Raw genomic sequence first — 144,179 nt, forward strand, 5'->3', positions numbered from 1 at the left:
AAAATAACACTAGATGCAGCAAAGTAAGGCTTCATGCACATTGTATTCTATTGAAGTTTTTTTCTCCTACAGGAGTTTAAAAGAAGCAAAAGCTTGGTAAAAAAAAAACAAAAAAAAAACATCTTTTCTCTTACGTCCTCCGACAGTCGCCGCCTCTTCATATTCGTCACAATGGGGTATTAGACTTTGCTCCGAAGGAGTAGCTAGGCAACAGAATATGTTAACATTAAAGCTTTTAACATATCCCACCCTCAAGGGGTGGTCCCCTCAGTCAATACCCTCCTACTTCCTGCAACCATATCCCAGTTTCAATGTCTAGCTTGTCAGGACGCACTCTACTAGATCTCTGAGTACGTCTTGGGCCTGTCGTCATGGGGCTTCTGTAGCCCAGGTGTGTAAGGCGGCGACCTGGTCGACCGTGCACACTTTCACAAAATTCTACAAGGTAGATGTTCAGGCATCGGCGGATGCTTCCTATGTTGGGATAGGTTTTTATCCCCTGGTTCTTTGTTTTTTCCTGGGTTGTTGCTCCTGTTGAGCAATTTTTTTCCTGTTGCCCAGCTGGTTTCCTTCCTTTGGTAAGGTTCCTTTCTTTGATGCGGAGACTGCGTTGCCTTACGGCGCGGATGCGTTTCCCACCCCTCATGTTTGCACTGCTTTGGGACGTCCCCATTGTGACGAATATGAAGAGGCGGCGACTGTCGGAGGACGTAAGAGAAAACTGAATTTTTGTAAAATCTTACCTGTAAAATTCCTTTCTCTGAGTCCTCCGACAGTCGCCGCCCCCGCCCCTCTTTTGGGGTTTGGTTGTATACTCTACTGCTATTCCACTGAAACTGAGATATGGTTGCAGGAAGTAGGAGGGTATTGACTGAGGGGACCACCCCTTAAGGGTGGGATATGTTAAAAGCTTTAATGTTAACATATTCTGTTGCCTAGCTACTCCTTCGGAGCAAAGTCTAATACCCCATTGTGACGAATATGAACAGGCGGCGACTGTCGGAGGACTCAGAGAAAGGAATTTTACAGGTAAGATTTTACAAAAATTCAGTTTTTCGCATGTACATTCCCACGTCTGGTGTTAATACATCCTATTGGCCAGAATTCTGGCCATTAGACTGCATTACTCGCGGGCAAAGCCTTGTGCACACTGGACGTTTTTACAGCTGCTGTTTTTGGCATCAGATGTTTTTTTCTGCAGCCAGTAAACTCCCCAGCATGTTATTCTATGTGTCAATGCAACCAATGGGTTTTTAGAGGAGTTTTTCAGTTGTAAAAATGCTCTAACGCTCTAAAAACACTTAAAAAAAAATTGCTATTCTGCGTTTATGCATTTTGGAGCCATAAGCTTTTGTGGGAGTTTAGTTCTGCTAAAAAAAGACTAAAAACTGTACAGCTGAAAAACGCTACTGCAAAATGCTAAAAAATGTCCTTTTTTACAGCAGCATTCTACAACTAAAGCTACCGGTGTTTTTATAACGTCCAGTGTACATGAGGAACACACAATTGATGTTTTTCTTTCCTGCCTTTAAACTCCTATGTGTACATGGACACATAGGCTAACATGGAGGAGCATTTAGAGGCAGAAAAACAAACCTCAAAAACGTGTAAAGCAGCGTTTTTGAGCTCAAGTGTGCGTGAGGCCTTAAATGAATAAAAATGATGTAACCCCATCATTTTGAGCCAAACAAAGCCAACAGACCCACATAATTGATGTTTCTGGGCAGGACTGAATACTAACTAGGATGTATTCCGTCCCTCCCACCATCAGAGCTATGAAGGAAGTTACATCGGCCTTTCTCAACCAGTGTGCCGCGGCACACCAGTGTGCCTTTTGGACATCCCAGCCTAAATGATTAAAAAAAACAGCCTAGGTCCTGTACTGTACAACTAGGAAAACGTAATTTTTGATTTATTAGTAAAATCCATTTTCTTTTACTGAGATTTCATGAAAGTGTTGCAATATAACAAGAGAAATAAGGTGGTACAGAAACAAAGTGTACACATAAAATATCAGTACACTTTGTACAAGTATTGCTCCCCAAATACAAAATGAGAGCAGCAACTATCTAATACTGTAATAGGACATGGGTAAGACAGGACATACGGAACATCAATTTGTGAGGATAAGTTGAGCATCTAAGACATAATGGTCTTTGGTTCTTGTAAAATGGTAAAAGAACAATATCCAGGCAATGTCATGCAGTCTGAACCAGTGATGTCCTCACGATTCTGTGGCACAAATGGAAGATAAGAGTAGAAGGCCTGGCCCAAAAAAAAAAAAAAAGGGGGGGGGGGGGAATAATATAGACGGCCATGGCCTATACTCGTCATCCAGAGCCTAACAGTGAGGGAGGAGAGCTTGAAAGGGTAGTCAGCAGGAAAAAAAGAGCGAAGAGAGAGAAAGCGAAAGGGGAATAGGGAAGGGAGAAGGACAGGTACCCCAGGGGTCTTTAAGCTGTACCACATGGAACTTTTACAGTTTTAAAAATCAGGAGGTAATTTGAGAAGGCGGTAAATAGTCTATCCAGGCCTACCAAGTCAGTTGGAATTAGTCATACTTGTCCTCAAGGATCGCTGTCAATCTTTCATTAACCACTTCTGGACCAGAAGGATTTGCCCCCTTAATGACCAGGCCATTTTTTGCGATTGGGCATTGCGTTACTTTAACGGAAAATTGCGCGGTCGTGCGACACTGTACTTAAAGCGGAGTTCCGGGCACAAAATCAATATTTTTTTTTTGTGTGCCCCTCCGCTAGTTAGACATCACCTGAAAAGGAATTGGATAGTTAGGTTTTTTTTTTTTTGTTTACTCACCTTGTAAATGAAGATCGTAAATACTCACCTCAGAGTACTTCCTCCCTCAGCGCCGCGGCTCCGCTGTCACTTCCTGTCTCGCGATGATTCCTGGGAGCTGAACGTCATAGCTCCCAGGAATCAATGCGACGGCACCGGCCCCGCTCGTCACTTCCGGGCGACGCCGCATTCCCCTGCTAAACAGCTTCTGGGCATGCCCAGAAGCTGTGGAGGAATGCGGCGCCGCACCGGAAGTGCGCATTCTGGGACAAGAAGACGCGGAAGAAGACACAGAAGAGGACCGCGCCGGCTTCAGCTGCCCACAAGAGAGATGGAAACCCTGTGGAAGAAATTTTATAAGTAAGTATTTCTTCTAAAAGGTAAGTGCGAACCGGGACAGATCAGAGGCTAGCCATTGTGGAATGTGCTAGCCCTGACTGTCCCGGGGGTATGTTCAGTGAAAAATGACTTCTGTGCCCGGAACTCCGCTTTAAATTAGATTGATGTCCTTTTTTTTCCTCATAAATAGAGCTTTCTTTTGGTGGTATTTGATCACCTGTGTGATTTATTATTTTTTGTGCTATTCACAAAAAAAAAAAGCAACAATTCTTAAAAAAAAAAAAAATTTCACATTCTGCTATATAACATTCCCCACCCCCAAAAAAAAAATTAAAAATCAAAACTTTTCATCCTTAGGCCAATTTGTATTCTACTACATGTTTTTGGTAAAAAAAGAATAAAAAAAAAAAAAAACACATTAAGCGTATTTTGATTGGTTTGCACAAAAGTTTTTGTGTCTACAAACTAGGGGAAATATTTGTCATTTTTATTTGTTTTTTTTTACTAGTTGTGGCAGCAATCTGCGGTTTTTAGCGGGACTGCGACATTGCGGCGGACAGATCGGACCCCTAATTGACATTTTTGACACTTTTGGGGGGACCAGTGACATTACTACAGTAATCAGTACTAAAAATATGCACGGTTACTGTTATAATGACATTGGCAGGGAAGGGGCTAACATAGTGGGTGATCAAAGGGTTAAAGCCTAGGGGAGTGTTTACTAACTGGGGGGAGGGGCTTGTGTAATGACCATAGAGACCTAAGATCCTAGATAGAAGGATCACAGGCGCTCTGTGATCATTTCTGAGAGAAGAATGGTCGGCTGTGTTTACAACCATCCTTCTCAGCGGGGAGCTATCGCCGTCATCCCCGCTGCCTAGTGCAGGCGGGAGCGCGCCGGCACCAAGTGTGCAACCGACGTAGGGCTACGTCAGTTCGCACAGGAGGGCCAGCCTGCCGCAGTAAATGTGCGGCGGGCGGTCTGGAAGCTGTTAATCTAGAAAAGGCAGAAGTTGGGACTTTAAATGGAGCACCAAAAATAGTGCCCCCATCCCTGGTTACATGAATAAAGGAAAGGTTTGGGACTTTGAGTGAGGTGGAGACCAGAACGCTGGGAGACATGGGTAATAAAAACATTTTATTACTGTACACCATCAATAGACAAAGTACAACATGTAAAATAGCAATTCATGTATAAACAGCATATTACAAACATATCGGTCAGTCTGATGCATTTGCAGGTACACAAAATATGCATAAAGAGTATAGGGACTATGGCACTTCGTATTGGCCACACAGTCCAAAGTTGCTACATTATTGTCATACTGTAGGCGGTCTGCAGGGTGCACCATGGTAATAAATGTTGAATCAAAAACTTGCTGCAGCAGTCATGGACCTAATATATATCATGTGTTGAATTACACAGAATTGCAATAAACGTTCAATAGGTAAGTAACCGTTTAAATTGATTGAGTAGCGATTAATTCCTGTATAATAGAAAAATTGATGACATCCTTGTAGCTCTACCTGTTTCATGGCTAAATACCACTCTTCAGGAGCGGATGCCAAAAACTCTGTAAAAAAGTATAAATGTAAAAAAGTATAAATGTAACTGTTGATCGACTAAAATCGCATACATGAGAATGAGGAGGGAGGAAAGGGTTATCCAATCCTATGGTTACTTACAAGATGGCTACAAGATGGAAGCTGTTAATGAGCGTACCGTGAACCCAGTTCTTAACCTCTTCAAAGCTAAGAAGTGGTGTCTTCCATGAGCGTGCTATAGCTTGCTTCATTGCCATAAAAATATTAGTGATTAGGGTGCATTCCTGATGGGTAACGTCTGCAGTAGGTTTATGTAAAAGTGCCTCCCATGAGTCTCTCTATAAATTCACATGAAGAACCGTATCAACCAAAGTATATAACCTAATCCATAACCTCCGGACTTTAGGACAGGTCCACCATATATGTTTCATGTCACCCAAATATGGGCAACTACGGAAGCAGTTGGAGGGGTACGCTGGTAGACATTTCGCAATCCTAGTTGGGGTAAGATAATATCAAGACATAACTTCATAGGAATTTTCAAGAGCCAGGTTATTTAGAGAAGATTTAAACAGGGCCTCCCACATTTTACACTAGTCGATTGGCTGTGGGTCAGAACCAAAGTATTTTATCCATTTGTCACAGTACATAGGGATTTGTGGTCCAGTATTGTTCAGTATGGAGGAATATAATAATGAAATCAGACCCTGAGTAGTAGGGTTGTTTCGACCTTTGGTTTCAAAAGCAGTGGACAATAATGGGTGTTCATAATGCTTCGTAAGAGACTCCATGAAGTAACGAATTTGTAGATATCGAAAACGTCCTGATTCGGGGGATCTCATGAGAGTCCCGTAAGTGTTAATTTGAACAGACTCCTCTGGCTGTGAGCAGAGAGCGAACCGTGGTAAGACCCCTTTGCTTCCACCATTAAAAACTTTGGGGGGGGAGTCTCCAACCCAGGTGGGAACAAAGGACAGTTAAACAGGGGTAAGAGAGGAGTAAAATCCATGTTCTATGGTATAATACATGACAGATGACCCTCCCCTCTAATTTTTCTATTGCTTGCTACAAAATTGTGGCTATCTGTGAGTAGAAAGGGTTATATCCATCTCTGCAGCCTTCTTTTTTTTTTTTGCCAGTGTCCAGTCACCTGACCTGAAGATAGCTGCAATAACCCGGTCATAATTATTAATGAGCCTCTGTCCTGTACTGAACTCCAGGAAATTAATTTTATCAAAATCTGATTATACTAGATAGGCCATTAGGATAGTGAGTAATGCTCTTACAGCCGCACCTCAAATAAAGTGGCCCACAGACATAGGATAACATTCAACCTGTCTTGATAATTTTTTGTTGGCTCAGGTGACAATTTTGTGTCTGTGGCTACAGCAGCTCAAAGAGGCAATATCATGTGAACAACCTAGAGAACCAGTCTTGATCCCTATTGTTGCCCGCAGGATAAGTGCCATATGCAGCTTCTGCCCATGGTACTCCCCTTCTTTCCTGCTTCTATCCATTGATGTGACCACTTTTTGTGACTATGGTAGCTCTGTGCATGGGCATCTTATGGTGCCCATACACTAGATGAAAAATTGTACGAAAATCTGTCATTTGGACAGTTCATTCGTTTTCCGTCCAGTTAATGGGCACAAATTGATAATCAGTTGTGACATGTCCCTATTTCTTTGCAGAAACTCTTTTGCTTGTTGGAATTGGGGGCCTAGACAGGGTAGCAGCAACCTGCACAAGGTCAATCCCTGCAGGGTCCCCTGGCTGGACACCTACCACCTCGGATACCTGTTCTCTGTCGCTGCAGGGTTTTAACAAATTTACTTGATAGACCTGGTATGGCTTTCTTTTCCCGTGCTGGTGTACCTTGTAGTTCACCTCATCCACCTTTTCTTCTACCTCATATGGACCCTGCCACTTGACCAAGAACTTGCTCTCCACCATGGGTATTAGAACAGCCACCTGGTCCTCTATTTGAAACTGTCTGACTTTAGCCGACCGGTTGTACATTCCTGCAGATGCTCCCTCACTAATGGCATCACCTTAGCCACCCTCTCCAGCATTTGGGAGATATGCTCTACTGTGGTTATGTGCGGTGAAGACTCACTTTCCCATGTCCCCTTTACCAGATCGAGCAACCCCCTGGGGCCTTCGCCCATACTCTAGCTCAAACGGTGAGAAGCCCGTGGACGCTTGTGGAACCTCCTGGATGGCCAACAGGGCAATGAGGAATATATCCCAATCCCTCCCGTCTTTCTGGACCACTCTTTTTAACATGGACTTCAGAGTTTTATTAAACCTCTCAACTAGGCCATCGGTCTGCGGGTGATAGATGGACGTCTGCATTTGCTTAATCTGAAATAGTTTGTACAAGTCCGCCATCACCTTTGACATGAAAGGGGTGCCCTGGTCCATCAGTATCTCTTTAGGGAACCCAGTTTATGAAAACATCTGAAACAATTCCCGGGAAATTACCTTGGAGGAAGTTTTCCTTAAAGGGACTGCTTCTGGATACCTAGTTGCGTAATCTAGGATGACTAATATATATTGGTGCCCCCTTGATGACTTCACCAGGGGTCCAACGAGATCCATAGCAATCCGCTCAAATGGCACCTCAATGATTGGTAAGGGTACCAGGGGATTTCTGTAGTGTGACACTGGGGCAGTTAACTGGCAATTTGGGACATGTTGCACAATACCTTTTAACCTCAGCCTTCAGGCAGGGCTCCACTGGAAGGGCTTCTCTCCTAGGTGCTGTGGCTGGCTTGTTTGCCCTTGGTGTGGGTTCCCGACACTTAGCAGACCCAAGCAGGTCGTCCACCACTGAGTACCTTTGGACCAACTCTACTAGCTGGTCAGCGGTTGCAGGGTCTCCATGGCTTACACAGCACTGTAGGTCATCTGGCTGGGACCGCAGATACCAGTCCATCACCACCAATTCTACCATTTGTGGGCCTGTCAACTTTTCTGGTTGTAGCCATTTTTTGACCAGCTGTACCAGTTGCTGGTCACTGGTGAGGAAAGGGGAGATGATGCCAGCCCATTGGTCACGGGGCCACCCCTCTCTCTCCGCTATTCTCTCAAAGGTGGTGAGAAAAGCCTCTACATCATCGCTGGGTTTCAGTTTTTGCAAAAAATGGCTGGCTCTCACAGATATCTGGTTGCCAGCGGCGACGACCGATTGCTCTCATTCCCGAGCCAGATGCTGTACTGCCTCCAGCAAGGCAGCCACTTGTGCTTGAGTGAACTCCTGCTGGACAGTAAACTGGGCAGCTAGCAACCGTGTGCTTTCCTGTTGTGCAGCTACATCCTATGCCAGGGCCTGCTGAGCCATCGCTTCCTCATGGCGACAGTTTGCCTCTGCTGAGGCTTGCTGCTGGGTCACGGTGGCTTGCGCCAATGCTTTGATGACTTCCTCCATGCCTTTTCCTGCTGTTTGCAGTGTCTGAACTGATTTCACCCAAGACATGCCATAGGTACACTGTCTCTTTAAATGTCAATTTTTAATTTTAAACAGCTTTTGCGGCTGCAAATGCACTCTCTGCCCGCATCCAAAACACCAGTTGTAATGTTTGGGGGATTGTGGCTCCACAGGACCGAGTGCAGAAACCATTTACAGTTTAAATAAAAAAATGGAAAATTCCTATCAGATACTTACCGTAATTTTCCTTTCCTGATGGTCTCCATGGCAGTCTACGTGTGGGTTAACCCCGCCTCCTCTCCAATGGTATAGGACCCCCCTCTATAAAGACCAGAGGGTGGGAACTCCGGCTGCCATGGAGACCATCAGGAAAGGAAAATTACGGTAAGTATCTGATAGGAATTTTCCGCTTTCCTGACAGTCTCCATGGCAGCCTACGTGTGGGAAATAACTAGCCCAAGCCACACGGGTGGGAATGCTTTAACAAAGAAAATTTTTCTTCAAATTATTAGCAGACAAAACAGTCAAGCCAAAATTAACTGAAGATAAGGAGGCTGGCTCCAAACAATAATGTGTCATAAACGTATTAACAGAAGACCAGGAAGCCGCTCTGCAGACTACTTCTGGCGCAACATAATGTGAAGCCGCCCAGGACGTTGAGATGCCTCTTGTTGAGTGGGCTGTCACCGCCTCTGGAGGAGCCAAACCCTCTACACTGTAAGCCTGTTGAATAGCAGACACAATCCAGGCTACGATAGACCTTGACGAGCCCCGCTTTCCTCTGTTCCTGCCTGAAAAGAGGACGAAGAGGTTATTCGATTGCCTGAAGGGAGCTGTTGACTGAAGGTAGTCCCTTAGAGTTTTCCCTACATCCAAGGGATGAGGTTCAGTATCCTCAGAGGACCGAAAGGTAGGAAGAACAATCTCCTGGTTCTCATGAAAAACTGATGTCACTTTTGGATTGGAATTGAGCATCTGAATGAGGACCACCCGATCCGGAAAGAACGTATGGAATGGTTCTTTATGACTGATCTGAGAGACCCTCTTGGCTGAAGTGATTGCCACCAAAAATGCTGCCTTAATAGTAAGTTCTCTGATAGAGATGGAATCTGTTGGACTAGTTCTTGAGAAGACGTTGAGAACAAGAGGAAGGTCCCATTTCAGAAATCTTGGTTTCCTCTGAGGTCTGAGTCTGACCGCACCTTTGAAAAATTGTTGGACAAGTGCATGTTTGGCCCAGGGGAACCCTGAAAATACAGACAAGGCTGATATTTGAACCCTGAGAGTGCCAACTGAGAGAGACTTATCCAGTCCTGCTTGGAGGAACTTCAGAACTTCTTGTACTCCAAACTCCGAGGATGAATTTCCCTCCGGATACGTGAATTCTAAGAATCTAGCCCAGACTCTGCAGTAAACTTTGTTCGTGTTTGGTCTTCTAGAATTCATTAAGGTAGGGATTGCCCCAGGAGGGCACCCGAGGGATACCAACCTCTCCCTCTCAAGAACCAGACCGTCACCCGGAGCAGAGCAGGGCAGGGGTGTAATGTCGTTCCCTGCGAGAGGAGGTCTGGTCTGAGAGGAAGGGGAATCGGGCTCCGATAACTGAGCTGCAGGAGAAGTGGGAACCAGGGCCTGCTCGGCCAATGTGGGGCCACCATGACGATCTCCACATCTTCTGCTTGGAGTCTTTGTAGAAATCTGAGAATAATGGGAATCGGGGAAAGGCATTTGCCCTGCTGAATTCCCATCTGTCGGTCAGAGCATCTGTTCCGCAGGATTGGTGACACCTGCTGCGTGTGAAGTACCGGTCCAATTTGTGGTTGCAGGGAGATGCAAACAGGTCTACTTCGGCTGAGACCCCTAGTGACAGAATCCACTTGAATGAGTCGATGTGGAGAGACCACTCGTTGTGATTCAACTGGACTCTAGAGAGAAAATCTGCCTGGACATTCTGTGGCCCTGCAATGTAGACCGCCGAGATGTTGGACAGATGAGCCTGAGCCCATGTCATGATTGGGTCTACTTCTTGAAGAAGGGAGAGACTTCTGGTTCCTCCCTGTCTCTTCACGTATGTCACTGCTGTGGTGTTGTCCATTCACGGATTTGCCTTCTATCAGGTAGCGGAAAGCTCGAAGAGCTAGAAAGGCCGCACGGAGCTCCAGGATATTGGAGACCAGGGAGTGGGTTTGTGGAGGCCACTTCCCTTGAGCCACCTCTGCCATGCAATGGGCTCCCCAACCAGAGTTGCTGGCGTCTGTTGTAATAATAACCCAGGAGATGGGAACTAAGGAATGACAATTGAGCAAGTTCTTGCGTTGGAGCCACCATAACAGGCTGTTTCTCATATTGTGGGAAATAAAGATACGCTGCTCGTGTTCTTCCGGATTCCACTGAAGAAGGAAGCCTCTTTGAAAAGGCCGTGTCCGCCATAGTGCCCACTTAACCATCGTGCCAATGATTTTGAAACACTGGGATGCCGTCAGAAAGGAGGAGGAGAGGGCTGGAAGGATCCTCTCTCGTACCACTGGGATTTTCTCTGGAGGTAGAGAAATTGTACCTTGAACGGTGTTGAATTGAGCCCCTAGATAGACCAGACGTTGAGTAGGTTCTAGATGGCTCTTTTGTAGGTTCAACAACCAGCCGAACTCCATGAGAGTCGCAGTGACCTGATCCCTGTGGGACAGAAGTTGATCCCCGTCTCAGGACAACAGGAGGAGGTAGTCTAGGTAGTGATGTAGACGTACATCTTTTGTCCTGATTAGAGCTACCACAGCCAGAAGGACCTTGGAAAACACCCTTGGGGATGTGGACAGTCCGAAAGGGAGGCAGGTGAATTGGAAGTGCCGATGCTCTATCGCGAAGCGGAGGTACTTGTGGAAGTTCACTGCTACAGGCACGTGGAAATATGCGCCTTTGAGATCTATTGACGCTAACCAATCTCCTGGAAGCACTGCTTTTTGGATGGTAGATAAGGTCTCCATCTTGAACTTTTCGTTCTTTATAAATTTGTTGAGATAGGTGAGGTCTATCACGGGTCTCCATGATCCATTCTTTTTTTGTACTAGAAAGAGGGGCGAATACACGCCCTGGAACCTCTCTTGCACGGGCACCGGAACTATTGCGCCCTGAGCCACCAAAGTGCTTACATAGTCGAGCAAAACACTTATTTTCTCGTCCTGATAAGGCAAGCGGGTGGGAATGAACCTGGGAACGGGATCTGTCAAGAAAGTCCATGTGTGTCCTGTGGACACTGTCTTGATGGTCCACAAGTCTGAGATTGAGGCCGCCCAGACACGCTGAAAGTGGAGCAGGCGAGCCCCCACCTGGCATGTCTGAACGGCCCAATCTCAAAAAGACTTTAAAGTTTCTTGCCCAGAAGGCGCTGAGCTTCTGACCATTCTACGAGAAGATGCTTGACCTCCTTTCCAGTTTCTTCTGTAGTCTCGCTCATGTCTGTATGAGCGGGCATCTCTTGAACGCTCTGCAAACTGTTTTCTTGGTTGTGGTTTCTTAGGACCAAAGAGGCGTCTATCCTGAGGGAGAAAGCCTGATTTTCCACCCGTAGCTCTAGTAATGGCGCTATCCAATTTGTTCCCAAACAGGGAAGAGCCTTCAAAGGGAATATTGCACCATGCCTGCTTGGAGGCTGGGTCTGCCAGCCAGGGGCGCAACCACAGGGCCCGTTTGGCTGTGACAGAGGACAGCATTGTCCTGGATAGGAGACGTAGAACATCGATAGATGCTTCTCCAAGAAAGACTGAAGCTAGCTTGAGCTCTTGAATGGGAGAGTTTTCCACTGCATCTTCAGAAAGACTTCCCAGCTTCAGCTCCACGTCAGAAACCCAGGTTTCCATGGCCTTAGACATAGCTGCCAACACTAGCGCAGGTTTACAGGCCACACCGGGCATGATATAAATTCTTTTCAAATCTAGATCTATCTTCCTATCTAGAGGATCTTTAAAAGAAACTGCATCATCCAGCCGTAGGGTAACATGCTTCGCCAGTCTGGTGACTGCGGCATCAACCAGGGGAGCCGACTCCAGATGACTGACATCCTCTGATTTAAAGGGATATAGTTTTGCTAATTTAGAGGATAAGGAGGCCTGGCCATCCCCTCTGCTCCATTCTTCAAAAATAACATCCTTTAACTCTGAAATGAGTGGGAAGTTTAGCCGCTCTTTCCCCAAGTGTTTGAAGAACTTCCGTTGTTTCGTCTGCGGGGTGATGGGATCTTCCCATTTCAGAGCTTCATTGACTGCTCTGATAAGAGGTGGAACAAGAGCAAAATCAAAGCCCCCAACTGCACCTTCTTCTTCTTCCGAGTCACTCTCTGAAGATTTTCCGGAAGTGAAGCTCGGTTGAGAGGGGCCTTGGTCTTCAAGGGCCTCAGCAGGAGAGCTGGAAGTAGCAGGACCAGGTGCGGGACTAGTACCCCACTCTTTCAGGGATTGTTGAACAACCCGCTTCACCAGGGATTCCAACCTCTGGTCTTCAGACTCCCTCTCACCGGATGCACAAGCAAAACAGGGCTCGCAAAGGGACTTGTCCTCCGGGACATGTGCCCCACAACCCCAACAGGCTCTCTGGGCCGTATGGCTACTGTGGCGGTGTGTGCGGTGTCTAGAGGAGGAATTTCAGCGTCTCCTCTGAAGCCTGCTCCCTGATGGAGACTCATGGCGTCTGGACCTTGAAGAAGATTCTCTTCGTGGCCTGACAGGGTCTCTTTCTTGACCAGACCTGGAGGAGCTGGGAGAAAGAGAAATCCAGGGAGACACAGGATTTAGCCATGAATCATGAGCCAGCACCCCCCCTTCACGCCCCCCCCTAAATGTACCAGCACTCACCTGTTGTGAGAGGGCTGACCACATGAGGACGGTGACGCAGGATCCATGTTTCAGGCAAAACCACAACTTACAAGGGAAAAATACAATGGATCATAATAAAGCACAGAGAGCTATAAGGTGTCTTCCCCCTCATCCATCCATCCCCCCCCCCTTTCTCCACACCACCAGTACATACAGCATCCGGCCCCCAGTCCCCACATACCTTGATCACACAAGGTAGAGGCACAGGGAAGTTGTCGCTATGCCCACAGTACTTCCCAATAGTACTGGGGCTGACAGCTGTTTAAATTTCGCGCCAGGATGACGTCAGCGGTGACCTGCCCGCAATCGCGAATGCGCATGCGCGAACCAGGCCTCGCTTTCGATCGCGGCAAACTGCGCATGCACGAGCCAGGAACGGAGCTCCGATCCCCTACTGCGCAGGTGCCTGCCGGAAGGGGGAGCAGGAAGGAGATGGCTGGAACGCAGAGAGCATTCCAGCAGCCATTGGGCCACCAGGGATTCAAAGAAAAGAAAGTTTGGACAAATACAAATACAACAAACATATTGCCATGGAGGAGGTGAGTATCTTCAGACCCTGTCAGGATATCCGCCGGCCATATGAAGCACCACACAGTTGAATAGCCAAAGGGGATTTAAGTGTCACTCCCCCGTCCGTGGCTGGGCCCTGGACACAGACACCGCATTGAATTCTGAGGTAAGCCGACCAAAATTACACAGGAATAATTTAAATAGGGTCCTTGGAGGAGGACAAAAAAGGAACACTGGCTGTACCAGCAAGTTGAAATTTATAGAGGGGGGTCCTATACCATTGGAGAGGAGGCGGGGTTAACCCACACGTAGGCTGCCATGGAGACTGTCAGGAAAGGCCTTTTTTCAGCAGGCAAAACAAAATACGGCTTCCAGCAGCACACAAGCACAAAAATACAAAATAATGTCCGCTTGTCTTCAGCACAAAGTAAAAGCAAAAACACATACAGTTTGTAGATGGATCTTCACCCCCAAGGTTTAACAGTTCTTGTTAAATCCTGTTTAACAGGACTCACAGCTCTCCAATTCACCAACTTCTCCTCACCACCACACCTATCACTACTTCCTGTCTTTTAAGAGCTGCTTCCTGGAGGTTCTTAATCCTGTGTGAGCTGGAACCCCTGTATTCAGAGGTGGAGACCCTTTCCCAACCAAATATCACTTCAGGGTCTCCGAAAATTCCGGATCCAAAATATCTCTCTATTAACACAGAGAGAACTGTGAGTCAGTCCTCTCCTGATTCAGGCTATTCCTGGGAATTCCTCACCCCTCCTGGGTGACACCCTGAGTACTACCATACTTCCCTTAAAGGGACCATAGCCCAAATATTAGTGCTATATAGCACCCATCCAGGACCCAACCTTGGCGCCTTGTAGAGTACACATAGCCTACTTTGACCGCGGCCAACGGAAAACACAAAATACGGCAAAATTGCGCTGCAATTTTACAGCGATTTTGCCATGTTTTGCGGCTGGCGGTCAAAATGTTCCTATCCTGAGTGCGATTCTTAGACAGGGCGCGATTCTTCAGGAGAGAGGGGTTAAACCTCCTTTAAGGGCACCAGCTCCTAAATAATGCTAAAAGCCTATGTGTACATTTATTTATAGGTTTTTATGGAGTTGAATTTAGGAGCTTTGGAAAAAAAAAAAAACACGCCAAAAGCTCCTAAATTCAAGTTTAGGAGCCTTAGTCTTATGTCACAGACGCTCAACAACGAGGCTATGTTTTTTGAGACTTCTGGTGTCATCTGTTTGCCAAGGTTGTAGGGGTTATGACCTAATTCTGTGTGTAGTGAGGGGGGCGAGCCTGTCCAGGGCAGAGGACAGGGATCTATTGTACACACAAATTGGCTAGGTTGGAGCAGGACAGGGGTGACATTTTGTTATAGATGTGGTCAGTAGCAGAATAGAGAGGAGAAAAGTTAAAGAGTGCCTAGGTAGGAAAATATAAGGTCAAGGGTCTTGCCATCAGAGTGAGTAGAAGTATGTATCTATTGCTTCAGGTCAAAAGAGATGTTCAGACTGAGAAGTTTAGAAGTAGCAGGAGTGTTAGGTCTCTTTCACACATGCCGACCGTTCATTTCATCAGTTCAATCACATTTTTTTCAAAGAAAAAATGGGTGAAGTTTACATCAGTTATTCATCAGTTTGCATCAGTTTCTCATCAGTACTTCATCAGTTTTTACATCAGTTTTTTTACATCCACTACCAATGCAAACATTTGTCCATTTACATCTGTTTTTTGTCTGTTCCGTTTTTTTAATGGAACAAAAAATGGCTTTGATCTAATCTGGGGCTTTGATCTTTCTTTAAATCTTAGAGAAATTGAAGAAAATAGATGTATTCAGTGAGCTTCAAATGATGAGAGGGACAGAGAGTTAGGAGATTGAAGAACCTGAAAGGTGCTCTGTGGGGATAGGAGGATACCCATTCCACCTTGTTTCCATCCACTGGGTCTGGGGAAGTGAGTCCAGAGAAGGCCACCATGAGACATGGAAGATGGAAGCAGGAGAAGCTGTATCGGATTCATGAAGCCAGGTTTCATTAGGAGCAAGAAGATTAAAGGTGTTAGTGGTAAAGAGGTCATAGACAGAGGTGAGTGTTTTTCAGAAAGAGCAGACAATTCCAAGGGTGCAGGAGAAGGGGAGGCTAGTTTTGCGATAGAGAGGAATGGAAACTAAATTGTGTTGATTGCTGCTGTTGCCAGAGGTCATGGGATAATGGGTAATGAGATTACAGTTGCAGTTAAATGACGGAAACCCAGTGTTTAGAGATATATCTCCAGGAGTTAGGAGAAGCAGAAGGGTGAGGGAGGTGATATGGGGTGCAATTTATATGAAGGGACATGCCTCAATGTCTTGAAGGTTTTATTAGCATGTGGGATGAGAATAAGGGGGATGTGATGAGTGCAGTAATAAGGGGAGGACAGAAATGAGGGTGATATATACAGCAGTGGCGGCCGGTGTGTTGGGGGTGCAGGGGCCCCGCCCCCCCATCCATGCGTCCGGCCCCCTAATCTGCATGCGGGGCGCCGGACGCATGGAGTTCAATGGGATTTTTTTTTTGTCACCTGATTAGAGCCAGAGGCTCTAATAGGCTTCAGAAGAGGGTGGACCTGGGGCGCAGAGCAGTGTGCCCAGAGCCCGCCCATTGTGTGACAATAGCGAATGAAAATTCGCTATTGTCACACGGATCCTCCTCCTGGCCAATCAGGAAGCCGGTCCGAGACCCGCTCCTGATTGGCTGAAAGGCGAACGCATGCCATTGGCTGAGGAGGAGGCGGGAGGACTCGAGGAGATGCCCGGGGACAGGAGAATCCGCGGCTGCAGGTAAGTCTCTCTGCATTGATGGGGGCACGGCACGCTGGTCACTGCATTGATGGGGGTACGCACGCTGGTCTCTGCATTGAAGGGGGCATGTACGCTGGTCACTGCATTGAAGGGGGCAAGTACGCTGGTCACTGCATTTAAGGGGGTACGCACGCTGGTCTCTGCATTGAAGGGGGCATGTACGCTGGTCACTGCATTGAAGGGGGCATGTACGCTGGTCTCTGCATTGAAGGGGGCACGTACGCTGGTCTCTGCATTGAAGGGGGCACGTACGCCGGTCACTGTATTGAAGGGGGCACGTACGCCGGTCACTGTATTGAAGGGGGCACGTACGCTGGTCACTGCATTGAAGGGGGCACGTACGCTGGTCACTGCATTGATGGGGGCATGTACGCTGGTCACTGAATTGAAGGGGGCATGTATGCTGGTCACTGCATTGAAGGGGGCATGTACACTGGTCTCTGCATTGAAGGGGGCATGTATGCTGTTCATTGCATGAAGGGGGCATGTATGCTGGTCACTGCATGAAGGGGGCATGTACGCTGGTCACTGCATTAAAGGGGGCATGTACGCTGGTAACTGCATTGAAGTGGGCATGTACGCTGGTCACTGCATTGAAGGGGGCATGTACGCTGGTCACTGCATTGAAGGGGGCATGTACGCTGGTCTCTGCATTGAAGGGGTCATGTACGCTGGTCACTGCATTGAAGGGGGCATGTACGCTGGTCTCTGCATTGAAGGGGCATGTACGCTGGTCACTGCATTGAAGGGGGCACGCTGGTCGCTGTTTTGAAGGGGGCACACTGGTCACTGTGCATTGAAAGGGGGCACTCTGGTCACTGTGCATTGAAAGGGGGCACGTGGGTCACTGTGCATTGAAAGGGGGCACGCTGGTCACTGTGCATTGAAAGGGGGCACGCTGGTCTCTCTGCATTGAAAGGGGGCACGCTGGTCACTCTGCATTGAAAGGGGGCACGCTGGTCTCTCTGCATTGAAAGGGGGCACGCTGGTCTCTATACCTTAATTACTGAAGGCCCCTTTCACACTTTTGCGACCTCAAAGTCACACAATTCTTTACAGCGTTTTTTGCTGCAAAGCAATGCCTATTACATTTTTCGCCCCCCAAAAAATTTTGAGCACCAGCCGCCACTGATATACAGGCTGTGGGGTGGTTAAGAGGGGGTGAAAGAAACAGATTTTAGGAACAGAGGACACAACTGTGAGAAGGAGAGGTAGAGAGCATGTTACCGAAAGGAAGGAGAGCTGAAAGGGGAAATGAGATAATCTGCAATCTCTCTGGTGTTTTTCAAAGTAGTTTGCTGTAGATTTTCACTTTGTGCAATCACTGAAGTGCAAAGTGGAAGTTCCACTTAATTAAAGAAGCTACTTTAGTAAAAAGAACCCTAAAATATGCCACTCAGCCATGTGTTTCCCCCCTAAAGGTGGTCTAGCTTTATACTGAGGTGGAGTTTGACAATTAACCAATTGAACCAGAAGATTTACCCCTCCTTCATGACCAAGCCATTTTTTGCAATACGGCACTGCATTACTTTAACTGACGAATTGCGCGGTAATGCGACACTGTACCCAAATAAAATCTATGTAATTTTTTTACCCACAAATAGAGCTTTCTTTTGGTGGTATTTAACCACTTGCTACCCGCCCACCGTCAAATGACAGTGGAGTGGTGCAGCTATTGTTCTAGGATGCCATCATATGACACCGCACCAGAACAGCCTCGCTCTAGGATACGGCGCGACCCTGATCTCGGTAAAGAGTCGATGACATGACTTTTTATCCATGTGATCGGCTGTGTCCAATTACAGCCGGTCACATTATTCGGCTCTCCTTGCCTCACACTGTCAGAGTGTGTGGTGAGGAGAGACGATCAGCGGCTCCTCCTCATAGGGGAGACAAGTACAAGTAATCAGGACACTGATTCTGTGTGTTCTGATTACACAAAATGTAAATAAATTACTGCCTACCATCAGTGCCAGCTATCAGTGCCCATAGTGCTGCCAGTCAGTGCCTGCTCATCTAGGCACTGACTGGCAGCACTATGGGCACTGATTGTGGGCACTGATGGTGCTGCCCATCAGTGCCACCCGTCAGTGTCCATCAGTGCCGCCTATCAGTGCTCATCAGTGCCACCTATCAGTGCCACATATTAGTACCTCCTCATCAGTGCCCATAAGTGCCACCTTATCAGGGCAGCCTATTAGTGCCCATCAGTGCTGCCTCATCAGCGCACATCAGTGAAGGAGAAAAATTATTTTTTACCCAGCTGGTTCTATAAATAGGTTGAACCTGCTTGTTCTAAAAATAGATTGCACCCATCTAGTTCTAAAAAAAGATTGCACCTGCTTGTTCTATAGATTGTACGCAGCTGGTTCTATAAATAGATTGCACCTGCTTGTTCTAAAAATAGATTGTACCCTGCTGGTTCAATAAATACATTGCACTTGCTTGTGCTATAAATAGATTTTACCCTGTTGGTTCTATAAATAGATTGCACTTGGTTGTACTAGATACTTGGTTCTACTTAATAGATTTTGCCCAACTTGTTTTAAAATAGGCTTTATATTCCTACTAAAGCTTGGAAGTTGAAATGGCTTTAAGACATTAACCCTGGTGTGTACTGTAAACTCTGAAAGAATGTAGGAAACATGTTTTTCCGAAATAAAACGTCACCCCCCCACTTTAGACACACTACATTCCCACAGTCATCATGGCCGAAACACGCCGCTGGTTCCACCCCTCATGTGACTCGCCGTGCGGTGTACGCGCTGACGTCACGAAGGGCCGTGCCCTGCGCTTGGTAGCAGCTGAGGACAGGATGGCGGTGCGGTGTGTACCGTGGTTGTTGCTGTTAAGCGGGTTACTGGCGATTGTACTGAGCGGGGCCTCGGCGGACGGGAACGGCTTGTCGAGCAAGAAGCTGAGGATGCAATACACGGTCGGTCCGCTCCTCAAGTTCCAGATATGGTGAGTGCTGGACGCCAGGCCTTCTTCTCCGCCATTATTACTGGGGCCGGGGGAGGGGGCAGCATGGTGCTGAGTAATGACGGCGGCCGGGTGCTTCCTCTTTCTATATGTAGTGTAATAGTAATGGGGCTGTGTGTCCATCCCTCTACCTCAGGGATGAGGGTGATGGTAGGTAGAGAGGAACTTCCCCCTTTTTACGTCCACCTTGGTGTTGTCCTAGAAAAAAAAGCGTATTGGCCGCCCAGGGAATCCAGCCTTGTCTAGGGTCGTCCCCCGCCGTCTTCTCATCTGATCTCACCAAGAGACCCCCCCCCCCCCCAATAATGCTGCATGTGGAGGTCTACTACTGTGTGCACATTGCACAGGAGATTGTCCAGAAGGCTTCTGGGATGTGTGATCTCAGTATGGGTGCTCATTCTCCCCTAGGGAAGAAAACTGAAAATGTTTATACAGCTATGAAAGGAGGCGATAGTCTCAAGCGGGATCTCGATTCCCTCATCTGTGTGTGCAGGTTATCGAAAGCTGGTAGATGTGAGGTTGTCATCATGTAGTCTGTAGACAGATTTAAATTACAACTACACTTGGGAAAAAAAAATCCTTACCTCCCATTGTAGGTACAAACCTCTCCACCATGGCAGAGGCCTCTTCCTGTCTTTATATCTTACATCCTAAAATCTCTGACATTGCCTGCCCTGGACCTCCCTATAGAGGTGTATAGATCTGTACTCCCAGCATCCCTGCTCTAGAAATATGGTCAGTTCAAGTCTATGGGGCGTTACTGAAGTGAAGAAGATATTGACACAGGGGGCCACCACCTCCAGAGTAAGTAAGCACCTTGGGGGGGGATAGGGTTAAATTATTTTAGGTGGGTCGGGTTGGTGGTCATTTTGAGAAAGTGTAGTTGCCCTTGAGGTGAATGTTTTATCTGTTCTTAAAGCATCTATGCTCACATAAAACGGAACTTTACCCAAAAGGGGAAGTTGTGCTCTTCCTCCTCTCCCCCCCCCCCCCCCCTCAGCCACATACATTTGGAGATATATATTTTTTATTTTGGGTGGGGGGGATGCCTAGTTTAGACCGGCACCAGTTCCCACTTCTGCTCCGATCACCAAGGTCCTAGGCGATTCCTGCTGAACTGGCTACATTTTGACTCGCCTATGGCCAGCTTAAGTTATGTTAAAGTTAAGTCTTCTTGAAATTCTTACCGCATGTGCTCATTGATGTACGTATTAGCATTACAAAATCATGTTGCTTTGAATAATATTGCTATAAAATCAGCTGACCACGCAGCTTAAATTACACGGCTCAAACTTTGGCTGTTTTGCATTTACCGGTTTGACAGTAATTGATTTCTGAGGACGCCAAGAGGAAAATTGTTGGTTAAACAATGACTGCAGCCAATCAGATTCAGTCATTGTTCAAATATTTGACAGGTGCTAGTTGTCAGAATACAATAGCCTGCCATAGACAGATTGAAAGTGGCCAGTTCAGTAGAAACCTGTCGAATTTTGGTCCATGTATGGGTAGGCTAGCTGTACTGAAGTCTATCCATCAGAGCTGCATGATTAATCAGTAAATATTGCGATATCGATTCAACCCCCCTCACGATCTTAAGGCAAAGTTTATCACAACATTGCTAAGCGCTCAGAGATAAGGAGAAACATTGTATCATTTCATACTTTTAGATCAAATGGATGAACTTCGGTCTGTAAATTAAGTCAGTTTAACCACTTAAAGACTAGGGCTGCACGATATTGGAAAAAAGTACATTGCGATATTTTTTTCCCAACGATATATTCTGCGATATTGAGAGAGCCATCAATCCAGGCTAAAGTCAACAATTACCTTGGGAAGTAGTGCAGCAGCCTTCTGATTGTACTACAGGGCCAGCCAGGGTTAATGTTACTGTAGTAGGATTTGGGAAGTAGTGCAGCAGCAGCCTTCTTCTGATTGTCATTGCAGTTGCATCATACTGGGCAAGCCAGGGTTAATGGTAATGTAGGGAACTGGGTGGACAGGGAACTGCAGGTTTATAAGACACTGACAGTGCTGTGGAAGGCAGAGCCTCATAGGACCCCTTTGCCCATCGCAGTTGTCTCAGCCAGCTGAATGGTAGGAAGGTGGAGGAGAGGCAGGAACGTCCATTTCCAAAGTCACTACTGTGCCAGTAGTGATTTCTTGCATATGATTCGTTATACTGTGATTCACCCAGGTTAATCGTGACTATTAGGGACTCACAGTGGTGGTAGAAGAATACAGCCCGACATCCGTCCCACATGTTAAGTCTGCCCTGCAGCTCTCCTGACCGAGCGGTGAGCGCGGCACATCGAACCAATCATGCCGTGAGTAGCAGCACAACAAACCAATCAGGTGTGCAGGCTTGCGTGACTGGTTCCCTGTGTCGCTGCTCACGGCGTGCTGCTCGCCGCTCAGTCAGGAGAGCTGCAGGACAGACTTAACATGTGGGACAAATGTGGGGCTGTGTTTTTCTACCTTCACTGTGAGTCCCCAATATCGCATGATCTGGCGATGTGACCATCGCCCACGCCCGCAGCACAATATTCGATGTTACATCGAATATCGTTCAGCCCTATTACAGACTGTCTTTTTCTGACACTTGTCGCTTATAAGTTAAAAAGTACTGTTTTTTTTTTTTTGCTAGAAAATTACTCAGAACCCCCAAACTCTAATGGGCCATACACACTATAAGATTTTCTGAAGACTTTTTTTCCTTTGATTTACCAAAACCATATAATATGAGGTCAAACCTAAACACTTTCAATTTGTATACAATCTGGCAGGCCCTTGCACTACATAGAAAAGGTAAATCTGAAGGAAAAAGTCTTCAGAAAATCTTAGTGTGTATGGCCCTTAAGTTAAAAAATGATTCAACAGGCTAGTACATTTTGCTGAAATTTCATTACAGCAACTCAAAATGGTACTCAGTAGTTTGTATTGCCCACATGTGCTTGTATGCATGCCTGACAATGTTGGGGCATTCTCTTAATGAGACAACGAATTGTGTCCTGGGGTATTTTCTCCCAGATCTGGACCAGGGTATTACTGCGCTTCTGAACAGACTGAGGTGCAACCTGGCAAGGTCGAATAGACCGAAACAATGTCCCAGAAGTGTTCTATTGGATTTCGGTCAGGTGAGCGTTGGTGCCATTCAGTGGTATAAATTCCTTCATCATCCAAGAACTGGCTGCATACTCTTGCCAGGAGGCGAGGCATTGTCGTGCACCAGGAGGAACCCAGGACCCACTGCACCAGAGTAGAATCTGACTATGGGTCCAAAGATGTTATCCTGATTACTAATGGCAGTCAGAGTGCCATTGTCTAGCCTGTAGAAGTTTGTGCATCCCTCCATGGATCTTTCTCCACAGACCATCACTGACTCAGTAGCGCTGAACGATTTTACAGGCAGCAAAACTTTCTTCTCCAGACCCTTTCACGTCTGTCATGTGCTCAGGGTGAACCTGCTCTCATCTGTGAAAGTCACGGGGTGCCAGTGGTAGACCTGCCAATTCTGGTGTTCAATGGCAAATGTCTTATCAAGCTCCAAGGTGCCTGGCAGTGAGCAACAGGGCCCACTGGAGGACATCGGGCCTTCAGGCCACCCTCATGAAATCTGTTTGTGATTGTTTGTTCAGAGACATTCACACCAGTGGTCTGAAGGAGGTCATTTTGTAGGGCTCTGGCAGTGATCATTCTGTTCCTCCTTACACGAAGGAGCAAATACCAGTCCTGCTGATGGGTTAAGGACCTTCTATGGCCCTGTCCAGCTGTCCTAGGAATCTCCTCCATGCTCTTGAGACTATGTTGTAAAACACAGCAAACCTGGCAATGGCACATATTAATGTGCCATCCTGGAGGAGTTGGACTGCCTGTGCAACCTCTATAGGGTCCAAGTATCTCCTCATGCTACCAGTAGTGACACTGACTGTGGCCAAACTAGTGACAAAAGATTAGTAGAGGAAAAAAATGTCAGTGGCCTTCAACTGTAGGGCTGCAACTAACGATTATTTTAATAATCGATTAGTTGCCGATTATTTTTTCGATTAATCGGATAAAATAAAAAAAAAACTCAATATGCCTTTTTTTTTTTTTTTTCATTTATTTAAAATAATAATGAGCAAACAGAGTGTAAGTGCCGGTTCACACTTGTGCGATGCTGGAAGGCTGCGTATTCGCAGCCTGTTCCTGCATCGCATCTGCACAAGAGGCAGTTCACACTGCCATATGCGATATGCAGGGGTGTCAATTAAATGTTAACGACACCCCCAGTTTGATCGCATATCGCAGTACGATCTGACAGTTCACACAGAATCGGATCGCACAAGTGTGAACCACTGTGCGATCCGATCCTGATGCGGCTGAAAAAAGGGTCATGTGCGGGTGCAGTGCGAATCAGCGCACCCGCAGTAGTGTGAACCAGCACGTAGTGCCGGTTCACACTTGTGCGGTTTGCGAGATCGCATGTAATTCGGAGCGCACTGCTCCTAAATTACATGCGATCTCATGTGCGGATGCGAGTTCAGCCATACACTTTGTATGGCTGAATTTGCAGCGCATCTGCAGCAAACTCGCACATGAGGCATTTTTTGAGCCGCATCAGGATCGGATCGCACAGTCGTTCACAGTTGTGTGATCCGATTCTGTGCAAACTGTCAGATCGCACTGCGATATGCAATCCAACTGGGGGTGTCGTTAACATTTAATTGACACCCCCTGCGTATCGCATATGGCAGTGTGAACTGCCTCTTGTGCGGATGCGATGCGGGAACACGCTGCATATTCGCAGCCTTCCCGCATCGCACAAATGTGAACCGAGCCTTATACCAAAACTTTTTTTTTTTTTTTTTTCTTAAGCTCCTATATACTGTAAATAATATAATAAATGCTTATCTAGATAAGAGTTAATATTCCTTATAAGGTGCAATATTATGATAGAAAAATAAGTGAATAAAAACATCCCTGTCAGCCATAGATATGAAATAGGGAGCCTAGAAAGACCCCCTTTATGTGCTATATGGACGTTTTTAATCACTTATTTTTCTATTAGAATATTGCACTTTATAAGGAATATTAACTTTTATCTGGAGAAGCTTTTATTATATTTTTTGCATTGCATGGACAGTCACAGGACACTGTAGCTCTAATCTCGGCACTCACATTCTGCTGCTTCTGTCCTCTTTTCTGCCTCACCTCGATATGACTTACTGACTCCTTCACTGACATCAGCAAGAGGGCAGAGAGGAAAGGAGGAGGGAGGAGGGGGGAAGTCACGGAAGTGCAGAGCTGTGAGAGAGACAGTGAATGCAGCCGTCGGCTTCACACAGAGCAGACAGCCGGGGAAAGTTCACAATGCAGCACAACTAATCGACGGAGCAACTATTCGATAATGACAATCGTTGACAACGATTGTCATTATCGATTATTATCGATTTAGTCGATTGGTTGTTTCAGCCCTATTCAACTGTAATTTCCGCAGCTGTCTTTCAGATGCAATTTTTTTTTTAGAAAAAAAATACACTTCATTTAGGGCTGCACGATATTGGGGAAAAAAGTACATTGCGATATTTGGTTTTCAACAATATATATCGCAATATTTCTTTGGGTGGAATGCAGAAGACACTGACAGTGTGGATTAGGCAGAGTCGGGACTCACAGTGGTGATAGGAAGTAGAAGAAGTTAGAACACAGCCCGACATGAGTGGAGCAGCCACAGCTGTTGTCCTGTCTGGAGCTCAGGATCAGATGGTGACCCGTCAGGCACAGGGTCCCGCCCACTGGCGGGTGGAAGGGTCGGTACAGGACCACCTTTTTACCATAGAGGACAGCGGGGATCTAGGGCTGAAACAACTAATCGATTATGAAAATAGTTGTCAACTATTTTCGTAATCGATTAATCGGTCAGCCGATTAGTTGTCCTGCATACAGAATGCATTATTTGTTTACATATCAAAAAATACAGCGCAACGCACATACAGCTCAGTACACTGTCCGTACATGTCAGTAGATGACAGAGAACTTGTGAATGTGTGAGGAGCGATGCCTCATGGGAAATGTAGTCCTGGGCAAGAGAAGGAACCAAGTGATTCTAAAGGCAGTTTTTTTTTTTTTTTTACCTTGCTATATACCTTGTTTACATTCACTTTAATGCCCCATACACACGTGCAGATTATCTGCAGACTTTTGTCTGCAGACTTACCTTTTCTATGTAGTGCAAGGGCCTGCCGGATTGCATACAAATTGAAAGTGTTTAGGGTTTGACCTCATATTATATGGTTTTGGTAAGTCTGCAGACAAAAGTCTGCAGATAATCTGCACGTGTGTATGGGGCATAAGGGCTCTGTGCAGGGAAGATGAGCATCTGAACCCAGAGAAGGTGGAGGCCGATAGACTATAGAGGTGATATAAGGCATTACAATTACATTTAGAGTAAAAGTTTACTAGTATTGTGCATTATATTTAAAATTATTATATCCATGGAAATAAAAGTCTTAGCTTTTAGTACTACTTTAATATAAAAATTTTATTTCACCCTTCATATAGCTTCATGTTTGACTCCCAGTTAAAATATCCTGCATATCCGACTTCTGGGCATATTTTTTTATATACATACACATGATAACAAGATATAATATTTTCACTGTTTCACAGTAGAAATTATAATTATATTACAGTAGCGATTATCTGCGTGTTTTTTTTTTTTTTTTTTTATACTATAAAGGGCCATTTTTTTTTTTTTAAACCCCGTCATGACAGGTGATAAAAAAAAAAGGCATGCTGCTACTAAATGTCTTCTGCTGCCCATACATGTATTGGATTTTTGGACAAAAATATTTGCATCTATATTTGTACAAAAATGATTTGTATATTTGTTGAATGGACAAGTGTTTGAAAATTCCACTTGTATTTAACATTAAATTTTAAAATGAATATAACTTCTGAGCATAAATCACATACACTATTTGAAGATTCGTTTGATCGAGAAGTTTTCCATTCTGCTCCTTCAAATTTTCCTGTCACTGTGGTTGACAACGAACACCATATGGACCCCAATAATGGTTAGAAAATCAGAAGAATGTTTTTAAAAATTTTCAAAAAGAATTTGTTTGTGTATGGCCAGCACAAGTGACAGCAGGCGCAGGGAACTTGTATCAAGCTACCTACCTATTAATAAGGGAGTGCGTCATGAATATTCTATACCAATCTGGTCTGAAAATTTGCAAAAAAAAGTGTTTTAGGTCTTCTCAAATTTTAAAATTTTTGGTCTGGGAGTCTATGTACCACATTTAAACCTTTAATAACACGTATATCTGACACAGCGTGGATTAAATATCCAACTATATAGCTGGATATTTTTATTTACCACTGCATATAGATATTCAAGAAAATTAACTAAATTATACACCAACCTTTTTTTGTTAAGTTTTTTTTTTTAACCGATTAGTCGATTAATCGAAACAATTATCGGCCAACTAATCGATTATGAAAATAATCGTTAGTTGCAGCCCTACGGGGATCTGACACCTCCGTCTCTGCACGCGGAGACGGAGCTGTCATCCGCCTGCTCAGCGGGGATCGATCCCCGCTGAGAAAAAAACGGAGTCTGTCGGCGGAACGGACATGTGTGAAAGGGGCCTTAATTGGATCTTACACAAGATTTTAACTTGATTTTGGCTGGTGAGACTGGATTCAGGAACAGAATGTGTAGCTGTGGGGGTCTTTTTGGATTCTATTACTTTACCCTGAAAGTGCAAAATACAGGTTCACTTTATAAATGCCTGTATTTGTATAGCCACCTTTTATTTTAAATTCCATATGTATTTTCAAATTTCATGCATTCTATTTATGGATCTCGATTGCAAAATAGAGATTGATGCAATCACTGGTGCTGTTTTGTAAACTGGTCTCCAATATGGTTGCTAAGCTTCTGTTACAGAAACAAAAATATTTCTCAGGAAGAATCCACAAGAGAACAAATAGGAGCAATATGAATATGCAACACTGCTAAAGCACTCCTTCATTGCCAACAAAGCCAACATTTATAACGAGTTGAAATGTGTTTTTCTTTTTTTAAGTATGCATGTGGTTTATGGAAAAAGTGTCATTTATATTTTAACCGAAGGGTTGTTTTTATTTCTTTATTTTTTTCTATACTGCTTTTTAAAGATTCACTTGGAATATTTTTTAAGCTGTTTTCTTTTACAATTTACTTAGGCTCCTTTCACACGGCCGCTCCGTGTGAAAGGTCCGCTGCGAGACTTTTTTTTTTTTTTTTCCACGGAGCGGATGACATTTCTGTCATCCGCTCCGTGTGCCCGCATATCATCCCATCCGTTTGCGTATGATATGCGGACATAATGTAAGTATATGGCACTGCGGATGTCAGCGGATGACACCGCTGACATCCGATTTTCCTTCCTTTCCGTTTTTTACACGGAAGGAAAAATGGGGTTCTGTTCCATTCGTAAAAACGGAACAGAACTGACAGGAGGAAAATCGGGTGTCAGCGGATGGTATTCCGCTGACACCCGCAGTGCCATTCACTTACATTATGTCCGCAAATCATCCCCAAACGGATTGGATGATTTGCGGACACACGGAGCGGCCGTGTGAAAGGACCCTTATGCTTTATTTTTTTGGTGGGGGGTAAATGGGTCTTCCCTTGTAGTATATGGACACACAAAATCATGCTTGTTGTCACTAGCAATAGTGAATTTATAGGTGTGTATGTGTATCAGGTTTTTATTTTGATTGCTTCTGTCCAGGGACAAATCTAGAATTGAGAAGAAATGTCACATGATTTTTTTTAAATGAATGCTAAACATTCAAAATAGAGCCTTATTGTCTTCTTTATTAGACACGGTGATTAACAGAGGCACATATTGGGGGGGGGATCTGCTTCCTGACTAACAAATATACAGTGGGGAAAATAATTATTTGATGCCCTGCAGAATTTGTAAGTTTGCCCACTTACAAAGCAATGAAGGGTCTATATTTCATTATATGTGTATTTTAAATGTGACAGAATATCAACCAAAAAACACATAAAACAAATGTTATAAATTGAGTTGCAGTTCAGTGAGTAAAAAAGATATTTGATCCCGAAGCAAAACATGACTAAAGCAGGCCATAGACGATTCGAATTTCGTACGATTTATCGTTCGATAAACGAAAGCGGCACTCGTGCACATCATCGAGTGTACCATCAATGTGAGCCGAAAATCGTACGAAAAAACACTATTTTCTCTTACGTCCTCCGACAGTCGCCGCCTCTTCATATTCGTCACATATAGGGTATTAGATTTTGCTCCGAAGGAGTAGCTAGGCAACAGAATATGTTAACAATAAAGCTTTTAACATATCCCACCCTCAAGGGGTGGTCCCCTCAGTCAATACCCTCCTACTTCCTGCAACCATATCTCAGTTTTAATGTCTAGCTTGTCAGGAGTGGCTGGCTCTCTCTGTGCTGGGACTTTCTGTCCCAGACTCTTTCTTCTTTTTAAAATTTTGTTTGAGTTTTCTCTCTACCTTTACTTAGCTGTTATTTTGTCAGCGTTAGTTAGTTCTTCTGATGAAGAGGATCATGCGGACTGGGTCTCGGGCTGATCCCCCTGGTCGCAGGTCGTGGGTCAGTGGCTTCCCAGTCTGCCATCGAGCGTTCAGCCAGGTAACGCTCCTGGCACAGTGAACGACCCATCCCTGTTCGGTGCAGGGATGATTGGTGAGGTGGCTACCTCACTGGACGCTGTGCGGTTTCTTAACCCCCATTGTGTGCGTCTTGAATGCGACTCTCCCTGCCTCATGTGCAGCGGCTTGTTCGCCTGTGCGGGTCCCCCACGCCATGTGAGGTAAGTGTATTTATGTGGGGACCTGTCTGTCTGGGGGGTGTCAGTCTGGGACTGTGTAACCTGCCTCTATTCACACTGCTTGTCTCCCTATCTCTCGGCTGCATGCTGTGGGCTGCAAGGAGGGGGGGGAGCTGTATGACACTGTGTGTGTCAGACTGGTCAGTGTGAGAAACTGTGTGCTGTGGGGCATGTTTTTTTGGCATGTTTGGGCATATACAGCGATCGCTGCGGCGATCTGACATGTATTCTGATTTTGGAATGTAAGGTGTGTTTTAATGCACTGTGGAGCGGCGGTTTCGGCGCCAAACGACGCCATTTTGCCTACACTCGCTCCGGCCGCATGTTTTACATGCATGGCGGCCATTTTCTTGTAGCCTCCATAGGCTTACATAGAGCGCCCTGGCAGCATCACTTCCTCTTTCCAGGAACACCGATCGAGGCAGCAGCAGCGGCAAGGGTCTCCTCAGGTTTTATCCTTCTGTTCTTGCTATCCATTGCCTGTGTTCATTTTGCATATTCCCTGTGGGGGTCTTATTGTGCTTGAGTGTGGTGCGGTGGGCTGCGCTTGCTTAAAAGGGGCAGTTAACCCTTTGTTGTCTGGCATTACAGGGGCAATGGATTCTCAGGAGGGCAAATTTCCTACAGCATTGGTGGAAAGCCAGGGGACCGCTGTTTCCCCCCCAGGGGGGGATTTAGCCACTATTGTGGCTGGCCTTGCTGCTCAGGTGCAGATGCTGGTGGCTGCTCAATCTACTAAAAGGCCCAGAGTTGCTCTTTCCTCTGATTCTGAGGGTGAAGGTGATGGGGCTGTTATGGCGGGGGCCTCCTTATCGGGGTCCTGCTCCTCTCTTGATCTAGTGGGGTCTGAGGTGGAGGCTGAAGTTGAGGGGGTTGATAATTCTCCCCCTGGCTCGCCTGAAGAGCTTGCAATCATGGATGAGTTGATTGCTTCCATAAAGCAAACGCTGCGTTTGCAGGACCAAGTGTGTCCCCCCCGCTGCCTTGGCGGCTTATGGGACGCAGAGAAAACGCAGGACGCCGCAGGTTTTTCCCTGCAATGATGATTTTCAGCGCGCTGTTAAGGAGCAATGGCGCAATCTGCGCAAACCTTTTGCGGTACCAAGTAGATTCAAGCTGCGTTATCCTTTTTCGCCTTCCACTGATGAAAGGTGGTGTGTGCCTCCCCCAGTGGATCACGCAATTGCGGTTTTGAACAAAGCCACTGCGATTCCTGCAGAGGATTCCCCTGTGTTCCGTGATGCCACGGATAGGAGACTGGAGTCTCTTGCCCGTCATACTTATTCTGTTACGGGTTCTATGCTTAAGGCTCTGTTTGCTTCTCTCATGGCGGCCCAGGCGATCGCAAGTTGGACGCAGATGCTTAGGCGCGTCCTAGTGGCCGACTCGGCCTCGCCGGCGACCCTGGATATGGTGGATCAAATCCACAAGGGTGTCATGTATCTGTGTGATGCGGACCTGGACCTGGTTCCGTTGGCTGCACGTGTGCACAGCGTGGCGGTGTTGTCTCGCCGCCTGGTTTGGTTAAAATGTTGGTCGGTGGACCAATCTTCACGTAAGACCTTAGCCAATCTACCTTATGATGGGTCTCGCCTTTTTGGGGAGTCCCTGGATGTGTTGATTAAGGGGATCACCGGGGGTAAGAGCACTCTCTTGCCCCATTTCCCCAAGGCTAAGGGGGCTTCTGGGAAGAAGCATGCTAATTTTCGGCCCCCTCAGGGGTCCTTTCGTGCCTTTCGGCCGCACTACAAGGGCAAACCGTTCAAAGGTCAAGGCTCTCAGAAGAAGCCCTGGTCTGGTAAACAGAAGTCCGGCCAATCCGGATCTGCAGCCCATAACAGTTCGGCCTGAAGGGGCGCCCTCACCCAGTTTTGGGGTGGGGGGACGCTTGCTCGGTTTTCTTCAGCCCTGGTTGGCCCGTGTGCGGGACAGATGGGTTCAGGAAATCGTTCGATCTGGTTACAAGATCGAGTTTCTCTCTCGGCCGGAGAGCAGATTTTTTCCCTCAAATCTTCAACTGTCTCCAGAGCGCTTGCGGGACCTGCACCTGGCGGTGCGGGACCTGAGGGCTCAGGGAGTGGTGGTTCCGGTGCCTCATCGGGACAGGTTTCGGGGGTTTTATTCCAATCTGTTCACCGTGCCCAGAAAGGAGGGCAAGGTTCGTCCAATTCTGGACTTGAAGGCTCTGAACCGCTCTGTGCGGGTTCGCAAGTTCCGCATGGAATCCCTGCGGTCGGTGGTGGCTGCCCTGGTTCCGGGGGAATTCATGGCCTCCATCGATTTGAAGGATGCGTATCTTCACATCCCCATTTTCGAGGGTCACCAGAGATACCTTCGATTTGCCATTGCGGAGGATCACTACCAGTTCGTGGCGTTGCCCTTTGGTCTCGCCTCGGCTCCGCGGGTCTTCACCAAGGTGCTTGCACCGGTTCTGGCATTGAGGGCCCAGGGCGTTTCTGTCCTGGGGTATCTGGACGACATTCTGGTTCGGTCTGCGACCAGCCAGGGTCTGGAGAAGGACCTGTCTGTCACGATGCAAACTCTGCAGGAGTTTGGTTGGACGATAAATTTTCCAAAGTCGACACTGAGTCCGTCGGTTCGTCTTCCCTATCTGGGAATGATTCTGGACTCGGTGCAGGCGAAGGTCTTCCTGCCGGAAGACAAACTCAGGACTCTCCAGGAGGAAGTCAGGTCCCTCAGGGACGTTCCGCACTCGTCTCTGCGGACGTGTATGAGATGTCTGGGATTGATGGTCTCGGCCTTCGAGGCGATTCCATTCGCCCAGTTTCACACGCGGGGTCTCCAAGCGGAGATCCTGTCCATGTGGGACGGGCGACCTCAATCTCTGGATCTTCAAATCTCGTTGAGTCATCGCACCAGAGGAAACCTTCTGTGGTGGCTCCAGTCCCCGTTGGTGTCCGGGGGCAAGTCGTTTCGTCCGATCTCGTGGACGGTAATCACCACGGATGCCAGCCTGTCGGGCTGGGGTGGAGTTCTGGGCGTTCTGTCCGCCCAGGGGACTTGGTCGGAGGGGGAGTCTTCCCTTCCGATCAACATTCTGGAATTGCGTGCGATAAGTCTGTCTTCATCGCTGGACGGACCGGCTGCAGGGCTGCCCGGTTCGGGTGCAGACGGACAATGCCACGGCGGTGGCCTACATCAACCACCAAGGGGGCACCAGGAGTGCCCGAGCGGCTCGAGAAGTGGCCGACATTCTGTCTTGGGCCGAGACTCATGTCCCGGCGATAACGGCGGTTCACATTCCGGGGGTGGAGAACTGGCAGGCGGACTATCTGAGTCGCCAGACCCTGGATCAGGGGGAATGGTCTCTCCACCCGGCTGTCTTCCAGATGTTGTGCGCGAAGTGGGGTCTTCCAGATGTGGACCTGTTCGCGTCTCGTCTCAACAACAAGGTGAAGAGGTTCGTGGCAAGGACGCGCGACCCTCGGGCAGACGCGTCGGACGCGTTAGTGGCCCCGTGGCATCAGTACAGGCTGATGTACGCGTTTCCACCGATTCAGTTGCTGTCCAGGTTCCTTCGCAGGTTACACTCGGAACGCAGCACAGTGATTCTTGTGGCACCGGACTGGCCTCGCCGGTCCTGGTACGCAGACCTTGTGAATCTGGCGGTCGACGCCCCGTGGCGTCTGCCTCTTCGAGACGATCTACTGTCTCAAGGACCGATATACCATCCTGCTTTACAGTCGCTGGCTTTGACGGCCTGGCTGTTGAGACCGAGGTCCTGAAGGAGAGGGGTCTCTCTCCAGAGGTCGTTCATACTTTAATCAACGCGAGGAAGTCTTCCTCAGGGAAGGTTTATTACCGTACTTGGAAGGCCTATTTTGCCTGGTGTGAGTCCAGGGGGTTTTCACCCCGCACGTACTCGGTTTCCCGAGTGCTGTCTTTCCTTCAAACGGGTGTTGATCAGCGTTTGGCGCTGGCTACGATAAAGGGTCAGGTGTCTGCACTGGCCGTTCTGTTTCAACGTCCCGTGGCTTCCAACTCCTTGGTTGGCACCTTTGTTCAGGGTGTGCGGCATCTGGTCCCCCCTAGGCGGGATCCTCTGCCCCCTTGGGACTTGAATCTCGTTCTATCTGTGTTACAACGTGCTCCTTTTGAACAGATCAGGGAGATCTCGTTGTCTATGTTGTCCAAAAAGGTCGCTTTTTTGGTGGCGATCACTTCGGCTCGCAGAGTGTCGGAGCTGGCGGCTTTGTCCTGCAAGTCTCCGTACCTGGTTATTCATTTGGATAAGGTGGTCTTGCGACCTAATCCTTCGTTTCTTCCGAAACGAGTTTCGGAATTCCATCTTAATGAGGATATTGTCTTGCCTTCGTTGTGCGCGAAGCCTAAACATCCGAAGGAGGTGAGATTGCATTCTCTGGATGTTGTTCGGGCGATCAGGGTTTACCTTAAATCGACTGAGTCTTTTCGAAAGACGGACTCCTTGTTTGTTCTTCCAGAGGGTCCTCGGGAAGGGCATGGCGGCTTCGGCCTCTACCATCGCCAAATGGATCAGGCAGACCATTGAACAGGCCTATGCTTTGCAGGGGAAGGTTCCCCCTGTGCCTGTGAAGGCGCACTCTACTAGATCTCTGAGTACGTCTTGGGCCTGTCGTCATGGGGCTTCTGTAGCCCAGGTGTGTAAGGCGGCGACTTGGTCGACCGTGCACACTTTCACAAAATTCTACAAAGTAGATGTTCAGGCATCGGCGGATGCTTCCTTTGGCCGCAAGGTTCTTAGTGCGGCTGTTCCCTAGGGTCCCTTGTTGGGGACTCCTGGCTGTTGGGATAAGTTTTGTATCCCCTGGTTTTTTGTCTTTTCCTGGGTTGTTGCTCCTGTTGAGCACTTGTTTTTTGCTGTTGCCCAGCTGGTTTCCTTCCTTTGGTAAGGTTCCTTTCTTTGATGCGGAGACTGCGTTGCCTTTCGGCGCGGATGCGTTTCCCACCCCTCATGTTTGCACTGCTTTGGGACGTCCCCATATGTGACGAATATGAAGAGGCGGCGACTGTCGGAGGACGTAAGAGAAAACGGAATTTTTGTAAAATCTTACCTGTAAAATTCCTTTCTGAGTCCTCCGACAGTCGCCGCCCCCGCCCCTCTTTTGGGGTTTGGTTGTATACTCTACTGCTATTCCACTAAAACTGAGATATGGTTGCAGGAAGTAGGAGGGTATTGACTGAGGGGACCACCCCTTGAGGGTGGGATATGTTAAAAGCTTTATTGTTAACATATTCTGTTGCCTAGCTACTCCTTCGGAGCAAAGTCTAATACCCTATATGTGACGAATATGAAGAGGCGGCGACTGTCGGAGGACTCAGAGAAACGGAATTTTTGTAAAATCTTACCTGTAAAATTCCTTTTTTGTGCCTTTTAACCACCTCTCTACCGGACACACTCCCTACTGTTCTGTGTTTTTTGTTAGGCGAAATCATACAACTCCCCCACTAATGATACGAAATTCGGCCGATTTTCGCAAAAAAACCCAACATGTTGGATATGTGAATTTTTGCTGTCGTACGAAAATCGAACGTTTTACATACCACACTAACGATACGAAAATCATTCGATAACACTGCCATTTACGATTTTCGAACGAAATTCGAATAGTCTATGGCCTGCTTTAGTACTTGGTGGAGAAACCCTTGTTGGCAAGCACAGAGGTAAGACGGTTCTTGTAGTTGGTTACCAGGTTTGCACACATCTCAGGAGGGATTTTGGTCCACTCTTCTTTACAGATCTTCTTTAAATCGTTAAGGTTTCTCAGCTGTTGCTTGGCAGCTTGAACTTTTAGCTCCCTCCCATTCATTTTTTTTTTTTATAGGATTAAGGTCTGGAGACTGGATAGGCTACTCCATGACCTTAATGTGCTTCCTCTTGATACACTACTTTTGTGCCTTGGTGGTTATGTTTTGGGTCATTGTATTGCTGAAAGAACCATCCATGACCCATCTTCATTGTTCTGGCTGAGGGAAGAAGGTCCTCATCCAAGATTTACAGTACATGGACCCGTCCACCTTTAGCAGAGAAACAGCCCAAAAGCATAATGTTTGTACCTCCATGCATGACTGTAGGGATGGTGTTCTTTGGGTCATAGTCAGCATTTTTCTTCCTCCAAACACGGCGAGTCGAGTTAATGCCAAAGAGCTCAATTTTGGGCTTACCTGACCACAGCACTTTTCTCCCAATCCTTCCTATATAGAAGGATCACAGGCGCTATGTGATCATTTCAGAGAGCACAATGGTCAGCTGTGTTTACAACAGCTGACCGTTCTTCTCTCTCAGTGGGGAACGATCGCGGGTGTCAGGCGGCAATCCGAGCCACCTTCCCCGTGCATCCTAGTCCCCGCTGCCGAGTGGGGGCGGAAGCGCGCTGGAGGTGCGCGCTCGCCACCTACCTGCATGCGCGCAACCGAGGTAGACCTACTTTGTTTCGCGCAGGAGGGCCGCCCTGCCGCAGTAAATCGGCAGCGGGCGGTCCAGAAGCGGTTAAAGGAACACTCCAACCACCATGACCACTTCAGTGATTTGAAGTGGTCATGGTGGAAGGAGTCAGAAACACTGCACATGCTGCGACATTTACAATTCTGTGCTGGGGGCTAGTTTCACCCCTAGCACATGTGACGTACTGTTGGTGGGTACTGCTTGCTGGTACTCCTTGCGGGTGCTGCTGGCGGAGATCACGGTGCGACGCTAGAGGAAGCATGCAGAGCCGATGCTTTCTGTATCTCTCCTGTCACAGGCAGAGTGCAATTGATATCACTCTGCCTGTCACATGACAGAGCCAGAACTATACAGGCAGCGGCTGCGTTCTGTTACAGCTGACTCTCACCGTTCTTTCGACAGACATCCCAAGTCTCCTGTGAGGTGCGGGAGTCTCCCGCAGGCAAGCGTTGCACTTGCGGGTGTCGGGGAGCTGCAGCCCACATGTGGGAGACTCCCGCACCTTGTGGGAGACTCCCGCACCTTGCGGGAGTCTTGTGATGTCTGGCGACAAGACACCTGCCGCAGTGTAACACAGGCGGCCGGCCACTAATTCTAGTCGCCAATGCGACCTGGCGCCTGGGGTTTTTTCGAGCCCTGAATACACATATGATAAAAATGATAAACCCTTCATTTCTTTGTAAGTGGACAAAATCTGCGGGGGATAAAATAATTTCCCCCACTGTATTAGCAGGAACCAGGCAGGAACAGATTTTTTTCTTTTTTTTGAAGGCGAGGAAGTCTTCTTAATGCAATCTGATTTCAATGATCGAGATTACCGGACGAGAATCAAATTTTAATTGGCACTCCTGCTTTATACAAGACCAAATCCATCATGGAGTTCTATTACACAGATCTTCAATCCACAAGCAACATAATAATCCACAGCTCCTGTGTTAAGAATGCTGGTTTCTTTAAGATCCAGTAAGAGACCATGGGTAGCTGGAATGAAGATTTTCATGGACGATTACACCCAAAACAATCTGTTTTTGCATTCAACAGTAATGTAGACATTTCTTGTGAGCTTCAAAAGCAAGATGTTAAAATGTTACTCCCAAGGTTACTGTTTAGAAGCCTGAGAATTGACTGTGTATAAAACTGTTTTATGAGATGTTTCTTGCCAGAATTGATCTTTAGAGGATCATTTGAAAGGTAAGGAATGAGGCACCATAAAATCAATTGCTAATGAAATCTATTTGGTTCTTTGCAGCATCTCCTGAGGTTATCGGCGGGTGTTTGAAGAGTACATGCGGGTTATAAGCCAGCGGTACCCAGACATCCGCATTGAAGGAGAAAATTATCTTCCTCACCCACTTTATAGGTGAGTTTACGAGCACAGTCATGCATTTACTGCACAGTTCTGTTTGTTAAATGTACTTAACTGCAATGGACTGCATTTTCTATGATTACCATAGAGGAGAGTATTCCTTTCAATAGTGTTTCTTGTGACAAAATTAAACCGCTTTTGGACTGTTAAGGTTTTATCCCCTTAATGACCAGGCCGTTTTTTTGCAATACGGCACTACGTTATTTAAACTGACAATTGCGCAGTTGTGCGACGCTATACCCAAATAAAATTGAGTTCCATTTTTTCCCCCCTCAAGTAGAGCTTTCTTTTGGTGGTATTTTATCACCTCCTGCAGTTTTTATTTTTTGCGCTATAAACAAAAAATAGTGACAATTCTGGAAAAAAAATAGATTTTACTTTTCTGCTATAAAACACAGCCATTAAAAAAGAAAAAAAATGTTTTCATTATTTTAGACCAATATGTATTCTGCCACATGTTTTTGGTAAAAAAAAAAAATCCCAATAAGTGTATATTGGTTTACACAAAAGTTATCACGTCTACAAACTAGAGGATAGATTCATGGCATTTTGGTTTAATTTTTTTACTAGTAATGGCAGCGATCAACAATTTACAGTAATCAGTGCTAAAAATATGCACTGTTACTGGTAGGGAAGGGGTTAACACCAGGGGTGATCAAAGGGTTAAGTGTGTCCCTAGGGGGTGATAACTGTGTGGGGGATGGACTCACTAGATGAACACAGAATTCCGTGTTCCTAAATAGCAGGAACACAAGATCCCTGTGTTCATCCGTGACAGACCGCCGTTCTGTCTCTGGGGAGCGATCGCGGTTGGACATTGCAGGCACGCCCCCTTTCGCTATTGCACGAAACGATGTAGAGGTACATCGTTTCGCGCAATAGAGCCAACCTGCCGGAGTATATATGCAGCAGCCGGTCTGCAAGTGGTTAAAGTGGAAGTAAACCCTCCTATCATTTTCAGCCAAGGAAGCTGCCATCTTGGCCTCTGTTTGATCTACAACTGCCATAATGCTGCACATGTGATCAGTTATGACACCAGTCATTGGATGGTTTGACAGTTTGGTTGAGTGCACAACCAATGGGAGTGTTACATTCCTGGCACGTGCCAAAAATGGGTTTACTTCTGCTTTAAAGTGGAATTTTAGTCAGAAAATGTAATCTTGCTAGATCACTTTTAGGCTAGCCAGTTTATATATACAGATCGATATATAAAAGTGTGTGTGTGTGTGTGTGTGTGTGTGTGTGTGTGTGTGTATATACACATACACACTATCTCACAAAAATGAGTACACCCCTCACATTTTTTTAAATATTTTATTCTATCTTTTCATGTGACAACACTGAAGAAATGTCACTTTGCTACAATGTAAAGTAGTGAGTGTACAGCTTGTATAACAGTGTAAATTTGCTGTCCCCTAAAAATAACTCAACATATAGCCATTATTGTCTAAGCTGCTGGCAACAAAAGTGAGTACATCCTGAGTGACAATGTCCAAATTGGGCCCAATTAGCCATTTTCCCCCCTCAGTGTCATGTGACTTGTTAGTGTTACAAGGTCTCAAGTGTGAATGGGGAGCAGGTGTGTTAGATTTGGTGTTATCGCTCTCATTCTCTCATACTGGTCACTGAAAGTTCAACATGGCAGCTGCAGAGGTTGAAGGGGTGGGGGGGGGGGGGTCAGTTTTTCAGTGCTCAGACCATACGCTGCACACTGCATCAAATTGGACTGCATGCTGTTGCCCCGGAAGGAAGCCTCTTCTAAAGATGATGCACAAGAAAGCCCGCAAACAGTTTGCTGAAGACAAGCAGACTAAGGACATGGATTACTGGAGCCATGTCCTGTGGTCTGATGAGACCAAGATAAACGTATTTGGTTCAGATGGTGTCAAGTGTGTGTGGCAGCAACCAGGTGAGGAGTACAAAGACAAGTGTGTCTTGCCTACAGTCAAGCAGGGAGGTGGGAGTGTCATGGTCTGGGGCTGCATGAGTGCTGCCAGCACTGGGGAGCTACAGGTCGTTGAGGGAACCATGAATGCCAACATGTACTGTGACATACTGAAGCAGCAGAGCATGATCCCCCCCCTCCCTTCTGAGACTGGGCCACAGGGCAGTATTTTAATACAACGACCCCAAACACACCTCCAGGACGACCACTGCCTTGCTAATGAAGCTGAGGGTAAAGGTGATGGACTGGCCAAGCATGTCTCCAGACCTAAACCCTATTGAGCATCTGTGGGGCATTCTCAAATGGAAGGTGGAGGAGCGCAAGGTCTCTAACATCCACCAGCTCCATGATGTCGTCATGGAGGAGTGGAAGAGGATTCCGGTGGCAACCTGTGAAGCTCTGGTGAACTCCATGCCCAAGAGGGTTAAGGCAGTGCTGGAAAATAATGGTGGCCACACAAAATATTGACACTTTGGACCCCATTTGGACATTGTCACTTAGGGGTGTACTCACTTTTGTTGCCAGCGGTTTAGACAATAATGGCTGTGTTGAGTTAGTTTGAGGGGACAGCAAATTTACACTGTTATAGAAGCTGTACACTCACTACTTTACATTGTAGCGAAGTGTCATTTCTTAAGGCCCCGTTCACACTGGGGTGATCCGACTTGCCGGGGCGACCTCATAGGTCGCGGTGCGAGCCGGCACGGACTTCATAACATTGAAGTCTATGCAGGTCGCTCCGGGTCGCCCCAAAGAAGCTCCGGACCCTTTTTCTAAGTCGGAGCGACTTGTGTCGCTCCTATTAGAACGGGTCCGCAGCTTCCCTATGGCAGGCGACCTGTGAGGCGACCAGGTCGCCTCACAGGTCGCCCCAGTGTGAACGGGGACTTAGTGTTGTCACATGAAGATATATAATAGTTACAAAAATGTGAGCAGTGTACTCACTTTTGTGAGATACTGTGTGTAATATATATATGTGTAAAACGTTAAAATAAGTACCTCTACTGTTTAAAATCCAGTAATACATTATCTCCCCTTGCTCAGGTGCTCTCTATTTAATTGGCATAGTGCCAAAAATATGTAGGGGCCGATCTGCTGGCAGCATAAAGGTTACTGCTGTTTAGGGGCTCTGGGCTTCAACAAAATGGCAGGCTCCAGCAAGCAGAAAAAGGAACAATTCTGGAGCAAATTACAGCACACCCCTATTTTTGGTAGCATAATTAATTCCTGTATGTTTCTCGCTAATGCATTTTATATTTTATCAAGTTGTTATGGGTAGAGTTCCACTTTATACAGGCTCCTATATGACAGTCGAAACAAGCCTCAAATCCAGGTACTATGTAATGCACAAGCCTCATTACGCAAACTAAAAGCTTCTATTTGTGTCACATATGCTTCTACTCCCAGACACTGCAACTCACAGTGGGAGGAGTTAGCGGCAGAGGGAGTGTGATCAATTCAGAAAGCAGTGGGAAAACTATGGCCAGGATCTGATTAACAAGCTATAGCCATACCCCCTGCAAGATCCCCCCCCACAAACCATTTTCCAGGACAGCTCATAATCTATAGGTACCTCCAACAGAAAACTTATTTAAAAAGGAAGTCCTTCTGCTCGACTGGTCAGTTTGTGGGTGTTCCAGCCGGGGAAGATGCATGATCTGAAACCTGAGTGAGGGGAGGCCTCTTTCTCTTCTTCCCACACTTTTTTACTTGCCTCGCTCCACTGAGAGCAGCTGGTAGGATTCTATACTCGATTGCCCTCCAGGACCCCACATCTGTATGGGAAGAAGGTGGCTTGGTTATCCAGGTACTATGTAATGCACAAGCCTCATTAAGCAAACTAAAAGCTTCTATTTGTGTCACATATGCTTCTACTCCCAGACACTCCCTCTGTGCCCAGTGAAGGCTATGTCTGGAGATGGCACACCTCCTTGACAGGAACTAGTACAGGCAATGTACATTTCTAGTCCAGGTGTCAGGATGCATGCACTGTAGGGCACTTTTGGCGGGGGTTCACTCAGTAGTTATGTTTGGTTATGCCCCATACACACCTGCAGATTATCTGCAGACTTTTGTCTGCAGACTTACCTTTTCTATGTAGTGCAAGGGCCTGCCGGATTGCATACAAATTGAAAGTGTTTAGGTTTGACCTCATATGGTTTTGGTAAGTCTGCAGACAATCTGCACGTGTGTATGGGGCATTAGTGTCCTGACTGTGTTCCTGTTTGCCCAGATGATGTATGGGTGTTAATCCTAGTAGGGGGTGAAGTAATTTTCCAGGCTCTGGAGACTCTGGTTCCAAGCCTTATTTCTCTTACGTCCTCCGACAGTCGCCGCCTCTTCATATTCGTCACAATGGGGTTATGACCTTTGCTCCGTAGGAGTAACTAGGCAACAGAATATGTCAATATTAAGGCTTTTAACATATCCCACCCCCAGGGGGTGGTCCCCTCAGTCAATAACCTCCTACTTCCTGTATCCATACCTCAGTTTCAATGTCTAGCTTGTCAGGAGTAGCTGGATGTCTCTATGCTGGGGCATTTTGTCTCAGCCTTTCTCTTCTTTTTTTGATTTTATTTGAGTTTTTTTTCTCTCTTTACTTAGCTGTTTCTTTTGTCAGCATTAGCTCTTCTGATGAAGAGGATCGTGTGGGCTGGGTCTCGGGCTGATCCCCCTGGTCGCAGGTTGTGGGTCAGTGGCTTCCCAGCCTGCCTTCGAGCGTTCAGTCAGGTATTTTTCCTGGCACATTGAACGACCCATCCCTGTTCGCTGCAGGGATGCTATGGTGAGGTGGCTACCTCACTGGACGCTGTGCGGTTTCTCAACCCCAGTTCTTCTGCGTCCTGGATGCGACTCTCCCTGTCTCATGTGCATTGGCTTGTTCGCTTGTGCGGGTTCCCCACGCCATTTAGGAGGTAAGTGTATCTGTGTGGGGACCTGTCTGTTTGGGGGGTGTCAGTCTGGAACTGTGTAACCCTGCCTCTGTTCACACTATTGAGCTCCCTATCTGTCTGGCTGCATTCTGTGGGCTGCAAGAAGGGGGGCTGTGCTGGACTGTTCTGTGACTGTGTGACAGGCTGTGTGCTGTGGGGCATGATTGAATCGTGTTGGGCACATTTGCGGCGGCCGCTGCGGCGGTCCGCCATGATTTTACTTTACTGTATGTGTTTTTTGGCGGTTTTCACTGTGTGTGGAGGAGCGGCGTTTCGGCGCCAAACGCCGCCATTTTGGCGGCGCTCGCTCCAGCCACATGTTAACACTGCAGGTGGCCATTTTCTTGTAGCCTTCCATAGGCTTTGATAGAGCACCCTGAGTTACATCACTTCCTTTTCCCTGGGCGCACCGATCGAGGCAGCAGCAGCAGTGGTCTCTCCAGGTTTTTATCCTCTCTATCCCTGTATCATTGCCTGAGTTGTACTTTTCCCTGTGGGGGTCTGCTTGTGCTAGTGTGTGTGTGCGGTGGGCTGCGCTCGCCGCGCTTTTTAAAGGGGCAGTTATCCCTTTATTCTTCCACATATTTTTTGGGGGCAATGGATTCTCAGGAAAGCAAATTTCCTCCCACCTTGGGGGGGTGGCCAAGGGACTGCTGTTTCCCCCCCCGGGGGGGGGGGGGGAATTTGGCTACTGTTGTGGCTAACCTTGCTGCTCAGGTGCAAATGCTTGTGGCTGCTCAATCCACAAAACGGCCCAGAGTTTTCCATTTCCTCTGATTCAGAGGGTGATGGTGATGGGGCTGCTATGGCTGGGGTCTCCCTATCGGGGTCCTGTTCCTCCCTGGATCTTGTGGGATCTGAGGTGGAGGCTGAGGTTGAAGGGGTTGATGATTCTCCCCCTGGCTCGTCTAAAGAGCTTGCACTCATGGATAACTTGGTTGCTTTTATCAAACAAACACTGCTTTTGCAGGATGGACCATGTCCTCCTGCTGTCCTGGCCTCTTATGGGCCGCAGCGAAGTCGCAAGACATCGCAGGTTTTTTCCTTGCACTGAAGATTTTCAGCGCGCTATTTGTGAACAATGGCGCAATATACGCAAGCCTTTTGCTGTACCAAGTAGGTTCAAGCTACGTTATCCTTTCACGCCCGCTACTGATGACCGTTGGTGTGTGCCGCCTCCGGTGGATCACGCGGTGGCGGTTTTGAATAAGTCCACTGCGATTCCTGCTGAGGATACCCCGGTGTTTCCGGGATGCCACGGACAGGAGGCTGGAGTCTCTTGCCCGTCATTCTTATTCAGTTGCCGGTTTTATGCTGAAAGCTATTTTTTGCTTCACTTATGGCAGCTCAGACTGTCGCGAATTGGACGCAGGTGCTTAGGCACGTCCTGGTGGCTGACTCTGCCCCACCGGCGATGTTGGATACGGTGGATCAAATCCATCAGGGTGTTGTGTATTTGTGTGATGCGGACTTGGATATAGTACCGTTGGCTGCACGTGTACACAGTGTGGCGGTGTTGTCACGCCGCCTGATTTGGCTGAAGTGTTGGTCTGTGGACCAATCTTCGCGCAAAACCTTAGCTAATTTACCCTATAATGGATCTTGCCTTTTTTTGGCGAATCCTTGGATACACTGATAAAGGGGATCATGGGTGGTAAGAGCACGCTCTTGCCCCAATCCCACAAGGCTATGGCTGCTACTGGTAAGAAGCAGGCTTCCTTTCGGCCCTATCAGGGGTCCTTTCGTGCCTTTCGGTCACACTATGAGGGCAAGCCCTTCAAAGGTCAAGGCTCCCAAAAGAAGCCGTGGACGGTTAAGCAGAAGTCCGGCCAGTCCGGATCCGCTGCCCATAACATTGCGGCCTGAAGGGGCGCCCTCACCCAGCTCTGGGGTGGGGGGACGCTTGCTCGTTTTTTTTCTTCAACCCTGGCTGGCCCGTGTTCGGGATAGGTGGGTTCAGGTAATCGTTCGGTCTGGCTACAAGATCGAGTTTCTCTCTCGGCCGGGTAGCAGATTTTTTCCCTCAAATCTTCAACGGTCTCCGGAGCGTTTGCGGGATCTGCACCTGGCGGTGCGGGACCTGCGGGCTCAGGGAGTGGTGGTTCCGGTGCTTCATCGGGACAGATTTCGGGGGTTCTATTCCAATCTGTTCGCCGTGCCCAGGCAGGAGGGCAAGGTACGTCCAATTCTGGACTTAAAGGCTCTGAACCGCTTTGTGCGGGTTCGCATGTTCCGCATGGAATCCCTGCGGTCGGTGGTGGCTGCCCTATTTCCGGGGGAATTCATGGCCTCCATCGACTTGAAGGATGCGTACCTTCATATCCAGATTTTCGAGGGTCGCCAGAGGTACCTTCGATTCGCCATTGCGGAGGATCCTGACCAATTCGTGGCGCTACCTTTTGGTCTCGCTTCGGCTCCACGGGTGTTCAACAAGGTGCTTGCACCGGTTCTGGCTTTGTTGAGAGCCCAGGGCATCTCTGTCCTGGGGTATCTGGACGATATCCTACTTCGGTCTGCGACCAGCCAGGGTCTGGTGAAGGACCTGTCCGTCACGATGCAGACTCTGCAGGAGTTTGGTTGGGCGATCAATTCTCCAAAATCGACGCTGTGTCCGTCGGTTCGTCTTCCCTACCTTGGAATGATTCTGGACTCGGTCCAGGCGAAGGTCTTCCTACCGGACGACAACCTCAGGACTCTTCAAGAAGGAGTCAGGTCCCTCAGGGACGTTCTGTGCTCGTCCCTCCGGATGTGTATGCGATGTCTGGGATTGTTGGTCTCAGTTTTCGAGACGAATCCCTTCGCCCAGTTTCACACGCGGGGTCTCCAAGCGGAGATCCTGTCCAGGTGGGACGGGCGACCGCAATATCTGGACCCCCAGATTTCGTTGGGCCATCATATCAGAAGGAATCTTCTGTGGTGGCTCCGGTCCCCGGCGGTGTCGGGGCAAGTCTTCTCGTCCTCTTTCATGGACGGTGATCACCGCGGATGCCAGCCTGTCAGGCTGGGGTGGTGGTCTGGGCGTTCTGTCCGCCCAGGGAACTTGGTCGGAGGAGGAATCCTCCCTTCCGATCAATATTCTGGAATTGCGAGCGATAAATCTCTGCCTTCGACGTTGGACGGACAGGCTGCAGGGCCGTCCGGTTTGGGTGCAGACGGACAATGCCACGGCGGTGGCCTGCGTCATCCGCCGGGGGGCACCAGGAATGCCTGAGCGGCTCGAATGGTCCCTCCACCCGGATGTCTTCCAGATGTGCGCGAAGTGGGGGTCTTCCGGAGGTTGACCTGTTCGCGTCTCGTCTGAACAAGGTGAAAAGGTTCGTGGCAAGGACGCGCGATCCTCGGGCAGACGCGTTGGTAGCTCCGTGGCATCAGTACCGACTTTCCACCGATTCAGCTGCTGTCCAGTTTCCTTCGCAGGTTGACCTCGGAACCGCACACGGTGATTCTTGTGGCACCGGACTGGCCTCGCCGGTCCTGGTACACAGACCTCATGAATCTGGCGGTCGACGCCCCGGGGTGTCTGTCTCTTCGGGAAGATCTTCTGTTCTCAAGGATATTCCATCCTGCTTTACAGTCGCTGGCTTTGACGGCCTGGCTGTTGAATCCGAGGTCCTGAAGGATAGGGGTCTCTCCCCTGAGGTCATTCACACCTTGATCGACGCGAGGAAGTCTTCCTCGGGGTAAATCTATTGCCGTACGTGGCAGGCCTATTTTGCCTGGTGTGAGTCCAAGGGGTATTCCCCTTGCACATACTCGGTGTCTAGGGTCCTTCCTTCAAACGGGTGTTGACCAGCGTTTGGCGCTGGCTACGATCAAGGGTCAGGTTTCTGCTCTGGCCGTTCTTTTTCAACGTCCTGTGGCATCTAACCCCTTGGTTGGCACGTTTGGTCAAGGGGTGCGACACTTAGTCCCTCCTTGGAGGGAACCTCTGTCTCCTTGGGACTTGAATCTTGTTCTGTCCGTGTTACAACGTGCTCCTTTTGAACAGATCAGGAAGATCTCGTTGTCTATGTTGTCCATAAAGGTCGCCTTTTTGGTGGCGAGCACTTCGGCTCGCAGGGTGTCGGAGCTGGCAGCACTGTCCTGCAGGTCTCCGTATTTGGTCATTCACTTGGATAAGGTGGTCTTGCGACCTAACCCTTCTTTTCTTCCGAAGGGGATTTCGGAATTTCACCTCAATGAGGACATTGTCTTGCCTTCGCTCTGCGCGAAGCCAAAACATCCGAAGGAAGTGGATCTGCATTCCTTGGATGTTGTTCGGGCGCTTAGGGTTTACCTATAAGCGACTGAATCTTTTCGCAAGACGAATTCTTTGTTTGTCCTTCCTGAGGGTCCTCGGAAGGGCATGGCGGCGTCGGTTTCTGCCATCGCCAAATGGATCAGAACAGGCCTTTGAACAGGCCTATGCTTTGAAGGGGAATGTTCCCCCCCCCCCCCCCCCCCATGCCTGTGAAGGCGCACTCTGCCGGATCTCTGAGTACGTCTTGGGCCTGTCATCATCGGGCTTCTGTGGCCCAGGTGTGTAGGGCGGCGACTTGGTCGACCGTTCCCACCTTCACGATATTCTACAAGGAGGATGTTCAGGCATCGGCAGATGCTTCCTTTTGGCCGCAAGGTTCTTAGTGCGGCGGTTCCTTGGGGTCCCTTGTTTTGGACCCTTGGCTGTTTGGGATTTATTTTTATCCCTAGGTTATTGTTTTTTCCTGGGTTGTTGCTCCTGTTGAGCAAGTTTTTTCATGTTACCCAGCTGGTTTCCTTCCTTTGGTAAGGTTCTTTTCTCTGATGTGGAGACTGCGTTGCCTTAGGCGCGGCTGCGTTTCCCACCCCTCATGTTTGCACTGCTTTGGGACGTCCCCATTGTGACGAATATGAAGAGGCGGCGACTGTCGGAGGACGTAAGAGAAAACGGAATTTTTGTAAAATCTTACCTGTAAAATTCCTTTCTCTGAGTCCTCCGACAGTCGCCGCCCCCGCCCATCTTTTGGGGTTTGGTTGTATACTCTACTGCTATTCCACTGAAACTGAGGTATGGATACAGGAAGTAGGAGGTTATTGACTGAGGGGACCACCCCCTGGGGGTGGGATATGTTAAAAGCCTTAATATTGACATATTCTGTTGCCTAGCTACTCCTACGGAGCAAAGGTCATAACCCCATTGTGATGAATATGAAGAGGCGGCGACTGTCGGAGGACTCAGAGAAAGGAATTTTACAGGTAAGATTTTAAGCAATGGCTGTCAGGATGCTACGGGTGGAGCAGCTAATACTACATGTTGGATTCCCCAATGCAGACTGCAGCTTAGGCAGATACAGGCACCCTTGGCATTAGCAGGACACAAGTAAAAGCAAGTAGGTACAGCAACCTCCAGATTACCTGTTTGTTCCTAGGTTTTCACCTGGGACCCCTTGGTGTTGGGCTTAATGTGGCAGGGCACTGTTGGGCTTTTTCTATTTAGGACGACTTGGAGGGAGTTCGGGGGTCCTGCTGAATTCCTCTCTTGGCTGGTTAATTCTAGATAGTAGCTCTTAGGAGAGGAAGAATCTCAGTGCTTGTAGTAAGCTCCTCTTCTGTGAAAGAGGAGTTATCCTCCACCTTCTATTCCTTTTTTAGTTTTTTTTTTGGCAGATATGCAACCCCTGACCCGTGCCAAGATCCTCTACTGTGCTGTCAGCTGTAGGGATTCTTTAGAAGGTTTGATCTGGTGGGGATTTTACTGGCCCTATTACTCCTTCCCAGTTGGATTAATCCTTTAGGTCCAGCATAAAGCAAATTCCTCTACTTGAAGGGAAGAGGATGTTAATTTTTTTTTTTTTCTCTTACGTCCTCCGACAGTCGCCGCCTCTTCATATTCGTCACTAATGGGGTTATTGACCTTTTCTCCGTAGGAGTAGCTAGGCAACAGAATATATCAATATCAAAGCTTTTAGCATATCCCACCCCCAGGGGGTGGTCCCCTCAGTCAATACCTCCCTGCTTCCTGCATACCAACTCAGTTTCATATACCTAGCTCAGGAGTACGCAGGCTGTTCCTGTGCTGGGGCTCTTAGTCTCAGCCACTTTTCTCTTTTTTGATTTTATTTGAAGTTTTTTCTCTTTCTTTTACTTAGCTGTTTATTTCCAGCGTTAGTTAGTTCTTCTGATGAAGATGATCGTGCGGAGCTGGGTCTCGGTCTGGCCACCCTGGATCCCAGGGCTCAGGGCCAGGGGCTCCCCAGCCTGCCATCGAGCGTTCAGCTTAGGTTTTGCCCTGGCACATTGAACGACCCATCCCTGTTCGCTGCAGGGATGCTATCGGTGAGGTGGCTACCTCACTGGACGCCATTGCGGTTTCGCACCGCAACTCCACTGCGTCATGCTTGCGACACTCCCTGTCCTCAGTACTGCAGTTTGGTCGCTGGAGCAGGCTCCCCACGCCATCCGGACTGGTAAGTGTATCTCTATGTGGGGACCTGTCTTTTTTGGGTGTCAGTCTGGGACTGTGTGACCCTGCATGTCTGTGTGGCTGCTGTGCTCCCTGTCAGCTCCTGTGTGCACTTGCTGCCTGTGTGTGGGCTGTGGGGGGGGGGGGGGGGGGCTCTCCCGCTCTGCTGGGTGTCATATGTAGCAGTAAGATTTTAGACATGCTGTGCGACGATCGCTGCGGCGATCCGCCATTTTTCTGGGGCAAAAATTATGGTGGCAGGTCCTGTGAGGTACTGCACAACGTTTTTGGCGCCAAACGCCGCCATTTTGAGCGGCGATCGATCCCACATGTCAGCGCCATGTTCTATTTGCCCAGGGTTTTGTCCTCAGCCGAGCGGCCATGTTTGTGTAGCCTTGCAGAGGCTTCATAGGGGCGGTCAGTCTTGCATCACTTCCTTTTCCTCTGGGACAGCGATCGGTGCAGCAGCCTGTGTGAGCTCTCCAGGTTTTATATCTCCTTTTTTTCTGTATTCCTTGCCCAGTTTCTTATCCCTGTGGGGGTCAGTGTGTTCAGTGGGTGCGGTGGGCAGCGCTCGCCACGATCTTAAAGGGGCAGTACCCTTTATAAATTATTTTGCTGGGGCATGGATTCTCAGGATTGCAAGTTTCCTCCCACCCTGGTGGGGGGCCAAGGGGCTGCTGCTTCCCCCGAGGGGGCTGATCTGGCCACTATTGTGGCTAACTTAGCTGCTCAGGTGCAGATGCTGGTGGCTGATCGATCCACAAAACGGCCCAGGGTGTCTATTTCCTCTGATTCAGAGGGCGATGGGGCTGCTATGGCTGGAGTGCCCTTCTCAGGGTCTCACTCATCCCTGGACCTTGTGGGGTCTGACGGGGAGGCTGAGGTGGAAGGGGTTGATAATTCTCCCCCTGGCTCGTCTGAAGAGCTTGCACTCATGGATGAGTTGGTTGCTTCTATCAAGCAAACGCTGCATTTGCAGGATGAACCATGTCCTCCTGCTTTGATGTCCTCTTATGGGACGCAGAGGAAACGCAAAACATTGCAGGTTTTTCCTTGCTCTACGGAATTTCAGCGCGCGGTTGATGAGCAATGGCGCAATTTAAAAAAGCCTTTTGCTGTGCCGAGTAGGTTCAAGCTGCGTTATCCCTTTACACCGGCTACTGATGAGCGTTGGTGTGTACCGCCTCAGGTGGATCACGCGGTGGCGATTTTGAATAAATCAACTGCGATCCCTGCTGAGGATACCCCGGTGTTCCGGGACCCGACGGACAGGAGATTGGAATCTCTGGCCCGTCATGCCTATACGGTTGCTGGCTCTATGCTGAAGCCTATTTTTGCTTCCATTTTGGCGGCCCAGGCTATTGCGGATTGGACGCAGGTGCTCAAGCGCACTCTGGTGGCTGACTCTGCCCCGCCGACGACTTTGGCTATGGTGGATCAGATTCATCAGGGTGTCATGTATTTGTGTGATGCGGACTTGGATTTAGTCCCTTTGGCGGCGCGCCTTTCTAGTGTGGCGGTCTTGAACCGTCGCCTGATATGGTTGAAATGTTGGTCGGTTGACCAATCTTCTCGCAAGACTCTGGCAAATTTGCCCTACGCGGGATCTCGCCTTTTTGGCGATTCTTTGGATACTCTGATAAAGGGTATTTCTGGGGGTAAGAGCACTCTCTTGCCCCAATCTCACAAGAATAAGTTTGTTCGCGGTAAGAAGAATGCTTCGTTTAGGCCCTCTCAGGGGTCCTTTCGTGCCTTTCGGTCGCACTAGAAGGGCAAGCCCCTCAAAGGCCAAGGCTCCCAGAAGAAGCCTTGGGCGGGTAAGCAGAAGTCCGGCCAGTGCGGATCCGCTGCCCATAACAATGCGGCCTGAAGGGGCGCCCTCACCCGTTTCTGGGGTGGGGGGACGTTTGCTCGGTTTTCAACCCTGGCTGGACCACATTCGGGACAGGTGGGTTCAGGAAATCGTTTCTCGGCCGGCGGGCAGATTTTTCCCCTCAAACCTTCAGCTGACTCCGGAGCGCTTGCAGGATCTGCACCTGGCGGTGCGGGACCTGCGGGCCCAGGGAGTGGTGGTTCCGGTGCCTCATCGGGACAGATTTCGGGGGTTCTATTCCAATCTGTTCACTGTGCCCAGAAAGGAGGGCAAAGTACGTCCGATTCTGGACTTATAAGCTCTGAACCGCTTTGTGCGGGTTCGCAAGTTTCGCATGGAATCCCTGCGCTCGGTGGTGGCTGCCATGGTTCTGGGGGAATTCATGGCCTCCATCGACTTGAAGGATGCGTACCTACACATCCCCATTTTCGAGGGTCACCAGAGGTACCTTCGATTTGCCATTGCGGAGGATCATTATCAATTCGTGGCGTTACCCTTCGGTCTCGATTCAGCTCCGTGGGTTTTCACCAAGGTACTTGCGCCGGTTCTGGCTTCACTGAGGGCCCAGGGCATTTCTGTCCTGGGGTATCTGGACGATATCCTGATTCGGTCCGCGACCAGTCAGGGTCTGGTGAACGACCTGTCCATCACGATGCAGACTCTGCAGGAATTCGGCTGGACGATAAATTTTCCAAAATCGACGACGTGTCCGTCGGTTCGTCTTCCCTACCTGGGGATGATTCTGGACTCTGTTCAGGCGAAGGTCTTCCTGCCGGAAGACAAGCTTCGGCCACTTCAGTGCGAAGTCAGGTCCCTCAGGGTCCCTCAGGGACAATCAGTGCTCGTCCCTCCGGACGTGTATGAGGTGTCTGGGATTGATGGTTTCGGCCTTCGAGGCGATTCCCTTCGCCCAGTTTCACACACGGGAGCTTCAGGCGGAGGTCCTGGCCAAGTGGGACGGGCGTCCGCTATCTCTGGATCTGCGGCTGTCGTTAAGCCATCTCACCCGAAGGGGTCTTTTGTGGTGGCTCCAGTCCCCGGCGGTGTCGGGGGGGCAAGTCCTTTCGTCCTTTGTCGTGGACGGTGATCACCACGGATGCCAGCCTGTCGGGCTGGGGTGGTGTTCTGGGCGTTTTGGCCGCCCAGGGAACTTGGTCGGAGGAGGAATCCTCCCTTCCGATCAACATTCTGGAATTGCGAGCGATAAATCTGTCTTCTGCGTTGGACGGACAGGCTTCAGGGCCGTCCGGTTCGGGTGCAGACGGACAATGCCACAGCGGTGGCCTACATCAACCACCAAGGGGGCACCAAGGAGTGCCCGGGCGGCTCGGGAAGTAGCCGACATTCTGTCTTGGGCCGAGACGCACGTCCCGGCGATCTCTGCAGTTCACATTCCGGGGGTGGAGAACTGGCAGGCGGATTATTTGAGCCGCCAGACCCTGGACCAGGGGGAATGGTCCCTTCACCCGGATGTCTTCCAGATATTGTGCGCGAAGTGGGGGTCCCCAGATGTGGACCTGTTCGCGTCTCGTCTAAATCACAAGGTGGAAAGGTTCGTGGCAAGGACGCGCGATCCTCGGGCAGTCGCCTCGGACGCGTTGGTGACGCCCTGGCATCAGCATCGCCTGATGTATGCCTTTCCACCGATTCAGCTGCTGTCCAGGTTCCTTCGCAGGTTGGCCTCGGAACCGAAAACTGTGATTCTGGTGGCACCGGACTGGCCTCGCCGGTCTTGGTACGCAGACCTCGTGAATCTGGCGGTCGACGCTCCGTGGCGTCTGCCTCTTCGAGAAGACCTTCTGTCTCAAGGACCGATATTCCATCCTGCTTTACAGTCGCTGGCTTTAACGGCCTGGCTGTTGAAAGCCAGGTCCTGAAGGATAGGGGTCTCTCCCCTGAGGTCGTTCCCACTTTGATCAAGGCCAGGAAGGCCTCTTCAGAGAAGATTTACTACCGTACTTGGAAGGCGTATTTTGCCTGGTGTGAGTCCAGGGGGTATTCCCCTCGCTCATACTCGGTATCGAGAGTGTTGGCCTTCCTTCAAACGGGCGTGGACCAGCGTTTAGCGTTGGCCACGATTAAGGGTCAGATTTCTGCGCTGGCCGTTCTCTTTCAACGTCCTGTGGCGTCTAACTCTTTGGTTAGCACCTTTGTTCAAGGGGTGCGACATTTGGTCCCTCCTAGGAGGGAGCCTTTGCCTCCATGGGATTTGAACCTTGTTCTGTCCGTGTTGCAACATGCTCCTTTTGAAAATATCAGGGAGATCTCGTTGTCTTTGTTGTCCAAGAAGGTTGCCTTCTTGGTGGCGATCACTTCGGCTCGCAGGGTGTCGGAGCTGGCGGCCTTGTCCTGCAAGTCTCCGTATTTGGTGATTCAGTTGGATAAGGTGGTCTTGCGACCTAACCCGTCTTTTCTTCCGAAGAGGATCTCGGAATTTCACCTCAATGAGGACATTGTCTTGCCTTCGCTTTGCGCGAAGCCTAAGCATCCGAAGGAGGTGGCTTTGCATTCCTTGGATGTTGTTAGGGCGATCAGGGTTTACCTGTCATCGACTAAATCCTTTCGCAAGTCGGATTCTCTTTGTCCTTCCTGAAGGACCTCGGAAGGGCATGGCGGCGTCGGCTTCTACCATCGCCAAATTGAGCAGGCCTATGCTTTGAGGGGGAAGGTTCCTCCCGTGCCTGTGAAGGCGCACTCTACCAGATCTTTGAGTATGTCTTGGGCCTGTCTTCATCGGGCTTCTGTGGCCCAGGTGTGTAAGGCGGCGACTTGGTCGTCCGTTCACACCTTCTCTAAATTTTACAAAGTGGATGTTCAGGCATCGGCAGATGCTTCTTTTGGCCGTAAAGTTCTTAGTGCGGCGGTGCCTTAGGGTCCCTTGTTTGGGCCCTTGGCTGTTGGGGTGTTTTTACCCCTGGGTTACTTGTTTTTTTCCTGGGTTGTTGCTCCTGTTGAGCACGTTTTCCTGTTGCCCAGTTGGTTCTCTTACTTTGGTAAGGTTCCTTTCTCTGATGTGGGTACTGCGTTGCTTTAGGCGCGGCTGCTTTTTTTTTCCCACCCCTCATGTCTACACTGCTTTGGGACGTCCCCATTAGTGACGAATATGAAGAGGCGGCGACTGTCGGAGGACGTAAGAGAAAACGGAATTTTTGTAAAATCTTACCTTTAAAATTCCTTTCTCTGAGTCCTCCGACAGTCGCCGCCCCCGCCCCTCTTTTGGGGTTTGTTTATGTACTCTACTGCTATTCTACTGAAACTGAGTTGGTATGCAGGAAGCAGGGAGGTATTGACTGAGGGGACCACCCCCTGGGGGTGGGATATGCTAAAAGCTTTGATATTGATATATTCTGTTGCCTAGCTACTCCTACGGAGCAAAGGTCAATAACCCCATTAGTGACGAATATGAAGAGGCGGCGACTGTCGGAGGACTCGGAGAAAGGAATTTTACAGGTAAGATTTTACAAAAATTCCATTTTTTCTTTGCTTAAACTGCTGAAGGATATAGATACTCTAGAGAGAGTTCAGAGAAGAGCTACTAAACTAGTACATGGATTGCAGGAAAAGACTTACCAGGAAAGGTTAAAGGACCTTAACATGTATAGCTTGGAAGAAAGAAGAGACAGAGGGGATATGATTAGAGGTGCACCGAAATTTTGGCCGAAAATGTGAGTATCCAATTTCGGCCGATAGGGGGTTAAGGATGCCGAAAATGTATGCTGATATCAGTTAAAAGTGAGTCCTTCACTTCCTAGTCATTTGCGGGTATGTGTGCTGCTGACTGCTGCGATCCTATGCTGGTTACACTGGGGCTTCATTGTGAGCTACAGTGGTCGCTAGACGGCTCGGGGGAGAGGGACTTAGAATGCAAAGGATCTTATCCTCCTCCGCGCCTAATGCTGAATCGTTGCACCCACCTCCTCCCTTCCATGTGCTGTTCGCTGTAGAAGAAGGTAATGTGGATGTCTGCTGCTGTAGCGTCTAGTTAGAACGGATTATAAATCACAGCCTAGAGTCAGTCTCTCTCTCTCTCTCTCTGAAATGGAATGTTACAAAGTGTTTCTGCAGTCAAAACGTAACATTCTCTCTCTCTCAGAAACACTTTGTAACAGTCTCTCTCTCTTGTTAAGATTTGACTGCAGATACACATTGTATACACTTTGTAACATACATCAAATCTGTGAAAAAGGCACTGTATGTTAAAGCCTTACTCCAACAAAACCTTATTACTTGTACAAAAAGGAGTAAGTAATTAAAAAACTGCCCACTCACCCAGCGCTAGCTTAAAGCTGACAAATAAGATAGCAGCTGCTATAAATAGAATAAATTTAAAACAAGGTGTGAATATAGCTCTGAGGGGCATCCTAATCACACTAGCAGCGCTCCAATGAATTCTTAAGGAGAATCGTATACGACCACTACAATACATATATAAAATACTGAATGTATTTTATATATGTATTGTAGTGGTCGTATACGATTCTCCTTAAGAATTCATTGGAGCGCTGCTAGTGTGATTAGGATGCCCCTCAGAGCTATATTCACACCTTGTTTTAAAACCTTATTACTGTTGGGGAAATTTCCCTGACTTTCTGTCCTGGTGACATACACAGAGCCGTAGTAGTGACATCACCAGGAGGCGGCATTTTTGAAAGGAAGGGGACGGGAGGAGCAGAGAGGTGCTGACAAGTAAGGACATTGCATCATTGAGGTGGGGGGGCTGAGGTGAGGTTACCAATGGTATTTGTATTATGCAGCATGAGGGGGTTAATGCATTGTCACTGCTGGTCACTGATGCATTAGTGACCGACCAGTGGCACTTAATTAACCCCTTTGTGCTGCATTAGTGCAACCAGTATCAGTGCAACAAGTGTTAATTAACACTGATACTGGTTGTACTAATGCAGCACAAAGGGGTTAATTAACTGCCACTGGTCGGTCACTAATGAATCAGTGACCAGCAGTGGCAATACATTAACCCCCTCATGCTGCATAATACAAATATCATTGGTAATTAAATTAACCACTTGCCAACCCGTCACAGTACATATACTGCATACTAGCTACAGGTGTACATCGCTGCCTGTTTCTGTCGTATGCCCCTGTTCTATCTATTTTATAATAATTTGGGGGGAAAAAGTCGGTTTCGGTTTTCGGCCAAGGGCTTCCTGCATTTTCGGTTTCGGTCCAGAATTTTCATTTCGGTGCATCCCTAGATATGATAGAAACTTTTAAATACATAAAGGGAATCAACTCGGTAAAGGAGGAGAGCATATTTAAAAGAAGAAAAACTACCACAAGAGGACACCGTTTTAAACTAGAGGGGCAAAGGTTTAAAAGTAATATGAGGAAGTATTACTTTACTGAGAGAGTAGTGGATGCATGGAATAACCTTCCTGCAGAAGTGGTAGCTGCAAATACTGTGAAGGAGTTTAAGCATGCATGGGATAGGCATAAGGCTATCCTTCATATAAGATAGGGCCAGGGACTATTCATAGGATTCAGATATATTGGGCAGACTAGATGGGCCAAATGGTTCTTATCTGCCGACACATTCTATGTTTCTATGATTCTGTAGCTTTAGGGTAATGTAGTAGACTGAATTTAGGGGTTAAATGTAAAAAATGTAAATGTTAAAAACAGATAGTAATGCATTCCTTTGGGCAAACGGATGTAAATGACCGTCATCTATTTACATCAGTTTTTCATCTGCTTCCGTTCAGGTCCGTTTTTTTTAAATGGAACAAAGCTTACTATGGGGCATCCGTTGCTGTCCCTCTACACTAAAGCTGGCGATGAGAGCCAATCATGTCCTCAAATAGGTGAATATAGACATTCCTTTACAGGGTAGTTTGAATTGGCTTAGAATGGGGGTGGGGGCATGTTTAGGATGTGATTGAAATGCTACTTTACGTGCTACAGCACATATTTATCTTAACTGTACAGTACGGTACCTGGGGTTTTAGGCCTTCCAGTGATTGGACACTGGCAAAGCTTTTAAGGACACGGCCAATAGACATCCTTTTAATACTAATTTTCACTCTGTTAGTCCTCACTGACTTCTAATATAACCATAGAAGCAATGCATCTGGATTACTACAACCTTGGGAACCATACCTGGACCCCATACCATGGATAAGGCCTGTAATTTTTGCTTTGAGCAATAGGTACTACATGCAGGGGGCTACACAGGTTTAGGGCCATGGTCCCATCCCTATAGAACCCCGAGGTAGGCCCATTGTGATGGGTGAAGCCTGGACCCTATAAAGGGAGCAGCAACATAGACAAGGTAAGACAGCTATATATATATATATATATATATATATATATATATATATATATATATATATATATATATATAATATGTGTTTTCACAATAAGGGTAGCGGTAAGGAAGTGTTCACGATTATTATACTGATTAATAAGAGTACTCAGAAATGGAAATAAATATGATTTTACATTTTGACCATAGATGCACTTTAAGCTTACTTCTTTACATCATTTTCAGAAAGGGGAGTTTTACTTTATTATTCATCCCACTGATATTTGCTATTTCTTTCTTTCAGACACATCGCATCGTTCCTGTCTATCTTCAAGCTAGTATTAATAGGATTCATAATTGTTGGAAAAGACCCATTTGCTTTTTTTGGCATGCCAGCTCCAAGTCTTTGGCAATGGGGACAAGAAAATAAGGTAACTGCCGCAGTATTTTAAATGCCAGTGTGGGACTCTTAAACTTTTAGAATGAAGGTGAACTGCAGACAACCGAATGCAATTAGCTTCTGCCTTGACAATGCTACCTGACTTCCCAGTGCATCACATTCATGTGAAAAAGTATAGGCTTTGCTGCTTTTCATGTTTGAAATAACTAGGATGATGATTCCTTTCTTACAGTTGCCAAGTTTTAAAACAAAAAGATAAGTTGGGGGTAAAACAATAGTCTGCTGGCATATATACATTGATGGTAATCGGCCCACTTTATATGCTTTAGGGATTTTGTTGCTGTAGTGAGTGGCATTTGGGACCTTTGCTTTTGACAGTGGTGGTGTTCTCCGCTTCAGACATCGCTCCATAATTTTGAATTAAGGGTTTAGCTATGTGTCAGAAGTAATCAAAATCTTACCATAGGAATAGATAATTCCCATTACTTGCTGTTACATCATCTTGCTTTGTGCATTCAGGCAACAGAAATTGGCTCTGAGAACACTATGTTGCTAATACAAAGCCTACGTATACATCCAGTTTCCTTTATAATACTGTATTCTAAAAAATAAAACCTTCATGCTTTTCTTGTTTCATGGGAACTGCTGGCGTTGTCTGTGTTTTCAAACTTGTCAGTTGGACTGCTTTTGCATACCCCAGGGTTAATGAATGCAGTGTTGTCTTGTCCTGTACAATTAATTCATTAGGTTTTTGACTTGAGGTCCCTCCCCTCTTGTTTTTTGATTTTCCTATGGCTTGCTGCAAAACTGAGGCTAGCTGGGAATGGGAGGGTTTATATGGGTATGTCCCTGCAGTTTCTCTTTTGTGTCCAATCTGTACTTTTAAGATACAGATTTTACTGATAAATCAGGAATCCAGAATTTATTTATTTTTTTTATTACCCCTATTTTTCGGCCAGTTTCCACCCTAGTTCCTATCACCTGTTTGCTTTAAGCACTTGCCTGACCGCAATACGTGTGGTATGTATGTATGTGTGTATGTGTATATATATATATATATATATATATATATATATATATATATATATATATATATATATATATATATATATATATAATATATATATATAGTACAGACCAAAAGTTTGGACACACCTCATTCAAAGTTTTCTTTATTTTCATGACTATGAAAATTGTAGAGCCACACTTCAAGAGGTAGTCACCTGAAATGGTCTTCCAACAGTCTTGAAGGAGTTCCCAGAGATGCTTAGCACTTGTTGGCCCTTTTGCCTTCACTTTGCGGTCCAGCTCACCCCAAACTATCTCGATTGGTTTCAGGTCTGGTGACTGTGGAGGCCAGGTCATCTGGCGCAGCACCCCATCACTCCTTCTTGGTCAAATAGCCCTTACACAGCCTGGAGGTGTGTTTGGGGTCCATGTCCTGTTGAAAAATGATGGTCCAACTAAACGCAAACCGGATGGAATAGCATACCGCTGCAAGATGCTGTGGTAGCCATGCTGGTTCAGTATGCCTTCAATTTTGAATAAATCCCCCACAGTGTCACCAGCAAAGCACCCCCACACCTCCTCCTCCATGCTTCACGGTTGAAACCAGGCATATAGAGTCCATCCGTTCACCTTTTCTGCGTCGCACAAAGACACGGTGGTTGGAACCAAAGATCTCAAATTTGGACTCATCAGACCAAAGCACAGATTTCCACTGGTCTAATGTCCATTCCTTGTGTTCTTTAGCCCAAACAAGTCTCTTCTGCTTGTTGCCTTTCTTTAGCAGTGGTTTCCTAGCAGATATTCTACCATGAAGGCCTGATTCACACAGTCTCCTCTTAACAGTTGTTCTAGAGATGTGTCTGCTGCTAAAACTCCGTGTGCCATTGACCTGGTCTCTAATCTGAGCTGCTGTTAACCTGCGAGTTCTGAGGCTGGTGACTTGGATGAACTTCTCCGCAGCAGCGGTGACTCTTGGTCTTCCTTTCCTGGGGCGGTCCACATGTGAGCCAGTTTCTTTGTAGCGCTTGATAGTTTTTGTGACTGCACTTGGGGACACTTTCAAAGTTTTCCCAATTTTTCGGACTGACTGACCTTCATTTCTTAAAGTAATGATGGCCACTCGTTTTCCTGTACTTAGAATTTGTATTATGGCAAGAAAAAAGCAGCTAACAGTCTATTCAGTAGGACTATCAGCTGTGTATCCACCTGACTTCTGCCCAACCCCATTTATAAGGCAAGAAATCACACTTATTAAACCTGACAGGGCACACCTGTGAAGTGAAAACCATTTCAGGTCACTACCTCTTGAAGTGTGACTCTACAATTTTCATAGTCATGAAAATAAAGAAAACTCTTTGAATGAGAAGGTGTGTCCAAACTTTTGGTCTGTACTGTATATATGTGTATATATAATGTTATGTTTTGCAAGTGGTTTACTAGGATTATGGTTGACGCTATCTGTCATAACCCTGTTTTTTTTTTTTTCTTCAGCTAATGGCTGGCTTTCTCATGAAAGTGGTCCGAGTGGCTCATAAGCCACTGAATCACTTTCAGAAGCAGCGAGAAGGGACGGCCCACACCCAGGGAAAGGAGAGATTTGGGGTCTGTTTGACCTTTTGTATCTCTCCATAAAGAGGAACTGTCATTCTTATTTCTATTGCAAGGGGATGTTTCCATTCCTTGCAATAGGAATAAAAGTGAGCAAAAAAAAAAAATCAAGGGACAGCGTAACGTAAAAAAAGTTGAAGTACCCCATCCCTCCATTCTTGCCCGCAGAAACAAATGCATAAGTTAGTCGCTCATACATGTAAACTGTGTTCGCACCACATATTTGAGATATCACCGTAAACGTTGGGAGTGAGAGGGATAATTCTATGCCCCTCTGTAAATCTAATCAGGTAACCTGTAAAAATGTTTAAAGCATTGCCTGTGGAGATTAAGTATTGTAGTTTGTCGCTATTCCACGAGCCTGCACAATTTTGAAGTGTGACATGTTGGGTATCTATTTCGCCTTTCATATTTTACAAAAAAATTGAAAAAAAAAAAAAAATTTACCCCAAAGTGTTTGAAAGACTGCTACACACACAAAAAAATTGCAAATATTGCCATTTTATTCCTTAGCGTCTCTGCTAAAAAAGGTTTGGGGGTTATAAGTAACTTTTTATTGCAAAAAAAAAAAAAACGATTTAAACTTAACAGTCCCAGAAAAGGCCTGGCCTTCAAGTGGTTAACTAGGAAATGTTTGTAGTTGAAAGCTGACAGAATTGCGTGGTCAGCATAGACAAACTCAGGTTGATGTGATTTCTCCCTGTCTGTGTTCATTGGTAAGAGGTTTACTTGTCTATGACTTGACTTTCTCCCAGGTAAGGGGTATACTTAAAGATCATCTAAAGCCAAAACTTTTCGTTTTTTTTTTAGAGTAGGCAAAAGTTAATGCCGCTGGCGGTATTTTTTTTTGCCTCTTCGGTCTCATTGGGAGATTTCCCTTCACTTCCTGTCCTGTAGACCAACAGGAAGTAAGAGAATGTCTTTCCAATGTGAGGAAAATCCCCTTATAGTGTCACAGGAGCCAGTGTCACTATTGGAAGTTTTCCCCCTCTATTCATTTACTGGGGGCAACTTATATATATTTTTTTTTTATTTACCCTCAATTTTATTCCTGATGATATGGATAATCAAGACAATTAAAGAGTAAATCTCCCTAACTGACACACAGCAGTAATAAAAACCTGATAGTACTAATTCCTTCACCATTCGAACCAAAACCGATTTACCTTTAGATATATTTTCAGAATAGCTGTTAATACTCACTTTGGATTGTTTTCTTGTCAGGTCTATGCCTGCATGATGGTTTTCTTCCTGAGCAACATGATTGAGAACCAATGCATGTCCACTGGAGCCTTTGAGATCACTTTGAATGGTAAATTTTCCAGATTCTTTTTTTTCAGTTGTGGTATTAAGTTTGAAGATTTGCATCCGGACAATTTTCATAATATGCCATGTAGTACAGACAGTATGTCAACATTAGAAGAATTAATTTAATGCGGTGTGAACTGTACTCTACACTTTATTCTGTTAAGTGAAGAATGTAGTGCAAAGGTAGATTCAAGCCAAAAACTTCCAGTTTTCACTTTTGCCCTACAATCAGTGTAGCTGGTGACACAAATGATTAACTTTTTTTTCTAGTGTTAATGCTTGTAACATATTAAAATATTTGGGCTCTCCGTGTAAGTTTGCAGGAGTTTGTAGGCTTTTTGTTCTGACACACACATTTAGCCTTTTTGTTCTGACACACACATTTTACAGGCAAGCCTCAGTGCAGCTTTTGGGAAGTTTTAACAACGCGATAATACCATCATTGTGTTTTTTTTTTTTTTTTCCACAGATGTTCCTGTGTGGTCTAAGTTAGAATCTGGACATATTCCATCAGTGCAGCAACTTGTCCAAATAATTGACAATGAAATGAAGCTAAATGTTCACATGGATGCGATTCCTCATCATCACCACTCCTAGCCACATTTTTCAGTACCAGATTTATTTTGTAAGTATTACCCCTTTTTTGTGGTGTGGGGTTTTTTTTTTTTCTCCTTCAATTCTACCGAAATGTTACAATGTACATTTTTAACCTAGAACCCTTAGGGCCAGCTCACGCTGCCCTCAGAGTGGTTTTGTTTGCAGGCATCTGTCTGTTTTGGGCTGCAGTAACGTGTTGTGTGTTTTACTGCATCACAGAGTTTTTCTTTTTTTTTTTTTTTTTTTTTTTAGCTTTATTTGAAATGCACAAAATGACACTTCATGTCAAGGCACAGCAGAGTGGTGTATTGCGCTGCTCTGCAGCCATGCCATCCAGTGTACTGCATTTAAAATGCAGCATGTCTGCATTTTATCGTAGTTCTCCGCACTTTTGTCCTTTGTTGCAGTGAAAACAGGGCACTTGGAAAACAACTCTTCTATGTGCGCTAGCGGTGACCGGCTTTCTTTCCAGTGAGGAAAAAATGCCAGTCATCACAGTAGTGTGAACGAGCCCTGAAACTGTTTTCTAAAAAAAAAAAAAAAAAAAAAAAAATTTAAAAGACCCTGTATAATAAAAACCGTGGCAGCTGCTTTTATTGATTTTTTTTGGCTCACACAATATTTGCACGATTTTTTATCAAATGTAGATTTTTAGTGAGAAATACTTATTTTGTTTGAATGCACCAAAAACAAAAATCAATTTTTGGGTAGATGAGGCTCTACGTAGATACAAGATGTTGAGCCCCAAAATTGGGAGCCCACACAAAGCAATAAAACCTGCAAAACTATAAGTTTACATTTAATCTTGAATTATGGGCATAGAACCATTGGTCTGTGCTGCGATAACCAAGGTGTGGCACAATCCACTTTAAGGTTCAAATCACATATAAGGCTTTTCAGCAATAAAGTCACTTCAGCACCTGTTTCCCCAGGCCATAGTGGCTGGGGTTTGACAACTGTGCAGAGCACTTCCTGGTTCATACAAACAGAGGAGGTCAGCAATTGTATGCCAACTGATCTCCTGCCACTCTGCTGTAGCAGTCAGGTGTTGTTTGCATTCATTAATTGTAATAAGTGTTTACTGAACCCTTGATGAATGAATAAAAGGGTTAATGCATTTTCAGTGTGCATAGATTTTAAAGTTGTTGCAATGTTTAGCTAACAGCAATGCTTGATAGGACTTTGTGTTTTCCTGCTGTGTTGTGACACAGAACCAGTGCTGAGATAAAGCAGTACCAGAAGTCACTGGGGAATTGTACTTTGTTCAAAAGCATCAATATTGATTTGAACTGAGATAAAAGGAAAAATAAAGCTCAGTCTTTGAACAGCATGCATATGTAACAAGTAATTAAGAAGCACCATTGTACCTAGGATGTCAAACCACAGAGGGAAAATAAACTTTCAATACATTTGCATTAATCTTATTACATTTATAAAAAAAAACTAAAATAAAATCTCCATATAAAAACTGTGAATATGTATTTCTGATTAGCAACATGGACATTTTTATATTTGACTTCTACTAGGAATCTTCTCTGTCTGAAGATCTAAAATGATGACCATTTATTAAACATCTTTTGAAATGTGTTCTAGGCATGACGTGGACTTTTAACAAGGTGTCAGCGGGGCTGTTGTTTATGAAGGCCTGCTCTGAAGACAGTTCCTGTTAGTGCAAGCTGGATGTCCCTCTGCCGTCTCGTTGTGCCTTTTGAAGTTCTAAATGCAAGATTTTCTGTGTGCTGCCCTCTTGTGGAATTTTACAGACAGTGCAATGATATACTGTGTAGTCTCATCCCAGATTTTATTTCCAAGCCATTCTTCCACTGTTCCGCACTTCACATAATGCTGGCATTAAAAGGTTTCTTTTTTTTTTTTTTTTTTTTTTACATAATTTACAGTGTTTAGAATTTATGTAATTTATGTTTCCACCTGAGACATTTTTGTCTTTGATATCTAATTTTTATAAGAATCTGTTCTTTTTATAGTTTAAAGTAATGCTCTGACTAAATGACTCAAATGTCCCACAGCCGTTAGCCCTAAATGTGTAGTTCTTTAAATGTTCTACTGATAATAAAAAATTATATTGCAGATCACTAAGTTATTCTAAATTATAAGCAAAAATAGCAATGTAATTGCAGGTATATTGGTGGTTACGCATACTGAACCTCCAGCTGTTTGATGTACTCAACTTAAGAGTTTTTAAACTGAGCCTTTATACCGGTCCTCTTTAAAGAAGATGCAAATTAAGTTAAATAAATCTATCATTACAGTAATACATGTAATGTCTTTATTTTTGTTGAATCATGTCATTCCTGTTGCAGGTGAGAGCCACTAAAGTCCTCTCAAAGAGGATCCCTATATATTTTGACCTTTAATTTTGCTAAGCAAAACAGTGGTAATAGAGGCAAATATTAAAGCAAACACCAGGCAAACTGCTAAATATACAGTTGAAGTATGTTTTCTGTTTTACTTGTCAAAGGATTAGTAATTGTTGTCATAGCCAGTCTTGTGATCTATCGACTTCTTGCACACTAGACAGGTTACACGCTTATTTTTTGGGTCCAACATTATGTTTTCTAAGATTGGCCAATATATTAACTTCCTCACCTCTGTCCAGTGAACAAAGAATTGTACAGTTTGGCCAAAGGTTTTGAGATTCACACAAATATTTTTCACAAAGTTTGCTTCCTCAGTTTTTATGATGGCAATTTGCATATACTCCAGAATGTTATGACGAGTGATCAGATGTATTGCAATTAATTGCAAAGTCCCTCTTTGTCATGAAAACCTAATCTCATAAAAACATTTTCACTGCATTTGTGAAGAAGGCTTTAGGGTGCCCAAGAAAGTCCAGCAAGCGCCAAGACTTTCTTGGGCACACCCAAGTCTCCTACAGTTGATTCAGCTGCGGGATTGGGGCACAACCAATGCAGAGTTTGCTCAGGAATGGCAGCAGGCAGGTGTGAGTGCATCTGCATGCACAGTGAGGCGAAGACTTTGAGGATGGCAGCAAAGAAGCCGCTTCTCTCAAGGAAAAACATCAGGGACAGATATTCTGAAAAAGGTACAGGGATTGGACTGCTGAGGACTTTCTGATTGCTTGGGGCATCTGAAGAAGAAGAGAAGAGCGTTGCCATCAGTCCTGTCATGCCAACAGTAAAGCATCCTGAGACCATTCATGTGTAGGGTTGCTTCTCAGCCAAGGGACTGGGCTCACTCATTTTGCCTAAGAACACAGCCATGAATAAAGAATGGTACAAAAACATCCTCAGAGTATCTTCTCCCAATCATCCAAGAACAGTTTGATGATGAACAATGCCTTTTCCAGCATGATGGAACACCTTGCCGTAAGTCAAAAGTGATAAAAAAGGCTTGGGGAACAAAATATTGCAATTTTGCATCCATGGTCAGGAAACTCCTCAGACCTTAATCCTATTGAGAACTTGTAGTCAATCCTAAAGAGGGGGTTGAACAAAAACCCCACAAATTCTGACAAACTCCAAGCATTGATTATGCAAGAATGGGCTGCCATCAGTCAGGATGTGGCCCAGCAGTTGATTAACAGCATGCCAGGGGAATTGCAGAGGTCTTGAAAAAGAAGAATCAACACCACAAATATTGCCTCTTTGCATAAACTTATGTAGCACCCTTGTCTAAATGCAAGGTTGCTGTCAGCAGCACACACCCTCCCCCAAGGGGGTCCGGGCGGGAAGAGACCGATTATTGGACCTGAGAAAATTGTAAAAAAGGTTGAAACCGGCGCTACCTTCAAAGTGCTAATATGCCAAATAAATAAATAAATAGTGTATAAGTAAAAGTGCTGAAGTGTATTATTTATTTAAAGTGCTCATATTCTGAGTGATAACGGGTTAGATATTGCAACATTTATCAATCATAAGTGCTAGTGCCAGAAAAAAACTTGAAAAAGAAACCAAACCCGGTGCTTTTATTCAAATTAATGTGTATTACAGTGATAAACCGTGGAAGTTTACATAAATAACATATACACAAATGGTGCTTATTTTATTGGAAGAATGACTGTAAAATAATAACCTGTTATTATTACGTGCTGTGATCATAAAGTGATGTGAAACTTTACATATATATGCGAGTAAATGAAATAAGTAAATTAAATAAAATGGAGAGTCCTCTCTAGTAGAGAGATGAAAAAAACAGGTGTTGAACAAAAGAAAAAGGAGAGCACGGATTGCAAACACCACTATAGCCACTAGGTGTCGCACCCGGCCAATATACCACCTGTATATCAAATAGGGACCAATATGGAATCCTGGGGTTCCCTCACCACGGTCTCTCCTCGTCCAGAGTACCTCAGGATATAAAAAGAGAGAGAGAGGGGGACCCCTTGGTGCGATGTATGGTGCCAATCTTTTAAAAGGCGAGGTAGTAACTCACGGTTAGGCTGTCCTCGATCAGTAAAGAGAAGCCGGGAAGCTTCCTCGTTCCACGGCCCAAGCTCCAAATACCGGAAGTGACGTAAGACTCCACCCTACGCGTTTCGTAATACAACGTCTACTGGAGCGGCCACTCCAGTAGACGTTGTATTACGAAACGCGTAGGGTGGAGTCTTACGTCACTACGTCACTTCCGGTATTTGGAGCTTGGGCCGTGGAACGCGGAAGCTTCCCGGCTTCTCTTTACTGATCGAGGACAGCCTAACCGTGAGTTACTACCTCGCCTTTTAAAAGATTGGCACCATACATCGCACCAAGGGGTCCCCCTCTCTCTCTCTTTTTATATCCTGAGGTACTCTGGACGAGGAGAGACCGTGGTGAGGGAACCCCAGGATTCCATATTGGTCCCTATTTGATATACAGGTGGTATATTGGCCGGGTGCGACACCTAGTGGCTATAGTGGTGTTTGCAATCCGTGCTCTCCCTTTTCTTTTGTTCAACACCTGTTTTTTTCATCTCTCTACTAGAGAGGACTCACCATTTTATTTAATTTACTTATTTCATTTACTCGCATATATATGTAAAGTTTCACATCACTTTATGATCACAGCACGTAATAATAACAGGTTATTATTTTACAGTCATTCTTCCAATAAAATAAGCACCATTTGTGTATATGTTATTTATGTAAACTTCCACGGTTTATCACTGTAATACACATTATTAATTTGAATAAAAGCACCGGGTTTGGTTTCTTTTTCAAGTTTTTTTCTGGCACTAGCACTTATGATTGATAAATGTTGCAATATCTAACCCGTTATCACTCAGAATATGAGCACTTTAAATAAATAATACACTTCAGCACTTTTACTTATACACTATTTATTTATTTATTTGGCATATTAGCACTTTGAAGGTAGCGCCGGTTTCAACCTTTTTTACAATTTTCTCACTTTTTAACCCTTTCAGGGTTGGTTGTTGGCAGCTTACACCTTAGGTCTTTTTTTGTATTTATTATAAACTCCATAGCGCTGGTCACCTCCTGCATAAAACATTTCTTGCGAAGATTATTGGACCTCCCCCTCTTAAATAAGATCTCCCACAATGCCGTAGTGACACTGTAATTGGCTGAGAGACATGGACATTAACAGTTTGTTTAACTGTAATTCTCACTCTAGTGTCAGAGGCTACAGTGCCACCTGCTGATGGAAGGGAGAAACGCAGTCAAACCAGATTAGGAAGGGAAGTCCAATTAACCACAGAATAATTACAGCCAAGCTAGTTAAGGCTCAGCAAACTAAATTTCTCTATCGCTCATTGACAGATGTAGTCCTCGGTGATACAGCACCTTCGGGTTATGTTGCCTCCACAGGAGCAGGACTAGACAGGAAATAAAAATGCTCTGGCCACACCCCAGGGGCAGTCCCCGAGGGTATATCCTCTCTCTCTCTGCCACAGCAAATCAGTTTTTTTTCTGTCTAGTCAGGAGTAAGGACCTAGATACCTTGCTGGGATCTTCGGTCCTGGCAAGATTTTTTTTTTCTTAAGATTTTTTAGACAGCTTTTTTCTCCAGTGTTCCTGTGAGATCTTCATGCAAGAAGGCTGAACTGGGCGACAGGCTGGATGTTGAGATCCGGTGGTCACCCCAGTTCAGCCTACGAGCGCGTGCAGGCCATAGCTCCGCGCTGGGTCGGCCGCGACATAGTCCCACTGGGGGACTGACCCCGCGAGTTAAACGTCTCGCTGAAACGCCAAGGACCATGAGTCACGGCGTCCGTATTGGTCGACAGCCCTCCCGCCCCGGTGGAGAGGGGTACTGTCAGGAGTTGGTGCCCGCCTGGTTCCGGTATGGTGAGTAGTGTGTTCCCCCTTTTTCCCCTGACGGGTCTTGTGGTGAACGCGGGCCCCTCTCTGTATGGTAAGATAGAGTCCCCCTCTATCCTATAACATGGCACAGATCCCCCTACTTTGAGTGTGATTTTTTGTGCAAAAAGCCAGGAGGCTTGGTTTGGGAGCTAACAATCTAATTGTATACATGTTAAAAAGATTGTAATCAGTGGCAGTCTGGGAATCTTACTATGATAATAATAAAGTACCTACCAGTCAGAAGCCACGGACATGTAGACTGCTTTTCTAGTCAAATCTCCAGCTATAGCAGGCCTTCCGAACGGCCATGCGGGCCGCCAGGGCCGGTACCGCCAACCACGCCAAATCCCCATGCAGAGAAGGTGTTGTGTGCTCTGCAGCACACCGCTATTTGGTACAGGCCGCCGCCATTTTTTTTTTGCTGGATCGCACGAGCCGCCATTTTGGCGTAGCCTCGTGTCTCCAGCATGGGGGCGGCCATGTTTGAGGTGATCCAAACACCTCGTGGAGCTAGGGGAGGCGCCGGAAGGCGTGCAGAGGGGCGGAGCCGCCTCCTTTCTTCCTGGGCAGCCAGCCAAAAGACTTCCTGTTTGTGAAGACAGCGCTGTAACCTGTTGCAGTTAAACTCTGAGCATCAAGTGGTGAGCCTGGGGGTCTATATCTCTCTCTCTCTCGATCGATAGGGATCCCTAGCAGGTAACACTAAGGGGCTTTTGTGGCGCTGGGGGTCTGAAAAAAAAAAAAAAAGTTTTTTATTTAATTGAATTGTATTATCCGGGAAGTTACTGGAATAATCATGGACCCTGCCACACAAATTCCCCCACCTGTTTCCCTCGAGGGGGCCACGGGACCCGCCGGTGCACAGAGTATGGATGCATTTACAGCAGTTTTGGAGTCTTTGGTGGCTCGGGTGGAGGCAGCCTGTCAGGGACGGGGGTCAAGGAAGCGACCCCCGCCTACCCCTATATTATCTGACACCTCTGACTCAGATTCAGAGATGGTCACTGCAGCTGCAGGTCCCTCTGCAAGGGCTGTTACCTCAGGTAAAGCTCCCTCAGACAGTGAGGAGGACGTTCCTTCTCCCGCTATAATTCAGGAAGAAGCATTGGTGGACGCACTAGTTGTGGCAGTGCGGGAAACCTTAAGACTTGAGGTTTTACCGGCAGAGGCAACTGAAACAGATTCCCTTTGGTACTAACAAGCCCATCAAAACGGTGAAGGTTTTTCCTGTACCCAAGTGTTTTGGTAATAAAATTAAAGGAGAATGGGAGCATTCTAAGCGTACCTTTACGATTTCCAAGCGTATTGCTAGACGCTATCCATTTGAGGAATCCTTCATTAAGAAATGGACGGTACCACCAGTAGTGGATCCACCTATTTCCAGGCTGAATAAAGCCACGGTTATCCCAGTGGAGGACACTTCGTCCTTTAAGGATCCGGTGGATCGGAAGATGGAAGCACTATCTTCTCTCTGATAGGGTCAGCATTTAGACCAGTAATTGTTATTGGTCTAGTTTCCCAGACACTTACGGAATGGGCGAGATTGGTACGCCAAGACCTTAGGGGAAAAGATATTCCCCAGGAAACATCTGATTTGATGGAACAGATTATACAAGGGCTACAGTTTATCTGTGACGCAGCCTTGGACACTACTCCCCTATTAGGGCATGCATCTATGTCAGCGGTAATCCTCAGACGTGTGCTGTGGTTAAAATACTGGTCAGCTGACCTAGGTTCCAAATAGACCTTGACGAATCTCCCCTTTCAGGGGAATCGTCTATTTGGGGCCACCCTAGATGAAATTATTAAGGATGCCACTGGGGGCAAGAGCACTTTTTTGCCACAGGCTGCTAAAGCTAAGGGACCTCGCAACAAGCGAGGACCTTTCTTTACCGCCCATAAAGGGTACGTACGCCCGGCTGGAACAAGCGGGAAAGGCAAGACTCCTCCAGGAGGGTTCAAGAAAGGCTGGTCGGACAAACAGAGGACCGACTCAGCCAAACCCGAAGCAAAGGATTACACAGCCTGAAGGTGCGCCCCCACCCGGGTTGAGGGTGGGGGGACGTTTTCACCGGTATTCAGGATATTAGATCGAGCATCGACTACCACTACCGGTGCGATTCTTCCCTTCCAACATTTAAGTACTACAGGGAGCGGTAGTCACCGTTCCCTGAATAGATCTTTTCCTTTACCTTTTCCTAAGATCAGTCTCTATTCTCCACAGGAATCGGATCTGGTTGACCAGACAGACCAAGAAGCCTCTAGCCGGGTGACTTCGGTCCCTGAGGTTCAACCAGAAAAGATCTCCCTTCCTGATAGGAATCAGGTATCTGATAAATGTGTGGGAACAGAAAACTTTCTCGGATGGTCGGGGCCAGATAGCTCTAGGGACGCCTGGTTCAGATCCAGTCAGCGCCAGTGGTCCTAGAAATTCTAGGCTGGCCGACTTGGACATGCTAGTCGCAGACGTTCTGTGGGAACTTCGTCTCAGGGAATGTCTGTGGTCTCAAGGACCAATTTACCATTGTGCTTTACAGTCGCTGGTTTTAATGGCCTGGCCATTGAGACCCAAGTACTGAAGGACAGAGGGTTGTCGGCTTCAGTCATTCCTACCCTTATTAAAGCAAGGAAAGCGACTTCCAGCAAGGTCTACTATCACACATGGAAGACTTATATTGCGTGGTGCGAATCTTTAGGATTTCCTCCACGTACCTATTCGGTGACTCGAATATTGGCTTTTTTGCAAAAAGGGGTTGAGCAGAAACTAGCCTTGAGCACCATCAAGGGTCAAGTTTCAGCATTAGCAATCTTCTTTCAGAAACCTTTAGCTACCAAGTCCTTGGTGCGGAATTTCATCCAGGGGGTGCGGCACCTGGCTCCACCAGTCCGCGCGCCCTTACCGCCCTGGGATCTTAATTTAGTTTTGTCGGTTCTACAGAAACCTCCCTTTGAAAACATCAGGGAGATTCCCTTGCTTACTTTATCCCAGAAGGTGGCCTTCTTGGTGGCTATCACTTCTGCTCGCAGGGTGTCCGAACTGGCTGCATTATCATGCCAGTCCCCATACCTAGTGATTCATAGGGATAAGGTAGTACTTCATCCTAAGCCATCCTTTCTTCCTAAGGTGGTTTCAGATTTTCATCTGAATGAAGATATTGTACTACCTTCCTTGTGTCCTCAGCCCAATCATCATCGGGAACATGCGTTGCATTCCTTGGATGTGGTTCGGGCAATCAGGGTATACCTGAAAGCTACGGAATCATTCCGTAAGACGGATTCACTTTTTGTGATCACGGATGGACCCAGAAAGGGGTTGTCTGCATCTGCCGCGACCATTGCCAAATGGATTAGACAGACGGTGGTACAGGCTTATTCTATTAAGGGTCAGAGTCCTCCGTTCCCTGTTAGGGCGCACTCCACTCGAGCGCTCAGTACTTCCTGGGCCTTTCGCCATCAGGCGTCAGTGGTCCAGGTATGTAAGGCGGCCACCTGGTCGTCGGTGCATACCTTTACAAAATTCTATAAAATTGATGTGATGGCATCGGCGGATGCCTCATTTGGCCGCAAGGTTTTGCAGGCCGCAATTTGAGGAGACCGGTGGTCTACCTCGAGCGTTTTTTTCTGTTTGAAAAATTTATTTTTGTTGTCTCATTAAGGATGAGCATTGTAAACTTCTAGTTGGCACCGGTTGGGCCTTCTAGATTGGGATTTGATTTCCATTTTCCCACCCCTCATTTGTGATACTGCTCTGGGACGTCCCGAAGGTGCTGTATCACCGAGGACTACGTCTGTCAATGAGCGATAGAGAAAAATGGATTTTTGTAAAATCTTACCGTAAAATCCTTTTCTCTTAGCTCATTGACAGACGTAGTCCCCGCCCCTCTGTTTTTGAGTTGGGTTGGGTTAAATTCTCTAAGCACTGCTTTTGTGACATAACTGATTTGCTGTGGCAGAGAGAGAGAGGATATACCCTCGGGGACTGCCCCTGGGGTGTGGCCAGAGCATTTTTATTTCCTGTCTAGTCCTGCTCCTGTGGAGGCAACATAACCCGAAGGTGCTGTATCACCGAGGACTACGTCTGTCAATGAGCTAAGAGAAAAGGATTTTACGGTAAGATTTTACAAAAATCCATTTTTAACAGCAACCTTGCATTTAGACAAGGGTGCTACACACTCCCCCTGCCAAGGAGACTACGTCCTCGGAGTCTGCGGAGACAGAGACTCTCAAGCCTGAGAGTGGATGTCCTGGCAAAAATGGATGGGTAGGGGTGAAAAAGGAAAAGGATAAACTTTGGTGTACAAATACGTGTGGCATTCCACACGAAACAAAAATAGGAAACAATATGTACATTACAATACTTCCTAACTGACTGACTGTCAGTACATCCTACAGTGTTATAAGGCAAAAACCATACTCACCAAAGGCACTGTCTCACCTCAGCCGAGAGAGAACGCTGTGGGTATGAATAATTAGCAACATACTTATAATATCAATTACTATATTATAGACATATATACATCTAAAATGTTGTTTAACCTCAGCCGAGGGAAACAAGATTTTAATAAGCAAACACATATTATCACATCCTAATACTCTACTCAATTTACCATGAATATATACAAAATATTGCATGTCCGAGAGAAGGTGCCTATCTCCAGGGGTAGAAGAAGAGCTAAGACCCCCTAGATAAGGGCACATCCCCTGAAACATGCCAACACATCAGAGAAAATAATCCACTTTAAACTATTTTAATAATAGTATAGAATTTTACTGCTCACTAGGATAGACACTCTCACGCCATCTAGTGGAGAAAAACAGAAAACACTTTGCATCAAAAAAACTTTTCAGTCCATGAGTTCCAAAATTGCAGGTGAAAGACTTGCCGGTTTCCTATAGCACAGCCTACCTGACTAACTAACTTATATTAGAAGGTCTCTGTGACCCCAGAGTCCCAATAGTCTTAGTGTGGAGCACAAATAGATCCGTGCACCAACATTGCTATCGAAGATCATTACTTGCTGGCTCTGTTAACACCAAAGTCCAGCAGGCACTTTAACTTATTGCATAGGTTTCAAAAATAGCAAAACACACTCCTTTCTAGGAAAGTTCGAGTTCAGTAGTTTGTACCAAAACTGTCTTACGTAGTAAATTAAGCCTTAAATCAACGCTTAGTTCCAAAAACTGAACTGTAGTGTTGCAAACATCAGGCAACACAAATAACTGAAAGATAGCATCAGCCATTTTCTCCAGGAGGCTGAGGCTAGTTTTCTTCACACCTGGATGGGAAGCATGCTGACCATTCAAAAGCATAAGCCAGCAGGTATTTAACTTGAGCTTGTTTGCATGGCTACTTCCAGGAGCAACACAGCCACACAAAAATTGCAGAGGACTATTATCATCATGAACTTTGCTGATTCACTTCCATAGCAACAAAGTCCCACTGCATATGTAATTACATCTCACCTTTTCCATAAGCAAGACACGCTGACAATGAAAAGAGACCGGTCAGCATGTCACTTTTCAGGGCACCTCCTGTAGCTGCTGGCAATTCAGAGCACAGCCCAGCAGTAGCATAGCACAGACAGGAGTGTCCCCAAAGCAACTTTTAAAAGAACAGCTTCTGGTGAGACAGATACAGCGTCAAACTTGACATCACATAGCTGTACTCCATAGGATTTTGACACAGAAACTCAGACTTTATACATCACCAGTAGTATCGTGGATCAGGCAGTTGAATAGGCTTCCCAGAAGATCCAATAGTGGTGATGTAATGCCTTGCATCAGCTTGATTGGGCCACCTTATAATGACACAATCCGGGTATATATGACGACCATAGTCCCAAGTTTTCAGAACTTTAGTGTACTGTTCTGCTTGTCTGGGTGACAACTCGGAGATTTTTCGGTATACAGGAATTCTCAGGTAATCTCTGATGGCACCATCAATCCATTGAGCCCGCTTGTCCTGAATTTCAGCTACAAGAGACTCTGGCACATAAGGATACAAATAGCCATATTCCTCAGCTATTTTCTTCATCACAATTTGCTGAAACTTAGACAATTTTGACAAGATTCTAGGGTCTCCATAGCCAAGCAACACATGCGTATCTGGAGCACACTTGACAGGATACCCTGCAACTGTATCTGGTCTTGGAGGGACACTTTCAGGACCAGATTCATTACTTGCAGGCAAAGGCAAGGTAGGCCTAATACTGGAGGTAATATTGGGGGAATGGACATCCTCCTTTGTAGGCTCAACTTGCGGTTCAGTCTCACTATCAGACCAATTTTCACATAATGACACAGTGTCAGAGAACAGTTCTGAGATTCGGTCAGACATTATATCAGAGTCTGACTCTGCGGAGAACTCTTCAGCTGGGAGCAGGTTAGGCCGGGAAATTCTCCTGACTCTGCTCCCAAGGAAGACACTGGCCTCACAGTCCCAACAGGTACGCCACCCTCACCCACATCAGGCTTACCAGGTTCAGGCGATTTCTTTTCCGGTGGTCCCATCATTAAAGCAAGTAGGCGACCGCGACCACGGCGGGAGGTCACTGGGATGTCCGGCATTGCAGCGGTCACTGTAGCTGAAGAAGTAGAAGGAACAGGAGCTTCAGCAGGTAGAGCAACAGTAGGAGTGACCACTGGAGCCGGTCCGGAATCAGCAGTTGCAACACATTTGAGCCAGTCCACTTGCAGCACACGGGGTGATAAGGCCGGTGAGACTTCCTCCAACAGCGATTCCCCGCAACTTCCGCAGGTGATCCAGGGCCGAATACTAGTAACCAGTCCAGAACACTTCACACATGTCAGCCCGATCGCTTCGTAGCCTCCAGCCGTGTACAGCACCAGGTTCCCTTTAGGTGTGTACCGCACCCCGGTGTCAGTGATGACTTCCTTCAGCCCAGCGGGGCTAGAACCGATGCCTGGCACAAACACTCTCAGGTCAGAAGAAGGAATTCCAAAGTGCGCCATCTTCACACTCTTCCAACACGTGCAGCCAGGTAACTGCGCACACAAGCGCGGTTTAATTTCCTCCGCGTGGGAACAGCGACCCCTCCCCCTGCCAAGGGATTGGTCCAGCCGTTCAGCAAAATCTTCAGCGCCCGCCTCTTTTCCTTTGCGGCGCCAAAAATCTTCTGGAGTCTGCCTTAACCCATTCAGCCCTGGCGTAAAGTGACAAAAGACCAGGCTGACACTCTCCCCAGAGCAAAGAGACAGTTAGGTTCTTCCCACGTTGTTAAAAGGGCAAAACACAGTCTTTGAGGTATAAAAGATGTTACTTGCCACTCTCCCACGGAGCCAAACGGTGATTCCTGCGCAGTTGCTATGGGCGACCACCACAAAAATACTGCCGGCCCCACGTTGGGCGCCAGATGTAGCGGACCCCCAGAACCCCCTAGGGCCTAGTGATGACCTTCAGAGGCAGAGAGGGGCTACATACCTCCTGTGGGTGTGGATTGTCAGCCATGGTGGGTAGTGATGCAGGTAAAATAAATGCTGGGCGCCAGTCACTTTTATGCTGAAGTAAAAGAATAGTTTATTTCTTCTCAACAGGACAAGAATAAACCGGGGGAGAGAGGGGTAGGGTCCAGGACACCCTTTAAGAACAGTCTATTAGGCAGACTCCCATTGCAAAAGACAGGTATTCAGATAGCAGTACAGGATAGCAGACCTTGAGAATCATTAGGTATCCATGAGCTTCAGATTGATCTGGGAGACATCTTCTCTCCACTAGACACAATCCCTTTCTGTGGTCTGTACTGTCTGGACAGCTGTCCTCCATAAGAAACAAGCAGGTTACTCACACAGGTTACTGGATGTCTGTGGATGATCTTTCCCATGTGGGTCGCTGGCTCTCCTCAGCAGAATCCCAGGTATCTGACCAGGCCTCAGGCTTCAGGCCTAGTCTGCAGCAAACAGCAGCACACACCCTCCCCCAAGGGGGTCCGGGCGGGAAGAGACCGATTATTGGACCTCCCCCCTCTTAAATAAGATCTCCCACAATGCCGTAGTGACACTGTAATTGGCTGAGAGAGACATGGACATTAACAGTTTGTTTGACACTAGAGTGAGAATTAGTTAGAGGCTACAGTGCCACCTGCTGACGGAAGGGAGAAACGCAGTCAAACCAGATTAAGAAGGGAAGTCCAATTAACCACAGAATAATTACAGCCAAGCTAGTTAAGGCTCAGCAAACTAAATTTAACAGCAACCTTGCATTTAGACAAGGGTGCTACACTTAATTGTCAATAAAAGTCTTTGACCCTTATGAGATGCTTGTAATTTTACTTCAGTATACCATAGTAACATCTGATAAAAAGATCTAAAAACACTTAAGCAGCAGACTTTGTAAAAATTAATATTTCATTCTCAACATTTTGCCACGGCTGTACAGTAAAGTAGGGAGTAGCAGATCATCCTAACAAGCAGAGGATTTTTATCTGTAACGACAACTTCTTTGGATGGTGAAACCTGCATATTTGAACTGTGTTTAGCTGTTTTTCTGGAGTTTCATTTTTTTTAAGGTAAAAAAGGGAAGTAAAAAAATAAGCATATTAACTAAGTGTAGTTTTTAGTGTCATGATGGAAGCATGTAGAGTGAATTATTCCACTACTCAAGAAGGGTTGCACTCTACATAGTTAAAAGAGAGAAAAAAAACCTGGTAAGCCTTCAATGAAGCTCTTTAGGCATTCCTGTTGTGTCACAACACTCTTGTCTCCCAATTGCTCTCCTTAGCTGTCACACTTCCAGTGGAGACTATAAATATTGCTAATTGCACTGGCATGATTTGTTACCATCAGGAAACCCACCCTGTGAAATGCTGTGCAGCTTGTGTTGGTGCGCATGTACAGGTGCATCTCATAAAATTCGAATATCATCAAAAATTGGAACGGTACAGAGTGATGGGATTTTTAATATGCCAAATGAGAACATAAAATAAGTATATATATATATATACATTTTATTGTTCTACAAATAGATGTATAAAAACATTCCACAAGGTAATGTTTAAAACACTTTAGTCCAAAAGAGCCTTCCGGCCTCTTCAGAGCTGCCTCAATATAGTGTATATGTGTACTTGTAATAAGTGGTCTATGCGTTTGGAGGAATCCCCCCCCCCCCCGCTTCTTCAGGACCATACATGTATTGTAGAAATATATATATATTGCATCAGGCTCTTACTATGGGTGAAAAGAATACAGAAATATAAATCACTTCATATAAACAATAGTATATATTACATATTCTAAATTACGTTTGATTAGAACGGGGGGGGGGGGGGGATAACAAAAGGGAGCAAATATAATGATGTGTGTGTGTGTATATATATATATATATATATATATATATCAAAGTATGCAATATGTGACAAAATGGTACTCCATTACCTAAAATCCAAAACAATTGAATATTTGTCAATACTACAGAGGAGAGGAATAAAGGGACTGTCTTATTATTTTTGCCTTCTGACCTATGGGAGGAAATCCAGACCTGAAAGCCCATTTAAATGTATTAAAGATAAATGTATATAATACTTACATGCACACCCCTCAAAAATAATAGTAAGGGGGGGTTGGTACATGTTCAATAAATAAATCGGATGTTTCCTTCTTACCTAATTAGGTTAGAGGTGGATGTTATATCAGATGTAATATACTCAAGGGGGTGCAAGTCACCTCACATTTTTTGGAGAGAGATACACCTGATGTAGTGATGGAATCTGGCACCTCAATGAAAATAGTCTTTAAAAAATGCAATAGAATTTAGTAAAATACTAAAGAAGAAAGTCCAAGAGACGTACATTAAGTCACAAATGACTATTAAACTAAAAAGAAGGTATAGAAATATAATGTAGGTGAACTTGCATGTACTGGTGTTAAACTGCATCCATTTAAACCTCTCCTCTGGCAAACTTTACAGTAACAGTTTTTCCTTATGGATATTTATATGGTCATCCAAGGGCCATCTCTAAACTCAGGAGTGCCCCTATGTGTGGGGCTGGCCTTTCTCACTGTCTTGGCTGCCGCGAGGTTTGGAAAATGGCGCCGGATGCCAGTGTGTCTGCGCTTAGAAACCACGCCACACCAGAAGTGACTGTTTCAGGTTCCGTGTAATTCACGGAAGTGACGGGTCATGATGTTGGGCAGAAATGAGCGTCAAGTGCAATGAACAGAAGAGGTACAAAAGGGCAGAGCCCAACCGAATGCAAAACCAACCCATCCAATCAAAAAACCTAAACATAAGCAAATGCACAGCAAAATCAACAAACACCCGAAAACCGTTCATAAATGTGTGTAAAAAGAACAGGGAGGACTTGGGATGGAGGCAAATATTTCAAAAGACAGAAGAAGAAAGAAGAAAAAAAAAACATGCACATGAGCCGAGGGCTGTTATCAAAGCAACCTGGGCTTCCATAACACCTCAGCAGTGCCACTGGCTGATCGCCTCCATGCCATGCTGCACTGATGCAGTAATTCATGCAAAAGGAGCCCCAACCAAGTATTGAGTGCATACTATACCGAACATGGACATACTTTTCAGTAAGACATTTCTGTATTAAAAATCCTTTTTTTTTTTTTTTTTTTTTTTTTTTTATAAATATCTTATGCAATCTAATGTTTTGAGAAACAAAATTTTGGGTTTTCAGTAGCTGTAAGCCATAATAATCAAAATTAAAGAAAAAAATAAATACTTGAATTATATCACTTTGTGTAGAATGCTTCTATATAAAATGATTTTGCCTTTTTGAATTAAATTACTGAAATAAATAAATTTCTCTTTCGTCCACCGACGGACGTAGCTGCTGCTTTAAATCATAGATGGATGGGTAATAAGCCCCTCCCACTGAGTGACCAGGTACAGCCGAAGGCTTTGACACGCCCAGGGGGGCGGGGTTCCTGAGTTATTACCCCTGGCCTCGCCGTTGCATCTTCAGTTTTAGCTGTCTGGTCTTAGGAGTGGCCAAACCGCTCCCTGCTGGGACCTTTGTCCTAGCTCTGTTTTAAATGTCTTAAAGCAAACTTTTTTTATATTTTATTTTTTGTTGCTGCTGACTCAAGTTCCTGTGGAATGGCGGCTGGGTTTCGGACTGGCTATATGAGAGCCTTACGGTCTCCCAGTTTGTGGCAGCGAGCGCTTGCAGACTAGTCGCTATGGAGACCCAGCGCAGAGCTACATAGTCCCACGGACGGGGACTGGCCTACGGGTGAAACACCCCGCCGGGGACGCACACATCTGACATGCCAGTGTTGCAGCATGCCCCTTGGCCAACAGTGCCCTCCATGCGGTGAAGAGGCAGTCTGTCAGGATGGACGCCAACCCTCAGCAGCGTGGTCCGGTAAGTACAGTCCCCCGTCTGGTTAGCGGGCCTAGGGTGGACGTGGGCTCCTCCATAGGTTAGTAGGACCCTCGGCTACCCATACCTCCAACCACCCTCCTCCACTATGAGGGGTCACCTGGGAGATTCCCCTCCTACCCTGACCTCTCCCTACCCTGGGCTCCGGACCCCTGGGACAATTTTAGTGGGGGGTGCCCTATGTAAGTCGCCTCAGGTGCTATACCGGGTAGTGGACAGTGGGGGGGGGGGGCATCGGAGGGGGGTACATGGTTGTCCCTCATATCGCTACCTTGGGGGAGGGGGGTTTCATCCGCCGGGATGACCCCCACTAGGGCCCCCAGACCTGTTACTAGGGTAGGCCTCACTAGATCCGAGGTCACGAGCTGTTCGGCGCTAGGCCGCCAATTTGCCGTGGCCTGCAGCCTTAAAGAGGTTGTAGACAACCTGAAAGAGAAAGGCATAATGAGCTAGTATGCATCGCATACTAGCTCATTATGAAATACTTACCTTAGAACAAGCCCCCACCGTGCCATCCGCTTACCTGCATGACGGGCGACATGTCCAGTCGCCCGTCTTCCGGGATCGCGGCATCCGGCCATCTGATTGGCCGGAGCCGTGGTGACATCACTCCCGCGCACGCGCGGGAGCAGACGGTCACGGCACGGAGCTCTGAAGGAACAGCACAAGCGGCTGTTCCTTCAGAGCGCATGCGCCAGTGACATCACTGGCTGCATGTAAGGTAAATATCTCCTAAACGGTACATGTTTAGGAGATATTTACAGTACCTATAGGTAAGCCTTATCATAGGCTTACATATAGGTACAAGTTACAGAGGAGGGTTTACTTCCTCTTTAACAGGCCTCAGCAGCCTGCCTTGGTATCCCTATCACTGTAATGCCGGTGGCCATTTTGCTGGAGCGGTGACAAAACAGCCATTTTGCTGATGGACTTTGCCGTGTTCTCCATGTGGTAACTACTCTAGAGGAGTTTAATTACCCTGGCCTTCACCTTTTCATCTTCAGAGGGGTTTCAGGCCTTTAGAAGGCTTAGGATTATCCCCCGGAGTAGCGCTGCCTCTTAAAGGCGCAGTGTACGCCGGTATTGGCAGACTTGCTGGGACCTGTGGTGCCTTTGTAACCTCACTTAGCTCAGGGGCGTTAATATTTTGCGATTGGGCATGGATTGCTCCCTCTTAGGCCATTGCTCCTGTTTTCAGGAGAAGCTTCTGTTTAACCCCTTGCGGTGCAGGTTCCGGTGTTTCCCCGTTTCCCTGTCTGCTCTTTACATTCTAACTGTGCAATCCTACTGTTTGGCTATATGTCTAACATGGATTCCCCAAGTTTGTCTGCGACCCCCGATGTATCGTTGGGGTCCGCTTCTGATGCTCACAAGAAATGTCCAGAAAAATGAACAAAGTTATTGCGGCAGCATTTACTAAGAAATGCTCTCTGCCCTCGCCTGCCTCATCTCAGACCTCAGATTCTGAGGCCAATATGGTCCAGACCCCCTTTTGGAGGATGCGTCCCTGCATTCAGACATTTCTGATGCGGATATTTGATAAAGAGTGATTAATCAGCGCTGACCAATGAAAAAACTAATACCCCAATTAATAGCTAAAAAGCCAGATAAGGGGACCAATGGCTGCCAACATAAAAGTGCATTCACCTAACACCAAAAACGATCCAAAAATTTATATAAAATATGTAGCGCCAAAGGATAAATAAATTCAATATACACAAAATGTGTCAATTAACCAAAATGTAAGTATCTGTAAATGAAAAAATACATATAAAAATGTATCACAATCAAAGTGCAAGTGCTCTAAATTAATGTGATAAAAAATTCCAAGTGATAAAAACTATATCGGAAGATAAAACAATAGTTATGATAAATGACTGATGTCACAATAGGTGCTCGTGCAAATATAAATCAGGCATATGCATATACTAGTGTGAATTAGAAATAGGTGCACAAAAGTCCATAAAAAATGGGTGATATCTTCTGTGTTCGTATCAAAATACCAAGTGCTTGTGCTTGAATAACTAAAAAGTACCTTGGTGCATAAATGGTAATGCTAGCCGCTCACCTCCTGGTGTGGCTCACATATTATAATGAGCCAAACCCACTTTTTGCACGCACAGGTGCCAGTAGGTGTGGATAGGTAACTTCCTCCTGTCCTCCCTCTGTATAAAGGTGCTTCAAGTAAAAAATCTGCAGTGTTGCTGACACACTGAAGGGGATAGGGTGGTCGCTTCCTCACACTCCTCTCTCCACCGTCACAATACGTTACATGTGTGAAATAAATATAGTGATCTAGTGCTCTCTGTAACGTATACTTTATTGGGATAAATAAAACCAAAAACCACTCACGTGTACTGGCACTCAGCCAGTGCGGGCATGGACAGTGATATGGGTGCTACAGCATGTGCAGGATCCTCCCCCCGTACGCGTTACGTCGAAACCACGACTTCCCCAGGAGAGGAAGCGACCACCCTATCCCCTTCAGTGTGTCAGCGACACTGCAGATTTTTTACCTGAAGCACCTATATACAGAGGGAGGACAGGAGGAAGTTACCTATCCACACCTACTGGCACCTGTGTGTGCAAAAAGCGGTTTTGGCTCATTATAATTTGTGAGCCAAACCAGGAGGTGAGCGGCCAGCATTACCATTTATGCACCAAGGCACTTTTTAGTTATTCAAGCACAAGCACTTGGTATTTTGATACGAACACAGAAGATATCACCCATTTTTTATGGACTTTTGTGCACCTATTTCTAATTCACACTAGTATATGCATATGCGTGATTTATATTTGCACGAGCACCTATTGTGACATCAGTCATTTATTATAACTATTGTTTTATCCACCGATATAGTTTTTACCACTTGGAATTTTTTATCACATTAATTTAGAGCACTTGCACTTTGATTGTGATACATTTTTATATGTATTTATTCATTTACAGATATTTACATTTTGGTTAATTGACACATTTTGTGTATATTGAATTTATTTATCCTTTGGCGCTACATAATTTATATATATTTCTGATGCGGAAGAGGATGTTTCCACACCCACCTTGACACAGGAAAAGGCACTGGTAGATGCTTTGATATGCTCAGTGAGGGACACCCTAAAAATCACAGATGTAATTTCTAAATCGCAAGGAGCCTTGGTATCCTTTGGATCCCTCAGGGCAAGATTTTCCCTTGTCTCGAAGTTTCGCCCGCCTTGGTGGAGGAACAATGGCGGCGACCTAATCGCACGCTAGCAATTCCGAAACGTTTGGCTAGACACTACCCGTTTGAGAAAGAGATCTTACACAAATGGACGGTCCCCACTCAGGTGGACCCCCAGATATGCGGTATTCACAAGGCCACGGTTTTACCGGTGGCAGAATCCTCATCTCTCCCTGATCCAGTTGACAGACGTATTGAGGTCTTTTTCCGACACCTGTATATGGTAGTGGGATCTATTCTCAGGCCTGCCCTGACTACCATTCTAGTCTCTCAGACTATGTTTGAATGGGTAAAGGCTCTGAGAGAGGCACTGACGGTAACCCCGTTACCGTCATCTGCCCTGGAACTCGCAGACCAATTATCGCAGACTCTGCAATTTGTATGCGATGCTAACTTGGACGTTTTTTCGCTCGCGGCCAGAGCGTCAGTGGTATGTGTGCTCATCAGACGTGCAATCCGGTTAAAGTCCTGGTCGACCGACCAGGCTTCTAAGAAGCTTTTAACGGATCTTCCCTTTCAGGGTGATCACCTTTTTAGTTCCTCCTTGGATGACTTGATCAAGACAGTCACTGGGGGAAAGAGCAGACTCCTTCCTCACTCGAGGGTAAGTCTCCCTCGCATAAGCGAGGTCCTTCCTTTACAGCCCAGAAGCGTCTTTTTCGTGCGACGTGTCGCAGAAAACCAAACAGACTTCGGGCGGAAAAGGATCCAGGAAACGGTGGGCTGGTATGCCGAAATCCTCTGCCCCCAGCACCTCCAAGTAAGACCCCTTCTGCCTGAAGGGGCGCTTTCACCCACTTCAGGGCTGGGGGAATATCTCCGTTTCTTCCCGGATCCTTGGACCTCACTGTTGCACGACAGGTGGGTCCACGAGGTAATTCAGTCCGGGTACAAGATAGTTTAGTTCTCGTCCGCCAGACAGATTTTTTCCCTCCAATCCTCAGCTGTCCCCAGACCGCCTTGCGGGGCTGCAGGAAGCGATTTGGAATATGCTGTCACAAGGCGTGATTGTACCAGTCCCTTATCAGGAACGCTTTTGAGGGTTCTATTCAAACCTGTTTACCGTTCAACGGAAGGAGGGCAAATTACATAGTTACATAGTTAGTGAGGTTGAAAAAAAGACATCAGTGCATCCAGTTCAACCTATGATGTGTGTGTGTGTTTGCTGTTAACCGTACATTATATACCTCTGTATGTTGTGGTCTTTAAGGTGCCCATCTAATAGTTTTTTGAAACTATCGATGCTCCCTGCTGATACGACTGTTTGCGGAAGTGAATTCCACATCCTTACTGCTCTGACAGTAAAGAACCCCCTATGTACTTTAAGGTTAAACCGCCTTTCCTCTAGTTTTAGTGAGTGGCCACGTGTCTTATTGTATTCCCTTTCCCTGAATAGTTTGTTCCTTATGCTAGGGTCGCCAGTACAGTATTTGTACATTGGTATCATATCCCCCCTTAATCGTCTCTTCTCCAGAGAGAATAAGTTCAGTGCTTGTAGTCTTTCCTCATAGCTGATGTCCTCCATTCCCCTAATTATTTTTGTTGCCCTTCTCTGGACTCTTTCCAGTTCCAGCACATCCTTCCTGAGGACCGGTGCCCAGAACTGGACAGCATACTCCAGATGTGGCCGGACCAGAGTCTTGTAGAGAGGGAGAATAATCTCTTTATTTCTGGAGTGAATCCCCTTTTTTATACATCCCAGTATTCTGTTGGCTTTGCTTGCAGCTGCTTGGCATTGCATGCCACTGCCAAGCCTGTTGTCTACCAGTACCCCCAGGTCCTTTTTCATCTTAGATTCACCCAGAGGTGAGTAGCTTGCTTTCTGGTTTCTGGCACCCAAGTGCATTACTTTACATTTTTCAACATTACACCTCATCTGCCATGTAGTTGCTCACCCCGTTATTTTGTTCAGGTCCGCTTGTAAGGTTTCCACATCCTGCATAGAAGATATTGGCATGCTTAGTTTAGTATCATCCGCAAATACTGAGATTGTACTAGATATCCCCTCCTCTAGATCATTTATGAATAAATTAAACAGGATTGATCCCAGGACAGAACCCTGGGGGACCCCACTATCCACACCTGCCCAATCCGAGTACTCCCCATTAATCACCACCCTTTGCACTCTCCCCTGGAGCCAGTTCTCTATCCAGGTACTCACCTTATGGTCCATACCTACCTTCCTTAGTTTGAACAGTAAGCGTTTGTGGGGAAATGTGTCAAAGGTCTTTGCAAAGTCCAGATACACCACATCCACTGGCTTACCTTTATCTAGGTGGCAGCTCACTTCATCATAGAAGGTTAATAGATTGGTTTGGCAAGAACGATTTTTCATGAATCCATGCTGATTACTACTAATAATACCATTTTCATTACGTCCGATCTTGGACCTCAAAACCCTGAACCGCTTTGTGCGCGTCCAGAAATTTCCCATGGAGTCCCTGCGGTCAGTGGTGGCGTTCTTGCATCGGGGGGGCACCTGCTGGCCTCGATCGATATCAAAGATCCCTATCTCCGTGTCCCTATTTGCCAGGGTCATCAACGATTCCTCCGCTTCATGGTGGGCAAGGACCATTTTCAATTTGTAGTGTTACCGTTTGGTCTCGCCTCTGCTCCCAGGGTCTTCACCAAGGTGTTAGCCCCTATCCTGGCTCTGCTACGACAGAGAGGAATAGCGATTCTGGGGTACCTGGACGATCTTCTCCGAGTGGACTCATCTGTGACATTGGAACGGGATTTGGAGGTGACCATTCACATTCTGAAGCAGTTCGGTTGAAATCTCAACCTTCAGAAATCTGCTCTGGTTCCAACAACCAGACTGGAATATCTAGGGATGATCCTAGATTGAGCTTCTGCAAAGGTATTTCTACCTCCTTTGAAGTTACAGAAATTAAGGGAAGCGATTCTGTCACTGCTGGCTTGCGACCTAGTGTCTCTCAGGTCATCTATGCAGGTGCTGGGCCTGATGGTGTCCTCCTTCTAGGCCGTACCATATGCTTAGGCACACACAAGACTTTTGCAACAGGAGATCCTTGTCAAATTGTCAAGGATCCTCTATCCCTGGACAGTCTGCTTCGTTTGAGTCGGAGATCCAAGGACTTGGTGGCTCAGCTCTCTGAATCTTCTCCAAGGGAAATCCTCCCTTCCAGTATTCTGGACGGTGGTGACGATGGATGCCTGTCTGACCAGTTGGGGGGGAGTACTGGGCACCCTGAATGTTCAAGGAACCTGGGGGTTGGAAGAGTCCAAGCTCCCGATCAATGTTCTGGAACTGAGAGCAATCAAATTGAGCCTGTTCCACTGGACGGACAATCTCAAGGGGTGTTCTGTCCGAATCCAGTCCGACAGCTGTGGCATATGTGAATCATCAAGGGGGCACCAGGAGTTCCCTGGCAGCTCTGGGTGTAGCCGGCATTCTAAGATGGGCAGAATGGTTTGTTCCAGCCCTCTCCACTGTGCACATTCCCAGGGTGGAAAATCGGCAGGCGGATTACCTCGGTAAGTCAAAAATCCAATTTTTCTGACTAATTCTGGACCCCCCCCAAGTGTGGGCCAGATCCCGCACCCCATTCGAATCACTCTGTACAAGAACTGAACCACAAAGGCACATGATATAAGACTTTTACGCTATCTTGTTTTCTAACATTGACCATAAATAACATAAGGTTAACCAACAATGGGAACGAGATCTCTCACTGGACCTGTCAGCGGAGGAATGGGAATGCATTTATATTTATATCCACAAAGGCTCCTCAGGTTTTCTGTCAGGAAAATGGGTTCAAGATATATTCTAAATGGTATCGCACCCCTGAATTAATTCATAAATTCTGTCCCATAGTATCCTCCCTTTGCTGGCACTGTAATAAAGAGCCAGGCTCAATTTTACACATTTGGTGGTCGTGCCCAGCTATCCAGCCTTTTTGGAAAGAGGTCTATTTCATCTCTAGAATTATGATGTTTACACTAGAATACAACCCGGCTCAATTCCTTCTATATCACACAACCCTATCCCATGCCAGCTATAACCAATCGCTGATACCCCACTTAATCAACGCTCCGAAAGTGTTTACCGGTACTGTGGCGTAAGCATTCATCTCCGACTATAGTCGACTGGTTTACCCACGTTAAGATTGTCGCAGAAATGGAGGACCTTATACACCAAGCCAGAAAGACCCCTTCCAAATTCTGGAAAACCTGAGCCTGTTGGCTGGAATTTGTGAATTTGACTAAATGTTCCCAAATCATGGGCAATCATACTAATAACCTTTGAAACTGAGATCAGCCGGAGGAAAGGAGTGGGATATCCCTTAGAAATCCAAAATTTGAGACCGCACTCAAGGTGTATGTTGAAAATCAAAAAATATCCTTTATTCTTCATAAATGAAATAGACAGACAGTGTGCAGACAGACGTGCCAGGTTGACGCGTTTCACGACGCTGTAGGTCGCTTACTCATAACCACACGATGAGATCTCGAAAGTCGGCGAGCATTTGTAGGTAGACAGATAAGTGGAAACAAGGCGGTGTAATCACACACACCTCGAGCCAATTTAATTAATGAAACAAATGAGTGCCAGACTATTCGAAATGTCAAGGTGAAAATTGTTATTGACACATAAAATCCCACCAAGGGGAAAAATGTTGGACATTGTGAAAAACAAGTGAAACATTAAATAAAATCACTTAACATTGTAAAAAATGGAAAGTTGCAATGAGGACACATATGAATCCTGCTCCTTCAATACCAGTAAAAGGAACCATCTACATAACAGGTGTAAAATTGTAAAACATGTGAAAAAATGTGAATAGATCCCTCTTTGTAAGGGGGAGGGGGAGGGGGGGAGGGAAACAAAAAATGTGAACCAATCATATAATGGTATCATGGGAAAAATAAATAATCAAGATGGTAAATGTAAAAGAATATATTGAAATAAAAAATGTGTATATAAAGTGTATATATGTGAATAAAATAATATGTGAAAATACATTATAGGGAAGAAGCCCAAAGAAAAAATATATATAAATTATTGAAAATGCAAGGTAATCGTAAGAAAATATCTCATATGTGTGTAAAAAATAGATAAATAAATATTTTGTATATATATATATTATATATATGTACATGTATAGAAAAAGAATTATATACATATATATATACAAACACACAACTGATAAAAATTATCATTGGTGATTAAACATCATGGTATATGTCTTTTGTAATTCCATGTAATATAATAACTTAGTGACACAAACCAACCATGAATAGCAAACTGGAGGAAGTAGAAGGATTCTAAAAAGTCCATAAGTATGGGTGCCCCATATGCAATATGTCAAAATTTAGGAGTTGATCTCAAATCTATGTGATGTTAACATCAATATCATGTCATTAACCATACACAATATAAAATATAAAATATATGTCATACTGGAAATATAAAACGCACCATGGTAAAGGGGGCACAGCAGGGGGTGTACACATAATAAAGATAACAGTGGACAAAACATCCTTCTTATATATAATAAATATTTCAAAAATATATCCGGCACTTATAAAATGTATATATGAAATCTATTTTTGTGTAAAAGAAGACTCCCCGCATGTGTCCAAAAAACCATGGTTACAAGGTCATTCCATGTTCAAACTGAGACCAACTCCTAGAAACAAAACAAGGAAAACCCCTAGTCTTTATATTGTGACTAAAAACAACTATCAAAGCAACAACCAAGCACAAGAGATCTAATAAAGAACTTGTAAATACGAGAACCATATAAAGTGTCAAAGTGCAAATAGATACAAAAAGGCACAAAGAACCACAAAAGTCTTGTTTCGCTCTATAGCAATAAAAATGGTGAAATACTAAAATAGTATACTACGAGCAGCCATACACCAGACGATATGTACATAACATCGGTGCAATAAAATCAACCCAAAAAGGATATTGGTACCTATTGATAAAACTGTGATATATCACCCGGTAACTCCAGACCCAATGACTATAGGGGTGCCTGGGAAGAAAATTGCATCGAAGTGTGTAAATGTCTAAAGGAAAAATTGTTCAAGAGAAACCGGCATAGAAAATATTTGAATATAAAACATAATAGCATATATTTAAAATTTCTTTATTAAACACGCAATAAGCATACATCGTATAAATGACAGACATAGAAGTCCAGACTATAACATAGAATACATTCGAGTCCATGATCCGTACAGCATAAACACGCTACAGAGAAGGTCAAGTCAAAATTCACAGCAAAGGCACTGTAGCCATGAGTATTATAGCAATCTCTAGCCACCGGTAGCCTGGGGCCTGGTTCATGTCAATAGCTACAAGAAAACGTGAATGATGAATACAGTGGTATCTGGATCAACAACCTCATGGGACCCGAAAAATAAGGATGTTCAGAAAAATAACCATCAAAAAGAAGGGGGTGTAAAAGAAAACGAAAAAACCTGGACCTCGACGGGCAAAGTGGGGGAAAAAACATGTAGGGGGGGGGGGGGGTAGACAAGGGAAGGGTAAACAACAGCCGGGTAGTGAGAAAGAGGGAAGGCCAGAGGGGGGTGAAGAGAAGGGGGGCAGTAACGGCAGACAGTAAGTCGGTCATGAGACCAGGGACCAGTATAAAACGCTGATCCAAAAGGAGGGTAATCAAGGAGAGCCCATCCTGTGCGGGTGTTCCCGACGCCAATCATACCGCAGGGGAACCCGGGACTCCACTCAGAGCCATTCCCTCAGGGGACAGGATGAAGGTGTTCCAGCATGCCCAGGTTTGGGTGTATCTCTCTCTCCGCCCCTGCGCCAGGAGCACCAAGTCCTCCAGGTCATTGAGCCATTTGACTCTGCAGAGCCACAGCGAGATCGTAGGTGGGGAAGTGCTCTTCCAACAGAGGGTGACACATGATTTAGCTGCATCCGCAAGGTGTCTAAGCACAGATTTTTTATATCGCTTAGGGGCAATGCCCGTGCAGTGTAGTAGGAAGAAGGCCGGGTCGTCCGGGACGACCCGGTCAGTCATCAATTGGGCGATCCTTCGCACCTCCATCCAGAACCCCTAAATCAGTACAGTACCAGAAGATGTGAGACAAGGTACCTTTCTCTCGCAGGCACCGCCAGCATCTGTCTGATGAATCCGGGAAAACGCGGTGCAGCTTCTCCGGAGAGTAATACCAGTGCATGAGTATCTTGTAGTTACATTCTTGAATACAGGTGCAGATAGATGATTTTAGAGCAAAACGGGTGATATTGCTTCTCTCTGGAGCCGAGAACGTTCTCTGCAGCTCCCTCTCCCACTTACAAATTCCCGGAAGGACGAAGTCCTCGGGCGGTGCGGAAAGGAGAGCATACAGCTGGGAAAGGGTGTGGGGCATAGCACCATGCGTATCCAGAAGTTGTTCCAGCGAGGTTTGGTTCCTCCCGAATTCCGACGGGGAACCCAGGCTCCTGAGAAAGTGGAGGAGTTGCAGCGCTTGCCACCGGGACAGGCGGAAACCTCCCGTCTGCGAGGTCAGCTGCGAGAGAGATACCCAACCATTTCCCTCCCGAAAGTGCGACGCCTGGAAGCGGCCCTCCGTGACAAGATCAGCAAACCTGTCCCCCGCACACACTGAAGGGAACTTCGGGTTCCCTAAAACCGGGAATAGCGGAGAATGTCCGTCCGAGAGGTTCTTACTAGTTACCACCGAGGCACACGTCCGCAATGTCGGGGCAATGGTAGGGTGACGCCTGACCTCCGCCGGTAGGTCCCGCAAAATCAAGGGGGCCCTAGGAAGGCAGATTGAAAAGAGGGAACCCTCTAAGCTCACCCATTGTTTCAATTCGGCGTGGCACGCCCAGTCAATCCATCTCATCATAAGGGCGGCCTGGTGGTAACGGCGGACGTCAAGAAGTGCTACGCCACCATGATGTTTGGGCAAAACTAGCAGGCGACGGGCCAACCGCGGCCTCCCCCCAGCCCAGACAAATCGTGTGAAGGCAGAATCAACCTGTCTGAAGAAGGAGGTCGAGATGCTCACTGGGAGGGCTTGGAACAGATAGAGAAGCTTCAGTAGAACCGACATTTTCAAGATATTGCACCGTCCAAACCACGAGTGCAAGCCCCTCGTCCATTTATCAAGCAGAGAGTGGATCGTCGAGAGAAGTGGCGGAAAATTCAGTTTGTATAAGTCCGCCGGGTCTGGAGATAGCCATGTGCCCAAATAACGAAGACCAGCCGTGGCCCATCGGAACGGGAAGTCAAGTGCGAGTAAGTCCCGCAGTGCAGTAGGGAGGGCCACCCCCATGATCTCCGACTCTGAGAAGTTTATCTTCAAGTTAGACAGCAACCCAAACGCTTCAAACTCCTTCATGAGGCAGGGTAGGGAGATCAAAGGTTGAGAGAGTGTAAAGAGAAGGTCATCTGTGTAGGCAGACACCTTGAAGGCATTGCCTCCTGCCTGGATTCCGGAGATATTCGGGTTCAAACGAACCCTCGCCAGAAAGGGCTCCAGGGATAGAGCAAAGAGCAAAGGCGAGAGGGGGCAACCCTGACGGGTACCGTTAAAAATACGAATCGGGTCCGAAAGGACCCCGTTCGCCTTTACTCTCGCCCCCGGAGTAGTATACACTCCCTGGATCCAGGCCAACATCTGACTACCGAAACCAAAGCGCCGAAGCACTTCGAACATGTAGGGCCAACTGACCCTATCAAAGGCCTTTTCGGCGTCGGTGCTCAGAAAGATAGAAGGGACATTACCGACCCGCGCTTGGTGGATTAAGTCAATGACCTTAGTCGTATTGTCCCTCGCCTCTCGGGAGGGAACAAAGCCCACCTGGTCCCAATGCACCAGACCAGTAAGATGGGATTGAAGGCGGAGGGCCAAAAGTTTCGTGAAAAACTTTAGGTCAGCATTGAGGAGCGAAATCGGGCGGTAACTGCCGCACGCCGAGGGATCCTTTCCCTCCTTGGGGATGACCGAGATGTGGGCGCTCAGCGTTTCATCACGGAACCCGCAGGTACGACCCACCGCGTTGAAGAGGCGCAGCAAAGGGGGGGCCAGCAGGGCTTGCAAGGTCTGGTAGTAGGAAACCGTAAAGCCGTTTGGTCCCGGGGCCTTACCCTTTTTTGCCGAGGAAATCACCGCCGCCAATTCCTCCTGGGTGAAGGGGGAGTCAAGGGCCTCCCGATCCGGCGAGGATAGTCGAGGCAACGCGATCTCATCCAGATAGGAGGAAAGAGGGAGAAGATGCGAAGGCGGTTGCGGGATGCCGTAGAGACGGGCGTAGAAAGCCCCAAAGGACTGTGCAATTTCCTTAGGTAAATGCACCTTGTTGCCATCAGCATCAACCAGGTATGGAACATATGAGGCTGCCTGTCGCTCCCGAAGGGATCGGGCCAGGACCCTCCCGCACTTGTCTCCGGCTTCGTAGAAGATCTTCCCACAGCGCTGGAGCGCCGCTCTGGCTCGGTAGCATAGGAGATCCGCTATCTGATCCCGGAGGCGCGTCAGTGTCGCCCCATCGGTCGGGTCGAGGCTCCGTTTGTGACGGTCCTCAAGGAGTGCCACCTCCGCGAGCAGCGAGTTGAGTTTGGCCTCTCTTTCCCTTTTAAGGCGCGACCCGTGGCGGACGAGAACCCCCCGGATCACCGCCTTGTGAGCTTCCCAGATCACCCCCGGGTCACTGTCCTGATCCGAGTTTGTCTGGAAGTATAGTTGCAGTTGTTGTGTGACGTCCGCCAGTACCTCCGGCACCTGGAGGAGACTCTCGTTCAACCTCCAGTGCCAATCGGAGGCCCTGGCAGTGCCACTGAGGTTGACCGTCAGAGTCACCGGGGCTTGATCTGACCAAGTAATAGATCCCACCTCTACCCCCACGACAGACTGAAGGAGCCTGTGGGGCAGCAGAAAGAGGTCGATACGGGAATACCCCTGGTGGGGCTCTGAGAAGAATGTGTAATCTCGTTCACCCGCGTGCAGGATACACCACACATCCACCAGTTGGAGGTCATGCAACAGCGTCTGGACCTGCCGCCGGATGCCACGGGAGACCGAAGAGGCGCCCGCGGAGGTATCCAAAGACGGATCCAGCGGGATATTACAGTCCCCGCCCAAGATGAGTCTGCCCTCCGCAAAGTCTACCAAAGCAGTCAGCGTCTTACGGAGGAAGACCTCCTGATGAGCATTCGGGGCATAGATTGTGGCCAGTGTGATCTTAACCTCACCCAGAAGGCCCTTCAAGAACAGAAACCTGCCCCGTGGGTCGATTCTACGGTCCTGCAGGGTCCAGGGAAGCCGGTTGGATTTCAGAATAGATACCCCCTGGACTTGGATTCTGCGTTAGGGGCGTGATACACGCATGGAAAAAACCTGTTCTGGAGGAGGGGAAAAGCACCCACCCTGAAATGAGTCTCCTGGATAAAGGCGACGTCTGTATGGAGCAGTTTTAGTTCACCCAGCAGGACTCGGCGCTTCTCGGGCACATTGAGCCCTCTGGCGTTAATCGAGGTCACCCGCACGGGATCCATGGGGGGGGAACTATGTTAGAAAAGTCTGACCGGTAGGAAAGGGGGTAGGACAAGAAAAGAAAGGAAGGGGGCAGGAAGCAGGGGGAGGTGGAGAGCAGGGATAGGGGGGATAAAGGTTGCCAAATTTGCACCCTTAATTCCAACAAACGGAGAAGAGTTCAGGATTTTGTGTCCAAAAGTACAGGACGTAGGCACAATATCGAGCCCTTTATTTCATGTACAACTACTGGGGTTGTCTATCTCCTTCAGTGTCCATGTGGACACCAATATATAGGTAGGACTAAACGCCCACTTAATGTAAGGCTAAATGAACATGTGGCAAATATAAGGAAGGGTTTTCCTAAACATTCCGTATCCAAACACTATGCTGCTGTTCATAATAAGGACCCAAGACATACCCTCTTTCTGGGCATAGATCGCTTTGTGCCACATTGGAGGGGTGAGCCTCTTATAAGGGGCATCTCGAAACTCGAGATGTCCTGGATACACCGGGTAAAATGCTATGTACCATATGGCCTCAATGTTGATGTTGAGGTAAACGCATTTTTGGATAACTCCTAGACCCTTGCTTTATACGTCTTTCCTTCCCTCTTTTCGTTAATACAATTTAATCTGACTGATAATTGTATGGGGATTGTATGTATCATCTACTTAATATTTGGCACCGATCGAAACCCCTCTTCTTTTTAATATTAAGTAAATCAGTTAGAGGTATCAATATACATGAATGGTATTCATGTGATTAGTTATAATTCTGATACCATTATATCTTGCTGTGTAACATGATTTAATTTAATTTAAATTTGCTCATTCATTCAATTTGGATGATTTTTAATTGTAGGTTTTAATGAATTATGAAGAGGGTTCTCCGATTGGCACCCTAAAATGCATTATTGATATCCCTTTAATAGTGGTAACACCTAACTGTGTGATATATATTTATGTTGATTTCCAGATAAAATCTGAATATGGTTCGTTATAGATTTGGCCTAAAAAATGTACTATAATGTGGGCGAATTGGCTGTCCGGGTCCTATGCTGTTTAAGTGCTGGTTCGCTTAACACGTTCCTCATCTGAACGCTAGATGGCGTCGGGACTTGAATATCCATATTCGCTTTTTTGTTTTTTATATTTTAATTTTACCACTGTTTTGCTAATCCATTAGTGGCAACACATATTCTCATGTATGTGATCATTTCGCGTGGAGCGAGGTTGTCCTTTAGTGTGGGACGCATAGGGATACTGAGGTCGAGCTTTGCCCCTAAGCAAAATGGTGGGACAGGTTTCCCCTGTTTCCGGATACTTGATGTCCGGTCTTCAGTCTTAGGGCGGAACTGTTCAATCACTTCCGGTTACCCTAATTAGTTCTTGTATAAGAGATGGCGTCAGCACGCCGTCCGTACCTTTGATAACGTCTTCTTGGACGAAACGCCGTCAGGTCGCGGCGTGCTGACGTCATTCCCGGAAGTTTATCTAAGGAGCGGATGCGCTTTGCCGTCTGGCCGGCGGCTTCTCATCCTTCGTGACTTTTATACTTATGTTTGTAAGTGCCTTTCCTTTTTTAATAAATTGTGTTAGAATATATTACACTATTGGCGCTTTTCTTTTTACTTGGGCTGGTGTAATTTATTACCCTGGTACTGAGAACTCTACAGCAATATCTTTTGATGCCATTTGGTCCCGGAGTTATCTGCCTATGATGGGGAAGCGCAACAAGTGACCATACTGTGCATATCATTTATCATCTGGTAAGAGGCTTGCAGTGCTCTTGGGTGTCGTGTTGGCTTCTTGGTGCATCTGGAAATAACCGTGTTTTGCTCACTTTATTTTTCATCTGGTAAGAGGCTTCACAATCGGTGGTGGTTTCCCCTTCATCCTTTTTTTTCCCAACACTGGGTTATTCACTGGCTTAATTCCTTTATTTGGTAAGCTGCTGCACATTTGGTCAGGGATATTTCACATAATTGGTGGTGGAATCCAATCTGATCTATATAGTTGATCACTACATTCAATATTTGTACGGTATCACACTATGGAGATTTTTTCTTTCATGTTTAATTTATGACATCACTCATCGAGGATCCTGGCATATGAACTCCAGTCAATCTCCCTGGCCTGTGAATACACCTCGACATATGAATCTTGCAGATTTTTAGTGGTCGTTTGGTAAGCACATTTCCTAAGAGACCTTGGAGTTTGTTCAAGATTCTCGTTTTTCAACACCATTTCAATCAGAATGAGGTAACATTCAGAGGTGAGAGCCAATGAAGTCTCCTACGGTCCCGCCCCTCCCCCACACTCCTCCCACACCCATATCTCCCGGCATTTCCCATCCCAGGGGAGCCACCACCCGCCGTCCCCCTCCCAGTCCTCCACACACATCCCGCCGGTGACACAGACACATGGGCCGAGGCGGATGAGAGCAGAGAGCAGGGATCAGATCCCCCCAAACACATCAGCCGCAGCCCTAAGAGAACAAGTCCCCAACACGGGCCCGCCAACACCACCCCCCGCCCCCCCTCCCCCCCGCTAACGGCAGCAATCAACCCAAGGGGGTATAACCTATCATCGAGACATTCAGAGAAAAGTCAGTTGCGAGTCCACATGAGCATGGTGAATGGTAGATACATTCCTGATAGCCACTGTAACTGCCAGAGCGCAGGGATGCCCCTGGGGCATCGCGTGGTCAAAGAAGCGCAACCCGCACATACAGGCAACAGCAGTAGGGGGCATCGGCAACACTCGGGGGGGGGGGGCGGGGGGGGATCCAAGTCAGTTCCGGCAAACTGGCATGTAAAAAAAGTCAGGGTGCAGGGGACACTTCAGCAGCCGCCATTCGCGGTCCTGCTCCCAGTCAGTCACGGCTCCAGAGAAGGGGATCGAGGGCAACCCCCCAGGGGGACCATCTCCACTAAACAGGGTTCAGAATGCCAGGGGAGACATCGGGAACCAGGGAGCCCCAGATCGACACTGGGCTGCTCCATCAGTCAGAGGTGTCTCGTGGCTTAGCCAGGGAGAGGGCAGGGGAGCGACCAGGTCCAACAGGGCCAGAGAACAATACGGTCTCACCTCAAAAAGAGAACAGTCAGCATCAGTAGAACACAGGCATCTGTCATCAATCCTCCCTCACCGCCGTCGCCGGTTCCGGGACCAGTCTGCGACGTCTTCTGGGGGTGCGCAGCGGGAGACCACGTTCCCTCCCGGGTGCAGGAGGACCCCTGCGCCCCGGGGTCTGGAGATGCTGCAGCCAGTTGGGAACCTCAATCGGGGGACCTCTAGGAAGGAGAAGAGCACCGGCAAGTCATCCGGGTGGCGCACTGTGATCGAGGATGGACCCTTCCTCACCGTCAGGGCAAAGGGAAAGCCCCAGCGATATGTGCAGCCTAGCTGCCGGATCCTTTCCAGGAGGGGCCTCAGTAAAGCTCTGCATTGAAGGGTGGCCCGAGACAGGTCAGGGAGGATCCGTACCTTGGCCCCGTCGAAGTCTATTTCTCCCGCTTCCCAGGCCTGGCGGACGATCGTATCCTTGTGCGCGTATCTATGTAGGCGGCAGACCACATCGCGCGGTCGTTCCACATCGGAGGACCGGGGCCCTAAGGCCCTGTGCACCCGGTCAAACTCCAGGGAGGCCGGCGGGATGTCAGGAGCCAGGCGATGACAGATGGCATGTACCATGGGCAGCAGCGATTCCTGGTCTGTGGCCTCAGGGATCCCTCTCAGCCGCAGGTCATTCGTGTCTCCAGGGGGCAGGTTGGTAGAAGGAGAGTTCATGGAGGGCACCACGGGTGTCGGGAGCAGTAACCCCAGTTCCAAAAGGGCAGGCACAAGCGGTGAGGCCGGGGGGGAAGCCATGAGGGCCGGGGGAGCCACACGTGTCCGGGCCTGTCCCGCGCGGGCTGAAGAGGATCGGGTCTCGGGAAAGTAGCGGTGCAGCTCTGAGCCAGGTGAGGCACGGAGAGGCTTCCTGGGTCCCCTCCGGCGGCTTGTGCTCATTCCGGTGCAGAGATAGGCAGGCAAAAAGTCATGGACAGGGGAAGACTGCAGGAGCTCCAGAGATGTGCGACCTCACTCCGCCATGTTCAGGACACGCCCCCAATAGCATATATTTCAACATATGAAGCATTAAATGTGCACCTGGAAGTGTCTAAATAGATAATTAAATAGTTAAATTATATTATTTTATATTATCTAACTACAAAAGGTGACACATAGCTTTATGGGAGGAGGAGATCACTCATAAAAGTGGGTGACATCCCATTCCCAATTGAGGCCTTGGGGTATACGTGTATGGAGTCTAAAGATCCATGACACCTCTCTTTTGCAGAGTAATCGAAATACATCACCACCCCTTATGGGTTTGGTGATTTGATCTATAATTTGAACCTGCACGAGAGAGATGTCACCTTCGTGTTCATTATTAAAATGACGAGCTACATTCGTGAACTTTAATGTTCTTATATCGCTAATGTGCTTCCTAAAGCGTTCTTTAAGTTTACGAGTAGTCCTGCCTACATATTGTGTAGAGCAGGATTTATAGGTAATAAGGTAAATTAAATACTTGGTGTTACAGTTAAAAAACTTGTTTATGCGATATGTTTTATTATTGTAAGAACAAACGAAATTGTCTGTCATGCCACACCTGTAATTACCTTTACAGTGCAACTAGGTAGTAGACGTGGTGGGTCTCTTGGAGTAAAGACGGGGTGACAAAGAGTTTCCATTGTTTAGGATGTCGGCACAGATATCATCTGAATTCAAAATTGGTAAGTGTTTATGAATTATCGATCTAACCTTTTGAAATTCTAGACTATAGGGCAGGGACAAAGTGACAAAGGGAACCGGTTTATTTAAATTTTGATGTTTGTCTTTATGATTTATATGTTTATATTTATGTTTATAACGGATTCCGGCACTAGAAATGCTATTGCTAGCGGTGTTTATGCCCATGTTGGAGCGATCACGCAGATCTCCTGTAGATAAGAGATCGGCCCGATTCAGGGCCAAAAGATAGGCTCGATTCAACATCCACCTTGGATAATCCCTTGCAAGAAAGCAAGAATACAGTAAAGAGGCTTCCTTATTGAAATCAAGAACATTACTACAGATTCTGTGCAATCTTAAAAACTGGCCGACAGGTATACCCTTGATGTTGTGCAATGTGTGGCTAGATCTGGCATGCAGTAAACTATTGCCAGATAATGGTTTTCTGTATAATTTGGACGTGACTCTATTGCCCAAATGACTCAAACTAACATCCAAGAATTCAAATTTATCAGGACTTTTTTGGCCTGTAAATTTTAAATTTAACGAATTATTATTAAGATAATACAAAAATTCATCAAAATCTACATCTCGGTGGCAGACAAAAATCAGATCGTCGATGTAACGATAAAATAGAGCGATGTGACTTCTGAAGGGATTATTACCTCCAAAGATGTGGGGTCTCTCCCACCAACCCATGTAGAGGTTGGCGAGAGAGGGGGAAAACTTGGCCCCCATCGCTGCCCCACATCTTTGGAGGTAGAAACTCCCATCAAAGGAAAAATAATTATGTGTCAAAAGAAATTGTAAAACTTCTAAAATATACAACTGAAGACACGTAGATAGATTGGTATTCTGTTTAAAAAAAACATCAATAGCCTGTAGTGCCAAATTCTGAGGTATAGAGGAGTACAAACTGGACACATCACTTGTGATCCAGATGAACTCCTCCGACCACACAAATTTGTCCATAATATTTAACAAATGATTTGTATCTCTCAGAGATACTCAGAGATTATATTATATTACATGTATTTGGAATTACAAAAGACATATATCATGATGTTTAATCACCAATGATAATTTTTATCAGTTGTGTGTTTGTATATATATATATGTATATAATTCTTTTTCTATACATGTACATATATATAATATATATATATATATATATATATATACAAAATATTTATTTATCTATTTTTTACACACATATGAGATATTTTCTTACGATTACCTTGCATTTTCAATAATTTATATATATTTTTTCTTTGGGCTTCTTCCCTATAATGTATTTTCACATATTATTTTATTCACATATATACACTTTATATACACATTTTTTATTTCAATATATTCTTTTACATTTACCATCTTGATTATTTATTTTTCCCATTATACCATATATATATGATTTTTTCACATTTTTTGTTTCCCTCCCCCTCCCCCTTACAAAGAAAATTCACATTTTTTACAATTTTACACCTGTTATGTAGATGGTTCCTTTTACTGGTATTGAAGGAGCAGGATTCATATGTGTCCTCTTTGCAACTTTCCATTTTTTACAATGTTACGTGATTTTATTTAATGTTTCACTTGTTTTTCACAATGTCCAACATTTTTCCCCTTGGTGGGATTTTATGTGTCAATAACAATTTTCACCTTGACATTTCGAATAGTCTGGCACTCATTTGTTTCATTAATTAAATTGGCTCGAGGTGTGTTTGATTACACCGCCTTGTTTCCACTTATCTGTCTACCTACAAATGCTCGCCGACTTTCGAGATCTCATCGTGTGGTTATGAGTAAGCGACCTACAGCGTAGTGAAACGCGTCAACCTGGCACGTCTGTCTGCACACTGTCTGTCTATTTCATTTATGAAGAATAAAGGATATTTTTTGATTTTCAACATTCACCTTGAGTGTGGTCTCAAATTTTGGATTTCTACAGTTCTTGGATTACGGATCTGACCTGCACCAGGTTTGGAACACACACCTGAGCGGCTTCTCCCCTCCCATTGCTTCGTTTCATTCTGGGATATCCCTTACCCTCTTACCCATTCCCCTTTTAAACTCTCTTCCTCCCCTTCTTTTCCTCTTTTCCCTAATGCCTCCTTAACCTCCCAACCCACTTCATCCCTCCCACCTCTTCTTTTTTCTTTCTCTCCTCCCCCCACATCCTTTCCAAAATCCTTTCCCCCTTAAGGCCATTATCTTGGATGGACTGGAAACCCTTTCTGATTAATACTGATTGCTCCTTCTACTTCTGGGTAATGTTATATTAGGTTTCAGTTCACCAATCGCATTTGAAAATTATAATTAAGTGTATAGTTTACATCATATATGCTAATCTAGGACCTATGATTCCTATTTCTGTTCTGTCTGATCTCCCAGGATCAGTCCTTCCTGATTTGTCGATATATTTTCTCCCACATGTCTGCTTAACCTTCACTGTAAAAATTCACTAAAATACTTGGGTTTAAAAGAAGGGCAATGCAGTCTCCCTCCCCGACACAGTTTTTTCCCAGATGGGTTGTCAGGGGTGGGTTAACAACACCCCTTTGCCTTATACCAAACATTTGGTATTACTTATATTGTTTACCTCTGTTGCCACTCGGTTATGTCATATGTTCACACCCAAATGACTCCTCCTGGTATTTGTGAAAAACCAGAATAAACTATTGGAAAATAAAAAATGTAAAAGAAGAGAGAGGAAAAGGAGAAGGGGTTTTCTAAACAAACAATATGGTGGCTTGTTGTAAAGAACCCTGCCTCCTGGGCCATGCATTGGGCGTGCTCTGTGACCACTGTGTCCTTTGGACATAGCTGATCACGGATCGTGGTAAAAGGCCAATTACAGTGGCCCTTTACCATGTGATCAGCTGTGTCCAATCACAGCTGATCACATGTAAACAGACTTGCTAGTTATTGGCAGTCCTTTCCTCACGTGCTGTGTCTGAGGAAAGGAGTGCTGATAACCAGGAGGGTTGTCAGCGCAATGTGCAGCTTATCAGCGAAGAAGAAAAGTTACTTATTTGCAAAATTTAAAAAACAAAACGAAGAACCTTTTTTATCGAAATTTTCATTTCTTTTTTCGTTTAGCAAAAAATAAAAAAAACCCATTGGTGACTAAATATCACCAAAACAAAGTCCTGTCTCAAAAAAAAGCAAAAAATGTCATATGGTATTTCACCTCCCTCCACCCTTCCCTTTTTTTTTTTGATTTCCTCCTATTTTCTGATATAGGTCGTTGGCTCGGTCACGGGCTGGTGCTGTCACTGTATTTTCTTTTCTGTTTATGAGAGCTTTGAGCCGGCCGGCTCCACGAATTGCCCTAACATATGCTGTGGCATTGTGTGGGCAATGCCCCATTGAAACTGTTTATTTATGTGTTCCCTTTGTTATTGTCAGTTTACATTTCTCAGCATACTTTGCTGTGTAGCCCGGAGTTCCAGGTCCTTTTATTAATTTTCTCTTACAGGTACAACTACGTTTCCATGATTATGCCGTTCCACACGGTACTATTACTGCTTGGTTTGCCTCTCCTGTCACTCCTATGGTACCCTATATGGTATGATGGCTAATGCCTTTCTGTCCTGGAATGTGCGGGGGCTGGGCTCACCGCATAAGCGCTCCCAGGTGTTTACCACTGTTTTAAAATCCAACCTGCACCTGGTGTGCCTGCAGGAGACTCAGGCCACTCCTGTCATTCTACTTATTCCAGGGGGGTCGGAGTGTGTCCGCCTCATGACTGACCCCCATGGTCGATTTGTGTTTATCCGTGCCCAACTGCATGCTCTCCCCTTTGTTATCTTAGGTATTTACAATCCCCCACCTGCCAATCTGCATGTTATTAGGGAGCCATTAGCTTTGCTGCGCTGTTCCCTGAAGCATACGTCCTTTGTTTGGGGGATTTTAACCTCATTGCTGATGCGGGACTGGATAGACATGGTGACTCATTGGCCCCGTCTCTTCCTTCCCTGACTGCTTTTGGGGCCTTAATTGCTGAATTTGGGAGGCATGACCTGTGGCGGGTCCTTAACCCCCGGGTTAGGTCATACTCCTGGGCCGTCCCTAGTAGGGGATGCCTCTCACGAATTGACCTGGCCTTGGGGAACGATCGGTTGCTATCTACCTTGCTTTCTGTCGTATATCTCCCTAGAGGAGTCTCCAATTATTCCCCTTTGTCTATGTCCATCGATGTTGGTGTCCGGGGTATCCGTAGGCAGTGGAGGGTACAACCCTTATGGCTGTCCCAAATTGGATCCAATGACCGCATCCCTGATCAGCTTTCTGTCTTTTTGGAGGCTCATGGGGCGGACAGGAGCCTAATAATTTGGGACACCCTGAAGGCATTCTTGAGAGGAGCGCTTAAGTCTACCATCTCGTATATTAAGCGGGCTTCTCGACAGGATGAGGAGGACTTGGAGAAGAGATACTGGGAGGCTGAGGCGGTTTACCTTTACTCTCCTACTGTCTCTAATCGTGTCCATTGGGAGGGACTGTCCCGCATGTATGCTGATTTTACCTGTGCTAGTGCTAATCGAAAGACTTTGTATACTCAACAGAAATATTTCGAATTTGGAAATCAGTCCAGTCAGTTATTGGCCCATATGGCGAGACAGCAGCTGGGTAGTACGGTAGTGACCAAAATCATATGCTCTGAGGCCCGAATGGCTGGGGACATACTTTCCTGTTTCTATGATTTTTACACGAATATGTATTTCTCCACTTTGACCTTTGTTAGCGACGACATAGACGCTTCCCTGTCAGACTTGTTGTTTCCCACTTGTCACAGGAACAGAGAGAGGGGTTAGAGGCGGATATCACAGAGGACGAGGTTAGGGAGGCGATTACTTCCCTGGGTAAGGGTAAGGCCCCTGGACCTGACAGCCTGCCCCTAGAGGTATATTGTCGTTATTTGGATGTCCTCGCTCCTGTCCTAGCCCAGGTTTACTCCACTGCTTTAGGGAGGGTAGGCTGCCCTCATCCATGTACTCGGCTATGGTGGTCCTCATCCCCAAACCTGATAAAGACTTGACGGACTGTGCCTCATATCGCCCAATTTCCCTATTGCATATTGATTACAAGATTTTGCGAAAATCTTGGTTAAACGCCTTAATCTTGTGATTCTTGATATTATTCACCCGGACCAAACCGGCTTTATGCCTGGCAAGTCCACATCTATTAATATGCGGAGGACACAGACGATTTTACAACTCAAAGGGTCTTTCCCGGGGTCCTGCGCACTGGCCTCATTGGATACTGCTAAGGCCTTTGATTCGATTGAGTGGCGGTTTCTGATGGCGGCATTGCGCTCCTTTGGCTTCGGGGGTAAGTTTCAGGCCTGGGTCTCGATCCTTTATAGAGATCCCACCTCCCATATCCTGGTTAATAGTTTACTGTCCCCGTCTATAAAGCTACATTGAGGTACCAGACAGGGGTGTCCATTATCCCCTTTGTTATTTGTGGTGGCTATTGAGACCTTGGTATTGAGGTTTCGGCAGTCTCCCCTCCTGCGGGGCATTACTATGGGTGACAGGACTGACGTCATTGGGCTCTACATGGACGACCTTATTTTGTATCTCCGGGATACTTCCACTTCACTGCCGGCTGCGATGCACATTATTGATAGCTTTGGCACCTACTCTGGCCTGAAGATCAACTGGCAGAAGTCTGCACTGATGCCATTTGATGCTAGGGCTACTGTGGCGGTTGACCCCCTGTAACGCTCCTGCGTTTTTATTGTAAGCTGGATTTGCAGCTGCAGAATCTCCACTCAGTAGTCATGTAGAGATGTGTTGGAATACCAGATCCAACTCTCCAGACTCATCACTGTGGGCCTGTCTGCTTCAGCATACAGATATACACACACTCAATAAGATGTTCCTGGAGTGATAGGATGTATATGATAGTATGGAGGTGATGTGCTGAAGGGACAGGTGTGAGCAGTGACAGTAATGGTAAGCACTTGATAGTAATGTTCAGGAGAGTAGTAGATGGTAATAGGTAGAATGCAGATAGGTTAGTAATCATGTATGGTAACAGGTGGTAAGGACAGCAGATGACATAGACAGGATAGACTAACCCAGTGCAAGGATAGATGGTAGTAGACTCAAGAGCTAGCAATCTATGTAACAGTGCAGATGGTAGAATTAGTATGCATAGATAGTAACAGTCCTTAATGTACAGAAGATGATAGTGTAAGTTAGTTATGGAGGATTCCCCTGTGGGGTACTTATCACTAGTAAGGTTTAGTAAGTAGAGGGGTCCAGTAGTGAGGGAGTGATCCGGTAGCGAGATACGGGATCAGATGCGAGGTTCCGGTCTGTTCCAGGTAAAGGCGAATAGCTAGAGGTTCCGACAGCAAGACAAGGCTTGTGAGCATGTAGACACACATTGAACGAACAACGTGAGAGAGAATGCTGGCGATTGAAATAGCCGCTCAGCGATGACGTCATCCGTCTTAAAGGTGTATGCGTTCCACCTAACTAAAAAGGTGGGACGCAATGTTTTGAAAGGAAAATGGTAAATAAGGGTACCAAAGGTACCAGAATCTTACACCCCCTTACCCCCCTCTGGGTGGTGTCCTCATTTAAGTATCTGGGTATCATTATTACGCGGTCTCCATCGGATTCCCTGCGGTCTAATCTAGATCCCCTGCTACAGGTGGTTAAAGACAAGCTTGGGATATGGTCTAGGTTCCCTTTATCGGTGGCGGGTAGAATAAACCTCATCAAGATGATCTTGTTGCCTAAGTGTCTTTATGTGACTTCCTACGTACCTGTCCCGGTTCCTAAATCATTTTTTAAATTCCTTGACTCGCTTTTTGTGTCTTTTATATGGACTAATACTAGACGTAAGCTTAAACTTTCCACGCTGCAACGCCCGAAATTGGAGGCAGGTATGGCACTGTCCAATCTGTACTACTATTACTTTGCAGGACAGTTACGCCATCTGACTGACTGGTTATCTCCGACTACTCCAGCTGTTGTTGAATACTATCTTGCCAGGGTGTTAGGGCTGGAGCACTTGTTGGTGGCACTGGAGGCCCTGGCAAGGGCTCTGGGAGGGCGTTCGGTCCCGATTCTCACAGTAGCCAGGGTGGTGTGGCAGGAGGCTAAGAAGATTGCTGACACTGGTGACAGTGGTGATTTATGAAGCACTTTCTATATTTAGTATATTGCATGTTCACATCAGTCCCTACCCTCAGGGTGCTTACAATCTAAGGTCCCTTACTTATACATACACATAGTAGGCAGTGGCGGCCGGTGCGTTGGGGGCGCGGGGGCGCAGGGGCGCCGGGGCGCCGCCCCCCCCCCCCATCTATGCGTCCAGCCCCCTAATCTACATGCAGGGCGCCGGACGCATGGAGTTCAATGGGGATTTTTTTTTAACATCACCTGATTAGAGCCATAGGCTCTAATAGGCTTCAGCAAGGGGTGGACCCGGGGCACTGAGCAGTGCGTCCCGAGCCCACCCATTGTGTGACAATAGCGAATGAAAATTTGCTATTGTCACACTGATCCTCCTCCTGGCCAATGGCATGAGGTTTGCCTTTCGGCCAATCAGGAAGCCTGCTTCCTGATTGGCCGAAAGGCAAACCTCATGCCATTGGCAGAGAAGGAGGCGGGAAGACAGGACTCGAGGAGACGCGGGGAACGGAATGAAGCTGCCGCTACAGGTAAGTGTCTCGGGAGGGGGGGGGGGTGGAGTGGGTGGGGGGTATACCGGGGGCATCCTTTGCAAGACACGGTCAGCGCCGCTGGAGTGGACAGTTAGAAGGGATGCATTGGGATCTGTGACTGGGTGCTGTTGAGGATCGTGTGTGTGTATTGTGTATGGTGGGAAGTGTTCCAGCTCTGATCACACATCTCTCCAACACTCAGCTCAGTTGAGTCTTTGCTGTGAGGTTCATGTCCGCTGGATATCATATGCGAGCCCCATCTGTCGTGCTTTGTATGCGCTGAGGAGCAAACCACTCCCCCCCCCTCCACTGGGAACTGAAACGCTGGTGCATTGAAAGGGGTCACGCAAGTCACTGTGCATAGAAAGGGCTCACGCAGGTCACTGTGCATAGAAAGGGGACACGCACGTCACTGTGCATTGAAAGGGGTCACGCTGGTCACTGTGCATTGAAAGGGGTCACGCTGGTCACTGTGCATTGAAAGGGGGCACGCTGGTCACTGTGCATTGAAAGGGGGGGCACGCTGGTCATTGTGCATTGAAAGGGGTCACGCTGGTCACTGTGCATTGAAAGGGGGCACGCTGGTCACTGTGCATTGAAAGGGGTCACATTGGTCACTGTGCATTGAAAGGGGGCACGCTGGTCACTGTGCATTGAAAGGGGGGCATGCTGGTCACTGTGCATTGAAAGGGGGCATGATGGTCTCTCTGCATTGAAAGGGGGCACGCTGTGGTCACTCTGCATTGAAGGGGTCACACTATACCTTGATTACTGAAGGCCCCTTTCACACTTGTGTGACCTCAAAGTCACGCAATTTTTACAGCGTTTTTGGCCGCAAAGCAATGCTTATTAGATTTTTCTGTTTGCGCCCCCCCAAAAGTTTTGAGCACCAGCCACCACTGATAGTAGGGCCATTTTAGACAGGAAACAATTAGCCTACCAGCATGTCTTTGGAGTGTGGGCAGAAACCCACAAGGGCACAGGGAGAACATACAAACTCTAGGCAGGTGTTGCCATGGTTGGGATTTTAACCAAAAACCCTAGTGCTGTTAGGTGGAAGTGCTAACCACTTAGCCACTGTGCTGCCCCTATATTGCAGCTTTCCAATTCTTCAATGTGGTGGTTGCATTAGCTTTCTTTTTTATGCTTTATTTCCTTTATTTTCAACTGATGATCTGACCAGTATAGGTCTGTAATTTTTCAAAAGAACAAGCTGTCCTGCCAATGTAGAAGTTAGAGGATTGAGACAAACCATTTACCACTGATAGAGGTACTTACAATGATAAGCTTTTTTTTATGTAAAACCTTTATCCCTAAAGGAATAAAACTGCTGCTGTAACTGCCTAAAAAGAGTTTAATGGAGTTTTTATTTCATTTTGTTTAGTGTATCTAAATCAGCTAGTCTTTTACAGCTGCAGTTGTCCAAAAGTGTCTCTGTTGCTCCTTCATCAAGAGTGTAGGTACTCTGATACGGGAAGTGTGTTATTGGCCAAATCACTAGGTGAAAACAGAGGGGAAAAAGTCTAAAAAAGAAAGCTATTGATTGGTAAGCCCCAATATATTACATTTTTGGTTTGCGGTTTAATATTACTTTAATTTATACTCTGTACAAAGAGAACCAGTATAAAGTCCTCTTATATTGGTACCCCAGAACTGCTAAGTGCTATAAACCCATCTGCTGACAATAGATGCTGGAGATGTTATCCTAAGTATCCTAGGGACAATTTAACATATACAGTGGGTACGGAAAGTATTCAGACCCCCTTAAATTTTTCACTCTTTGTTATATTGCAGCCATTTGCTAAAATCATTTAAGTTCATTCTTCTTCCTCATGAATGTACACATAGCACCCCATACTGACAGAAAAACACAGAATTGTTCACATTGTTGCAGATTTATTAAAAAAGAAAAACTGAAATATCACATGGTCCTAAGTATTCAGACCCTTTGCTCAGTATTTAGTAGAAGCCCCCTTTTGATCTAATACAGCCAGGAGTCTTTTGGGAAAGATGCAACAAGTCTTTCACAACTGGATTTGGGGATCCTCTGCCATTCCTCCTTGCAGATCATCTCCAGTTCTGTCAGGTTGGATGGTAAACGTTGGTGGACAGCCATTTTTAGGTCTCTCCAGAGATGCTCAATTGGGTTTAAGTCAGGGCTCTGGCTGGGCCATTCAAGAACAGTCACGGAGTTGTTGTGAAGCCACTCCTTCGTTATTTTAGCTGTGTGCTTAGGGTCATTGTCTTGTTGGAAGGTAAACCTTCAGCCCAGTCTGAGGTCCAGGTCCTGGAGAAGGTTTTTGTCCAGGATATTCCTGTACTTGGCCACATTAATCTTTCCCTCGATTGCAACCAGTCGTCCTGTCCCTGCAGCTGAAAAACACCCCCACAGCTTGATGCTGCCACCACCATGCTTCACTGTTGGGACTGTATTGGACAGGTGATGAGCAGTGCCTGGTTTTCTCCACACATACCGCTTAGAATTGAGGCCAAAAAGTTCTATTTTGTCTCATCAGACCGGAGAATCTTATTTCTCACCATCTTGGAGTCCTTCAGGTGTTTTTTTTAGCAAACTCCATGCAGGCTTTCATGTGTCTTACACTGAGGAGAGGCTCCTGTCGAGCCACTCTGCCATAAAGCCCCGGCTGGTGGAGGGCTGCAGTGATGGTTGACTTTCTACAACTTTCTCCCATCTCCTGACTGCATCTCTGGAGCTCAGCCACAGTGATCTTTGGGTTCTTCTTTACCTCTCTCACCAAGGCTCTTCTCCCCCGATAGCTCAGTTTGGCCGGACGGCCAGCTCTAGGAAGGGTTCTGGTCGTCCCAAACGTCTTCCATTTGAGGATTATGGAGGCCACTGTGCTCTTAGGAACCTTAAGTGCAGCAGAAATCTTTTTGTAACCTTGGCCAGATCTGTGCCTTGCCACAATTCTGTCTCTGAGCTCTTCAGGCAGTTCCTTTGATCTCATGATTCTCATTTGCTCTGACATGCATTGTGATCTGGAAGGTCTTATATAGACAGGTGTGTGGCTTTCCTAATCAAGTCCAATCAGTATAATCAAACACAGCTGGACTCAAATGAAGGTGTAGAACCATCTCAAGGATGATCAGAAGAAATGGAAAGCACCTGAGTTAAATATATGAGTGTCACAGCAAAGGGTCTGAATATTTAGGACCATGTGATATTTCAGTTTTTCATTTTTAATAAATCTGCAACAATGTCAACAATTCTGTGTTTTTCCGTCAATATGGGGAGCTGTGTGTACATTCATGAGGAAGAAGAATGAACTTAAATGATTCTAGCAAATGGCTGCAATATAACAAAGAGTGAAAAATTTAAGGGGGTCTGAATACTTTCCGTACCCACTGTATACTGGTACTGCCCACTTATCAAACCTTATTGGCATGCCCTCCACACCCTTATCCATTGTCTTTTTGACTCCTGGATCCCCTTCACATTTATAATATATCCAATCTTGGACTACCTTTTCACAACTTTTCAAAAACATCTACACAACTTGCTACTTATGGCAGCAAGATGTCCGGTTGCCCTTAAATGGAGATATGTGGAACACCAGCCCCATTTGGTAGAATTACATACAAGGATGTCAAAAGTGTAGCAATATTTCCAGGCCTTGAGCCTGATGTGGGTCTTCCATTGTTACCGGTGACACTTCTAACACATTTAAGTTGTGAACCCAAGTGTGAGAATTGAGACATTGACCACTCTGGTATCTTTGGTTGGTTTTGTTTATTGTATTTTGGGGATGGGAGAAGGGAATGAGTGGGATACTCCTCTGGCTCAACTAGGTTAACTGGGACTTTGTACAAAAATGCCCGTTGGCGCCAGTGGCGGCTGGTGCTCAAAATTTTTTGGGGGGCGCAAACAGAAAAATGTAATAGGCATTGCTTTGCGTGTGCCCCCTTTCAATGCAGATAGACCAGCGTGCCCCCTTTCAATGCATAGTGACCAGCGTGCCCCCTTTCAATGCACAGTGACCAGCGTGGCCCCTTTCAATGCAGTGACCAGTGTAAATGCCCCCTTCTATGCAGAGATCAGCGTACATGCCCCCAATGCAGAAACCAGCATACATGCCCCCTTCAATGCAGTGACCAGTATACCATTCCCCCAAAGCAGAGATCAGCGTACATGCCCCCAATGCAGAGTACATGCCCCCAATGCAGAGTGCATGCCCCCAATGCAGAGTACATGCCCCCAATGCAGAGTACATGCCCCCAATGCAGAGTACATGCCCCCAAAGCAGAGTGCATGCCCCCAATGCAGAGTACATGCCCCCAATGCAGAGTGCATGTCCCCAAAACAGAGTGCATGCCCCCAATGCAGAGTACATGCCCCCAATGCAGAGTGAATGCCCCCAATGTAGAGTACATGCCCCCAATGCAGAGTGCATGCCCCCAATGCAGAGTGCATGCCCCAATGCAGAGTACATGCCCCAATGCAGTGTACATGACCCCAATGCAGAGTACATGCCCCCAATGCAGAGTGCATGTCCCCAAAGCAGAGTGCATGCCCCCAATGCAGAGTACATGCCCCCAATGCAGAGTGAATGCCCCCAATGCAGAGTACATGCCCCCAATGCAGAGTACATGCCCCTAATGCAGAGTGCATGCCCCCAATGCAGAGTGCATGCCCCCAATGCAGAGTACCTGCCCCCAATGCAGAGTGAATGCCCCCAATGCAGAGTACATGCCCCCAATGCAGAGTGAATGCCCCCCATGCAGAGATCAGCGTGCGTGCCCCCTTACCTACCTGGAGCAGCGGCGGCGGGTCCCTACGAGTCCTTCCAGCAGCGGCGGCGGGCGACGTGAGTCCTTCCAGCAGCGGCGGCGGGTGGCTTCTTCTGAGTCAGGGGTGACCGGCGGCGCAAATCCACAAGCCCTTCCGGTCCCGCCTCCTCCTCGGCCAATGGCAAGGGGTTTGCCCTGCGGCCAATCAGGAAGCGCGTATCGGACGCGCTTCCTGATTGGCCAGGAGGAGGATCGGTGTGACAATAGCGAATTTCCATTCGCTATTGTCACACAATGGGTGGGCTTGGGACGCACTGCTCTGCGCCCCGGGTCCACCCTTTGCATCGCCCTATTAGAGCCTCTGGCTCTAATCAGGTGATGCCAAGTAAAAAAAAATCCCATTGTACTCCATGCGTCCAGCGCCCCTGCATGCAGATTAGGGGGCCGGACGCATGGATGCGGTGGCCGCCTCTGGTTGGCGCTGTCTTGACGCCAGCTGAATGCCGACCAGCGCTTCCTGGCGTTTGAAGATACTGTTATGCTAAACTTGTCCTGGAACTTTTACTTGAACTTGTTTGTTAACTCAGAAGATCCAGGACTGTAGAACACTTGACTACTGACACTCAATCTAGCTCAAAAGTCACTGAACATCTCCCTTCAGTCCTTCACTGACTGAGGTAGCTCCTTGTCACTGCTTGTGCCGCTGCAACTCTTAACTCTGTACACTGCACACTGTACACATTAGCTCTTCAGGGCCCAACCACTGGCGCCCCCTCTACACTTCAGGGTCCTCCGACTAGGCACCCCCTTTACAGCTAGCTGACTCCTGGATCCCTGGAACTTTCTCTGGAGTGGTCCCCTCTACACTTGGCAGACCCCTAGGGGCAGTTCACAGTACTCATGACCTTGGCAGGCTTTCTTGAAACTGAACCCCTCTTCCTCCACTGGTCCTCAGCACACCGGCTCCCCTCTGCAGCTCAACTCCGCATTCTCTGGACTCCCAGGCAGCCACCCGAGACACCCGATCCTTCTGACAGGAGGAGAGACAGCCATACTCTCTCTCCTGGGACACTGCTTCCCGCCAAAGATGCTGCGTCATGTGTTCCCCTAAAACTTATACCCACTCCCAGAATCCTCTGCAGCAGAATCTGCCTTCTGGGGTAGATACAGGCCTGAATGTGTCTCTGATTGGATTTTCTCCACTGCCCAATGAGAATCCTCTCATGGAGCCAGTGGGGAGACTCCCCTCTCAGGAGACACACATGGGAGACATGACAGTCCAGCTGAAATTATGGCCCTGCTGTTAGGCAGCCAAGGCCCATTATACTTTTACCTAGCACCTACCCTGTAGGGTGCTACAGAAGAATATCTCACAGCCTCTCTTAACAATCCCCTGGGCAAACTTAACAAGATCTGGGAAATATGGCACATCATAGAATCTTCTAAGCACTTCCTATGGTGAACGTGGGTCGCTCTCTCTTCCTGGCTGGTTGGAGGCTATGGAGCTTTGGTAACCTAATTTACTTTCTCCCTCCCTGTCTACTTCTCTTCCTCCCCCATCTATACTCTATTCTTCTCTTTTTTTACCTTCTCCTGATTATATGTTTACTTTGAAGTCAAATATTGTTAACGATATGCTAACATACATTAATATATTAATTAATACAATAATAGCTCTCAATAGCTAGACCAGGGGTCTCCAAACTTTCTAAACAAAGGGACAGTTTACTGCCCTTTTGAATATAGGGGGCTGGACTGTGGCCAGTGGGAATAAACAATGCTCCATCATTGGTTTTAGTGGGAGGAATAGTGCCTCATTGTTGATATGATTGGGAGAAATAATGCCCCATCATTGGTGTCAGCTGGAGAAAAAATGTCCCAAGGGCCAGATAAAGGCAAGCAAAGGACCACATATGGCCCCAGGCCACAGTTTGGAGATCACAGTGCTAGATATACGTATGTAGACTGCATCATTTTTCTCAGCGGCATGACTCACTATGCCCTGCTGATTTCTGTAAGCCAACGCTTGAAATACTGTGTAATATTGAATTCATTATGGATCTAAAAGTTCAGCTCCTCTTTGAAAATCTCACTGCTACTTGGAAATGTAAGCTCCTTTGAGCTTTATGATATGCTTTCCTTGATGCAATACATGATTTTTGCTGGAATACTTGACATCTAATGTATTTAATGTGAAAAATGAATAAAAAATCAGTTAACAAGAAATGTGATGAGCCTGTTGATAAATCTGTGGGGTTGAAAAATTAAAAGTGCTTTAACTACTTGAAAAGCAGGCCTTTTCTGGCACTTTTTGTTTACAGGTTTAGGTCAGTATTTTTTCATGAAAATTACTTATACCCTCCACACATTATATATATACATTTTTAGCAGACACCCTAGATTAGGGATGTCCAAACTATGGTCCTCCAGCTGTTGCAGAACTACACTTCCCATGAGGCATTGTAAAACTCTGAGATTCACAGAAATGACTTGGCATGATGGGAATTGTAGTTCTTGAACAACTGGAGGGCCATAGTTTGAAGACCCCTGACCTAGAGAATATAATGGCGTTGCAATTTTTTATACCACAGGGTATTTGCACAGCGGTTTTTAAACGCTATTTTAAAAAAAAAATACACTTTAACCACTTCCCGACCACCCGCTGCAGATTTACTGTGGCAGGGAGGCTCTCCTGCGCGAACCGACATACGTCTACGTCGGTAGCGCGCGGGAAGCTAGGGGGCGAGCGTGCACCTGCCGGCGGTGCACTCCCGCCCCCACTCAGCAGCGGGGAAGCTGATGCACGAGTGAGGCGGTTCCGATTGCCACCGGACACCCGCGATCGCTCCCCGCTGAGAGAGAAGGACGGTCGGCTGTTGTAAAAACAGCCGACCACTCTTCTCCCTGAAATGATCACAGAGCTCAACAGAGTCCCCCCTCCCCCCCACATCATAGTTCCTGACATTCCCCTCTACATCAAAGTCTACAGGATTCACCCTAACAGTGCAGGGGGGACTCTGCGGACCCTGATGTAAAAGGGAATTCTGATGTAAACGACAATGCTGAAGACCCTGATGTAAGTGGGAACTCTGATGTAAAGGGGAAAGCAGTGGACTCTGATATAAGGTGGTTTTTGGTCATCAGAGCCCCCACTTACATCAGAGTTCCCCCTTAAATCATGATCTGCAGCATTCCGCTTAATGTCAGAGTTACCTTGCACTGTAAGGGGGAATCCTGCAGTCTCTGATATATGGGGGAACTCTGTGCTGGCTGGGTTATATTAATCTGACCTTCATGAAAATGGAGAAATATGTTTTTTTACTTTTGTTTAACTTAAACACATTGCTAATAGCACTAGCTACATGTTTATAGTTTAGGTATTGATATTTGCACTGTTTAGCACTGAAAACAGACATTTTAGGTACTTTTTTTGCAGTGTCAGTAAAAAAGGTGGCTCTGTCAGTAAATTCCTTGATTTTTGCCAGTAAAAAAGTGGTGCTGTTTGTAAATGTTGGTGTCCTGTCAGTAAATTTCACTTTGGGGGGAGGGGGGGGGGATTGGCAACACTGCTCATACGTGCTGCATGTAGGCATTAAAGCCTACCCTCTTTGCCACAGTATACATGCGTTATGTGGACAGCAAGAGGTTAATAATAAAAAAGTTCATGGAATGGAAAAAAGAACTTGATTTGTATGCCTTTACCTGCAATTTATTTTAAGTTGGTGACAGGGTAACTTTACATTTTAAGTGGGGCATTAAAAGTGTCTGACCCAGTAATTAAAGTTTTGTTCCCCATATTACAAGTAACTTTGGGAGCCAGATGAACCTCTAACATCATAGATAGCTTCTTGGGTTTAAAGTTCTTTCAGTGTTTGCTTTTATTGCTACTTTCACAACTGAGGTTTTATTTCTAGTGGTCTGCATACAGAGAGAATGTTTATATAATGTAGATATAGATAACAGTGCGGATTAGTAGCTTTGCGACCTTGACAGCTGTACATCAACAATCAGGTCAAAGCAGAAGTGTAATAACAGTTTTATAGCAGTTAGGAATATCCAGCACAAAGCTACATGATAATGTAAACTATTGAATATTCTTCTTAATAGAAAGACAATGCAGGATTTCCAAATCAAATTTTATTGATCTTATAATTTCCTTTCACATTAATGCTAACAGCAGTGTGTCGATAACTGTGGAAATAAACCTCTATAAAATGATATTAATATCTCTTATGTAAACATTTGCTGTATTCCATTTACAATACAAAATAGCATAGTGAAATAGCTTGGAAAATTCTTGGGAAAGTCATTCTTGTTGATGTTCACGTGCTGCTAGCCTGCATTTACAGCTAGTAGTGTTACCTTTTCACTGACCGAGTAGTGTATTTTTTTATATGTATATTCTTATAGAACATTTTAAAATCAAATAAGTCCACTGTTTGTACTTATTAAACAAAATATTCTTAACCTGTAAAATATATGTATGTTAATAGAACATTTTGACCTAAGGGGTCATTGTTTCCACGTTTTCCAACTTAAAGATTCTCAATGTCTTTATTAGCCTCCTCCCCAATTAAAATGGTATCCATTCACTCTGAGATAGCCTCTTTATATAAGAGGGACCTTTTGATTAGACCTCAGTAGACATCAGAGATGAGGTCATTAGTAGTTTTTCCACCTCACTGTAGGAACACTACCAATTTGTGGAATTCCCTTCGACCTGTCATCTGCATCAAGTATTTACCAAGTGCTGACGCGGCACTGGCCCTGTTGTGATTAAACCCTAGTACATAATACTATTATTATTTTTTTTTTTTTTCGTTCAACCTAGTGATCTGAACGGAAAAAAAGGACAATTCAGGTCGGAGCTGCTGTACTAACAATCTGATGTCAGGCCGGCTGCCATACACATTGTGCCATAGGCAGAACAATTATGTCACTAAAACAAATAAATTATGTTTAATTCTTATTAAATAAAGTACATTGGACACTTGACTTGCATGGTACAATAGGCCACAGCCATTTTATTAAATTTAAATAAATAATAAAAGTGGGAATATATACCATCACTCCAAATTTACACACAAAAACTTATACCTGTAGTTTAGCCAAAAAGCTTGAACTACCCAAAAAATAAAAAATATTCCCATTAGACGTATAGAATACCACGACAAAAGAAAAAAAGGGGGGGGAGGGAGGGAGGAATCTTCTTCCTCTGCTACCGCTGACTGACTGCCTCTAACGGATTTTCTGTCTTTTTACAGGTAACCACTCGTGCCAAGATGACCGTTTCCTTCACGTTTGGCCAATCCTGGGTAAGTAATACTAACGACCAGCTAACTATATATATATATATATATATATATATATATATATATATATGTTTTTTCTTTATTTTTTATTTACTTAACAACTGTTGTCATGCCACGGCCCGATATATAGAGGTACATTAAAAAATAAAAAATAAAAGATAAAATAAATAGGAAAAAAAAAATGAAAGCGCCCTGTACCCGTTAGCTCGCGCGCAGAAGCGAACGCAAGCCACGCCCATATATGTTCACAGTGTTCAAACCCCACATGTGAGATATCGCCGCGATCGTTAGAGCAAGAGCAATAATTTGAGCCCTGGACCTCCTCTGTAACTCTAAACTGGTCACCTAAAGAGAATTTTAAAGTGTCGCCTATGGGGGCTTTTAAGTAGCAATGTTTGTCACCATTCTGCGAGTGTGCGCAATTTTGAAGCATGACATGTTGCAAAACAAACTGGCAAGAGCTTGGTCTCGGGTTCAGGAACTCCAGTTAGGCTGTCTACCTTTCAAAGTCGCATGAAAGTGCCTTTACTCTTGGATTCATTGAGTTAATACCCTTACCCCCAGATTGAGGACGCAACTGGAGAAAACTAGCTAGTGTCTCAGACCTTGAGGGCAGACACATACTTATGCCCCATACACACGTGCAGATTATCTGCAGACTTTTGTCTGCAGACTTACCTTTTCTATGTAGTGCAAGGGCCTGCCGGATTGCATACAAATTGAAAGTGTTTAGGTTTGACCTCATATTATATGGTTTTGGTAAGTCTGCAGACAAAAGTCTGCAGATAATCTGCACGTGTGTATGGGGCATTACTCCCACTCAGGTGGCAAGTAGTTGCAACAGAATCAAGCCTAATGCCCCATACACACGTGCAGATTATCTGCAGACTTTTGTCTGCAGACTTACCTTTTCTATGTAGTGCAAGGGCCTGCCGGATTACATACAAATTGAAAGTGTTTAGGTTTGACCTCATATTATATGGTTTTGGTAAGTCTGCAGACAAAAGTCTGCAGATAATCTGCACGTGTGTATGGGGCATAATGCCCCATACACACGTGCAGATTATCTGCAGACTTTTGTCTGCAGACTTACCTTTTCTATGTAGTGCAAGGGCCTGCCGGATTGCATACAAATTGAAAGTATTTAGGTTTGACCTCATATTATATGGTTTTGGTAAGTCTGCAGACAAAAGTCTGCAGATAATCTGCACGTGTGTACGGGGCATTAGGCTGGAAAAAAAGTAATGGTACAGGACTGTCGGATGCAAAGAATACCATCAATATTCTGGAACTTCAAGCGATTTGCCTTTCCCTCCTTGACTGGACAGGTTTGTTGCCAGATCTCATGATCCACTGACAGTGGTTGCAGATGCACTGTTGGCTCTGTGGTAACAGTTCTCTTTACTTTATCCTTTCCATCCTCTGAGGCTTCTGCTTCAGCTACTTTGAAGAATTGAAGTGGAGAGCATCCTAGTGAGTCTTCTAGCCTCAGATTGGCTTAGGGGGGCTTGGTATACCAACCTAACTCGCATGCTCACCAACAATTCTCGGCCCAGCAGATGGGTCAGATCTACTGTCCCAACGATTAATCTTGCACTCTGCTTCTTTGTCACTTAATTTAATGTCACAGCTGTTGAAGTACAGGTACTGGGAGGTACACCTATTAGAGCATGGTGGTTATATTGAGGCACATATTTAGTGGACTGGGAAAATCCACTAAAGGCAGGGCGAAGATTCTATTTCTGAGCACACAACTATCTACTAATTGGATTTTCTGGGCACCCGTCACATATACACTGAACAAAATTATAAATGCAACACATTTGTTTTTGCCCCATTTTTCTTGAGCTGAACTCAAAGATCTAAGACTTTTCCTATGTACACAAATGGCCTATTTCTCTCAAATATTGTTCACAAATCTGGCTAAATCTGTCTTAGTGAGGACTTATCCTTTGCTGAGATAATCCATCCACCTCACTGGTGTGGCATATCAAGATGCTTATTAGACAGCATAATTATTGCACAGGTGGCCACAATAAAGGCCAGTGTATATTCTGTGGATTTCTAGACACTGATACATCTTAATGACATTTTTTATAATTTTTTTGGTTCACATAAGATATATCCTATACGCACATTTATGTATCATATATAAATGCACATGGTTTTGCTATATGTATTATTTATGCACTGTATGTTATTTTGTATAGCATATATAGATTCTGGTTTATCTTTGCACACTTTATAAGATTACGTAATTTTTTTTTTCTTATTTACTAAAAGAGATTGCTAACAATACATATTTCATGTCTATAAAATCCCTGCAACCAGATTCCAAATGACCCATGTTTGTTTAGATGTCTTGCTCCCTGCAGCATGTAATGTAAACACCCTTTTGATCTTATTTTTATGGGGGGCAATAAAGTTCTATTGAAAAATGTATACATTACAATAAAATTAAATATTGTAAAGAGCATCAACAACCAGGCATTGATTGTGTTATCATGGTACACAGTGATAATAAACCTCTGGATTCAAAGGGTCCTATGACAACTACATAGTTGCCAACACGAATAGTTGGTGTAATATAAGTAACATTTTAAATAGTGATTACACCCAGGTAGGAACCAGCACAGATCAACAACAGAATACAAACAAAACAGTCAAATCTGGGCAATGGAGATTAAATTTGAATTGTGTGTTTAGGTAGACAACTATGGTAGTACATGGCTATGTTACAGTCAGTGCAAATCTCACAAAAAAGAGTAGAGGGACTATGCTAGGATCACACAACATTTGATTCTTAGCTTTGATATCAAGGTAGGCATTTCTAGTTTTACATGCCATCTTGCAAGCCCATATATTGTGAAACGTGTCTTGAGTGTTACCATTGTGTGTTTAATTAAATTAAACTTATCTGATCTACCTTGATAAAAGGCCTGTACAATGTAACAACACATGCCAGGGATTTAGAGGTATGAAAGAACCTTTGGATCTCTTAGAAGTACTTTAAGTCTGAATATTTGGACATTGCCACCAAAGAAGGGCAAACGTTTAATGAGCTGGGAAAACTCTCTAAAAAAAAAAAAAAAAAAAAAAAAAAAAAGTGTGGCTGGGTAGATGGAATGTAGTTTTGTTGGGGTATAGTACCACATTAATTTTAAAATTCTTATCCTCTATTTTAGAGCTAATGGAGAAAACTTGTGAGTTGCAGGAGTGTATATTTTTGTTCCTTAGATAATGGCTGTTTGAGATTTTGCTCCAACTGGGAGATTTAAAGCTGGAAATTAGGATATTACAGTTGTTTTATATAGCTGTGCAACACAGTGTGAAGGAGCTTAATAGTCAGAAAAGAGTCTCTCTATAGTCTATTGGGTTGAGATAATGTTGGAAACATAGCAGTTTTGAATAAGACTTTGTGAAATGTTGAAGTTTGAGGTTGTTCTAGTGATCTAGAAAGTGTATGGTAAAAAAAAGAATAGGCTAGTTTAATAACTATCTTTTAAAGGCTTGCTAATTTAGTCCAGGGTGAAAGAAAAGATGGCCTAGTACTAGAAGTATAGGCCAGTTTTAGGAACATTTAAAGTGGGTGTGGAGAGAGGTTAATTTAGATATTGTCAGAAGGGAGAACATTACAAAGAGGTTTATGGTGTTGTTTAGGGATCCACATCCCTTAGTTCATTTTTCAATAGCGACAATTCTTTCGAATTTGCAAAGTAATGGTAATGTATTAGTCTTGTTAAAGATGCTGTTTTTTAATATATTTTTTTAAATCAGAAAGGGTTCTGCCTCCTTTACTTTTTGACCTTTTATAGTATTTATGGGGGTCAAGTTTATTTACGTTGCATCTTAATCACTCAGTACAGGACACAAGACTTCTATTCTTAGACCATGGGTTATATGCAGCCACCATTAGGTGATAGGAGACTGATAAAAAAGTTGGTAGGGCTGCCCCCAGAATGTACCATAAACCCTGCCCAGTGCATGAGACTCTAGTTTGTTTGCTAGTGTCCTTTGTGATGGACCTATTCTTCTCTGGTGACATTTTTTTTTCTATTCAACCTGTTTATTTTTTTTTTCTCTAAAGCTTTCTTTAGTATCAGACTGCATACTGTCCTGATTTATCTAGCAGTTTCTGGATCAGTAACTCTCAATGTATACTTTGGGAACCTTTCCCGGACCCCACTATTTGGTGCCGGCCTGCAATGTTATCGTTAGGTACTGGATCCTGTGTTGGGTGCTCACGGTGGCTTAGCATTCAGTTCTCAATAAACATTTCCTATTGTAGATGTTCCCTTTTTTGAGGACTCAGTTGATAAGTGTCTGGAAGCCCTCATAACCACTTCCTGCCAACATGGCGCATATATGTGGCTACTTGGCGGGTGGGTTTTAACCAATGGCCCTCCGGAAGATTTACCCCCCTTCATGACCAGGCCATTGTTTGCTATACGGCACTGTGTTATTTAAACTGAAAACTGCGCGGTTGTGCAACGCTATACCCAAATAAAATGTATGTCCTTTTTTTTACCACAAATAGAGCTTTCTTTTGGTGGTATTTTATCACCGTTTTTATTTTTTGCGTTATAATCAAAAGAAAAAAAAAACATAATTTTTTTACTTTTTGCTATAAAACACATACAATAAAAAAAATTGAAAATATGGAATGTCTTCATCAATTTAGGTCAATATGTATTCTGCTTAGTGATCGACCGATATTGTTTTTTTAATGCTGATACCGATACCGATATTTTGGTCATCGGATATGGTATGTAAAAAAAGTATTTTTTTTTCTTCACAGGTACTCCTAGTGCATGCATCACTCCAGTACAGCACTTTCCCTAAATATTGGCAATATCGGTAACCTCAGGGGCCGATTCCGATATATCGGGGAAAGTGCATATCGGCCCCCGATATATATCGGTGGTGCCGATAATCGGTAGATCCCTAATTCTGCTACATATCTTTGTAAAAAAAAAAAAAACCCATTAAGCGTATATTGATTGCTTTGCACAAAAGTTATAGCATCTACAAACTATGGGATATATATTTTTTTACTACTAATAGTGGCTATTAGCAACCTATAGCAGGACAGGGATATTGCAGCAGAATAATCAGACACTTTGGGCCTGATTCATAGTACGGCGAATTGGCGTTACGGCGGGTTTTTTGCGAACCGGCGAATTTGTACGTCTGAATTGGTATTCAGAGAAAGGCGGGTGGACAATAATGCCTAGTGTGAGATTCATTAAGATGCTACAAGGTCAGAGCGGGACTTAAAAACACGCCAGCTAAAAGCTCGACTAATGTGTTGCCAAATTTTCCCCTGTACCCCCAAAAATCCCCAATCACTGTGGAAGGTGTGGAAAACAATTTGGAGATGACTGGCTTTTAAAAAATGTCAAAAACTGACTTAGAAAGAGAGATATCTGCAAAAGTGTAGAAAGGAAAAAAAGCTCCTCAAGCCCCGAGCTGCGAACGCGCGAATGTGCGCATGCGCAACGCCAAATAGGCTCAAAAAATTCGGCTAGCGCGATTTTGGGCAATTTTCTTTTTGAATACGTACTAAAAATCCGCTGTCTCGCCCTTAGAAAATGGTAAAAACTGGCGGAATTGGAAAAACATGCACACTTCCAACAAGGGATCCCTTAGTAAACACCATCACATTCCATACACCTTTCCTGCTAACTCAGAAATCATAACAGTCAAATCTACAGTGTTTATATAGAACCTCCACATTATCTAAATTATCCCACAAAATATTACATTGGGGAACGGGTCGTCAGATAGAACAAAAATAGATGTAAAACATATTTAAAATAAAGATTATTAGCATTTCACAAATATAAAGGAAATGTCACAATTTTGCCAATATTCGATGTGTTTCAAAAGAATGTTTTTCTAAATATATTGCAAATACAACATTTTCTTACATATGGGGATGGCCAAGTGTTAGCATTTGACTACACATTTAACTGAAGGTATATATATATCCCCATACTTGGCTAATTAGCAAAGTATGCCCAACAAACAAATATAGCTTTAGCTCACAATATTGCTACATATTGACTTTATGTGGCATCTTTTGTATTTTGTTCATGTCTTTAGATTAAAAGTTTGCTGATACACATGCCTTTTTCAAACATGAACAAAATTAATGATGTGAACATTTGGAGGTTTGGAGACCTCCAAGTGTTGCCCATACAGAGGGCTCCTCCTGGATTCGAACTTACAAACCTACAGCAGGAAGGCAGACTCCCTAATGATTGTGCTATTTCTCAGTGAGCGTTGGGTGTTTTCCTCATGCCGTCAAAATGCTCACATGGGAACAGGAGCCATTGAACTGAATAGGATTGGACTTTTTGGCTGTTTTGGGAGTTGATTCTAGAGCTGTACAAATCCCCCCCAAACGCCCCCAAACGGGCTACGTTCACATGTAGGTGTTGTGGTCTGTTTTTGGGGCTATTTTAGGTTATTTCATATAAAAATGTCTGCCCAAAAAATGTATGTCAAAACGCCTGGGAAAACGCCAGCAAAAACGCCCATAAGAACGCCTGATATAATTGCCACGCCAAGATTAGGGATGTTCATGAGTGATGAGTCAGATTGTTGGCTTACATATCTGTTCAATCTTCACAATCTCAACTCCCAAATCCCAAAAGGTGTGTTTCAATTGTTTCCCTAAATATATATTTCTCTCTCTCTCTCATGTAATTGTATATATATGTATGTATTCCTGTATCTAAACATTCTAAATAATGACTAGCAAACTTGAAGAGAGAATTTTATCAATTCACATATATACACACATACATACATACATACATGTATTTGGGTTGTTTAGGTCTCTCTCCTCATTTCTATTTCCCTTTTTTTGCCAACTGAGCATGCTCCAAAACACACAGGACACACACAGTTAATTTTTTGCCTGGGAGTTACCATTACTGGGTGTGTCTTTACCTTGATTATATATAGGTCACTCAGACAGGAGCAAAGATTTGACCTAGGAAGAGGTCCAATATATTGTGTGACACATGCTTTATGGTTAACATTTGGGGGCCTTTGTTATTTATGGAGGTGGGATTTGGCTGTGTTGTCTGTTATGTCCAAAGACACATAAGCCCACTTGACTCTCTGTAAGTATTTATTGCTGTTAACATAATTGTGTATTGTTCTGTCAATCTGCACATGTATCTGAAGATTATGGGCTCTTTGTCGATGTATATGGTATAAATGTACAAAGCTTGTTTTTGTTTAAAAAATACAATTCTGTGGCTTCAATGGGATACTGTGGAGACTGTGCCAAAAATATGTCATGTGAAATGTTTGAGCTGTGTATTCTCTGTGTAATAAACAGCATGTTTCAAATCTTTTTTAAAAATGTCTTCATGTGTATAAATAAAGTTTTCCGGTGTCCACAAATGTATGTTTTTTTATTTATTTTTTTAAGTTAGATATGCTTAATGGTTGTGTAAGGTAACTATTGTTGGCGAATTCGAGAATATAAAAAACGCATTCTCATATTTGTAAATGCAACCGGAAACGAAACTATTTGTGGGTGCACACGTTTCCGGAAATTGTCCAGGCCCTCCCGCAAGTTTGTGCATCATGGCTCCAGCGCTGTTTACTGCCGAAATTGTGGCATTTATCTGTAAGGTAAGGAGGGGGGGGGGGGGGTAAATGTGCGAGATGGGGGATGGTGGCTGGGGGGCTGGGTGGGTGTCGCTTATCTAGCGGGTGTGCACGTAACTTTTGGTCTACTGATATGCGCATGCACTTTCTGCCTATTAGACGTGAGATAGAAGCTTCCTGTTATAGAAAGTTCCTAGATGTGAACCTGTTCCCTACACTATATATATATATATATATATATATATATATATATATATATATATATTTTTTTTTATTGTATATAATATATATATATATATATATATATATATATATATATATATATATATATATATATATATATATATATATATAATATATATTGTATATAATACATATATATATATATTGTATATAATATATAGATATTGTATATAATATATATATTGTATAATATATATATATATTGTATATATATATATATATATATATATATATATATATATAGTATAATATATATATATATATATGTATATTGTATAATATATATATATATATGTATATTGTATAATATATATGTATATTGTATAATATATATATATATATATATATATATATATATATATATATATATATATATGTATATATATATGTATATATATATATATATATATATATGTATATTGTGTATATATATATATATATATATATATATTGTATATTGTATAATGTATATAATGTATATTGTGTATAATAGGGAACAGGTTCACATCTAGGAACTTTCTATATAGATATAGATAGGCATACCCTGCTTTAAGTACACTCACTTTACATACACTCGTGAGTAAGGACACAGCTTGTTCAGCTTGGCATGACACTGCTCACAAACCATAAGTGACAGGGATAACAAACTTAGGGAGCACCAAGCGGGTACCCAGGACTACAACATATCCTTTTTGTGGCTGGCCAGCTTGCCTAGGTAATCTATCATGTCATAGTCCTGGATCCCCTTAACATGCTCCCACATGGTTTGGGAGCAAGGCCATGTCAATGTGTCCAAAATTTCCTATGGAGCTGGTGTATTTACATGCATTGAGAAAAGAAAAAAGGGATTGCTTCACTTTAAGTACATTTTCGGTTTACATACATGCCCTGGTCCCATTGTGTACTTAAAGTGGGGTATGCCTGTATATAGATAGATTTAATTAGTTTCTACTTTTACACAAAATTAAACACAATTATCTGTGACAGATTGCCATGACGCTTTGGAATCTGTCTAGATAAAGACAAATGTATTGCCCCTTTTCATATATGCAAGATTAGAAACATTATATTCCCTAAATACATTATGCCAAAAATTATTGCCTTAAATACATACATACACACTGCAAGCTCTGCACCGTTTGTCTTGTCTGAGACTCGCCATCATAAGCTGGATCTGCACACAGCAGCTAATTTGTTCACCTGAGATGGAATCAGTGCTCACAAAAATATGGACTGGTCATGTCTTCAAAGGATTGCATTGGACAAATCACCTCTAAACGAAACACATGAGTGTATAATCACTTGTCTTAATGGATCACATTCCCAACACACGCATCTCAAACTGCCATATGTGAATCAATGGGGGTGTCCATTGCAAGTTAAATACGCCCCCAGATCCCATTGCTTTGTTAATTTACAGATCTAACTGGAATCTGATGGCACTGCTGTCAACCACTATGCCATCAAATTCTGCTGGGGACCTTTAAAAAGGATTATGTGTGATTGTGTGGATAATTCTGCCACATTAAATTCTCATCTCCCACATCCCATGTGCTCCTCTTGCAGGAATTGCGAATCCAGGGTAATTCAGCACAGCATAATGAACAGACACACCCAATCAGACAGCTCATGTTAAAAGGGACCTGAAAAGCAATCTGCCTGGCTTGCTTTTCCAAGCATTGGCTAGTTTAGTGAGCCTGGACTAATAACAGTCACTGTAATGCTACCCATACTGCTGTCCTTTTAACATGGTGACAAAAGTTGATACCTATGCTACATGTGTGTAAAGTTACTTTCACCCTGCTAAATGGACAGCAATAAGGTTGTAAATACAGTGACTGTAATTAACATGCCAAGGGCTATGAATTGTACATGTATTCTAGCTAAATCTAGCAGCTTCATTAGGAAACATTTATTTGTCATCTCTCTTATCTTCATCTCTGCAGCATGTTTTTTTGGCAGAGGAATTCGATCCCATCAGCAGAGGAAGCACAAGGCTGTGCAGTGATGGACAGTGCACTCTGTGTACCCATTGGCTAAGGAGGCAGCAGGAAGCAGATCAGCCTGCCTCCTGTTACCTCCTCAGCCAATGAGTAGCTGAAAGGCTCTTAAGTCCCTCCCTCCTAACATCTCCTGAGTCCCAGCCCTGCCAGCTAGTTTACTGTGCTTACTATGCATTTATCCTTCGGCGCTTCTCCTGCCTTATGTGTCAACTGGCTACTGTCTCCTGCACACTTCATGGATGGCGGGTCCGGGGCCCCTACAGGCACTCGGGCCCCCTACATGTGTATTGGCTGTCCCCCCCTGATGGCGGCCCTGGCTGTGTAATGAAAGGCCAATTGACAAAATGTCTATATCATGTAGAGGAAATCACCAGTGTGGGGCAACCTATGTCATGGAGGTAGATTTGGACATCGATGTATATGTATCACCAGAAATGGGATTCTTTGTTCTACAAAATCTCAAAGACGACCTACCATGTTTTTGTAAGACTGTACTTTTTTGGACATACTTGGACTCAAACATACATTGCTCTTTCCACAGCTCCTCCTCCTCTGGGGGTATGATAAGGTGAACAAGCATCTTCACCAAAAGCACAAGATGATGTGTCGTCTCCGGATGAGGCTGCGGCGGAGATTTAACTTCCTGGCTTGTGTGGTGGATCTTCAGCGGGCCTGGAGTGATGCCAAAAGGCGCTCACCCAGGCTCCTGAAAAAGGCTGTGGAGCAAATCTCCGGTAAGTAAAAATATACATTACATGTGACCAGATAGGTTACAATTTTGTGGGTAGGTGGACATGTGTTTAGGTATGCAACAACACAAATACCAACAACCCCCCCACCCTCCCCGCCCTCTCACTCCTACCTTTCCTACCTCCATCAAGTGTCTCTTCACAACCTTTAATACTACTATGTACATTAGTATTTTTTATGTTTCTTTTTTCTCTTCTGCTTCTAGCCAAAGCAGACGGGCGACACCCTCTTGTGCTTTTGGTGAAGAAGGGGAGGAGGAGGACGGCCACATTGAAATATGCCTTCAGAGACAGCGAGCCATTTCAGCTGCTAGAAATTGTGGATCGTAAGTAGAAAAATGTGCTTTGTAAAAATGTCAAATCTCTAATCACATTTCACAGAGCCCCCTTTACATCGGAGTCTCCAGACTTACTACACTGTAAGAGGGAAGTGTGAAGACTCTGATGTAAGGAGAGTTCTGGGAACCATTATTTGAGGGGGGAAGCTGGGGACTCTGGTGTAAAAGGGAACTCTGTGGTCACCAAAGCTCCCCCATACATCAGAGCTTACAGAGACCCCCTTACACTTCCCTTCCTCAGTCCACCACAGTCAAGGGCACAACAAGTCCCACTGCAGAAGGCTACCTGCTTGGACTTGTACTGCTCTCTGTAGGGGACTGAGGAACTACTGCCTGCTATGCTAAGACTTGTAGTGCCCTCTGTTAGGGACTAAGGATTCCTCAGTCCTCCACATTCTAGGGCACTATAAGTCCCAGCATAGTGGGCTGTCATACCTCAGTCCCTCACAGCTTGGGGCAAAAACAACAGAGTTAAACATCTAAAGGACAACTCCAAACCAAACTACCAATAATGGACAGAGTCCATATGCTACATAATGTCAAAGACCCGCTACCCCTCACCTTCCACCTCGGGTGCTGTCATTGTGTAGGGCAAAGGGCTCCAGCTCCACCATGTTTGGCTTTCATGTCAGATATGCAGGACTTGCTCAGCTCCACTCTCTTCCCTGGCAACTGACTCTGGCGTCATTGGGGGTCTTTCCTCCTCTAGAAAACACCCAGGGGCCCTCTCCTTGTCCCCCAGCCACCCAGGGCCTTCTTCTCCTCCTCCTCCACCAACCATTTTCAGACTCTTCCAACTTCCCTGCGGCTACTCACCCCCTTTGCATAGTAGACACCACAAATCTATGACCAGCCTGCAAAGTATCAAGTCTGGGCCTGGTTACCTGTATGTTCTAGGTTCAGGGCGGAGCTCTCCTCCCAGAGCAACAACCGATGATAGCAGAGTGAGTTGACCAGGCAGTAACTTCCTACTGGTGCAGGTACACACCTACCGATTCCTCAACATCTTAGGATAACATGATCAGACGGCCAATCCCCAGTCAGAAAAGGAGGAGTAAGTGTCAGCGGACAACAGACACCTGGCAGACGCAGTGAAGGGACTGCAGCACACTGCTGCAACTTTTAGATCCGAGGATTGAAAGCAATCTTTTACTTGGGCGATTTCCCGGACTGCGCCCTTCTAAATGTTGTTGCTCCGCCACTGGCCGCAAGGCCCCTGTAGGTGCGAGGCCTTAGGCGACCGCCTAATTTGCATGGTGCCCTCCTGTTTTAAAACATGGTCAATGCATCTCATTGGTGTAAGTGCACTTCTATGTTCTGAATTGTAGGGGCATTGAGTATGGTGCTAGCATGATGAGAGGTTACTGCCTAATTTGTGTCCATAAATAATATATAATGTTTTATTTTTTATGTTATTTATTTATTTTTTTAGAAACCAGTGATGAGGATCTGGAGCCTCAGCCTTCTCAGGCCCACTGTAAGTAATGTGGATGTGCTGGTGTGTTGTGTATTAGGTTTAACTTGGAGGAATGATTGTTTGTTTTGTTTTCTTTTGTGGTTGATGTCGCTTCAGCAACAGAGGAGCCTCAGGCAGGGCCAAGTCATTTGCATCCGGGCCAGGAGGATGAACAGGCCAATTTCTCCAGGAATGAGGAGGACCTGGGCTCTCCTCAAATGGGAAGTAAGTATTCTACATGTGTTTGTGTGTTCAATGTGTCCTGGGAAATATAAGGGCTGTAATATATATATTTTGCCATTGGGGTTATGTAGCAGCTGACATTGAGGATGTTTGTTGTGGAGGACTGGGGAAGAGGGGCCGCTGCTTACCCAGTCCACTGTAACTACTACCTTCAATGTTTCCCGACTACTTTCTGTGTGCCTTTATCAAATAGCTTTTGTTCAAGGATTGTATTCGTGTCTTTGTGTTTCTAGGAGATACGACACCATCCCCCCATGAATGGACACCATCCCCCCATGAAGGGTCTCCCCCATCCTCCCCCACTCCAGGGGTGGAGGCGGATGATGTTTGTGTCTCCCCTGAACTAGTCTGTAAGTACATAAAATTAGATTATCACATGTATTGTGTGTGCTAGGATGATGTGTATCTAGGATAATCTAAGTTGGAGTCAAAGCAAGTGCAGTTTTGCTATATGTGACAGGAAGGTTGGTCATGAAACACTCTTGCTTAACCTTCATGTTTGGACGGTGGTTTTGGGGAGCATTACAGGACATGTTATTATTTTTAAGCTTTCTCAAGCCACCCTATTCTAAATTGGTGTTAGTTTATCTACATTGGAAATGGTGTGCTTTGTACTTCTAAATTTTTTGGGGCCATGTTAATTTACTCATGTCCTGATTTAGTCAACACTGAAAATGCATGTTTATCAATCTTTCATAAATACTCTTCCTCGGTAATGTACCACATTCCAGTTCACAATTTGTGTTCTTTTTGTGCAGTTTCTCCTGAGCCGGCAATCCCATCGGGTTCTGGGGGCCAACAAAACCTTGTTGATGGTAAGTTGTGTGCTTTTGCAGTAATGTGTCTACTTAGTAAGTGGAGTTTAACTCTGTTGTTAATAAGATTCCTAAAAAAATATACATTTGCTAGACATACCAACACCTTCCTCCAGGCCTTGCTGCACTGGGTGTGTTCCCTGCTGCGGATCTTCTGTAAAGAGGACATAGCAATATGAGCTATCTTGGAAAGAATAAAATATACATCTACATTGTTTGGCACAGTACGATATGGGACCTACCAGAAGGAGGGGCAGCACTGATGTCAACACCTGTGAGTCCGTCTGGGTCGCCAAGCTGCATGGGCTGTGGAGGGGCTGAGATCCGTGCTACAGATAAACAAATTGCAGGTTGGGGGAAAAAAAAAGGACAATTGGAAGGCCAAGTATCAAATTCTATTCATGTCACACATAGGATAGTAGTTCATCTTTTCAAAACAACTCACACAATCGACATTCAAGATAATATCCTACCTTGGTGCAAAGCATCCGAATCTACGTCCTCTCTGGAAAAGATGGTATCGGGCCCTATGATCTGTAAAAAAGGTACTTGATAAGTCCAGAGAGAACGTTTTGCACGTGGATCCAGCCAACTTTGTCGGTTATAAAGACCCTCCGCAGCCCATCCAATTAGCTACTTCCGAACGGACACACAGATGTCGTTGACCTTCTTCCGCACACTGTTACTATCGCGAGGTCATTCACCCAGTGCATTTACAGCATCCCGGATTTCAGCCCACAATCTGTGCTTCTCTGTTACAGAGCTAGCCGCGGCCCTGGTCCCATGTATCGCCTCATATCTGGCCATATAGGCCTGGACCAGGGCACAGCACTGATTGTGGGTGAAACGGGGAAGCCGGGATAATGTGGACAAGCTGACTCTGGTGGACGGGCCCTCTCCAGGACTACTGTCAGAAGAGCCAGCTTGTCCACTTGGTGTGTTAACACCTCCCCCGGCTTCCTCCTCCGGGCTGGGGACGGTGGACTCCCTCCTGGATACAGCTGGAGCCTCCCTCACACCAGAACCAGATGATCTGCCCACCCTGCCCCCCTGGCCACCCTGCCCCTTTCAGTGGGTGGGGCCATGGGAGCACGAGGTGGGCAGAGAATCTGGCTGTCCAGCAGCAGCAAATAGCCCCAAACACCTAAATCTGAAATGACAAAAGAGAAAACAGAAAAAAACATGATTTGCAGATTGCTCTTCATATACAGTATAATTAGTGAACAGTTACAGAACACACTTACCTAATGGCACAAACACAGCGGTGGTGGTGGTGGTGGTGGTGGGAAAAGAGCAGAAGAGGCTGCAAAGAAATTGAGAAAAAAACATAAGAAAACGCATATGGTCAAACATCACACAAGGCCCTCCAAACACTTACCTAATGGCACAAACACAGTGGTGGTGGTGGTGGTGGTGGTGGTGGGAAAAGAGCAGAAGAGGCTGCAAAGAAATTGAGAAAAAAAACATAAGAAAACGCATATGGTCAAACATCACACTAGGCCCTCCAAACACTTACCTAATGGCACAAACAGACTTGGTGGGGGTGGTGGTGTAATTTTTTATAGGCAAAAGGAGGCTGCAAACATTAAACATACATGAGAAATCGCATGACCTACATACGTGCACATAATAAATTACAGTTATCAGGAAAGCAAAAATGGTGTCTTTGGAAGCTGGGAAGGTAAGGGGGCAGGTTTAGATGCCAAATCTAGACTGCACACCTTTAACAAACATGAGAAAACACATGTCAAAACCACATGCACATGGGGCCAACTACCAATGATTAAAAGACACTTGAGCAGTTCACAAGCTATTGTGGGTTGGAGGGGATTCACCATAGACAACTTAAGCACACCCAAGATAAGTACAAATTATCTCCTTCAGTAAACAATAACGGTGAGCAAGAACACACAAACAGACATATCTCGAGATATATATATATATATATATATATATATATATATATATATATAGAGAGAGAGAGAGAGAGAGAGAGAATTAGTAATTTTTTTTGGGAGAGAGAGATACAATTGTCTTACCTCAAGGTAATGTAGGTTGTGGGTCACAGGGTCTTGCTAGTACATAAGAAACATCGATCTAGCAGCCATATTGGCCATGTGCTCCTTTTATATCTGGCTCACAGGTGTGATAATTAGCGGCCGTTTCTATATATATATCTGCGCATTCGCGAATCTGCGCATTCAACATGGAGAACGAAATCCAAGACGCATTAGATGGTGCAATGTTGGCATTCATCGGTGCCTTGTTTGAGGAGGCCCTAGCACAGGAGGCAGCAGAAGGTGGGGAAGCAGCTCCAGCAGCACCTCCAGCAGCACCTCCAGCAGCACCTCCAGTCCGTGTGCCCTTACCTCGCCAGCCACGCATTTTTGCTCCAAGGATCTATTTGGACAAGCTGCGGGATTCTGATGTCAGGAGGAAGTTCTGGCTCGAGCGAGAAACTATTCTACACCTCTACCAGCTCATAGCAGACAAAATTGAACCGGACACACAGCGCGGCCATGCGGTGCCTGGCATGGCCAGATTGCTGGCCACTTTGTATATTTTAGGGCGTGGCAGCTTCCAAGCCACTTCTGGAAGTATAATGGGCATTAGCCAGGCCACAGTTTCAAGGGTGTTCATGTTGGTCATTAATGCCATAGTGGATATAGTGCCCAATTTTATCCACTGGCCACAGAATGAAAATGAGTGGAATGAAGTGAAGTTGGGCTTCTACCTAGATAGATTTAATTAGTTTCTACTTTTACACAAAATTAAACACAATTATCTGTGACAGATTGCCATGACGCTTTGGAATCTGTCTAGATAAAGACAAATGTATTGCCCCTTTTCATATATGCAAGATTAGAAACATTATATTCCCTAAATACATTATGCCAAAAATTATTGCCTTAAATACATACATACACACTGCAAGCTCTGCACCGTTTGTCTTGTCTGAGACTCGCCATCATAAGCTGGATCTGCACACAGCAGCTAATTTGTTCACCTGAGATGGAATCAGTGCTCACAAAAATATGGACTGGTCATGTCTTCAAAGGATTGCATTGGACAAATCACCTCTAAACGAAACACATGAGTGTATAATCACTTGTCTTAATGGATCACATTCCCAACACACGCATCTCAAACTGCCATATGTGAATCAATGGGGGTGTCCATTGCAAGTTAAATACGCCCCCAGATCCCATTGCTTTGTTAATTTACAGATCTAACTGGAATCTGATGGCACTGCTGTCAACCACTATGCCATTAAATTCTGCTGGGGACCTTTAAAAAGGATTATGTGTGATTGTGTGGATAATTCTGCCACATTAAATTCTCATCTCCCACATCCCATGTGCTCCTCTTGCAGGAATTGCGAATCCAGGGTAATTCAGCACAGCATAATGAACAGACACACCCAATCAGACAGCTCATGTTAAAAGGGACCTGAAAAGCAATCTGCCTGGCTTGCTTTTCCAAGCATTGGCTAGTTTAGTGAGCCTGGACTAATAACAGTCACTGTAATGCTACCCATACTGCTGTCCTTTTAACATGGTGACAAAAGTTGATACCTATGCTACATGTGTGTAAAGTTACTTTCACCCTGCTAAATGGACAGCAATAAGGTTGTAAATACAGTGACTGTAATTAACATGCCAAGGGCTATGAATTGTACATGTATTCTAGCTAAATCTAGCAGCTTCATTAGGAAACATTTATTTGTCATCTCTCTTATCTTCATCTCTGCAGCATGTTTTTTTGGCAGAGGAATTCGATCCCATCAGCAGAGGAAGCACAAGGCTGTGCAGTGATGGACAGTGCACTCTGTGTACCCATTGGCTAAGGAGGCAGCAGGAAGCAGATCAGCCTGCCTCCTGTTACCTCCTCAGCCAATGAGTAGCTGAAAGGCTCTTAAGTCCCTCCCTCCTAACATCTCCTGAGTCCCAGCCCTGCCAGCTAGTTTACTGTGCTTACTATGCATTTATCCTTCGGCGCTTCTCCTGCCTTATGTGTCAACTGGCTACTGTCTCCTGCACACTTCATGGATGGCGGGTCCGGGGCCCCTACAGGCACTCGGGCCCCCTACATGTGTATTGGCTGTCCCCCCCTGATGGCGGCCCTGGCTGTGTAATGAAAGGCCAATTGACAAAATGTCTATATCATGTAGAGGAAATCACCAGTGTGGGGCAACCTATGTCATGGAGGTAGATTTGGACATCGATGTATATGTATCACCAGAAATGGGATTCTTTGTTCTACAAAATCTCAAAGACGACCTACCATGTTTTTGTAAGACTGTACTTTTTTGGACATACTTGGACTCAAACATACATTGCTCTTTCCACAGCTCCTCCTCCTCTGGGGGTATGATAAGGTGAACAAGCATCTTCACCAAAAGCACAAGATGATGTGTCGTCTCCGGATGAGGCTGCGGCGGAGATTTAACTTCCTGGCTTGTGTGGTGGATCTTCAGCGGGCCTGGAGTGATGCCAAAAGGCGCTCACCCAGGCTCCTGAAAAAGGCTGTGGAGCAAATCTCCGGTAAGTAAAAATATACATTACATGTGACCAGATAGGTTACAATTTTGTGGGTAGGTGGACATGTGTTTAGGTATGCAACAACACAAATACCAACAACCCCCCCACCCTCCCCGCCCTCTCACTCCTACCTTTCCTACCTCCATCAAGTGTCTCTTCACAACCTTTAATACTACTATGTACATTAGTATTTTTTATGTTTCTTTTTTCTCTTCTGCTTCTAGCCAAAGCAGACGGGCGACACCCTCTTGTGCTTTTGGTGAAGAAGGGGAGGAGGAGGACGGCCACATTGAAATATGCCTTCAGAGACAGCGAGCCATTTCAGCTGCTAGAAATTGTGGATCGTAAGTAGAAAAATGTGCTTTGTAAAAATGTCAAATCTCTAATCACATTTCACAGAGCCCCCTTTACATCGGAGTCTCCAGACTTACTACACTGTAAGAGGGAAGTGTGAAGACTCTGATGTAAGGAGAGTTCTGGGAACCATTATTTGAGGGGGGAAGCTGGGGACTCTGGTGTAAAAGGGAACTCTGTGGTCACCAAAGCTCCCCCATACATCAGAGCTTACAGAGACCCCCTTACACTTCCCTTCCTCAGTCCACCACAGTCAAGGGCACAACAAGTCCCACTGCAGAAGGCTACCTGCTTGGACTTGTACTGCTCTCTGTAGGGGACTGAGGAACTACTGCCTGCTATGCTAAGACTTGTAGTGCCCTCTGTTAGGGACTAAGGATTCCTCAGTCCTCCACATTCTAGGGCACTATAAGTCCCAGCATAGTGGGCTGTCATACCTCAGTCCCTCACAGCTTGGGGCAAAAACAACAGAGTTAAACATCTAAAGGACAACTCCAAACCAAACTACCAATAATGGACAGAGTCCATATGCTACATAATGTCAAAGACCCGCTACCCCTCACCTTCCACCTCGGGTGCTGTCATTGTGTAGGGCAAAGGGCTCCAGCTCCACCATGTTTGGCTTTCATGTCAGATATGCAGGACTTGCTCAGCTCCACTCTCTTCCCTGGCAACTGACTCTGGCGTCATTGGGGGTCTTTCCTCCTCTAGAAAACACCCAGGGGCCCTCTCCTTGTCCCCCAGCCACCCAGGGCCTTCTTCTCCTCCTCCTCCACCAACCATTTTCAGACTCTTCCAACTTCCCTGCGGCTACTCACCCCCTTTGCATAGTAGACACCACAAATCTATGACCAGCCTGCAAAGTATCAAGTCTGGGCCTGGTTACCTGTATGTTCTAGGTTCAGGGCGGAGCTCTCCTCCCAGAGCAACAACCGATGATAGCAGAGTGAGTTGACCAGGCAGTAACTTCCTACTGGTGCAGGTACACACCTACCGATTCCTCAACATCTTAGGATAACATGATCAGACGGCCAATCCCCAGTCAGAAAAGGAGGAGTAAGTGTCAGCGGACAACAGACACCTGGCAGACGCAGTGAAGGGACTGCAGCACACTGCTGCAACTTTTAGATCCGAGGATTGAAAGCAATCTTTTACTTGGGCGATTTCCCGGACTGCGCCCTTCTAAATGTTGTTGCTCCGCCACTGGCCGCAAGGCCCCTGTAGGTGCGAGGCCTTAGGCGACCGCCTAATTTGCATGGTGCCCTCCTGTTTTAAAACATGGTCAATGCATCTCATTGGTGTAAGTGCACTTCTATGTTCTGAATTGTAGGGGCATTGAGTATGGTGCTAGCATGATGAGAGGTTACTGCCTAATTTGTGTCCATAAATAATATATAATGTTTTATTTTTTATGTTATTTATTTATTTTTTTAGAAACCAGTGATGAGGATCTGGAGCCTCAGCCTTCTCAGGCCCACTGTAAGTAATGTGGATGTGCTGGTGTGTTGTGTATTAGGTTTAACTTGGAGGAATGATTGTTTGTTTTGTTTTCTTTTGTGGTTGATGTCGCTTCAGCAACAGAGGAGCCTCAGGCAGGGCCAAGTCATTTGCATCCGGGCCAGGAGGATGAACAGGCCAATTTCTCCAGGAATGAGGAGGACCTGGGCTCTCCTCAAATGGGAAGTAAGTATTCTACATGTGTTTGTGTGTTCAATGTGTCCTGGGAAATATAAGGGCTGTAATATATATATTTTGCCATTGGGGTTATGTAGCAGCTGACATTGAGGATGTTTGTTGTGGAGGACTGGGGAAGAGGGGCCGCTGCTTACCCAGTCCACTGTAACTACTACCTTCAATGTTTCCCGACTACTTTCTGTGTGCCTTTATCAAATAGCTTTTGTTCAAGGATTGTATTCGTGTCTTTGTGTTTCTAGGAGATACGACACCATCCCCCCATGAAGGGACACCATCCCCCCATGAAGGGTCTCCCCCATCCTCCCCCACTCCAGGGGTGGAGGCGGATGATGTTTGTGTCTCCCCTGAACTAGTCTGTAAGTACATAAAATTAGATTATCACATGTATTGTGTGTGCTAGGATGATGTGTATCTAGGATAATCTAAGTTGGAGTCAAAGCAAGTGCAGTTTTGCTATATGTGACAGGAAGGTTGGTCATGAAACACTCTTGCTTAACCTTCATGTTTGGACGGTGGTTTTGGGGAGCATTACAGGACATGTTATTATTTTTAAGCTTTCTCAAGCCACCCTATTCTAAATTGGTGTTAGTTTATCTACATTGGAAATGGTGTGCTTTGTACTTCTAAATTTTTTGGGGCCATGTTAATTTACTCATGTCCTGATTTAGTCAACACTGAAAATGCATGTTTATCAATCTTTCATAAATACTCTTCCTCGGTAATGTACCACATTCCAGTTCACAATTTGTGTTCTTTTTGTGCAGTTTCTCCTGAGCCGGCAATCCCATCGGGTTCTGGGGGCCAACAAAACCTTGTTGATGGTAAGTTGTGTGCTTTTGCAGTAATGTGTCTACTTAGTAAGTGGAGTTTAACTCTGTTGTTAATAAGATTCCTAAAAAAATATACATTTGCTAGACATACCAACACCTTCCTCCAGGCCTTGCTGCACTGGGTGTGTTCCCTGCTGCGGATCTTCTGTAAAGAGGACATAGCAATATGAGCTATCTTGGAAAGAATAAAATATACATCTACATTGTTTGGCACAGTACGATATGGGACCTACCAGAAGGAGGGGCAGCACTGATGTCAACACCTGTGAGTCCGTCTGGGTCGCCAAGCTGCATGGGCTGTGGAGGGGCTGAGATCCGTGCTACAGATAAACAAATTGCAGGTTGGGGGAAAAAAAAAGGACAATTGGAAGGCCAAGTATCAAATTCTATTCATGTCACACATAGGATAGTAGTTCATCTTTTCAAAACAACTCACACAATCGACATTCAAGATAATATCCTACCTTGGTGCAAAGCATCCGAATCTACGTCCTCTCTGGAAAAGATGGTATCGGGCCCTATGATCTGTAAAAAAGGTACTTGATAAGTCCAGAGAGAACGTTTTGCACGTGGATCCAGCCAACTTTGTCGGTTATAAAGACCCTCCGCAGCCCATCCAATTAGCTACTTCCGAACGGACACACAGATGTCGTTGACCTTCTTCCGCACACTGTTACTGTCGCGAGGTCATTCACCCAGTGCATTTACAGCATCCCGGATTTCAGCCCACAATCTGTGCTTCTCTGTTACAGAGCTAGCCGCGGCCCTGGTCCCATGTATCGCCTCATATCTGGCCATATAGGCCTGGACCAGGGCACAGCACTGATTGTGGGTGAAACGGGGAAGCCGGGATAATGTGGACAAGCTGACTCTGGTGGACGGGCCCTCTCCAGGACTACTGTCAGAAGAGCCAGCTTGTCCACTTGGTGTGTTAACACCTCCCCCGGCTTCCTCCTCCGGGCTGGGGACGGTGGACTCCCTCCTGGATACAGCTGGAGCCTCCCTCACACCAGAACCAGATGATCTGCCCACCCTGCCCCCCTGGCCACCCTGCCCCTTTCAGTGGGTGGGGCCATGGGAGCACGAGGTGGGCAGAGAATCTGGCTGTCCAGCAGCAGCAAATAGCCCCAAACACCTAAATCTGAAATGACAAAAGAGAAAACAGAAAAAAACATGATTTTCAGATTGCTCTTCATATACAGTATAATTAGTGAACAGTTACAGAACACACTTACCTAATGGCACAAACACAGCGGTGGTGGTGGTGGTGGTGGTGGGAAAAGAGCAGAAGAGGCTGCAAAGAAATTGAGAAAAAAACATAAGAAAACGCATATGGTCAAACATCACACAAGGCCCTCCAAACACTTACCTAATGGCACAAACACAGTGGTGGTGGTGGTGGTGGTGGTGGTGGGAAAAGAGCAGAAGAGGCTGCAAAGAAATTGAGAAAAAAAACATAAGAAAACGCATATGGTCAAACATCACACTAGGCCCTCCAAACACTTACCTAATGGCACAAACAGACTTGGTGGGGGTGGTGGTGTAATTTTTTATAGGCAAAAGGAGGCTGCAAACATTAAACATACATGAGAAATCGCATGACCTACATACGTGCACATAATAAATTACAGTTATCAGGAAAGCAAAAATGGTGTCTTTGGAAGCTGGGAAGGTAAGGGGGCAGGTTTAGATGCCAAATCTAGACTGCACACCTTTAACAAACATGAGAAAACACATGTCAAAACCACATGCACATGGGGCCAACTACCAATGATTAAAAGACACTTGAGCAGTTCACAAGCTATTGTGGGTTGGAGGGGATTCACCATAGACAACTTAAGCACACCCAAGATAAGTACAAATTATCTCCTTCAGTAAACAATAACGGTGAGCAAGAACACACAAACAGACATATCTCGAGATATATATATATATATATATATATATATATATATATATATATATATCTCGAGATATGTCTGTTTGTGTGTTCTTGCTCACCGTTATTGTTTACTGAAGGAGATAATTTGTACTTATCTTGGGTGTGCTTAAGTTGTCTATGGTGAATATATATATATATATATAGAGAGAGAGAGAGAGAGAATTAGTAACTTTTTTTGGGAGAGAGAGATACAATTGTCTTACCTCAAGGTAATGTAGGTTGTGGGTCACAGGGTCTTGCTAGTACATAAGAAACATCGATCTAGCAGCCATATTGGCCATGTGCTCCTTTTATATCTGGCTCACAGGTGTGATAATTAGCGGCCGTTTCTATATATATATCTGCGCATTCGCGAATCTGCGCATTCAACATGGAGAACGAAATCCAAGACGCATTAGATGGTGCAATGTTGGCATTCATCGGTGCCTTGTTTGAGGAGGCCCTAGCACAGGAGGCAGCAGAAGGTGGGGAAGCAGCTCCAGCAGCACCTCCAGCAGCACCTCCAGCAGCACCTCCAGTCCGTGTGCCCTTACCTCGCCAGCCACGCATTTTTGCTCCAAGGATCTATTTGGACAAGCTGCTGGATTCTGATGTCAGGAGGAAGTTCTGGCTCGAGCGAGAAACTATTCTACACCTCTACCAGCTCATAGCAGACAAAATTGAACCGGACACACAGCGCGGCCATGCGGTGCCTGGCATGGCCAGATTGCTGGCCACTTTGTATATTTTAGGGCGTGGCAGCTTCCAAGCCACTTCTGGAAGTATAATGGGCATTAGCCAGGCCACAGTTTCAAGGGTGTTCATGTTGGTCATTAATGCCATAGTGGATATAGTGCCCAATTTTATCCACTGGCCACAGAATGAAAATGAGTGGAATGAAGTGAAGTTGGGCTTCTACCTGCGGGCACACATGCCGCAAATCCTAGGGGCAATAGATGGCACCCACATAGCCATTAGGCCACCAAGGAGCCACGAAATGGAGTACCGGAACCGCAAGCAGTACCACTCCCTGAACGTCCAATTGGTTTGTGACGCCAAACAGCGCATAATGAGTGTCAACACTGGTCACCCAGGGTCGTGCCATGATTCCAGGATGTTACGAACCAGTACTCTGTACCAGGCGTTTGAAAGTGGCCAAATGCCCGAAGGGTGGCTTATTGGTAAAGTATTTTGTCTTAACAACATAAACTGTAAGATTACATAGACATAGGAATAAGCTACATCGGTGTACACCCTGATTTAAGCAAAGCCTACCTAAAATGGATGTGTTAGGAGTTGGTAGGCTGTTCACACACAACCAGATCAGCAGCTTAGCAGCTCACAACAGAAAGATTTCCAAAGTTGTCTTTGAGTCAAATGAAGGTGGTTAACCAATGTGTAAATGGTGTCCTCTAGCCACCCAAACAAAACCTACAAATGATTCCAATGGTATTGCCATATCCCCAAAGTACTTTGCATAAGTGAGTGAATATTGGTTTCCTCACTCTAGTTGCAGATATATTCCAGAAGTAAGGTCTATGCTAATGTAATAGTAACAAAATAGGGGCCAAGTTGGAACTTGCTAGAGAAACACACCACTTTGTGTGTCCTTTTTCCCATTTGTATTAGTGATTTAGGCAGTTAGACAGAGTTGAGATGTTTCATCTGAGTTTTTGCACACAGACGAGCAGGTTGTTTATTAAAATGCATAATTGTCTCCCATTTTGAGGAGTCATCTAAAGTCACATGATATGAAGAACTAATGTATATATATATTTTTTCAGGGGATGCTGGTTACCCGCAGCTGACATGGCTGATGGCTCCAATCAGGTACCCCCAGGGCCCAGCAGAAAGGAATTACAACAGGGCCTTGCGGAGAAGCCGGAGTATCATCGAGTTGACCATAGGTCTTCTCAAATCCCGGTTTCTCTGCTTGGCCCGGCCTGGGGGTGAACTCCTGTACTCTCCTACAAAGGCTTCCAAGATCATCCTGGCGTGCTACGTGTTGCACAACATGTGCGTTGCCCGGGATGAATCTTGGGAGCTGACGGAGGAGAGGGAGCCAGAGGTCCATCAGCCGGCGGCCCCCAGGCGGCGGAGCACCGCTGCAGGTATGGCCACCCGGAATACCCTGGTTGCTAGCCACTTTACATGTAAGTACTGTAACCGGTCGAGATAGGGCATGTGTATTAATTTGATAGTTAGCAGAGGTGGCACTCACCACAGGGAGACAGAGGGTAATGATCATCTGCCAATGACACTTGCCATTGTAGAAAAAGTGTAGTCAACATTGGTAAAATTGTGTTACTTGAGCAAGAACATGCACCTCTAACCATAAACATGTTGGTATTGTGAATAGTGGAAAGGGCTGATAAGAGCTGGCAGGTGTTTAGTTGTGTCTATGCCACCTGTGTAGTTATTGATAACATGAACGGCTGCTTGGTATCTTATGGTGTTCTAATTTTTCAGAACCTGGACATCTTGGAATCATGGCATGTACCATGAGAAGCCTGTGGTGATGGGCTGTCTGGCATCACAGGTGTGTATTCAAATGTTTGCATTAATGATTTCTGGTTTGTGTAAGTTGTCAGAAAATGTGTTATCTCACTCGTGATGTCGAAATTAAATGAAGTTCAGAAAGAAGCAAACGGGCATTAAGATGTGATTTTCATAATGAAATGTCTTATCCTTTGTTTTATTTTTCCAGGAGTGGTACTGCTTGCGGTTGTAGCTGGTAGAAACCCACCTTCATGGACTCCACTCATCTTCTTTTGTGGTCAGTGGATATTTGGTGAGGCACATGGCCAGAAGCAGCATCGATGACCAACACGAACACCCTGGAACTTCCAAAGTGGCTTGGAAGCTGAACAGCAACCTGGCCATGCCTGTCCCCTATGAGCTGGTAGAGGTGCAGAATGGATTCTGGACTCTGCATGAAGATGGGGAAGAGATCAGAATCCCGTAGCCATGGAGCAAAGATCGTGAGCTGGCGCTGTAAAGGCACACGGACTGGAGACTGACAATATTAGCTTGCTGCATCCCTCCTTATGCTGTCATTCTATAATCAATAAACACTTTTGAATGGAACATGTGTTTTTTGTTTTGGGTGGGTGCCTACAGACAAAAGGGCCATACACACTCTAAGATTTCGAGAAGACTTGATCCTTCAGATTGACCTTTTCTATGTAGTGCAAGGGCCTCTGCCTGATTGCATACAAATTGAAAGTGTTGAGGTTTGACCTCATATTATATGGTTTGGTTAAGTCTACAGGAAAAAGTCTTGAAAACTTCTTAGTGTATGGCCCATTAAGCTGCCAAGGCCGGAGCTTTGCACTTTGCATGCTGCTTGTACTGGTGATGTGAGGGGTTGGAATGTAGGGTTGGGATGTGACAGTGTTGCGTTGAGGTGTGAGGCAAATGTAGTGTTGGACTATGAGGGTCTGTGTTGTTCAAATATGGAGAGAGTCCAATATCAGACACCTATGTTTATTGGTCCAGAAATTGTAAGAACCATGGTAAATATGTAAAGAATTGCATCTCGAGAAAACTAGGATCACACTCATAAAATCAAAATTGTGTTGGTTCCATTAATGTGCTTGACATGTGGGTAGAACACCCCCCCCCTCCACCCCCCCCCCCAAAAATTCGAGATAGTTTAAAAAAACTCTAAAAAAAATTAGAGTGAAAAGAGATCCCAAGTGTAGTGATTGTTGGGATTTGAAACCATGACGTTGTTAACTGCAGTGAAGTTGCAAAGCACTTAGCTATTGTGCAGAATAGCGCAGTTTGGTGAAAATAAAGGAGTGTGTTAAGGCTAAAAAGCACATATAGCTAAAGTACTAAACATTGTATGTAATCTGGGAAGAAGACCATGGTAAAATTGTGAGGTTTCATCTTGACCTGAAGTAGTGTAGGGGTTTGGTGACTTGCCTTTGCTACTTTAAATCATAAGATCGATTCGACAGACAGACAAGATCATAAAATCACTTAAAATGTTGTAAGTTTGCAAGCGCTTCTGGGTGTAACATTATTTAGCAATATATATGATGTAATCCGTTACATTTTTGAAATATAAACAAAAAAAGAAAATGAAAAAGTAAGGTGGAGATGGTAAGCCTCAAACCTACAGCAGAGGGAGATGAATTACAGACGAGATGTGTGCACTAATCCACTAGACCACATCACTATGTGAAACTGCTGTAAGCACAAAGACATAAGTATGCGAATTTGCGAAGCCGTGAACGTAAGTGAATACCGCTGACGGCGGAATTCATTGTTGCCGTCCCGCTGTCCAAATCGCCAGTGCGCAAGTTAATTGATTTTAAAGCGGCGAAACTGAAACACGTCATAGATGTCTGAAGCTGAAGTTTCTTTAAATCCGGCCCTATGGGCCTAATTCAGTATAAGTTTGGAGTAGAGCTGCTCACTTCTCCAGAAATAACTCCAGCCTAAACTTATTGCATCCTAATTAGGTAAGTGGCTGGAGTTAAACCTTCAACTAGGTGCTTTAGTGAATTCGGAGTTGGAGTTAACTTAGGCTGAATTTGAGTTTGGAGTTAACCAAATTCCCTTTGTGTTTTTCATAAAAGGGAATTTGTCTATTCTGAATAACTATTACACAGCAATGTCATCTATTATGGTTTATTTTAATTTTAAGGTATAGTTATGTATCTTATGTGTTTTAACCTTTAGATTTACTAATAGCAGACTACACAGCTGTCTAATTAGCAGTCTTCATTCTTTATTCATCTGAAACTTTCAGGCATATCTGATTATATTCAGCACTTTGGTGTAGTGGGCTAAGCTCATAGCCAAAGATTGCTAGGTCATGAGTTCAAGGCCCACCCATGATAACACCTTGTGTGCTCACAGTTGTGTGTCATTATTTTTTTGGCCACATAGTAATACATTGGCTACATCACCTAAAATTGCATGTCAATGGCCATGTATATTCAAGAAACAAACATGCATATGTGCAGGGTGCAATTATGCATTTGCCAAATTTCAGTATTTATTTACAGCTGTCTAAAAGTTAAGGAGGTGATGGCACACTTGGGATTTGAACTCATGCTCTCAGTGTTTATAACCAGGAACACTAACCACTAAACCATTGAGCTGAGCATGATTACCCATGGAATATTTATTCCCATGTTTCAATAGTTAACCACTTCCTTACAAGGCAGTTACACCCCTTCCTGCCCAGGCCAATTTTCAGCTTTTTATACTGTTGCATTTTGAATGACAATTGCGCGGTCATGCAACCCTGTACCTAACACAAATGTATGACACTATTTTCATAAAAAAATATTGCTTTCTTTTGGTGGTATTTGATCACTGCAAGGTTGTTTTTTTATTGGCAAAAAGAAGACCTAAATGTTTGACCCCTAAAAAAATGTGTTTTTGTTTATGTAATAACATTTGGTAAATCAATATGTTTTTTGTTGCACGACGAGCGCTTGCAGGCACTGATGAGACACTAATATGCAGCACTGATATGCAGCATTGATGGCCATTGATAGGTGGCACTGATGGGCAATGATTGGCACTGGTGGGCAGCACTGATAGATGGGAATGATGGGCAGCACTGATGAGGAGGGCACTAACAGGTTCCCTGAGCACTGATTGGCATCAATGGTGGCATGGGTGGGCATCCCTGGTGGCTCTAGTGGCATCCCCCAAGGGTCTGCACTGGTAATCAATGCTCTGATTACAAGCACAGACCCCCCCCCCCACACACACACACACACACACTTACTTTGCATATGAATGCAATTTCTTCACAGCTGAAAGTGGCCCTCACCATGATTAGCCAGTTGATTGTGACCACTTGCTGGAATGTGTGCAATCCAATTTGGTGTAATTTCTGGTCCAGGGCGAACGCCAATGTGCCATTTGCAATTTATTGTAAAGAGATTTTGCTTTATTTTAAAAATGGCACACACAGACAACTAAAATGTATTGGAAATGTTTTACCTAGGCCAGTGATGGTAACCCTTAACCCCCCCCCCAAGATGTTTTTGCCCTACATTTCCCATAATGCTTATGTACTCTGGGGTGTAGGTGAGCATCGGGAAATGTTACAAAACACCTGCGTTGCCAAGGTTCATCATCACTGACCTAGGCCAACTAAAAAGGTGAGTGAG

The 144,179-nt window shown here is 45.6% G+C and overlaps 1 protein-coding gene across 1 annotated transcript; it reads left to right on the forward strand.

The window, feature by feature from the left end:
• Positions 1-19,110: 19,110 nt before the first annotated feature.
• Positions 19,111-63,617, forward strand: SELENOT (selenoprotein T). The gene is made up of 6 exons (XM_082251764.1): positions 19,111-19,297; positions 36,873-36,983; positions 56,728-56,854; positions 60,664-60,751; positions 61,217-61,372; positions 62,938-63,617. The coding sequence occupies exons 1-5, from the start codon at positions 19,149-19,151 to the stop codon at positions 61,342-61,344; spliced, it is 603 nt and encodes a 200-aa protein (XP_082107890.1). The 5' UTR covers positions 19,111-19,148; the 3' UTR covers positions 61,345-61,372; positions 62,938-63,617.
• Positions 63,618-144,179: the final 80,562 nt, after the last annotated feature.

Source organism: Pelophylax lessonae (genome assembly GCF_965119305.1).
Source record: "Pelophylax lessonae genome assembly, chromosome: 3".
NCBI lineage: Eukaryota > Metazoa > Chordata > Amphibia > Anura > Ranidae > Pelophylax > Pelophylax lessonae.